The sequence below is a fragment of the Centropristis striata genome, chromosome 10 (assembly GCF_030273125.1).
Source record: "Centropristis striata isolate RG_2023a ecotype Rhode Island chromosome 10, C.striata_1.0, whole genome shotgun sequence".
Taxonomy (NCBI): Eukaryota; Metazoa; Chordata; class Actinopteri; order Perciformes; family Serranidae; genus Centropristis; species Centropristis striata.
In genome coordinates, this window is record NC_081526.1 from 15067519 (window position 1) to 15211697 (window position 144179).

The following is a 144179-nucleotide window of genomic DNA, read 5'->3' on the forward strand; positions in this document are numbered from 1 at the left end:
AGCTTACGGTCAGAGTGTTTATCTTTCCTTGCTGCATTGGACCCGGGTTGAAATCCGTTTGCTCTCTGGTATCTTTGCCGATTCTATGTTACAGTCTGATAAAGCTGAAAAATTTGAGTAACTCAGATATGATACAAACAACAAAAGTATGGAGCTAGAGTCTGGTCGGGTTTTGCCCGGCTCAGTATGAAGTCAGGAGGCAGTAGGAAACGGATAACTGGCTCTGTGAAAAGTTAGAAATACCATATATCAACAACTCTCTATCTACAGAAACGATGGTTGAAAACCACTTCCACTTTGGAGAGATCCAGGCCAGCAGTTTCTCCCTGCCTTCAGTCTTGATGCTAAGCTAACCAAATGGGACTGGAATCAATCGTTTCATCTCAATCTTAGAAAGAAAACTATTAATAAATTGTGCAAATATAAAAGTGAACCATTTCTATAAAATAGGGGCTCCATCACACATGCTCACAGTCCCTTCAGAAAGGGAACATTCCTATACAAACATCTGACGAATATATCCTGTTTGTTTTTGATGTCGTGTAAAGTATTTAATTTGAATAAACAGCTGTTTTTATAAGCGCCCCTGAGAGAAGGGAGCCTTTTGAATTGGGCTCGACCCGACCAGCCACCTCATACCTTGTAAACGGCGTGCCCGTCTCTAGGCAGAGTGATGTCATCGCTGGACAGCCCCGGGTGAGAGACAGGAATGTTACAGCCTGTTGACTGAGGCAAAGGATTGTGGGCCGGGGTGCTGTGTATGTGTGTTTTTAAAACATGTGGAATGAAGAGACTATGGAAAAGAGACTGTGCACGTGCTTATGCATGTGTGTGCGCCTATATGTGCATGTATGGGGGCTTTGCTGCAACACTGCTGTGTGAAGACTTGTCTCCGTACAGGCCAGCTGTGAGCGGGGGAGTGTGTGGACCGCCTGTACATTCACAGTAAACTCACAAAGCTAAATAAGCCCACTACTCACTTAGAAGTACAGATACATGTACAGTAGGATGAATATATGATTGTAGCCAGAAGGTTTGTGTTACTTGTACCATTAGATAAATTCCCTGGGTAAACTGAGTGGAGACTGTGGTGTTTGGGGTCATGGTGGTTGGTCCTGAACCATGGGAGCCTCCTGTGAGGGGTACATTACACATTTATTTCCACTTTAGGAGAGAATTAGCTAAAAATATGTGAACAAGTAGTTTGTGTTGTCGTTAACCCAAATTCTGTAGTATATATCAATACTGTACATATGACAGATGGCTGATTATTTTGAGATAAAGTAAAGGTTGTGGGATTTTGACCTCACCAGAGCGCCTTACGTCTTAAACCCCACAGTGTGCATTTGTTTCACGGGGTGGAGGTCTCTGAGAGAGGGAGGGGGTGGTACGAGTCCTGGGAGCCCCACTGCTCGAGCAACAAGCTTGTTTTCTTAAAAAACTGAATAACAAACCTCTGGCCTTGTTGGTGGTGAGAGGGGCATTTTTGAAGTGACACAGGGGACTCTTAAACCCTGTGATTTATTGCTACAGCCATAGTAGGGGGCAAGCTACGAGAAGTACCCACCCTGACTGTAGCAGGTGTGGGCTGAAGGCTGCGAAAGTATGGCCATCCTAACCTATGATGCAGAGGGCAGGAATTAACTTATTGGTAACTGTAGACCTACAGTAAATCTGCTCAGCCTGGTCTCCTAAAAATAATGTTCCCATACAATGAAACTTTCTTAAGGGAAATGTAATTTATCTCAGATTACATTTGTTTTTGACAAATCACAACAATGTTTCTCATCAAATTCTGCAAGTCTGTGTATGGATGTGGTAGGCGTTGATGGACTGGTCAAAGAAACAGGAAAACTGCGATTCGAGAAAATATATTTCCCTCAAAACAGTTGAGAATGCAGTTTCATTGCGTGGGACCTCATTTTTAAGAGACTTGGTTGATTTACTAGGAAGCCTCCGATTCAGCCAAATAAGGATAATACTGCATGTTACACCGCTTTAATATACAACACATAAAATGAATCTCTGTCTTATCAGATAAATAATTTTTGCTTACCTGGAGTCATAAAAGTCATTTTAAAACAAGTGAAAATATCTCCGAGTGCTGTGACATTAGTTCAAGTCATTGTTTTTTGTTTTTTTTTAAAGTGGAGAAATTGGAGCTGCAAGTCTTGAAAGACAGCAGAATAATCCTAATTTTCTTTTTTGGGGGGCAAAAATGTATATATAAGAATTTTTACATTAAAATTTGAACTGCTGGAGAAGTTATTGGGTTCATTTTTCAGGGCAACATGAATATCTGAACCAACAGTTGTAATTTTCGGTCTGGACCAAAGGATTGACAGACCACCATTTCACCGGTATGGTTAAAAATGTATTTATTACCTGTAGCCACTTATCCTAACCAGGGCAGTGAGGGGGGCTGGAGACAATCCCAGCTGACATTGGGCGAGAGGCGGGGTACAACCTGGACAGGTTATCAGTCAATCACAGGGCTGACACATGGAGACAGACAACCATTCCTACGGGCAATTAGAGTCACCAGTTAACCTAACCTGCACGTCTTTAAACTGTGGGAAGAAGCCAGAAAACCCATGCTACAATACAAAATTCTAGATAATATTTCTGACATAGTTTGGAGTTTCTTGGTTTACTGCCCTACAATGTTCACATGTGGGGTTGGTTCAGTGTGACCGTTGGGGTCAGAGAAGGAAGGTCAAGGTTCACTGTTCTGGCCACTGGGGCAAAAGTTCAAAATTGTAAAAGTCTAAAAAGAAAGAAGCTGATCACACTCTTTTTGAAAAGCATTGTAAGTGTAACACTGATTTACTTCTTGGGAAAGAGGCAAATATATCATGAAGAGGTCAATATTAACTCAGTGTGAGATCAGAATCTGGCAAAAGGGACATAAATATTTTTACTACATGTAGGTAATTATGCAGTATGGGGATGCTTTTTTTTTTTTTTTAAATCACTGGTGATGGAAAGCACTGGTTCCATCACTGACATGGTGGGTAGTATACAGCCTGTCATTCTCATGTTGGTGACACTGATTGTTTAATATATTGCTCGTATTTTCGGGTGCTTTCTGGCAGGTCTAAATTCCACAGCTCGCTGTCCCTGCGGACGATGGTGACATGGACACATTCAGATGTTTACTCATGTTTGCACTGCAAATTCCAAGATTGCCTCATGGTGAAGAGAGAAGGAGTTAGGAATGTGGAAGCCTTACAAACTCAGATGCCATAAACTCATCTGAATTTGTGACAGGGTGTATGGGATAGCAACTGTTGAACTGTTAAAAACAGATTCCTAACAGTGGGTTACTGTGGCGATGGGCTGATTGTCTCCGCTTTATGACTGTAAAATGTAAGCTCACAGCTGTGCAAATATAAAAAAACATCCAACCAAAGTTGCCAAGATGCACTGATGCTGTTGGACATCATGTGCATGCATTCAAAGCAGAGTGGAGATCACAGAAAATGATCTGTGAAAGTTGCAGACTAAGAACAAGAGATAGACAGTGATGAATGACAGAGTGGACACAGATTGCTCTGAAAGTTACATCTGATAAGCACATTTCAACACACCAACTTGCACACTGCGTTTTCTCTCCAAATGCCACTCCCTCTGCCATCTACTTGTTTGGACTATTAATAAGCAGTATTTATAGAGCGACCAAATGAGTGTTTTCTTTCCACGGGAACGCCGAGGCAAAAACACAAATACCCAATGTAACTCACATCGAGGGGCTCTGGACAATGTCATGCATAATACGCATCATAAACTTTCTCAGGGCACAGCGGAGGCGTGCCAGCTGGTGGGAAAACAAAGACACTCGTATATACTGTGTTTGGTTAAATGCACAGAAAAATGTGTGTTTGTGTTGATTCTGGCTTTATTTTTCCTCACTGTACTTGAGCACTCAGGAAAAATGTACTTATTTTATATGTTCATATATTTTTCCATTATTGCGATATATATTTGTGCCTTGTTTTAGCTCTTGTTGTTTGCTTATTCAAAGCGTACCCTGCTTTATTGTCTATTTTACTCTAAATGGGACTAAATTTACAAAATGAACATTATGCTGTAGTGAAGAGGACTTGAAACTAACAACTGAAACCATAAAGTTATTATAAGAATATTAACTGAGGTAATAAATAAAAAGTGAGGGGTAGAGTCATTTTCCTATTGACTTTCATAAACTTCCTTTTGCAACCAGTGGAGTCGCCCCCCTGTTGGCCATTATAAAGAATGCAGGTTTAAGACACTTCCGCATCGGCTTCACTAGTCAGATCTAGAGGTTACAGCTTGGTTGTGGCTAGAAATGTTGCTGGTGAGAGCTGTTAGTATGAACAAAACAGTGAAGTCTCAGCAAAATTAAAGCAATGATCCGAGGGCTGCTAATATGCTCCGTAGAGTTGAGGGTTGGCTGGTAATTCTCTGTGTGTTTGTCACCACATTCAACCTCTTGCACATTAGCTCTGGTACAACAACAAAGGAGGTTCTGACCTGAGACCAGAAAAAGTTGAGGGTTTTACTGAGTCAGTGCACAGGGTCCACTCTCACACGCAGCAGTGTACTGTACAACAGGTGCAGGCCGGCTGGTGAGAGGCAGTTGTGAGGCCCATTGAGGCTTCATTAATGAAACAGGAAGAGAATTGAAGCACAAGGGCAAACACACACAACTCATTACCCCCTGGCTATCGTGTACCTTTCACACCACAACTCTAAGCGTGTGTGTGTGTGTGTGTGTGTGTGTGTGTGTGTGTGTGGTGCATTTATTGCATTTATATGAGTTTTGTGTTGAGTGGGCGGGTGGGGAACAATTACAAGCTATACTCTCAAGAGATCAAAACCGCATTACCGTATTTGAGCTTCAGGTTGTGGCTTACATTAGATATACAAACACTGTAGCAGTACAGCTAAAAGAAAGATGATTTATTAATGAAGGTTGTTTAGAGCTTTATCAAACAAATAAAAGATAATACACTATTTTTTTGGTTTCTTTCTCCTTTTTTTTTGGAAATAAAATTTTTGGGACCACCAAGAACATCATGACAAAAGACTGACAGTCCAGGGCTACAGAGTCACACGAGAGCAGTAACCTGAATAAGCTGACACTTGGCTGTTGGAGATGCAACATCCACCCTTTTACACCACCGTGTCACTTTGGAACCGCACGCACTCACTATCCCGCCCAACACACACACACACACACACACACACACACACACACACATTAAGCCAACGTTAACCAGGACACACTGCCTGCCTCTGTTCTGTATCTAAAATCACGAGAGCAAGAAACACAACGACTGACGCAAAGGAAATAAAAGAGAAACAGTCATAGCTGAGGTGCTGCACACAGGGTCCTGCTGTCTGCACAGACTGTATAATAGTTCGTGGTTAGACACGTCAGAGTTACTAAGTTGTTGTGGACAGGTGTCAAACCTGCCCTGGAAAGTGTCTGTCGTCACAGGCCAACAAAGGCCCTCTGAGAAATAGTATTTTTAGTCCGTGGCAGCGAATTTATTTACTTATTCTAAGTGCTCATCGGACAGATTTTCACCACATTTTGTGCTGACAAAATCTTTGTTGTTATGACAGGTGTGAATGTAAGGATGTTTTTTTTTTCCTCAGATGCAACTTACACTAATGAAAGACGATACTTTATATGGCAGAAATAAATAAAACCCACTTTTTTATTATTTTTATTTTTTTTAGTGTCAACAAGTCCTCTAACCCATAAGACCACATAAGTAATATGTTCCTACTCCTTAATATGACCTACCGGAGTGTTTTCCTAAATTAGTGCCGCTGTAATTATACAAACACTGTTGACATGTGCTCATGATGTACCGTATCCCTGCAGGTGAGCTTGCCACACCCTGCTCACAGGATCGCTCTTTCCAGCTGGGACCTTTCCCAGCTGACATTGGGTGAGAGGCGTGGCACATGCTGGACAGGTAGCCCAGAATATCGCAGGTCTGACACATAGAGATACCCAACTAATCATGCTTTCATTCACCTGCCACCTTCTTGCTGTGTGGCAAAAGTGCTAAACTTCTCCAACCCAAAGTCTTTCCACTTTTGAATGGACACTGCACTAGAATTCTACAAATACCAACATGTCCAAGAGCAGTAAAACCATATCCATTAATACTGCCTCTAAAGGACAAGATTCCTTTTCATCAGAAGCTCCAGGAACATTTTCAAGATGCTTCTCTATTTCCGCCATACTCCTAGCTGATGATCTCTCCCCCACTTCCTGTCTTCTTTGGCTCTTGCTGGTTGATGTAAAATGCATCACTTCCACTGCACCAGTAAAGGATAGGTGCCACATACACCAGATACCAACTTGTGTATGGTACGAAATAAGAGTGCTGTGAAAGGTAACAGATGTTGATGTGTATGTAAAAGTCCTTCATTCTAGCTTTAAATATATGCAAATTGCATTACTTGGAAGATAAATATATTTGGTTACTATTCACCTGAATATATGTACATTTGTGCAGTTACTGTAATATCTGTTGTGTGTGTGTTCTTGGCAGTATTACAGTTGCTTCCCAGGTGTGTGTGCCGGGACAGGTGATCTTTAACAACCAGTTCCAGTGTGTCTGGGCACATGCACAAAAATAATGAATTCGTTTTTAGGGAAAACAGTGTCTCTGACATCACAACGTTAATGAGGGAAACATTCCTGTTTATCATTGTCATCCTCCGTGGACACTCAGCGGGGGCATGTGAGTATATTTTGCCACTATAAATTATATGTTATGGCATAACTTTTTGGGAGGTTATATTTACTCTCAGTCGAGTCTCCATCCCTCCCTTCCTCTCTCTGTCTCCCCGACCCTCCCACCCACCCGAGTGGCTCCACCCTCCAGCAGATATAAGCTGTTTCCACAAGGTGTGCGTCTGTTATGAGCACATTTCCCAGGGTTCCTTCTGTGTGGTTGTCTGTCTGCCTACTTTTCTGTCTGTTAGTCTGACTGCAGTGATTATTTCCCCATAAACGGCCACTCACAAAGGTAAGCACCATCTTATTCTCACTGTATACTTTCAGTTTCCTTTGGTTTAAATCTCTATTGGCAGTTTATTTGTGTGATTATTACAAGAATTTTTCTGGTGCATCTGCATAACATTTTTTTTAATATCCTACTCATCCTGGCAGGAAATTGGCTTGTGTTACAGTTGCTCCCTGTCTGGAATAGAAATATATCTTCTAACATAGATAATGTATGAAAAAAAAATAGAAATAAGTATGCCAAAATGTGTGCATTATACTAAAATGTATAATACCAATATAGAAATGAAATATGTAAGCTACTGCGATGTGGTTATAAATGTTGTCTGGTCAAGTAAAATATAAATAAGGAATATGTTTAAAAAAATGTACAATAAATGACAACAATGTAAATAATAATACAGCAAAAAAAATAGTTTTTGTGCATTTTGTTAGGTCCAGTGTCCTAATACAAGTTATGCATCCGATACATCTTCCAATATGTTTTCTTTCATTTGTAATTTAGCAGGGATGCATGGTGAACATATTTTATTGGTTAAATAGTCTTCACTCTCTTTTAAAAATGATATTGGATTTAACACAAACTTTCAAACTTCAGCTTTTGTTAAAGCTTTAAAAAGGATGTTCATGAATGTTTATAGTTCTTATTTTTAGTTCAAAATCCTTTGCATGTTTTTTTTGAGTGACAAAACCCACATGTCCATGATAGCTTATTATTATTATTATTAGTAGTAGTAGTAGTAGTATTAGTATTATTATATAGATGTTGGGAGATCTGAAAGGCCTAAAATACGACCTTTCTTTCCTGCTTTTAGAGTTACAGTAGCATCATTCCTGCAGAGGAGCAGGCAGAACATCTCCCAAGCTAAATTGTTTTTTCCCAGGTTGCTGCATCCCTAGCTAGCCTGCTTTCTCCAGAGCTTCAGAGAGTTGAAGTATGTGCTGTGCATCCATCTGTGAGAGAGATGTCTTGTGTGTATGTGTGTGCAGAAAGCTGAAACCAAACTGTCAGATGTATGTGATGGGGTTAAGAGCAGCAGTTTGGTGAGAAGAGACTGCAGAGCAAACACCATCTTCAGTTCTGAGCAGCTTTGTCTCTCTGGCCTGATTTGCTTTGCAAATCTGTGACTTCGCTCATCTGTTTGGTGCCATGTCGGTCACGGTGACCATTGAATGATTCACCTGCTAAAGCATGAAATTGATTTTATTTTAATTTAATTAATTCCTCCTTCTGATCAGATATTCAGAAGAAGTTTAGAAGCTGAGGAATAGAGATGAAGGCTTGAGTTGAGCCTAAGCAAATAACAACTTTCACCTCAGGCCTGTCAGTGTGATGCTACAGTTTAAGAGGGATTTTTACTTATTGATAAACACATCTTTATCAAACAAAGTGGGTTTTCAGAACAGTCGATACATAATCCATACAGTTCTGTCTTTAAAGCCTAAAGAAGCATTTCTTTAGCTGCATAACTATGGAATGAAAATATTTTGGATTGGCTTGTTGCATCCACAAAGTTCTGCGGGTCTCCTCAGAAAAACAAGATATTTTATTTTTATTTTTTGGCTTTATTTGACAGCGGGAGATACAGAGTGAAAGGGGAAGTAATGCAGGAAAGGGCTCCAAGCCAGATTTGAACCTGGGCCGCCTGCTTAAGAGGACTAAGCCTCTGTGTTATACGCTCTGCCAGTGTGCCGGGATGCATGTTCTTGTGTTATTTTGTTAGGATGCAGATCAGGCCTTTTTCTATTATTTGATTAGATTTGGGGGTTGTCTTTGATGATCCCTCATGTGAACATGATCTTCAGGGACCTATAGTAAGATGTACATTATATTTTGTGCAAATAAAACTATTGAACAGGTTTGTAAAAGGTTTGGGTGTTCTTCACCTAATTGCAAAATCTTTCGTATTGTTTCACTCCCTTTCTCTCCCATCTCTCTTTATTGATCATTGCATTGCATCATAGTATTGCCTCTGCAGTTATCTTAGTGCGAGAAGACATAGATCCTGTGCACAAGAAGTGACCTTTCAAACAGAGTGTGTGCACATACAACATTGCGCCCTCCTGTACACATAATTCTGCAAACTTCAGGAATGCACCGGACAAAACAGACAAAAGGAGCCAATGAAAAGCAAGAATAATGGAAGGGTAAAGGAGAGGGACAGAAGTAAACACTTTGCTCATTTAGCTGCACAGCTGTGGCAGTGTGTGTGTGTGTGTGTGTGTGTGTGTGTGTGTGTGTGTGTGTGTGTGTGTGTGTTTGTGTACGAGATTTGTTTGAACGAGGACGTTTGCAGCGTGACTTGAGGAGGTGTTAATTTTACAAGGTGTGCTTTGTGATAAAAGCTGAGTTTAGGGAGCCGAGGAGCTGCAAATGTTTTTCCCCTTTAACTGAAAGAAACCACAACGTCAGTGCACTTACAGAGACTGAGTGCACGGGTACTGCTGGCTTAAGTATAAATTTGTAAATGGTTTGTGGTGTAGGGAGGAAGGCAGAGTGGTTTGCCAAGCATGTTCAGTGGGATTTAAACACTAGCTTTTGGTCAGGCTGCAGAAGTAGAAACTCAAATACATAATTTCTCTGAATAAATGAATAGTTTATGTGCAAAATGGTTCTTTAATGCCTCCTTTCTACATGTGCAAACACAAAGCACAATGCAAAGTAAATACATACACATGTGTGCTCATGTAAGAACAGGTTAACATCAAATTTTTTGTTAAATCTTTGCCCAGAATGATACCTTTACTGTCATTCATTCTAGGCCTTTCTGCATTGCCTCTTCCTGCTAGCAATGTGATTTAAAAAGACACACAGTACTCCATTGCAGCCTGCATGGTCACAGAGTGGCTCGGGGTCACTGAACCGGGATGTTTCCAAGAAAAAGGGCCAGCGAGGGCAAACAGACAGAAAGGAGGCAAATGGTGAAGACGGTGCAGAACAGACACCGCTCTGTTCACACAGACACACAGGAAGAAAGAGAGACGGCGAGAAAAAGAGATGTCTGCATCTGACAGAGGGCAGAGAATAGACAGATGTGTCTGGAGACATGATAGTAGACACAGGGCTGATATTTTTCCATCTCAGTTCAGTGGATGAGAGGGGAGATTAAAAAGAGCTTCTGAGGAAGAATGTTGGCTGTCCCATCCCATCAGCTGAGCACTGTCTCTGAGTGTGTAAGTGTGGTTTTGTGCATGAGCAAAGTAATCCAGGACACCAGAGACAGGTGTGTTTCCATGAGTGAAGAATCAGCCAGCAGCCGCTTTCAATCACTATCCGTTCTCTTCCCCCTGTCCTACTCTGTTCAGTGCTGACGTGTGCGATGCAAATATCAGCATTTTGGCTTTCATTCACTGACAATATGATTGCAGGCTGTTTCGCTTTTCCCGAAAAAAAAAAAAAAGATAACAATATCTCAGCATTTTCTTTCTTCCAGAAATAAATTAAATAATTAGTTGATTTCTTCTAAATCCAACTCTGACTCTTAAATGAAACTGCACGTCAGAGCTCAGTGTCACACTGACCTGGAGTGTGTTTTGAGTTATACTTGGTGGTGGTGCCAATGCTACAAAGAGCATTCAATGCCAAAAAAAAAAAGTTATTTCAATGCATTTAAACTTGATTCAAGAACTTTATTGAACACTAATAAAGCTTTAATATACATTCTTTAAAATGCCTGTTTAAAGGAATACTTCCCCCTTACACTGTATATCACTTTTTTTATATGATATTGATATGTCTCCCCCATGTTACCTTGAAATCTGTTAGAAAATGATGGTTTTGCATGTCTCCGTGGTGAATGAAGAATCCAAAAATTAATATTTCATAAATTGAATGCGTTTAGATGTAAACATCCATTTACAACCTCACAAAACTCATCGATCCAGTCATATGCTCAGTACATCCTAAACACACACATTTTTGTGTGTTTTAAATAGTAAGGTTTTAAAGAAAAAACATTTTTTGTGAAGTAGTGAGCATACAGTTGAACAAGTGAGACTGGGATTATGCACCAGTTCATGAAGATTTACTCAACGTTTGGCACATGCACAGTGAATGCACAATTCTTCAAGAAAACACAATGATTAATTGATATCCAAATGGCCATTTAAGGGTTACGTATTGCTTTAAAAAAGCTTTCCTCCGTCATGTTTGAGGCTTCCTAATGTGAATTCTGTTACCTAATGGTAAATCAGAAGTACAGGGGAAGCTGAGGTTCATTTCCACATACTGTAGTTTTGATAGCCTTATTCTTCCTTTAGACATTTGTTTAGAGGGGGGCACAGCTGCTGCAGTTTTAATGAGATTCTGGAGATCGCAGCGTGTATAAACTGCAGGAATCGACACCTCAGCTTCCGCTGGGCAAAGGTTGACTCAGCAAAAACAACATCTTACAGACACATGATGCCCACAAGTCCTCTCACGTTGCACACCTGACGGGCAATTTACTGTGTTTCGTTTATGTAAAATGTCAAAAAAGATGGACATCTGGAAGTAGTTGGGGAAACAGAGGCACACACATACACACACCTTACATACAATGTAGACTACTTTGAGGTTTGCTTATTTTTGAGGCTGTCTGGGCCAGGCAGGACATGCTGAGAGCTCAGTGGTGTATGACCAGACACATGATTTTGGCAGCAGAGGTTGAAAAATTAGGATCGGGACCGCAGATATTTGTCTCCTTGTGTCCCTGAGCTGTTGTCTCGTAGTTAATGTGAGTGACAGACCTCACTAAAAGTGACAGATTTGGCAAGCGTGAAAAATAGTAAATGAATCGTCTTTGCAGATGCTTTACTTTTTCACTTTGTTTATTATTTTTATAGTGGCATACACATGAGAGTCTGCAATGACATGCATGTCCCTAAAGGGTTTTGGTGAGCCTCTGACTTTTCAGGTCAAAATATTGTTTGGTTCAAAACTATGGGTACGTTCCAATGCCCATAGTACCTTACTATTTATTAAACCAGCAAAAGTATCCGTGCATCCATGCAAAATGTCCAATGCATAGTAATGCAATATGCCAAAAATACCAGGATGCTGCATTTTGCAAGGCCGCATGCTTTTCTGGCTATTGTGACCCACAATCCTCTACAACATAAATATTAGCAAAACTAATGATATTCCTGTCTAGTAAATGTTTTATCATTTACATGTAACATGATTAATATGAAGACTAAAATGATTAACAGGGTAGGCATTATACCTGCAGCAGCAGCATAATATAATTGTGGTTTTAGACATGTTTGCATCATAGACTGTATATAAATAATGCATGTAGTGACCATGACGTCACCCATTGGTTTGTGGACTGCCCGTTGGAAGCATCGAGTTCAGCGTTACTCTCGTCGCCATCTTTCTTTAGTTCTTTACGTATGTTGCCATCTTGTTTTTCAAAACTGGGAGTTTTTTCCAAAGTTATTTGGAATGTGGAGGACCGAGAGGTGGATCTCACTGACTGACAACACTGCACAACAAGCCTTTCTACACCGGCAACCTGACTGAGTCACTGCTAATTCATGTTAGCATTAATTGGGATGTTAGTTTTGGCTAGCAAAAAACGAAGACTAAATGTATGTTTCTTACCTGAAAAAATGAACAGCGACTCCTTGGAGTGTCTATTAGTCCAACCAAAAGCTGAACAACACATTTTTAATGAACAAAATGTTCAAATAAACTGTCATTAAGTGAACATACAGTGTGAAAGGGTCAAAGTTATGAGACAAAACCGGTAAACGTCATTGACACAGTGCCGTGGATACGCATTATTCTGCTTCTCTTCTGATGGCCGCTCGCCTGTGGCCTAGCCACCTGTTAATCAAAGATAGTCACGCCCCCAAATCATACTATTCTTTATCTTCTATTTTTTTCTAAATGGGGCCATTATTTACACTGTTAACATCAAATTGTCTTGAAGAATAATTTTTTGCTAGCGATTGAGACCATAGTGTTGAGGTATTAAATCAAGGGAGAAGTTTTGTCATTTTGAAATTAATGAGCCCAAATGCTTCTGCAACCTTCGTCAGCACCCCCTATTGGAATTTTTGGTTGAATGCAGCTTAAGGCACTTTCTGGTTTGCCTCACTGCTCAGACCCGGAGGTTGCCGCCTTGTTTGCAGGCAGATGTTAGCATTTAGCTCAAAGCACCACTGTGTACAATAAAAATTTACAATGCAATCATACAAAACAGGCAGTTACCAGAAAATATAAGTTTTAACAAATTTACAATTCATCTACAGAATCACCACATAAATAAAATAAAAAGCCAAAGCAAGAGTACTAAAAACTGCAGTTCTTCAAATGGCCACTTGAGGCTGTTTCCAAAAGTGAGGCAACCCAACTTCACAGAAGAAATAAACATGATTGGTCGCCCACCCTTCACGGCATCCCTTTAAATTCATATTTAGCCTGAAAGTTATGCATAGTTAAAGGCGTGGCCACTTTAAGTGACAGGCAGGTTCGGTCACAGGTAGCATGTAGAATAAAAACATGGCCAAGCATACTTTAGAAACTGTCTGTTTTTTTTTTGTTTTTTTTTTAAAGATCCCAGTCGTGATCCATAGTTGCATAAATACATGTGTCCACTGCATTTTGTCTACTATTTATTCCACTACATGTGCATGTTTGTGCTTTCCTGACTCATAAACAGACCAGTATGGAGAAGGTGTGAACTGAATGACACATGGCTGACATCTGAAAATGTAGAACAATGTTGCTGTTTCTGCTCAGTCACTGTTAAAAGGGATTTCCTGTCACAGAGTCATCACTGAGGGAGCCAGATTGTTTTACACCAATGTGTGAAAAATTAAACCATAAATGTCACAAATGAGAGAAACAGCTCACAACACGTTATTCACACCATCACAACTTCTCACAGCTGCGGCACATTTGTATGTGGCTTCATGTCTGCCATCCGTCGGGATGACACCAGCCTTTTAAAATGAAGGTAATTGCTATAATAGACCTCTTTATGACCACTTTCTTATAACTACAGCCTGCAGTAAAAACATGGAAACTTAATGTTTGTGTCAGATGTTTGAAAGTGGCCCTACTGTGTGAACAAGTCGATCTGGAGGGAACACTTGTAGAATAATGTGCCGGAGACAAGCACGTCAGGTAAAGACAGGAGGTGTTTCCATCACTCTGCGGTCGCCAGACAACATCGTGGCGTTGCTATGTGACACTGAACAGACTCTCGTTGTATGGTCCCTCTGATCTGTGGTCGCAAGTTTTGTCAGAATATTTCCAACACATACAGACACTATGCTGGGACGTTCCTGAGAGGTTGTAAAACTGTCCCATATACTTTCTTTAACCTTTTTATGTTTGCATGTGGAGCATCAATAACAACTTCTAAATCATTATAAATCACATCTATAATGTTGTATGACTGTTGATATATTGCATCATGAAGTATTATTTGTGTTTATGAATCCAGGCATTAAGCATTATGAATGCAATTTAATTCACAATTAATGACATCATAATGCACAATAGTGTTCCTCATAGAGAGTATTACCAAAAGTAAACTTTTATTTTATTTATACTAAATACGAAATTATAATTTAATGTAATTTACGTTTTATGCAAATCAGAGAAAATCCTGATTTTGTGATTGAAAAACTAAGCGAAGACTGTGAGGTATTTGTAAGGCTTTTACTATTTGTCATCCTAAGTTAATTACATTTAAGATAAATATTTTCATAATGTTTAAGGCTTTTATATTTTATATTAGATTTCCTTATGATAACTTTCCCTGCTTCTATGTGAGTAGAACACCACTCATTTAAACTATGATATCCAAAAGGTTATTTATAAAATAAAAAAAAACCTCTCTCAGTGGATAAATAAATATATGAGCTCAAGCTTTAGCTGGGCAAATGTTTGTGTATGCACATGTGAATAGCTGCATTTCAGTATTGATTTTTATCTTTCAATATATATATGTTGGTGCTTTCGTGTCATAAAAGCTTCTCTGTTATGCTGTAGAAAGTAAAGAAGAGCGGTTGTGTCTGGCATGTCATCAGATGGTGGGTGAAAGTTTGCACCTTTTTCATTAACCCTCAAAACATTTTAGAGCTTTTGATTTTTGTTTGTTTTTATTCTTTTATTCTATGTATTTGTTAGCAAAAGTGCATCTGAATATTTTATCCTGAGAAATGTTTCAGGATCAATGCACCTAATTTGTCTAACCCCCACCTGTCATTTGTACATCACAGGTATATTGAAGAGAAACAGATAAAAGCTATTTTAAAAATGAATAATCCAAAACCAGTTTAGTTCATATTCCTTTGAGTGCACAAGAAGATAACATAATTTATGGAAATATGAAAAAAGCTATAGAAATATCTTATCAAAACAACACAACACTACTTCAACTTATATCTCCTGGTTTGCACAAAAATCCTGATTTAGGAAAAGATAATAAAACGGAGGTGTCTGTTTTTGCAAAAGAAACCCTTCCCTTTTGTGAAGTGAAAAACATGTTTTACTGATTAGAGATTAAATATTAGCAACCCATTGGTTTATTATGTATTAAATCCTAGAAATCCTCAATCTCTGTCCTGTATCTGTATTCTGTATCCTCAATCCTTCACATACATTTCATACAACTTCACATTTATTTATCTTTGAGATCTCTCCTTGGAAATCAGTATACGTACACCTACCTTTCTTTTTCTCCCATTAGACTCAGTATGTTGTATGTATCTGTTGTCCCACATAATGTCCATAGTTTGATGCTAGGATTGTCACACCTTAAAATCAACTTTATTCCCATCCATTTCCTTCACTTGTGTGCATTATCTTTAAATGGTAAATGTTAAATGGACTGCACTTATATAGTGATTTCATCCAAAGCGCTTTACACTACAGACTGCACTCATTCACCCGTTCACACACACATTCATACTGGTGGCCGAGGCTACTAGGGCACACTGGTGCCACCTGCCACCATTGGGAATTCATTCACACTACGATGAACGCAGCATCAGTGGGCCTTTTGGGGTTCAGTATCTTGCCCAAGGATACTTCGACATGTAGGCTGCCATGGTCAGGGATCGAACCACCAACCTTCCTATCAGTATGCGACCACTACACCAACCGTGCCACAGCCGCCCATCTTTAGACTTCATATTGTTGATTTGGATACTGGGAACAGACCACAGCTTATGCACAGGGGGCAAAAATAGGTCCCAGTTCTTGTTGGGAGAAACCCAGCGGCATTCCTCAGAGCTCTTTGGCATGTCTGGCTTCTGTCGCCGTGGAAACAAGGTGGGCTTCTTTCAAAGGCCAGCTCTCATCAGGGGAGACAGTGGCACGGCCATGTCAAAATCACCAGCCGGCTGAGAAAAGGTCAGAGGGCGGAAAAGATCCAAAGAGCTAGTGATGGAGTGGACACTGAGGATGTGGTTTAGGATGTGAATTAGAGAAACTACAGATGTGCTGGCTGTAATAAAAATAGTGGCAGGAGATGAGTAGACTGGAGTGGAAATGGCATCTGTAATTAAAGACTGAATAAAACAAGTACACACTCAGAACTTATATGGAGTTATTCATGAGCTGTGGAGCCAAAGAAATCTCTCTTGTCTCGCTCCATTGCTGACCATTTAAATCAGAAAACTTGATGGTTAAATAATGGATGTAAGATATAAATATATGGTCTACCCTGCAGCTGATTAAAAACTGTACCATGTGCACCATCAAAGCTAAGCTGTGTTAAAGCTGGGGTAGGCAGATTTCTGGGGGAAAAAAGCCCCTCCCACCTGACGTGTACATGTGCTTCATACTGTAAACTGTATGTGAATGAAAATGAGTGTGTCGTAGTCATTAATTTCAATCATTCCTGTCATGATTGTGATCCCAATGTGTCATATAGCAGTAATTCCATTAAAAATTAGTTTAGTTTTCTTTGCAAACTTTTAGCCTGTAAAAGCCAAGGAGGTTTATTTTCAGACTCTATTTTAGACTCTCTTTTTTAAACATTTGTTTTCCTTTTTCTGGGTTTGCATTGCATTGCAGCCTGTTGCTGCCACTGCAAAAGTATCACCTTTTTCTGCAGGATTTCCCACCATTTAATCAAGTTTCACCTATCTGAATTGACGTGCATACATATATGCATTTCAAAAGCCAGTAGAGAATCCCTTCTTCCCTCTTCTCCCCTTCTTTCTGAAGTGACCTGTGACTGGCCAAAGACTCCCGTAACGCTGTTTTCTAAAGCCTAAACATTTTTTTGCCCAATGACATAATAAACAACTGCATAGCCCAGCTTTAATCTGAGAGGGCAAGACTTGTCCTAGGAGACTTTAGATATTTCTCACTAAATGCTACGTATGCTTTCCTGTGTATTCTTCCTTCTTAATTGTTTTTGAGGAAAGAATTGTTTTGGGGTTTTTTCGGATTAATTTTTTGTGTCAAATACCCGGCTGATTATGTTGCGGGGATGCAGGAATCACAAGAATGTTCTTAGTAATACCAGCAGGAGTGGTTTGCACACCAGTGAGATGACTGGGAGGTGGCAGAAATAGTTCACACACTTGTAAAAAGAGAGAAAAAAAACTTAAGTGTAAGGGCAACGAATCCATGTTCATACAAATGTCCCCATTCCATTGCAACCACACTTCTCAGACAGTAGCACTGGTGTTAAAGCATCTTTAGCCAGTTGTCCCAGGGTATCACATTTTCACATCACATCCCATTTTCTTAGATGGAAAGTTTCAGCACAACATGTGGAAGAATATTCTGTGTGACATTTAGTTTGGCTCCCTCTTGTGGAGAGCAAGTCCAGTTTATCTCAGCCTGGTCTGTCAGAGGCACAGATTGATACTTTCCTCATGTGTATCTTTTATCTTTAACAACTAAATTCTTCAAATCCAACTTTGACTGCTAGAGAAATGACTTGTATGAAGGCAATTATAAATCTTGTCTCTTGACATTGTGTTCTGCAGCAAATAATACCCACTTTTCTGATATACAAATGTGTTTAGCGGACTGATTTGTGGTCTTGCTTATTTACTGGTTCTGTTCTTTCATATTTTGGTAATTTTACAATATACTGCTGAAGGACTGGAAAAGGAAAAGGTTTTGCATGAGAACAAAACATGTGTATTAATTTCATCTTTGGCTGAGTTTAAGATGAAATGTGTATATTAATAATACCTTTCTCTGAGTGTATTTTAACATTAACAAACATTTTGTTTAATTGAAACGGTTCAATTGTTTCCAGTAGGTAATACTGTTCATGGTGATTTTATAGAATAATAACAGGCATACCAACTTTGGTTAATTGCAAATGGCAAACATTCCAAATTTTGAGCAACTTTCTAAAATGTGTCTGCCTGTGACAATTTAAAATAGGTGGCACATACACTGTTAGTGCAAATGACAGAGAACACTAATCACAAAGCCAGTTTGTAGCTCCAATGTATATCCAGCAGAGGGAGACAGAGCGTGACCTCCCAGGGCCTGCATTCTGACAATAAGGTTGTCCACTTGACTCATACAATTGATTCAAGAAATGCTCAACTGCCAATAATGGCTGACTGGTATTATGGTATTTTAGCTTATCTGTCATCATATATGATCCACTTACTAATGTCAGATATTTAAAAGACCCCTCCGTCATATCTTGTTTTCTCTTCCTCTCATACAGGCCTTGGCCATGCCTCCCCTCCCTGTCCCCTTATTCCTGACTCTCCTACAAATTGCAGCACTTACTTATGTGAGTGCTGCGGCATACTATGGACACAAGCAACACCCTCAGCCATACCAGCCAATGCAGCACATCCAACATATGGGCGTAGGCAAAGAAGGTTTTCCCCAACAGCAGTACCTTGGCAAAGAGGTGCCTTATATGCAGTATCCCCACTACAGGAAGGAGCTACCACAGGTGCCCATGCACAAGGGCAAAGAAAATCCTCGGAAAGGGGGCGGCTATAAAGGAGGCCAAGACAAAGGTGAGAGTAATCAAGAACAATCGTATCTTGAACACGACTGTTCCTGCTAAAACATGACTTTCTTGATCATCAAAATTTTGTCCAAGTATTTTCAAACTCATAATTTGTGGTTGAAAATTTTACTCTCATTCCTCTCAGGTCAAACAATCCCTGCTGGTGCTGAAGGAATTCCCCAAGGAGAGCAAGGCCCATCTGGGCCACCCGGCCCAGAAGGACCTGCAGGACCTCCTGGACCTCCAGGGAATGGACAGCCTGGACCTGCGGGACAACCGGGACCTCCTGGTCCACCAGGAGGGCCTGGAGTTGGAAAACCAGGTTTGCCAGGACTGCCAGGCAAGCCAGGGGGAAATGGTGAAGTTGGACCACAAGGAGAAATGGGCCCGAGGGGAGAAGAAGGGCCAGCTGGGCAGCCAGGGCCTCAGGGTCCACCCGGACCACCTGGGCTACCAGGAATAGGTAAACCAGGGGTACAGGGATTACCAGGCCAACCAGGGCCCAAAGGAGAGCCAGGTCATAAAGGTCTCCCAGGACTACCAGGATTACCAGGACCTAAAGGTGACAAAGGAATGGGTCAGCCCGGACAACCTGGCCATAAAGGCTTTCCAGGGCCCCCAGGACCTGCTGGCCCAAGAGGGCTGCCAGGTTTTGGGAAACCAGGCTTGAATGGGGCACCAGGGCCACAAGGACCCCCAGGAGAGAAAGGGCAACCTGGTGAACAAGGACCAGCTGGGCTACCTGGTGAAGGAGGACTGCCTGGTCCACCAGGTGTACCTGGTCAAGGTAAGCCTGGTCAAAATGGCCTGCCAGGACAGCCAGGTGTGCCAGGTGTGAAAGGTCATCCAGGACCACCAGGTTTGCCAGGAAAGCCAGGACTTCCTGGATTTGGTAAGCCAGGACTCCCAGGACCAAAGGGGGATAAAGGTATGGGTGGGCCACCTGGAATTCCAGGACCAAAAGGAGATAAGGGCCATGGAGGGCTACCTGGCATGCTTGGACCCCCTGGACCAAATGGTCCACCTGGTCCTTCAGGCCCTATGGGACCCCCAGGAGGTTTAGGTGCACCTGGTCCTAAAGGAGACTGTGGAGAAGGAGGACCTAAAGGGGTAGATGGAGCCCAAGGTGAACCTGGTGCTCCCGGGATACCTGGTAAGGATGGTCTTCCTGGAGAGAATGGAGAGCCAGGACCAAGAGGTTCACCAGGGCCAGGTGGTGCCAAAGGAGATGGTGGTCATAAAGGTCTACCTGGAATCCCTGGTCCTCAAGGACTACCCGGGCCAAAAGGCCAAGGTGGATTGCCTGGGGAAGTGGGACCTCAAGGTCCAAAAGGAATCCCTGGAATGGATGGCACAGCAGGACCGATCGGGCCTCCTGGTCTTCCAGGGCCAAAAGGAGATAGCGGTGTACCTGGTCAAGCAGGCATTGCAGGTGAGGGGATGCCAGGTTTACCTGGTCCCATAGGGCCCCCAGGGAAAGAAGGCTCATCAGGACCCCCTGGACAAACAGGTCAACCTGGCCCTCCTGGACCACCAGGCCCACCTGGACCGTCTGGGCTGTCTCCCGACATGGCTGGAGTTCTCTCTCAGATGGGCCCTGGACTAGATGGTGTTAAGGCTGGTGGTTATGGAAAGAAGGGCAAGTATGGAGGCAACGGGGCAGAAGTGATGGGTCCCAGTGGGTTGGAAATGCCAGCGTTCACAGCTGTAGTAACAACTCCCTTCCCACCGGTGGGCACGCCAGTCATCTTTGACAAGCTCTTGTACAACGGTCGCCAAAGCTACAACCCCGAGACGGGAATCTTCACCTGTGACATGCCTGGCATTTATTACTTTGCCTACCATGTTCATTGCAAAGGAGCTAATGTGTGGGTGGCTTTGATGAGGAACAATGAGCCAGTGATGTATACGTATGATGAATACAAAAAGGGTTTCCTAGATCAAGCATCAGGGAGTGCCGTACTACCTCTACAACCTGGGGACACTGTGTATGTTCAGCTGCCCTCAGATCAGGCCGCAGGACTTTATGCTGGACAATATGTGCACTCCTCCTTTTCTGGGTATTTGTTATATCCAATGTAAAACCACAAACTGCAGGGAGAGACTTCAGTAAGAACAAAGTGGGATATTGTGGCATATTTTTATGATCATAAACCACCTCAGACCAGGCAATCTTTTTAGTATAAAGTCAACAAAAAATTGATCTTGTCAGCCGAGATGAGGAGAAAAATCTTAAGTATGACGGTCTGTATGCACAGCAGCTTTTATAGCCTTATAGTCGTATAATTAGGAGAGAAAGATGTTTTCTTTTACAGCTGTGAAAATATATAAAAGAATGTATTAAAAAGGCATTCAAAGAACACCTCAAAGATGGCTGCAGATGTAATTTCATAATCAAAAATTCATATGAGTGCAATTTCAGCAAACATATTAAGGTTACATACAAAGTGCATGCAAAGGAAGATAAAACAAACCGTACAATTATGTTTACACAAAGCCAAATCCTGCACCTCTTCAAAACTGGCAGCTACCCTGTGTGGTAAAAAAAATGTGAAATACAGTAGAAATCACGAATGCTTATTCAGTTTGGAAGAAACTTTATATTTTTGCATGCATGCCTTTGTATGAACACAGTTTTTGTCTATCTATCAATAACAAGCATGTAAAATGTTTTAAAGGTAAGCATGTTTTTGGGTCGTGGGACTTGCAAACAACTGAGTTTTGGGGAAGGGTTAATTGTATACACTTTGATTTTCAATGCATCACACTCTCAAACTCCAACTGAAAGCAAAATTGTTAAAAGACAGTATAAAATTCAAAATGCAATACATACTTCAGGTGTATGAAAGCCTTAAATATACAAGGACAACCAGTATTGGTGGGAAACTATAAAAGGCTAGAAATGTGCTCATTTGTAGGAGCACAAAAACGTTGAGGGTCAAAATGAAATAATCACGTGCATGATATAAGTTGCTGACAGACAATTGCTCCTGTGAGTGAGATTCAAAGAGTAAGAATGTAATATTAATTTTATGTTATAATGTTTGCTTATAGGTTTATGGGTGTCAGGAAATCCATGTTTGTACAAAAATAAAAAGGTAAAACGAGCACACCATTTTGTCCTGAACTATGAAAACCACTCAATACACTATAATAAACATTACACCACAACAAAAGCCCACACTATACAGCATCTCTGTGTCACCTACTATAGCATTATACAGATATAAAATGTACAGTTGTACAGATGTACAATATAATGCTCAACAGGGATTAAACTGTGTTCTAGTCAAACAAATCTCTCTGACGATTTGATCTAATGACGCTGCATTTAACTTTCAAAGCAAAATCATTTTGGCAAAAAATTTATAATAAAATGTAAAAAAAAAAATGTATTCTTACTTACTCTTTTTTAATTTAAAATTCAACTGATTATATTCTGTAACAACTTTGTAAGCTTAATCCATATTTAGTTGTAATGGCGGTATAATTATTCACAGGAGTGTGTCTTATTTGGAAAACAAATTAAGGATTGTTCTTTTCAAATGAAACACTTTTGGGACTTGGTTGTTATCCAGTCCCTGTGGTGTGATATGTTTCTGAACTGAGAAAACCAAATTAACTTCAGCAGCATCCTTGGTGAGCTGTCTGTAGTCTTTCTTGCTGCCAGGTTTACAGGGAATACAAAATATATTTGTATTACAATACTATTGAATGTTGCAGTGATTCATAACAACAATTATGTCAATAATTTATTATTTTATCTGCTGATCACCTCCATGCAATGACAAGGACATAAAGCATGACAACTTTTAAAGGAAAATAAATTTATATTTCTCCTTTTAACCACGGTGCTATTATTGTTGTTGTAACCAAAGATTTTATGTCTTAATGTTTCATGTTTGTTGTTAGTGTCCATGTTGTTTTTTCTAAATAAAATTTGTTTAATTAATAAAACTGCTGTTGACTTCTCTGTTTCAGGCAAAGCAAACCGATCTGACTGAAGCTGCATCAAATAAAACTGTAGTTAGAGTCACAGTGGGGGCTCGTTCACAAGAAACTGTAAGAAAGGAAAATAACTGAAAATATCTTATCAGGATAGATCAGCAGTGTAAGAGATGGTTAGGTTATAAACCACCTTAGAGGAGAGAAAGCATTGTTGTGTAACCCTCATTCCAGAATACTAACCGTGAGTCGGGAACATCTACAAGGCCTTCATCTAGGACTCTGAGATCTTCCAATATATGCAAATCATAATTTCCTTCATGCCTGGGATCATAATACACAATATCTTCCCTTTTCCAGCTGTTATTCTGCAGTACTCCAAACATGCATGGGTTATTGATTTAACCTACTGTGCCAGGTCTCCTCTGGCCTTTACCTACAAAATGTCACTTAAAGAGACATGTACCATAAGAGACTCAAAATGACATAAAATGACTCTAAAAACTCCAAAATAACTACAACTAGATGCAAAATGACTGCAAAAAGACGCTAAGAGTATATGAAGATGGGAAAAACAAATGCAACAAAATTACAATGAAAAGACAAAGAAATAATATACAGAGAGACAAAAATGGAGTACAATGAAACTCAAAGAAACTGGAAAATAGAACCAAAACACCCAGAGACAAAAAGATTAAAAAAAAGAGGAGACACTCAAAATGACCACAAAGAAGCATCGAAAGATTACAATGAGACCAAGATACTATAAGGAATAGGGAAATTGGCAAAATAACAAAGAAAAGACAAATAAGCGACACAAATTGAGTCCAATTAAACACAAAAAAACTGAGAAAGCAGGGCAAAACATCTACAGACAAAATTATTTTACAAAGACCAAAAAAAATTTAGTGACACGAAGTGAATACAAACAGACACAAAACAATCTAAAACTCTGGGTGGCTTTCTCCTATTGAAGAGAAAGGGTGGTGCCTTTTACATGACTGCACCCAGCGGCCAATTGTCTCATAATCAGCCTATGGTTCCAGGCTTTTATGTACACATTTAATTTAAAATGTGGGAAAATGCACTCCTGAAGCTAGCACAGCTTGCATGATAAAGGTATCATTTCTAGCTCAAATCGTGAATGGGCGTCAGGTTTTTAAGCTGGCTCTGTGCTGTAAGGAGGAGAGATGCTGATGCTGCGGGGGGAGGGCTCGCAGTCGACGACGGAGGGACTACTGCGCATGCGCAAAGTGGTTTTCAACATCTGTCACATCTTTTGTCGGTACAGATTCACACAACGAGCCCAGCCAAACGTCACGGGAATACGCAGCGGTAAGTAAGGTTGACTGTCGAAATTTAACACGGTGTTACACTCTGTTGTCGTCGCTGATAATAAAACGACACCAGCTGCATTATAGAGTACGTAACTGTACCTGTTAAAATGATGCTGGATTAGGTTAGCTAGCAATAGCAACTAACGCGCTAACCTGCTTTAAATCGGTACAGCAGTCCGAATAATCTGCTTTAAATGACTCGTTTCCATGTTAAATACTGAGTAGCAGCCTGGTAGCAGAATTAGACAGCAGTCTGACTTTTTGCGGTTGATTTCACGTTATTATTTGCTTGATTTCTCTCCCCTCATAGACTCTTTTTGTGTTGATACACCTGCCCTATTCTCCATTCAGTAATATGAGATGGCTAACCGTGTCAAATGTCGTGTCTAGAGCTGAAACAAAGGGCTTAATAACCAATTAGTCCAGGGATGGGCAACTTAAATGCTGGAGGGGGCCACAATTTTTCATGGACACTACCACAGGGTCACATATATGACCGTGCACTTAACCAGATATGATGAAACTGCAATTTTGAATTTGTTTACAGTGCAGTAACTTAACATATTTCATGCTCAAATGCATGTATAACAATATAAATAAGAATACCAAAGGTTTGAATAAATAAAAAATAACCACTTACTGTGATTTCTTTTTTTCCATCAGTGCAAGAACAGCAGACCAACATTAATTGCAAGAAGTAATTTTGTGCATTTTTACACTGCACTTTTAAGATTTCATGCTCAAACGCATGCAGTTGTACTGAGGGCCACTTCAAGTGAGGGTGCGGGCCGTATGCGCCCCCCTGGGCCTCCAGTTGCCCATCCCTGAATTAGTCTATCAAAAGAAAGACATTGGCAAATATTATAACTGATTAATTGATGTGATTACTTTTAAAGCCATATTTACACACCACTACATATTTCTAGGTTCCATTTGTTAGGATTTGCAGCTTCACTCTTTTATGTGATAGTAAATTAAAAATCTTTAATTATCTTTATAATTTTGGCTTTTGGATTGCTGCCAAACAAGTCGTTTGAACACATTCTTGGGGTTTAGGAAATTGTCATTGGTATTTCTGAACATATAAACCAAAATATAACAATAATAGTTAGTTGCAGCTCTTGTTTTGTCTTCTGAAATAAGATTTGTTTTGTGTGTCAGTAGGTTTCCTTCAACATGACATCACGCGTTGGTCATAGAGCTGCTGGTGCCAATGGAAGTGAATTCAAACACAGAGAAAGGATGTCCCCCCCTTATCAAATGAGGTAAGTTGCTCTTTTCTTTTTCTAAAACTGATCATTAAATATATATTTAGGCTCTGAATAGCAATAATATCAACAAGGATCGCTAACACACCTTGTGTATGTTATCTGGTTTACAGTGCTTCCCTGAAGGCAGAGGTGCGGAAGTTAAACCTGGTCCACCTTCTCCTCTGGCTGCTGGTGGCGGCTCAGGTGACTGTCAGCCATTTAAACCTGGTGTCACATGACACAGTGTCCATGCCATACCAGTGGGAGTACCCCTACCTGCTCAGCCTCCTGCCTCTGCTCTGCAGCAGCCTGTCACTGCCAAAGAACAATATCAGTTACCTGGTCATATCCATGATCAGCGCAGGCCTGTTCTGTGTGGCGCCCCTCATTTACGGTGGAATGGAGATGTTTCCCGTAGCACAGCAGCTCTACCGACATGGAAAGGCCTACCGCTTCATTTTTGGCTTCTCTGCAGTGACTGTTATGTACCTCATCATGGTTATTGCTGTTCAAGTGCACGCCTGGCAGTTATATTACATGAAAAAGCTGTTAGACTCATGGTTTGACGCCACACAGGAGAAGAAGAAGAAATAATGGCGTGAGGAAACCTGTGACTGGGCAAAACTGTGTTTTTACCTTAATTTATACATAAATTATGCATCTTATTAATGTTTATTTATTCAGTCATCATTATCATGTAACAGGATAGCTTAGACACCAGTGTTCTCTGACACATAGATGTAAAATAGATTAAGATATACAATATATGCAGGGAGCTGGACTTTTTTTTGTAACCATTATTTATTTGAAGGTGCAGGCAGTGACTCTAATACAAACCTTTTTTTTTTTGTCAAATTCTTTTGGTCAACTCCTCACAGTCTGCTAGCTGTTTGTTATGTGTATGCAATGAGAGTAAATTCAGTATGCATTCACAGCCCTGGCTCTGTATTCTGGATACTCTCCCTCTTCCACGTCTTTGCTCACAAGAAACAGAGCTACACCCACATACTAATGAAACATAATGTATTTGTTTGGGTGTTGAGTTAATTTTGGAGCACACACAATCAGGGGTGACATCAAAGCAACATCCATAAATATGGCATTCAATCACCTTGCTCCCTCCTCACCACTGAGTAAAGGCTGCAGCTTTACTTCACACAGAAAAATAACTTATTAGGGATTAGAACATTATTGTCATTGTTCTGAAAATGTAAAGGTGTTCATTTTAAGTACAGCAGTGGAGGCATAAACTGTTCTAACATATGCATTTGCTTAGAAATTGCTGCTGTATATGTTAAAGGAACCAGGTTTTACCTCAGCTGCTCATGTGCTGATGCTGTCTTTCATTAAGTCTACCTCTCACTCCTTTTTTTCTTTCAGAATGCATTTAAGCCATTAAAAAGAAAGGTGGTGATCAAAAAAGCTGCCTGCAATGTTATGTTTTCAGGTATTCTCATTATGCATTAGAAAACAGTTTTATTAAGTATATGCTCATGAATAAACTATGGATTGTAAACTAAATAAAAAAAATATGAATGCTCTTCAACTTGTTGCATTTTAAATTTATGGTTATATTTTTAAATCGTTGAGTCAGTCACAACCACAGACTGTAACGTCACACTGATAAAATAATCGCCTAAGTCATTTTTTGTCAAAATTGTATTTTTTGCCTAAATCCTCTTCTTATGACGCCGGCCATCTATGGTAAAATCGCCTACATCCTCAGTTGATCAGATCATGTGATTTTACCCCTTTGAGATAATGGCCTATGTCAAGTGTGTGACTTAAGCGGATTTATTATGCCTATGTCAAAATAAAATGTGACTTAGACAAATTTTTTGAACATGCCTTTGTGACTTAAGTAAGATATGGTAACACTTTATTTTGAAGGTGTCTACATAAGAGTGACATGAGCGTGTCATAAACATGAAATGGGATGTGTCATGAACATTAATGACACTTTGAAGTAACATTAATGCTCATGATATTTGTCATGTCATGTTTCTGACAGGCTTGTGTGACTCTTATGTAGACACCTTCAAAGTAAAGTGTTACCATATCTTGCTTAAGTCACAAAGGCATGTTCAAAAAAATGCCTAAGTCATTTATTTCTCTTAAGTTACATCATTTACACACAGTGTTATTACTATGCCGATAGCCGTCCTTTGTTGCATCCTTTTTGAGTGAAATGATCAATAATTGTCATATGTTACACCTTTGGTGAAGTTTTTTGTTTCCTGCAAAACATGAGTTAGGCAATTATTTTAACAGGGCTTTTGTTTTTGTTTTATTTACTTTATTGAGAAATTCAAATACAGTCAGAACATTCATGTCGGATGGAACAAACAAAGTCTGGCATCACAAAATTGAAAATAAATAAATATGAGACAAAGTGAATGAAGTGCATAAGTCAGTACAGGTGAAAATTAAACCAAATAATAAAAATAATTAAATTAAAAGGGAAGGAGGGAAAAAGAAAGAAAGAAAGAAAGAAAGAAAAAGGCATGACATATTACATTTCTCCAAATATTTCTTGAATAATTTTGAGAGTATGTATACATTTGTTATTATCAATTGTTTTAATATAATCAAGGTAATTATTACATTCTATTTCAAAGGCAGGAAAGAAGGGTCGACCTTTGGAAAAATTGGCCTTGTGAATGTGGAATTTCGCCATTAAAATAATCAGATTAATTAAGTGTTGCATTTCCTATTGTCATTGCTATGATGTAAAAGTATATCTATGGGTTTCAAATTAATTCGTAGGTTGGAATGTGAGGTGATGTAAACTTCAATTTTTTTTCCCAAAAATGAAAGATTAGTTTAACAGGGTGACTGTATATATATAAATAAGGTCACAACCATCAGCACTTTGCTCCAGATGGTCTGCGGCTGCGCACAATGAATGCCACGTACTGGTTGACGTTGACAGTCTCGGAGGACACTTCCTGATGCTGGCACCCGGGTCTAGCTAGGCTAGCTAACCGATTTAAATTTCACAGTTTGGGGAAAACCTGTGAAATACAGCGTGGTCAAGTCGTCTGATTCAGGTATAACATTTTATTTTCTGTTGGGTCCAGGTACATCATTATTAAGTTATAACAACACGGGAGTTTTTCCGCTCTCAATGTTTGAGTGGTAGCTAGCATGCTAAGTGGTTAGCTTGCTAACTAGCTACTAATGTTACTGTCGTTACGCAGGGAGCTAACGCTCCGCTAGCTCGCCCAAACAGGTGTCAAAGCTAATTCGTGGGGAGTTACTTACAAAAATATCCACTAGTATTATTTTAAAATATTAAGGAAGACAATAATATACTGCCTTACGCAGCGGAAGCTTTAAATGCCAATGAAAGGTAGCCGATACAAGTTAACGTTATAGGGAACGGCTTTTTGCCGACTGATTGCAATAAAGTGAAATTAAGCCAAACAATATCACTCTAAATCATTGTATTACACAACGGGAGTTTAACTAAAATATTGCTTTTTACTCTGTATGGTAAAGAGTGACAGGGCAATGTTTAAAGGGCCTAGCAGAGCTGATTATGGGCCACTGACAGATGACTCCACAATAAGCGTAAGCTAACATTACAGCTCCGTCACATTATAAATGTTTAATTACAGTGTTCCAAACGTTTCACCAAGCAATTGGTACGCCATTCTCGGTAGAAACTGGTTTGTTGTTGTTTCCATTTAAAGTAACTGTCTGCTAAACGTTAGCTACCACACAATCCCTAGCATCCAGGCAATTATTCATCTGGCCAGGGCAGCAGTCAAAGCCATAGCGTTTCTGGAATTAAATTCACAGTCAGTAGTTCATCGTGCAGCCAAGACACATCAGCAGGTAACGTCATAGTTAATCCAACAGCTGACTACACACGATGAATGAGACACTTCCATTAATTTGCTAATGTAACTGAGTGTATACTATCGTTACAATGCAAATCTAGGATTGCAAGGATTGTCAAACAAAATATGTGAGTTTCACCTAGCACACAAACAATCAGATTATAATTTTACAAAAGATCCTGTAAACATCGCTGAAATCTTTGATTGTTTTGTCAAACTAGTGGACGTTTTGGGTCAAAGTCTGTAATATCCTAGAGTTGTCTTTGCCAACTCACAGAGTTGTGTTTGACCCTTAGACTCTGCAGTTCAAGTGAAACTGTGTGATGCGGTTTCAGCACAGGCATGATTGAATTAGATTAAAATGAGTAATAACAGACTTTACAAAACGCATTAATTCCCTGCAGGGAGATAGCCTCATTGTTAAAGGATTAATGGAGACTATTAAATCAAATCTTAAGTAGAGAAGAAGAAAACTCCCCCCTGTCTTTTTTTCAATTGTCAAAGTGCCCTTAAGGGCGACAACAAAGCTTAGTTGCAAAAAATAAGCGCTGCTAATTTAAGTGTTCTTGTTAATGTAACAGACACACATTTGAATCAAAAGTAACAACTTTGACAGCAACCACTTCTCCTGACCTGTTGACCTACATACACAGACCCAGTGTTATCTACAGCCTCAATTGGGCTATAATGATTTAATTATATTATTAATTATTAATTATAACTTTAACCCTAATCTTCCAGTCGTAGTAGGAGGCAGCATCTTTACTTGCAAACACTATTGTAAGTTAGATCAATTGCTTTGATACTGTTGATGACTAAAGTTATTTGACCTCCTTAATTTATTTTAAGTACATTTTCTTCTGTAATGATTAACATATAATCAAAGTTAGTCAAATTCAGCTGTTCTAAATTTGTCTCAAATAGGCCCTAATTAGCTTTGAGAAAGAGGTAGGATAACAGGGGGTTTTTTTGCTTGTTTTTAAAACTTCATCTCTTCTGACCCTGTTAAGTGGTGGGAGCAGAAGAGGTCGGACGGCACCATGAACGGCCAGCTGGACCTGAGTGGGAAGCTGATCATCAAAGCCCAGCTGGGCGACGACATCAGACGCATCCCAATCCATAATGAAGACATTACTTATGACGAGCTAGTGCTGATGATGCAGCGTGTCTTCAGGGGAAAGCTGCAGAGTAATGACGAAGTTACCATTAAATACAAGGATGAAGGTGAGTCAAGACATGTGTCCTTTGTCCTAATCAAGAGTCAAAGTGTGAATGTTGACAGTAAGTTTTCCTCAGGCAAACTTATTTGTTATAAACTAGTATATGTTTTATGATACTTGTACAAATTACTTGACCATGTAATTCCATTTTTTTGGGTGGGTACCATAAGGTATTTGCTTTGGTAGAGATAATTTTGTTTGCAGAGAATCATCTGCTCTTTCTTTTACCTTTTTTCTAGATGATGACCTCATCACCATCTTTGACAGCTCTGACCTCTCCTTCGCCATCCAGTGCAGTAGAATACTTAAACTGACTTTGTTTGGTAAGATATTAAATACACTTCCTTTCGGTTTCGCCTTCACAGACATGCACTGTCATGCTCTGTGAATTTTGCTTTAGAGCAATCCAAACTTCAAACCTGTAGATGCTTTAAATCATGTGACAGTGTTATCATGATGAACTGCAGACGAAGATGTTTTGCATCAGCTGTTACAGCCTTCAGTCACTGGAGGGCAGTCCAGCTTATGTTTCACACAAAACCTCAGCTGTTCTCTGTCCAAATGAATGTTGTCTACACTCCCTTCTGACTAATTTGAGGTGTAATTTTTTTTGTGTTTCTTTATTTGTTTGCTGAACCGGCAATTGATGGATGTATTCACAAAAGCCCTGTGTGCCAGTTAAACTGGTTCCTTATCTTAAATATGTACCAGCCCAGCTAAATCCAGTCATTCATTAGGCAATAGAAAAATAACTTAACTTCCCAAAGCACCATATAGCCTCACCATAATATGTCAGCTTTAGGGCTTTTTTGTCCATAGTAATGACACATTGTGTACATTTGTGTTGAAAATGTAAGGGTTTTACACAAATTACTTGCAGTACTTGCAGTCTATTAAGTATTAATTGATTAATACTTGACTAAGAGTGTGCTTCTTAATCAGTACTTAATGTAAATGTAATACTTAAGATACAAGGGGAACCCAGTAACTAACTGGCATATGTATGCAGCGTTGTAGGTAAAAGTGTTTTCTGTCTGGTTTGATTATTAAACCTTGATAGAAACTAGATATTTTCCAGACATTAACAAACAATATATAAAGTTTGCATGCTCTTTCAGCACGTTCACGGGGCTTGACGTTCTCAGGCAGCATTCCTGATTTCAGGCAAAGAGCAGTTTTAAATTAATTTAATGCTTAATTTAATAGATTGTATGCATTTCCTTCTGGATACATTTTCAGGCTTACAAATCTTTAAAAGCTTAAAGCCTTGTGTACATTGTGGGTTTTTTTTAAGCTTTTAGTGTATTTTGTCAGAAAAAAAAAAGATTTGGGTTTTGCTAATTTTATGGGCATGAAAGCAGATTCTAATGCTAAGTTAATGATGAATTATATTGCATCCATCCATTAGGTCAACCCTCTTATCCTTAGAAGGGTCACAACCTCAGAGGGGGCTGGAGCTGATCCTAGCTGACATTGAATTGTACTGATAATACGTGCCATCTGGCCATTTGACCGCTTTCTTTAAATTTAATATTTTCAAGTCATGGTGATATGAGGCCAAATATACCACATGATCTGAATCTGTAAACGTCAAAATACAACTTATTGTTTTCATTGATTATGTATGTCTCCATTACATGTGTTTTTGTTGATATCCATGAATTATTCTATTTCCTGTAAATTAAATTCGCTTGAGGGCAGGACGATGTCCCAGTTTTTTTGGCTTTGTGATAATCTAAATTGTTTTTCTTCCTGCAAGGAAATTAAGTTGTGGTTAAGATTTACCAGTATGGAATATAGGCATAAATAAAAGTCAAACCTAAGATATTTAGCCTACAGAATATTGCTATCAGCTGTAAAAACAAAACCATACTCAAACCCATGGCACACAGTTGATATGCATTTTACAAATTGAATAATTTATCAAGATTTGAAACTTAGATGGCTCTAACAAACTTAGAAATACACTCACTGTACTCGTGAATCTGTAATGACAACATGATGATGTTTGCTGAGCTCTGCTCCAAGTCATTCTGTCCTCCTGATGCATCTATTATTAGCCAGGGAGCTGTAAGATTTTTCTCCCTCTCTTTTTAAGAATTTTTTTTTACTTCCTTCCAATCAAATCCTGGCCCACCATTACGTGTCATGACCTCACGTGGAACTGATATTCTCGGGACATGTGTAGAGATTTAAAACAAGCGTAGCTGGGATCTCGTGGCAGCCCCTGTCTCAGCGCAGCACCTCATGACCCTGTGCATCTCTGTTCAGCATTATCCACTCAAACAGAGAAGGTTGTTTGACAAAGGACTGTCCGGCAATGGAAATTTCAGTCCTCTGTCAATTTGTAGTGGGACAATAAGGGGTTTAAAGAAGGCAGAGTGATCTGTGTGGTGCAGGTCACATGCGGTCTAAGATTGTGAAGACCTTTTGTCCTGTGTTTCCTGCAGATTGCCACTGTAATCATGAACCTTAGTTTTAATTGTATTTCATTAAATAAGCAGGATAAACCTGTCCCCTTTTGTTCAGCATTCCCTAGCTCCGTATTAGCTGGCAGGGTGTGTTGAAAATCTCAGTTCCTCTGTCAGCCTGGTTGCTATTATGAATAGCTTTGTGGATTCAACCATGTGATGTATGATCTCTGTAATCTCCGGTTCACCATGTGGAGTCAACAGGCCACCAATTAGAATGTAAACATACTTAGTTTAGAATTAACAGCTTTTTCAGACCAATGAACTGCAGAATTATGAGTATCCACTTTCCATTTATTTTAAATTAGCAGGTTTTACTGTATAATACTGTTTGTGCTTATGACCCTGCTCTACATTTCCACTTAACTGTTAATCCTAATTTGCCATTGGTAAAAACAATAAGTCCCAACAGAGGGAACAACACGGTGTCCCTGGCTTTCATTTGTGTAAATAACCAACAACCTTGCTTTTAAGTTTGCTTGGCTCTCTGTGGCAGCAGTATATTGTCTGCTGTTGGTCCTTGACAAACGCATATTTGATTTTCATGCTACTTTTTGTTTGGTTTACCATCTGCTGTGATGTCGACACTTCTGTACAATCTGACCCAGATATTACTAGAAGCTCATGGCTCTAAGTCAGAACTAGACCATGATCTATGTAAACGAGCAGTTCAAGTGCAAGACAACATTACCCGAAGTGGGAAATATTCATAACAAATGAGATCCAGATTCAGTAATGTACACGAATGCCCCATTAATAAAGGTATGAACTTGGGGAATTGTTGTGTTCTGCAAAAGCAATCAGAAGTAGAGTTCCATCCATCACCCTCCTTGAAGTCTAACCAACACAAATGGAGTCAGCTGTGCAGAAATGGGGAAGTGTTTGACTTTGCTCAATATCATTCCTGAAAGAAATAACAAGGACTTGTTTAATTTTCTCACTTGTTCCCCCTCTTCATCTCTCATTATCTACAGTGAATGGTCAGCCGAGGCCTTTGGAGTCTAGTCAGGTGAAGTACTTGCGCAGGGAGCTCATAGAGCTCAGGAATAAAGTCAACAACCTCTTGGATAGCCTGGAGCCCCCCACAGAGCCTGGTCTGGCTGCTACAGCACCTGACAGTGGTAAGCACCCCACACATCCAAACACGCACATATGCATGTTGGAGCTAGATCAACACATCAGCTGATATTAGCTTATTGCAAAAATAGTATCTGTGTATATGTTAGCAGATATGTGGAGGTAAGGAAGTAAAGTACCAAAACTAATGCTGCATTCCAAAGTTTTATTCCCTTTACTTTTGGTACATACTGCTGCCCTCACAAAATGCATACTGTTGCATGCAGTATGCATACAATTGGGACACACTTTCTTCATCAATATTGCGCCTTGAACTTTGACCCTCTTGAGGATGTGTCTGAATAGACAGATGAGCGTAGGACATCCTGATATTTGTGGCAAACTGCATTTGGTTTACTAACATTGGGACATGCTAAATATTTTTCTGGCATGTTGAATAGTATGGGTATTGAAACGCAGCCTAAGGTTGAGGTCATTTAGTGTCACCTTTTCATAGTTGTCCACCAGAGAGCACTGATGAGTTGATTTTTCAGCTGCAGAATGTCCTGCTTATTTTAAGAAAAACAAATCTAAAGGATCCATATCAAGAATTGTGTTTGAAATTCAGTGTCTGTTGTATACTATACTGTAATATTGAGTCTTTCCTACACTGCATGGATACAAAACTGCTGTTTGAATTCTTGTTACAGGAAAACCCATAACGTCTGTCTATTAATGAAAAACATAGCCACATTCTATAGCGCACACAACAGATTTTAAGTATAAAAAATCATTTAAAACTCTATCACATGTACTTGTATTATATACAAGATAAACTTGTAACATCCACAAGAAAAGAAAATTTTGATCTCATGGCCCTCTGAACAAGTAACACTTCATATTCCACATGCTCAAAATCATAAGATCTATATCCCACAGGGACATTGGCACCAAACTGAGACAGTTTATAAGGGTCAGGCATTGTTGGAACAGTTTAATAACTTGTGTTTCATGTGAAGATTTGTCTGGAATTATGCACTAAATTTGTAGCTGTAGTAATAAACTGCACACACACTGGTTAAATCCAGTTTGATTGTGGTCACTCTCTCTCTCTCACACACACACACCACAAACAGAAAGACGCCCTTTCCTTGTCATCATAAAGTGAACAAAGCATTTACATGAGGGACATGTGTTGAAATATTACAGTATGGTAGTAAGCTGCTGCTGTATTAAAAGTGATTTTGTGCTGCTGTTTTTTAAATGAGGCTTTGTCAATGTTCGTTTTTAAAACTTTAAAAATACACTCATACCTCTAATACTACATGTTTGTGTTAATAATGTAATAACATTTTTTTTCTTTTTTTCTCAAAGTCATGCAAAACATTGCACAAATGCATTGCATAATGACCACATTTTTCTTCATCTCTGCTGGTTCTTAAACATTTCTGTTGTTTCTAGAATCAGTGGATGGACGGGAGGGCAAAGTGATTGCAGCAGACCCCACAGTGAAACAGGTCACTCCAGTCAGCGCAGCCAGCATGTCAGCCTTCGACCCATTAAAAAACCAGGACGAGGTCAGCAAGAATGTCATCTCCGCTTTTGGTTTAAGTGAGGACCAGGCCCCAGGTATTTCACCCTATCCAACTGCATAAAAGGAAAAAAGGGTCATTATATAGCTGTAATGTAAAAAAATAAGTTTGTCTTTTGTTTCGACCAAGTAGCTCCACCAGCGGTCGCAGCAGAGGAGCGCTCAGGAACTCCTGACAGCATTGCCTCCTCCTCGTCTGCAGCCCCTCAGCCAGTGGTGCCCCCCCAACCACAGGCCCCCTATGCTGGAGTACAGCAGGGACCCCCAGCTGGCATGGATGGTAAGACGTGCATACACAGCTACTGTCCCAAATACACACATGGCATATTTAATACAGCATAATTTGTGAACACACAAACAGAAACACACTCAAGGTAGGTTTGGGTCGATGGAATGCATTATGGGAGAGTGTCCTAATGACTGCAGGGAGTTGGAGAACCTGCAGTGTGTGTGGTTAAGCAATTTAATTTTCTTTTAAAGTGGTGCTGTAAAGGAAGGCTATATGGAATGTTTTTCCAAAGTTGCCACCAATGTAGCCTCTTGAAAACGACACCTCACTGTTGAGCAAGTTTGAATGTGTCGCCCTTAACCACAAATCCAATGCATCGGTAGTACTGGTTCTTGCATTAGAAATAACAGTCCACCACCCAGGGAGATATGTGCTCTCCTCAAGTATTTGCTATAATTCATGTATTGGTCAAGGTAATAATATTTTTAGTGCAGATTTGTGTAAGATAAATCAAAAATGTAATCCAATTAAGCAAGTCTGCAATGCAGGGGGCAGCATGCCAAGATTCCCTCATTTCCTGCCACCTGGCACACAATGCACTTGACCCCAGTGTCTATCCCTGCACGTGGTGGTTCTGCAGGGCAGGAACTTCGTGTTGTTCTTTCGGGTTCTGCCTGCACGAGCGTAATGGGCTAAGGCCTGACCACCAGAGGTTCTGTCGACTGTGGTAATGCACATACAGCACAGAACATGCACAGAAACAAAGCGTCTTTTTCTCTTTTTTATAACTGTGACTAAAGGATTAACTCCAATAACATGTGCAGCCATTGCTACAGTCAGTGCAGTCCTACTGTATGTGAGATGTAATTTCATGCCTCACTTGACTGTGTCCACTCTGGACACAATTACACATTCATGAGTAATTTAGCTTTTGTATGGCAGACTAAAATCAAAGAATGTACCAGACCATACTACATTACCATTGTTTAGTCAGCTGTGTTGATTAAATTCTCCTTACCTTTTATTATTATTATTATTGTTTCTTATTGAATTACAGGCAGCATCACATTTGTCCTGCCAGTGATTAGATTAGGTGAAATGTTAATAGAGTGGAAGAAGGATGAATATACAGTATTTATTTTAATCAGTTTTGCACATGCTTGTTCCTTGTTTTGGGGAATCGGATAATTTCTGCTGTTCAAGCAGCAAGCTCCATTAAATGAAAAATGATACTTGAGTCTCAGCACTGTGGAATCTTAATCAAAACTCTGTAAACAAGAGTATTCATGGAATTAGGGTTTATCTTACTCAGCAAGACTTTATCACAGCCCTCCCCTGTGTGCGGTCTCTGACACGGACATGTTGGACATAAAGCCAAGGCCTCGATGAGGATAAATGAACACTGGATAAGGCAGTGTGTTGGCAAAAACAAACAAGACTTATTTTACTTCATTTTCTCAGCACCGGTCTGGGAACTGGTCTACTGTGCCAATCTTGCATTTCCGTCACGTAAGTATCTCACTTAACATGAGGGAATTCTCTGGCTTGTGTCTCCTGTTAAAAAAAGGCCCAGACAGGTGCAGCCACAGAGGTGACGCGTATTGTATTGTTTACCACATCGCTGCAAGTGAATTGGATCGCTTTCAGAGTGTGGTTTGGCCTCGCTAAATGAGGAGACCACTGGAGCAAGGAGATGCCTTTTTGTTGCATTTTTGTGAGAGCTGTAACTGGTTTTCAGAGCGGTCATGCTGTTGACTCTGTCTGACCACACCTGCAACTCTGAAGATCAGCACACATGTGTTATGAATACTGCCATTTAACTGGTGGTTTGTGGTTTGGCCTGGTTGGCGTTGCAGGGCCTATCCATAGGGAGTTTAGTTGATCCAGATGAAGACTTATTTAGTCACAGGTTTAGCCAGCCCAACAAGATGCTCATGGTTCTTTGTTTTCCCTCCATAACACGAAGACTAAAAGAAACAACAGGCTTTGTTTTCTAATAAGTAACGTGTCTTTGCTGATTTGATGTTTGGTTCTGACTGGTTTTCCAGACTTTATTAGGTGTGGTGATACAGGGTTCATGAAGGCATGTTATTATGGAATTGTTATTGTTGAGCAACAGTTTCAAGTTAGTCATGCTGTATCTTTCTTGCTCTGGGATGGTTCTTAATACACATCTGCCAGATCACTGGTTCCCAACCAGAGTCACTTGTACCACAGGGTTATGTAGAAAGATTGTGGAGTAGTTAGGCTACTGATAGAATGATTCTAATTTTTTTTAAGTGTGATTAGTAGAAATAAAAACGCATAAATGGGATTACAAATTGGTTTCAGGCAGAACTTTACTTGTTTATGTCACAATAACCAATAAACTACCAGAGAAATTAACACTAATATAAAGGACACACCTCTCACTGAATCAGTTACAATGTGAAGGAATTGAAAATGTGGACTCGGTATAAGCTTCACCAAACCTCTTGAATAAAGAGACCAGGCGTGACATTGGCAATATCAGGATTACTGTCTTGTTTGAAAAAGTTATTATAACCATATCAAAACCCTGCCAACATACTGAAACCAGTATGTCGTCATCAGTGTCAACCTAAAATGACATTAGATTCAGGCGGACACGTTGATCTCTAGTAATTGGTTAGGGAATATTGAATCCCCTTCTGCCATGGAAACCAGTTGGTGAAGGCTGAAATATGTCTTGACTGAAGATGTCAGGCAATCAAATACTTGATGTAGGCAGCAAGATACGAGGCATTAAATTGGCTGAGCGCCCATTATTGTAGGACTGAGATTCAACTAAAGCCCCTCTGTGTGGGACCGCTTCAACCCTGCTAAAGTTCAGCAAGCCTGTGAACCAGCTCCAGGGGAAATTTTTCTGTACCAAGTAAAAAGATCATTCCCCCACAGAGATCTGTAAAGTACTGTTATTATACACATTGGCAGTTCTAGCTAGAAACCGTCTTGTAATCTTGTAGCAGGTTGTTAGATTAATCTCCAAGCCCGACGTGGCAACGGATAGTTCGTCCTCTCCTTACAGTTTCACTTCTTCATCTCTTTTTTTCTTACTTCCAAGGCTACAGATGGTTGGCACACAAAGACATTAAACTAGATCCTGCCCAGCGTCCTCTCCCACTCGGCCCTTTCCTTAAATTATTCCTGTCTTTGGCTGCAGACTATTTTTCAGTATGACAGCCTCAAGGCAAATCAAAACAGCCAGTCGATGCACGAGAATTTATAAAAGGTAATGCACAAGATTGGATGCCAACTGAGCATGTGTGGCCTTTTTAAAGCTAGCCTTAAGCTGACTTTCAGTGCAAGCTTCGGTTACTTGTTACCATAAGAATGCTGCTAACAAGATCCAACAGCAGATGGTAAAGATTTCAACCTGTTGTCTGTCAGATGCTGATAGACCTTTTGGCTATAGTTTACATCTGTGCAAGAAAGGCAGAACTGTACACACATGTTGCAGTGGCTCAGACATTTGCACGAGGCTCTTTATCAGATGGGCAGACCCGTGTTTGGTGTGAAGTGTTTATTTAAAAATAGGTTCTTACTCTCATTACTCCTTGAGGCAGTCTTAGAGGTCAGCAGAGCTACAGCCAAATGCTTCGTTGTTCCAGTGAACATCACTTTCCCAACTTGTTTTATTTTTCCCGAAGCATTGCAACTCTCTTTAGTCATACCCGCATAATTTCTTTGTCCAATGAGCGCTTAACAGGCTCTTAGCTGACCTCTTGTCTACACTGGAGGGAAATTAGAGCCACACATCCTTCCATCACCCTTGCATAACACTCATGATGGATTACAGGCCGAGGTGAACAGGAGGAGAAGCCAATTTAGCACACATGCCTTCTCACACAATATAGACCAAAAAGGTGCTATCAGGAAGATAACCGATGGTTGCCACATCACTTCAGTGCATATAAAAAGACACTAGAGAGGCACACTGTTTCTAGCTAAATATTTAGTTGTCAAGTGTCTCCCTTACAATGCAAAGTATTATGACTTGTTTTCTCATGGCGTGTTCATTGAGTCACAGCTGCAAAGTCAAACATTCAACGATTCGCTCTTAAGAGACCGATTCGACTCCCAGTCTCACAGTTAAATTGTCACGGTGGGGGAAAATGTGTTTACGAAACAATGTATCATTCCATTCAAGTTATAAGAAGTTACTGAATGTCCGATTTTATAAAATCAAAGAATACATGTATTAATGAGAGCACTCTTTTCAATTTTATGAACGATTCTCTATTAAAATCAGCAGCGGGAGGGAATCAAATTTGGCCCAAAAAGTTTTCTTTACAATCATGAAAAACACCAAAATACATGACATAAAGCTTCAACACAGGGTAATTAATAAGCAAAATTAATAAGCATTAGTAAAAGTTTCCTTGATTGAGTGTGTACTGTGCTACATTGATTATTTCAAGGTGCATTGAGGTTCTTTGACAGTACATAACTTCATAGGAGTCTGTTTTCAGCTTTGCTTTGCTCAGACTCTCAGGAATTGTAAAGTGACATGTCAGCCCTCCCAAAGAGTGGAAAATCAGTTCTAGTTTTACCAGAGTTTTTTTTGTTTTTTTTAAAACCCTGAACCCTGGTGCAGCCCTCTTTTTATTCTGCCTTCTCTCTTTGTATTTTTCATGTGTCGTCACCCCACTTTATATGCCAGGCAGGGAGATTTGGGAGTAAAATTTAGGCCTTGTTAAGGGAGAACGCTGCTATGCCAAGTATTTGCTTGTCTGCTGAACATTGAGGCATTCAATGGAAAACTTGATGAGCAAATTTAAAATAACAAGGAAAAATTGTTTCCATGTTTTTGAAACATAAAAAAGATGTGCAACGGCATTACTGTCAAGCGAAATATCACTGATTACTCATCATGCAAATGTTGCTAATAAGTTTAACAAGATGCTCCAGGCTCCCTTTGAAATTCAGAGGCCTTTTAAGGTTGATGGCTGTCCTCCACATGTGCATGTTTGCAGTGTGGCCTGTTGAAGTCATATATAATAAAAGTGCAACAGGAAGTTGCTGTCTGCAAACATAGACATGTCTAGTGGTACAGAAGACTACATACCTGAAGTATCAATGTCTGTGTTCTTATAGTTGATCTTTTACTTTCAGTGTTTGTGTGTTTATGTCTGCTCGGGCACCTGCATGCTGTTCTCTATCTCCGAGCCAGATCTTACTGTAATCTGTGGGTACGGGGCTTTTAGCAACCAATAGTTGTATCAAAGTAGTTGCAGCTGTTTTTATTGAAGCAGTTGTGTTATTCTATCCAGATGCACAGGTGTTTCCGTGAAGACACAGAGACCCCATTTACACTTTCTTACTTCATGCATTTTGGATAGCTATTTCATAGCAAAAGCAGCGTGTAAATGCAACCAAGATGCATTAAAGATTGATTTGTTATCCGATTGCATTCCAGCCAGATGTTTGAAAGGTGTAAATGCATGTCTGTGTAGGACCTCGGCCTACACTCTACAGCGTCTGTTCCCTGAGATAATGGCACTAAAGTAGCAGTTGAAAAGCTGTTCCAAATTTCACACATAGTCACACAGAAGGCTCCGTAGTGGATAGTTGTCAGCCAGCCATCAGGTCATTGCCAACTGTTAATTGTTGCAACTAAATGTTTTAAATGCTTAAGTTCCTCTGGCGTTTTTTGGCATTTACCAAATGGCTTCACGTGCATGAAAACAACAAGAGTCATTGCAGTCGGATCAGCCAGAATGATCTGGCCAACAGCAGCATGTGTAAATGGAAGTGTATTAAAATTGTATCTGGATTTTATCTAGATATGAAATGGGGTCATATTGTTAGTTGGATATCTTATTTTTTCCGTTCTGTGTGTGTACTGATAATGCTTGTCCCTGTCTCTTCAGGTCAGGTGTATCAGCAGTACCAGGCTCCAGGTGGATACCCGCCTCAGCAACCAGCTGCCCCGCCTCAGCAGCAGCAGTACGGTATGCAGTACTCTGGTAAGATTAAAAATAGTCAGGATGTAAAAAGAAAAAAGGTAGCTGCTGTGTCATGAAATAAGCTAAGTCTTTTCTATTGGGAGAGAATCAAAAAGACTTCCTACCTCCCTCTCTCCGCAGGTTACAGTGCGCAGCCTGGAGCCCCCCAGCCTGGCCCACCACAGCCACAGCCGCAGCAGCAGTTTCAGAACTATGCGCCTCCCTCCTCCCAGGCTCCAGCCCCCGGTCCGGCTCCAGCTCCGGGCTTCCAGGGTGGCCAGCAGCAGCCCCATCCATCTCAGGGAGCCCAGCAGTATCCACCAGGAGCCTTCCCTCCCCAAAACTATACCTCCCAGGCCTCCCAGCCTGCTAACTACAGCCTGCCGCCCAGCTCCCAGCCCGCCTCTGGGTACCAACCCCGCCCAGGATACACCCCGCCTCCAGGTAACACTGTCACCCCTCCACCAGGAGCTGCTAACCCGTACGCCCGCAACCGCCCCCCTTACGGCCAGGGCTACACTCAGCCAGGCCCTGGGTATCGGTAAAAGAGGATAAGCGGATGTCACTGATCCTCACACACCCTCATACCCCTTCCCCGTGTGTGGCTCCAACTGTTTGGAGTGGGTGCAGGAAACATGTTTTACTGCTCTGCATTCCCCCCACGTACAAATATCAAGTCCAAATATAAAACAAGCAACCCCCCCAGTCTGATGGTTAGTGTTTGTATGCTGTCTCTCCAACACACCACTCTGCTCTGGCCCCGGTGTATGTTCCTTGTGTTATTTTCCCCTCTCCACCACTGTCCGCTCTGCCCTCTTGTATCTGTAAAAATGTAACCAGTCTGTATGCACACACCTGGGAGACCAAAACAGGCTGTTGCACAAATTATTATTTTCATGGTAACGCTTCATTTTGCGAGTGAGATCAGCATCCACACTCTGCTTTTGTCGTCCATGTTGATGACTTCTCGGCCGTTTGTGTTGAGTTTACTACGTATAGATGCATTTATAAAACACTACCTTAATGAAAAGTTACCCTTTTGTCGTTTGTTTTAGTCTGTTTTTGTTTATTTTCTTTGATCAATTTCACCACCATGTCGGTATTAATGATGTGTCAATGAAACTGCCCCATGTTGGGAACACTAGCTAAGTGATGGCGTGTGGGAGTTGTAGACCCCTGTGTCATGAAGAAGGCTTCTTTTGTTTAGCTAATTATATCATCTCCAGTATGGCTTGCTATTCCTCTTTCTCTTTATCTTATCACTGGTTTTTACTAATAAATCAAATTCCACCCTAAAGTGAGATTAGTTGTTTATGTATAAACTGTAACATTTTTTTGAACCTAATAAATGATTGAAACCCAGTTGGAGTTCTTTTTATCTTGTTTTGATATTGTGTTGCTTTTGGCCTGCACGTTGCCTTGCTGTCTTTCTTAACACTCTCTCTCACTTTGTGGTTTGTGACTTCATGTCTCTGTTAAGTTTGGCTTCTCTCTTCCTCTTCTCCCCAACCCAGATTTGGAAAATTGTGGTAATGCTGGTATTCCTATTTTGTTTTCCTGCCTGTGGGTTGTGGTTGGCTGGGACATGTGGCATGGGAGTATGCGGTTGGTATTTCATATCAAACTGTCTCACTGAGTGAGAGAAATTGAGCGCATAGGGTTTATTAAAGATAATTTAGAGAAGTGTGTTTAGCATTGCTCTTCACCTAGTCTGTGCCAAACCGAAATCACTGTCTCTAGATGTAAATAGTCTGAAATATCGATACAGTGTGAAGAATTTATAATTCCTGTTTGGCTAATGTCTACTTCTGGAGTAAAATTTCATATTTTATTCGTAATCCTTATGTGTTCGATCCATTCTCCCACAAAGGAAAAGTTTGCCAATTTGGGGAAATTTCTGAAGGAAAACAAACAGTCCCATTTTTCTAACTTGCTTCCATTCTCATATTTTTGAAAACGCACTATACTGACTACACTCCTCACAGCTATAAGTAACTTCAGTGAGTACATACAGTAACCTGATAAATGGCTCTGATATCAATCATCTAATCTGACTCTGTAAAAAAACCCTTAGATTTCCCAAAACTTTTCCTTTAATATAAAAGGCACTGAAGTCAGATGAAAATAAATATCAGTAAATATAAAAACAAGATTTATTGCTGAAAACATACATGGAGCATCAAAAACAACTGCAATCATGACAAATGTGGAAAAAAAAACCCTGACAGTATCTCTCCAATGATCTAACTTTATGTACACTTTGTCGTAAGTTTGAACACAAAAACATAAATTATGTAATTTGCTTGTGTCATTTCCACATTGAAGCTCAGTTTATGTATGTATAATATCATTTTTATACATATTTTATTCTTTTATAAAATATAGAACAAGACTGCACCAGCAATTAAAATACATAAATCTTTCCAAGTGACCCACATAAACATTGCGCTGAAGCTTTCTTACAATAGATAAACAATTTGGCGAAAAGCTGTTTTATCTTGTACCTGAAATGTATGAAACTATGAACCCTGGTATACATACTGTACTTCACACCATATACATATATGAAAAAAATGTTTAATACTGTGCAAACTGCAACTGCTAATAATCCCTTAGGGCCAGCAGAAGGTCAATTCTGCATGTCTGTGTGTACTTGTATTTCACACAGTCCAAATGTACAATGAAAGTATGGTTGGCACCTTTCTGTATACAAATGACGCAATGTGTGTGCTCACTGACATGCAAGTATTGGGAATAATTTGTACTTTCTCATCTCAAAAGCCTGAGCACACACAATATTCAATAACAATCCCCTTTGATAAATAATATCATACAAGTTACTACACTTTGGGAGCCAGCTTCCCAACATTTTCTCTGTAATTACTGTATATTCGACATTTTGGTTCACTCAGACCCCTACATTCCTTTGTTGAATGCATTTTTGATAAATAGAGAAATTAAGACCAATGTTACAAATACACTCAATAGAGTTTTGTGACACCTAATAGTCCTGTACAGGTTCATACCTGGGAGATAGGCTGAGTTCAAACAGACAGACCCATCTACAGTGTCCTTGGTAACATGAAAGAAAGGCCCACCTCCCTTTGGGCCGAGTCAGACATCTTCTTCTTCTTCCCGCCAAGGAAGTCATCCTTCCTGGACAGCACAGTGGGGTCTTACCACTTCCCAGGTATGGGTGTGCCACACTCGTACCAGCCTACATAAGTAACATGTGACTTCCCTCCAATCTCCCCAAAGTGGACTGGTTCCTGTCTCAACGCCCTATAAAACCCTGGTACAATACAAAGACACAGAGGAAAATATAAGCGTCTACACAATTAAAGACAGCGGTTGGTTAATGGTTATAGTGAATCAAAATACCTGGCCTGCTTGGTAGCTGGTCAGCAAACATCTGGGTACCGGTCCGTCCATCCAGAAATGAGTCCACAAATTGACAGTGGTCCTCACCGTGCCCTGTCTGATCCCCAATGTTGTAAAACTTCCCTGCAGATGGGACGGAAAAGGTAGGTGTGTGGTTATGAAAATTAAACCAAATTATAAATATTCAATCTAGTTTTGCATAAAATGTTTCAGAAAATGGCCTAGCCATAAAAATGATTGCACTTTTTTTTTTTTTTTTTTTTAAACGTAAGGTAGTCTGTCCAAAAATGCCACAAAAAAAAACATTTTATAATTGGTAATGGTAATAGTATAGTTTGTTCAAATATATTTTAAAAACACCATATTTTAGTTTGTCTATAAAATTAGTATGTTTAATGTAAAAGTTTTTTTTTATAAATGCTCCAAAAATGCTCTAAAATATTACATTGATATTAGAGTTTGTCCAAAAATATTTTTTAGAAAACCCCCATATCATAGTATGTCCAAAAAAAAAAACGGCATAGTATAGTATGTTGAAAAGAAAAAAAAGCCCCAAATTGTACATTGCTCATGGTGGTAGTATAGTATGTCAAAAAATATAGAAAACACCATATTATAGGATGTACAAAAATGGGGGGGAAAACACCATAGTATAGTATGTCGAAAAAAGGGGAAGAAAAAAAAAAAACGGTCATAGTGTAGTTTGTACAAAAATACTCCCAAAAATGCCTGAGCATGACCTTGGTAATAGTAATAGTTTGTCCAAAAATGCTCTAGAATAGTACATTGATGGTAGTTGTCCAAAAACATATAAATAAAAACAAATCATATGTCAAAAAATAAAATAAAAACGCCATAGTATAGTATGTTGAAAAAGTCCAAAAATGGTCAAAGTGTAGTTTGTCCAAAACTAAAAATAATAAAACGATATCGCGTTGAGCATGGTAATAGTATAGTATGTTCAAAAATATAACAAAAAATAATAATAATAACACCATAGAATCGTTGTATATGTCGAATAAAGTCACGAAACGGTCATACTGTAGCCAAAAAAAACATGTTGGAATAGTATGTTGATTATGGTAATAATGATAAAAAAAAATACACACTTTTATTAAACTAAAAGGAAGTTACCCCTAAGCATCTCAAGTAGAATGACAGCAAATCCCCTGCTTGGTTCACTAATGTTTCAGTCTGTAATTACCATTGAGAGCGTCACTCAGGTAGATCTTGTATCTCAGGGAATTGCAGAGCTGGATGCCCACAAACTTCCGATACCAAGTTCTCTTCACATACTGCCTTCCATTGCATTCAGAGTAGTCATCGGATTTAAATGGGAACTCAGTCCAGATGGCGTCTTTGCCTGTGAAGAAATCATTAGAAGGAAAGACTTAACATACTGTTTGTTATCTGAACAAACAGGATCCAAATCCAGTTAAAAAAAAAACCACACACTGATAAGAAGAGAAAAAGACAATGTTCACCTGAAACATGTTCGCTCACTCGTGGATCCGCTGCAAATGTGAGAAAAAGTTGCCGTGAATAACTTAATCAAAACAACTCAGAAATGAACAGAGTCATTAATACATCTTGAATCATTGTGCTAGACAAACCCAGACTTGTATCAGAGCCCACTTGGCGTACTGTTTACAATATTCAGCCCCAACAGGCTGGGCTTTGATTGCACAAGGGCAGGAAGCCAGTTAAGCAAAGCATTCCCCTTTCGGTGTTGTCACTGTGAGTCTAAAATCACAATATTTGATGAACCCGGTGCTGCACTTCAGCTGCTTTACAATTGGTGCAAATTAAGTTTTGTTCTGAGCACTCGGGTCCAGGTGGACGATCTGCCTCTGATAGAAAAAGAGCCTCGGAGGACATCTGGTTAGCTGACAAGACCCTTGAGTATTAATCAGTCAGATCCCAATGTGGAAATCATTAAACTAACAACTGCTTAATGGGCCACCTTCTGAGATTCAAAGCAATGATAATCACAGCTTGATAATTCGTGATGTATACAGTGGCATTTACATGCAACTAATTAGTGTCTTCTGTCAGAGTAGGAGCATCAGCGTTCCTCAGGGGTTTCCTCACATATGACTCTATATGGTGTGTAAAACTTGCCTGATTCTGTGCTAAACGACACAGGATCACTGGAGGGTCCTGTTCCCAGCTCATTCTTTGGCGTTACTGTGAATTCATAGCTGAAATAAAATAGAAAAAAGGAGAATAAAATAAAAGGCATAATCCAAACTTTGAGGAGTTTCAATCTAAATTCCTCAGAACTGGGGCGCATATTAATTTTATGTCTTTGACAGCTACGAATGTGTCACAAACGCATACACACACACACACACGCTCGCACACAGAGCTGATGATTATTCCACGTGCTGAGTTCAGATGTCCTGGCAATAGATGGGCCAGCAAACCCAGCCCAGGGGAGGGTTCTGAGAGTTCTGAGGCTCCAGATGCTGGGATCTAATTAAAAACTCAGTGAACCTCTCCACCCAGATTTGCTCTCTTTTTTGTGTCACTTTGGTCATTTTTTGGATTTGCAAAACTAATTCACTGCAAGAAGTACAAGTGAATCCGAACATACCTTGAAAAGTAGCACACTTAAAGCCTTTAAGGGCCATTTAATACTTTCCTCTTGATGAGATCTACAGTCAACCTTACTGAAGTAATCAGCTAGCAGTTCATGCATACAGTATTTGTTAAAGGTTCCCTGTGGAGATCTCTTATAAACAAACAGAACTAATGTGTGTTACTCACAAAAACAACATTGTGTGCATTCTTAAGCCCTAACAAACATGATGAATACATTTCCTTCCTCATAAAACACTGGCAAAGCAGATTGTTTAAAACCATGATGTTTCTCTGCAGCAATGACACGCAATCAGAGAAGGAATATTTGATATATTTCAGCTCGATGGTCAGCTTTTACCCCATCAAACTATAGAAGCATGGGAGCAGGATCTAGAACTCAGCATACACTACAACCAATGGGGCAACATGCTTGACTAGTTCATTATTGTTGTGTTTGTGCCCGACATCGGCTGATAAAATGTATTATACAAACCACAGATTGTCTAAATATATATGTGTGTGTGTGTGTGTGTGTGTGTGTGTGTGTGTGTGTGTGTGTGTGTGTTGGTGGTTCCCAAACTTCTTATTGAGAAGGAAAAAACGTGAAGGCAGTGCATCCCATTTTCACATTACATGATCAGTGACAAAAAGGTCTGAGTTACATACTTGCTCTCTGGTTTGAGGTTCTCCACTGCTGTGTGTGTCTGGTTGGTCGTTAGAACAGACACCTCCTCTCCATTTGGTCCTTTGGAGGTGGATACAACTTCGTATTCTGACGAAAGAAGCAGAAATATCAGTTTGTTTTCGAATTTCAACTATTTAAAAATGGCAAAATATCATTACTTTGTTACTAGTTGAATGTAACAGTTCAAAAAATAGAGGGGTGAAAATGTGACTTTAAAAGGAACCATGCAGACATATGTTACCTGTTAAGACTTTCTTAAAATGACAAGACAGGTTTATGTTATCTTTACTTATGGTTAAGATATTATTTTATAATTCTTTATAGATCACTAAATTTGACTTGTTTTCAGAAGGTGAATAGTCAAATAGAACATTGGTGGGGTCTTCTTGTTTAAAAGGGATATAAAAGAGATAGTAAATTGTCCCACACCCCAACACTGTCTGTATATGTTTATTATTAATCTATAAAGCATTTAAAAAGAATGACAACCCTTTATCAAGAATGGATGATAATATAGTGGTTCCATTTACATCTGTACCACCTGCTGCCCTGAACGGAGACACAGCATGAACAAGTGTAAATTGAGTTTTTGGTCATCTTTTGCTCCTTTACCAAAACAAAACTGGACTGCAAGCACAGACTGTATGAAAGAAGTGGATGTAGCCACTGTGATGTCACCCATTGGTTTCTGGAGTGGCATTCTGAAGCGGTAAATTTGGCACTTTGGCCATTAGCATCTTGGTTTTTGCAGCAGCATACCTCTATTTCAGTCTGAATAGGATGGTATTTACAAAACGAACAATATGTTGTATTAAAGAAGACTTGAAACTTGTGATTGAGACGATAAACTCATGAGGAAAATGTTAACTGAGGTTATTAATCAAATGAGAAGAAGGTTCATTTTCTCAAAGACTTCTTATTGGAGTCGTCCCCTGTTGTCAATATGAAAGAATGCAGGTTTAAGGCACTTTCTGACTTGCTTCACTCTTCAGATGAAATTTTGGAAACCAAACGTATTGCTGAATGAGGCTCTAAACCCCAGTTGTATCTATTTTCTTAAAAAAATATATCAGCCTTTCATTTTTAATTACTGTACCTCTGGTGTCATTGTCAGATTTCTGCCAGTCAAGAATGACGAAAGACGGGCAGCCCTCCACTGTAACCACAGTGAGGTTGGAGGGAGGGATGCGGGGAGCGCTGGTCACGTTCTGATCGCTGCCCTCCTCATCAGGGAAGTAAGTGAGGGAGGAGGTGATGGAGCACGGCTCATCTGGCTTCTTGTCTGTCTTGTAGACCACATGGGGAGCTGTAGACAATAAAAACGGTAATAATTAATGCAGGCTTCCCAAAGCTCACCTTTTTGATTATTCATGAGTTAATGATTTAAATTACGAAGCTTTTAAACCTGCAGTGAAGACGTAAAACGGACAAGATGAAGTCTTACCTACGAAGCGCTTCTTGCCCATAATGTCTATGTCTGACGTAGGCAAGGGCCTGAATATGGAGGAGTTTTCATTTATGTCAAAGCGGCTGGCTGCAAAGGAAACAGGACAGAGGAGATGGGCTTAGTTTGATGTGCCAGCAGTCCCTGGCAGCTCTCTCTGTTCACATTTTTATAGCTCTGGCCCAGGTCAGTGGACGGACAGCCCAGCACCTGCTCTGGCCTGCGCAAGGGCTCTTTGTCTGCCTCTTAATATTTAAAATGTTCTCATCTCTTTCTCTAGCTTATTAATGTACACACCTGCAAGCTCCACTGCCAATATCTCCTGATTATTAGAGTCAAAGGTCCAAAAACTTTCAGTCATGCATTAAAGGTACTCAATTTAAATTTCTGACATTCCTGCAGGTGTCAGAGCAGTTCTAATAATGAGGATAATAACTTTTCTCGTAAGATGCATTAAAGTTGCACTCATCATACTGTATACTGCCGGGCCAGAGGTGGTTGTTGTCTGCTGCGGTCTCCGCTCCTGCTTGGGCTTGGCTGTGACCAGAGGGAATCGCTTCAAGATGGACTCCTTGTCTCCTTCTTTCAGGTCCATGGGTTTAGCTGAGGACAGAGAGCAGCAGGAGGAGGAGAAGAGATCAGTTCTTCACCCTCATCATCTGACTCATAGTCATACACAGTTGTGATCCATCTGCTCTGGCCATCCTCACTGAGCAACCCAGTGGCCTTTTCCTGGCTGCTGAGAGATCTGAGATTTCTTGTTGAGTAATATCTCTTGTGCTCTTTAAAGGGAGAAAAAGTCCGCTAGAATACATCTGCAGAGACCAAGGATGCCCAGATGCTCAGAACCAAACACAACACACAAACACACACAGGCTTTGTGCACGTCAGCTCACAAAGAGTGAAAGTCCAGAAAAAAAGCATCAATGCCGCTGAGATGAGCTGTAATGTTAAGATGAATGCTGTTTTGTTCATTAGTTAGCACTGTGCATTTCATTGCAAGCTCTTGTGTAAGCTGTCTTTTTTTATCTGCAAAGGAAAGCTTAAAGACGGTGGTTCTCAAACTATTACAGAGGGCGTAGAGCCATTGCAGTGGAGACTTATTTGACCTTGTAGAAAAATGTGAAGTGGAACTGAAGTTGAATAAATCAGATTCATGTGGGACTCATAAACAAACAAGAGCGCTTTCACGCTAGCAAGGCTATAAAGTTTAGTGTACCAAGCTGCATCCAGACAACAAAACAACATGTTAAATTCAACATGGACACACTTTTAGACATAAAGAACAAATTAAGTAATGCTCATTGAGCAATCACATCAAAAGAAGTCTGGTCAATGCAACAGCAACAAAAAAAAAGCTTTTTTTGTTTTGCAAAAAAAAAATTGTTATTTTTGTTTCGCCATAAACATCTTGTTTTGTTTCAGGCTCACTGTTGACGGATCCTGTTCCACAGAATTATATGACACATAATGGAAACATTATAATTATCTTCCCCAGTTCTGCATTTGCTTAATATGGCATGGTTTTAATATGGCTTGTTACAGGTTAAATTTGAATAAACAATAGGAGGGTCAATGTGTGCTAATAAATAGGGAACACGGAGATCCTCACATGTAGCTGTGTGTCCTATGTGTCATCAGCCAATTTTGGTAAAGCTGAAAGAAATAGTTTGGAATTTGGGGAAATTTCTCCAATGGTTGTCTTGAATTTCACTGGCCAAGTTGTAAAGGACTGATTATTGGCTGGCTGGGCATTCTTTCAGAAAGAAAACAAGTGAATATTCCTTTAACTCACTGGTGCAGCACACTGATGGAGAGTTTGTGAAGGATTACTTGGTAAAAGGAAAAAACTTGGCTGAGTTTCTCTTCGGTCCTGACTGATATGCTGCCTTCCTAAAAAAAAAAACTTTGAGCACCCCTGCTTTAACTATAAACACTTTGGCTTGTTTTGCTATCTCCAACATGGAAAATGGCTGATAAATATTAAAAGTTTGAGAACCACTGGCTGAAGAAGCAGTTTAGGTGGAGCCTCGATGACAGCATACAGGACAAGGTGCAGCAGTGTTCAGTGGTCAGTGCAGCCATCACTGTTGCCCTCACCATGGTCACTAGGTTTCCCCACCAGGTTGGGTCTCTTGTTGACAGGGATAGGGGGACGCAGGACTGCAGGAACTTGGGGGAAACAAGAGTCCATTTCAGATTAAGAATCACAAAGAAACAGAACAGGTGGTCCACACTGAAAAAGAGATAACAAACTGAAAACAAGTGTTGTTGGTTATTTTAATAGTGCAATAATGATGAAAGAATGTCAAGTTTATAGACTCAACAAGAGGGGTACATTTAGTAGGTCTGTCATGTAGAGGACTGAGTAATACTGTGTGCTACAAAACGAGTGTACAAACACGAACACAATGTACAAGCAACAACAAAGCACATAAAAGCCAAGCAGATTGCATGAGAAATGCTGAAAAGTCACTTTGTGAAGTGCTGCCACAGAGCACCGCCATGGTCTATGACTAATGAAAACCATGTCAGTGTTAAATAACCTTGAAACTATAAACCAGTGCTTTAACTCACCCAAAAATCCCCAGCAGCATAACTAAGGAATAAAAAAAAAAATCCTTGTTGAATTCTCAACAGGAAAGTAAGGCAGCAAGTCCAGCAACCTTTCTGTGTGATTTTTGACTCCCCTCTGATGCTGTTTGACCATCACATTTTCCACTAAATTCCTGCACCATGGAGAAAACAATAAAATAAAAATCAAGCCAAGCTATGAGATGAAGACCAGATTGATTTCACTCTAAACTGCTTTAATAAACACAAGGAATGAATTGGCTTAAGTGAACCGGGTGAGTAATCACAAGGAAGAGCACTGTTTTTATAATGAACACTTCAGTAACGACCTGTCAATCTCAGCTATAGTAACATTACAGTTCTGAAATAATTTAATGTTGTGAAGCATAATCTCCCTTAATGTTTGTTATGATATCTCAGACATGGTGGTTAAACTCTGGCAGGTCTGACACATGCTGTTTCCTTTCCTTGTTTCAAATCAGAGTTGCTAAGAGATAATCCATTATAACTGCTGGGATTCATTTCCAGAGCATCCACTCCCTTCACAATTTGGCATTTTCTTATCTCAGAGAATCATTAATGGCCTCTCTGTCAACAAGATTCTGTAATTGTCCGATTGTTGAGGCCAAAACACCTCAAAAACATTTCTCTTGGATTTGTTTTCTCCCTCGGAGCTGACCTCCCTCGGAGTCGGCATAAATCAGTGATCTCTGGCATCTACTCCCAAGAGAAAAAAGTTGAGACTCTCAAGAAAAACTAGAACAACATCTGCCGAAAGTCTCACTGATTAAAACTGAGAATACATTCAAGGAGGGCCTCTGACTCACACGTGGTATAACTGACAGCTAATGGCAAACATATGCTCATACAGAAAATCACACAATATGGTGATGCGGTAATTTGAATGCCAGTCTCAAGGTAAACAAATAGACAGCAGTACGTGAAGTGAAGGCCTGACAGCTCAAAAGAGTGATGTCATAGTTAACTGAGCAGGTAATGAGAGCAGGGCCTGCGTGATGTAATGCGATAAGATATGATTTCAAAAATATACATGTCAACAATACATCTTCATAAATATTAAATGACCTGGTCTGCCTTCTACGGTTTATACAGCGGGTGTGTTTGGTTTGTAGTCGCCCAATAAAGCCCTCAAACAGCATAGGCTCTGATGTGCCAATGGCCTCAGACTCTCTCTTCTGTGATGTAAAACAGCACCAGCGGTGTGAGTGCTGGTTTCTGTCAGATAACTCCATCTTCGGGGCGAGAACGTGAAAAAAGATGCAATCAAAACACGGAGATTTACGCTCAAGTCCAGAAAAATATTCCCACTGAAACACATACCAGTGTCTCACATCACTGGGGTTTGTTGCTTTTGCAACACATACTCGGATTTCATGGAGGAGATTCATGGATGGACATCATCCATTACACACCTGCAGTCCACTGTAAGCAGAGCTTTGAAACACATTCAAGTCGAAATGCCAATGTGAAACTGAGCGATATAAAACTGTCAAGGACACGCTCTAATTCACGCCAAAAGCAAACTCTATGTACCAGCTGTTGTGTACAATACAAAGTTGCAGAGTTCTGTCTAGTATAACAAGTAGAAAAATATGCTATTTTGGTGGCAAAAAGGTGAACTACATGAAGTTTGTGTTTTTTCGAAAGCTGCAAACAGTCATTAGGAGCTTTGAGCTTGGATGTGAGTGCTGGGTGGCAGGCACAATGACTATTCTTTCTTGTAGAGTTGCTTCCAGAGAGCCATGTGACTCCTTGAAGACCTCTGAAACTGTCAAAGTTTCCAGAAATAACACAAACCAGCTGTGACATGGGACTGAAGCACAACCTCTCTTCACAACTCCAAACAACAAGGAGTGAGCGGAGCGTCAGCATTAATGCATGTGGTCCAGACATGGTTTGCATTACTACTTGAGATGGATTCAATTACTCTAATTAACTGAGCCTGCCTGGCAGAATGGAAACAATGTGATTGACCAAAAAAAGGATAAACCACAGTCACCTTTCACAACAAGCAGGCTATAGCTATTCACAAAACCAGTTCCTGATTACAGGTCCATATGTGCGGTAGACTAAACAATGTGGAGAGGACAGGTATATGCCAAAATTAGAAAAATAGATGGCTTCAGTCTCAGTCAAGTATAAGCTACTGGGACTACTGACAACACAGACCACAACCAGACACAAAACATCACATTGACAGACAAGTTGAAAATCACAAAGCATGAGAGTATTGTGACAAAAGCACTGTGTGGGACGGGACATGACAGTGCCTCTTAGGTTAGTGCGCAAGGACGCTGAAAGGTGATTATCTTGGTTTGTGTTTACCAGGTTTCTCTCCGGGCCACACCACAGGTTTAGGAAGAGCATTGCCCCTATGATGAGCCCCATCGGCTGTTGGAGGGAGAAAAAGGTCTGTTATAAAATGTTTTTGTGTCCCTGTGACAAACAAATACCAAATAAGAGGAAAGTCAGAAAGAGAAAATGCTTTTAATCTTTCTTTCCTACTTTTTTTTATGTCTTATGTCAGTGAAAATCAGGCTGGAGACTTGTTTGTGTCTTCAACCTGGTTTTACAGATGTTCTGGATATACAAATGAAATTGCCATGACTTTAAAACATAAATTCTGTCCTTTGACAGTTCTCACTCTATTCTTCCATAACTCTTTGGGGAGGGTGCGGGTGTGTTTGAGAGAGGAAGAGATACAGAGGGAGAAATGAAAAGAGAGACTGGCTGTGGCGGCTGTACTGTCTGCACAGTGCTTGGCTTGGCATGATTGGTGTAAAATGTGGTGTGTCCTGGCCAGTGCTGTGGCCAAACTTCCCACCCGGCCAGCAAGAGGGACCGTAAATCATGTTAACGATGTTGACCCCAGAGACGCCACTGCTGCTCGTGGTAAAACTGTGGAATACACACCGAGCACATGTGGCTGAGCGTGGAGAACATATGGACTTGTGAGGACGGGACGAAGCAGAAGTTCGAACTGAAGAAGGAGAAAGCCACAAGCATCCAAATGTCTATTGTGTGCATTCAAGCACAGATCAAATGCTAAATGGAGAGTTTTGTTTGCCTTCTTTTATAGATGCACAGCTGCAGAGGAGAGAGTGAGAGAGTGCTGACAGGAGAGGATAACTTGAAGTAGTTACTTGGGGAGAGCGAATGAGAGAAAGGGAAGTGAGATCTCCATTACCCCCAGGTGTGCTGGAGCTGTGAGAGGAGGTCTTGGATGGAGAAAATGTTCTGCCACTATTACGAGTGGAATGAGGAGGAACCCGGGTGCGGGGCAGCGTGGTGTTTCTTCCTGCTAGAGGAAGTGATGAGCTAATGGGAGAACGAGGAGCTTCAGCAATGGATGGTCTGAGGGCACCAGTACCTAGATGAGAAAAAAAGGCAATTGGGGGAGATTAGGGATGATCCACTTCCGACAGCTTGACAGTTTTACCTAGATTGAATAAATGATAGAGCACATCAGTGAAAAGAATGTAGAAGAGTGGACAATGAATGAAATGACAGTGAGGCACAAATGAGATTGAAAGCCAGACAGACCGCTCTGGTTGTAAGTGGGGCAGTGGCGTGGTGAGTGTGCTGGGCTGAAAATGGAAGCACACATGGAGGCAGGGGAAATGATGGGGTGGCGTGTGTAGAGTAGTGGGATGGAGATGGAGATGGGGAAGCAGTGACACCATCCAATGGTTTCAAGTACAACGGAAAGCACTGGGTTCCATGTGACTTGACGAAAGCAGAGATGGTAATGGGACACACTTATTATGGTGTTTACCCTGATTGTAACTACCACCCTTCTCTGTAGCCAGGTCAGGTCTTGGTAGAGGCTTGCCCTCTTCTGGTGGACTAGGAGCTGTATGAAAGAAAACTCACCATTTATCTAAGATAATGTATATGAAGATATTTTTTACTTTTAAAGGGGGCATAATGTAGATAATGGACAAACGTGTATTTGTTCGTTGTGATCATGACAAATCCGTGACATCATGTAGTTGATTTTTTGGGGGGGTTTTTTACCAATTGGGGAGATCTGATCATGGTTTACATGAGTTTTTGATTACAAAATCTATTGCATGGATATATTTTTAGCAACTTCTCAAAATTACATGAAAATGTTTTAACCAGATTCTAACAACAGCAATGTCTATCTGGTTTTTGACAAGTTTTCCTTAAAAACATAATGGTACAACCAAACTTTGAATCAATATGCCCCTTTTAAAATGTAATTTTAGATACTTGATTGTTTGGATTGCTGATGGCAAAAAGAAGGGTCTTTACCCGTAGGGACTGCCTGCCTTGGGGTGATCTTGGTGGGATCAGAGTAGGTCCTGGTCTGAGTCTGAAGCCCAGGTTGAGGTGGTGGTTTGGGTAGAGGTTCAAGCGGGGACTGAGTCTGGGCATTTGGAAAAGGTTGTGGTTGCATAATGGGTTGAGAATAAGATAAAGGAGGTTGGGTCTGGGTCTTTGTTGGAGATTGTGTTTGAGGCTGAGGATGAATGTTTTGGTGAGGTTTTTGTTGGTCCCTTGTTGGGGGCTTTGGTTGAGGCTGGGGCTGTTCTTTTGGTTGAGGCTGTATTTTGGGCTTTGGTTCACTCTTTGGTTGAGGTTGTGTTTTGGCCTTTGGTTCACTCTTTGGCTGTGGCTGTGGTTGCATAATGGGTTGGGAATAAGATAAAGGAGGTTTGGTCTGGGTCTTTGTTGGAGGTTGTGTTTGAGGCTGAGGATGAATCATTTGGTGAGGTTTTTGTTGGTCTCTTGTTGGGGCCTTTGGTTGAGGTTTGGGCTGTTTTTTTGGTTGAGGCTGTGTTTTGGGCTTGGGTTGGTTCTTTGGTTGAGGTTGTGTTTTGGGCCTGGGTTGGCTCTTTGGTTGAGGCTGTGTTTTGGGTTTTGGTTCACTCTTTGGTTTTGGCTGTGTTTTGGGTTTTGGTTCACTCTTTGGTTTTGACTGGGGTTTGGGTTTTGGTTCACTCTTTGGTCTTGGCTGTGGTTTGGGCCTGGGTTTAGAAAGAATTAAGTTTGGTTTAGGAGTTGGTTGGGCCTCAGACTGAGCCAGGGTGGTTACCTGAGGCTGTGTGTTGGTCTTTGGTTGAGGCTGTGTTTGTGGCTGAGTTGTAGATTTAAACTGTGGCTGTGGGTTTGTCTTTGGTTTAGGTTGTGTTCGGGTTTGTGGCTGAGTTGTAGATCGATATTGTTGAGGTTGGGATTGAATGTGAAACTTTGGTAGTGCTTGTTGGGTCTTAGGTTTGTGATGGAGTGCTGGTTCAGGTGTTTGAGGATGTGCCACAGGTGTTGGCTGGGGAGGTGTTTGAACCTGAGGTTGGGTCTGGGTCTTTGGATGGGGTTGTGTTTGCAGTGGAGCCTGAAATTTGGGCTTAAGTGTTGGTTGAGGTTGTGGTTTTAACTGGGGTTCTGCTTGGGGTGGTGTTTGAGGTTGGGCCTGGTGTTTTGGCTGGAGTGTTGATTGAGGTTGTGGTTTGGACTGGGCTTTTGATTGGGGTGGTGTTTGAGGTTGTAGTATGGACTGGGCTTTTGCTTGGGGTGGTGTTTGAGGTTGGGCCTGGTGTTTGGGCTGGAGTGTTGGTTGAGGTTGAGGTTGTTGTTTGTACTGGGGATCTGATTGGGGTGGTGTTTGAGATTGTGCTATGGACTGGGCTTTTGCTTGGGGTGGTGTTTGAGATTGTGCTATGGACTGGGCTTTTGCTTGGGGTGGTGTTTGAGGTTGGGCCTGGAATTTGGGCTGGAGTGTTGGTTGAGGTTGTGGTTTGTACTGGGGTTCTGATTGGGGTGGTGTTTGAGGTTGGGCCTGGTGTTTGGGCTGGAGTGTTAATTGAGGTTGTGGTTTGTACTGGGGTTCTGATTGGGGTGGTGTTTGAGGTTGCGCCTGGTGTTTGGGCTGGAGTGTTGGTTGAGGTTGTGGTTCAGTCTGGAGCTGGGTTTGGGGATGTGATTGGAGATGTGGCTTTGGTTGAGACTGTGACTGAGGTTGGGTCTGGATTACAGCCTGGGATGGTGGCTGGGGTTGTAGTATGGTCTGGCTTATGGGCTGGGATGTTGGGTGGGATTGTGGTTGGGGTTGGGGCAGGGGTATGGGCTGGAATGTTTGTTTTGGTTGCAGTGGGTGCTGGGGTATGGGCAAGGATGTTGGTTGGGGTTGCGGTTGAGGTTGGAAAATCGATTCTGGCTGAGGCTGTGGTTGAGGCTGAGCCTTCACTGATGGTTTAAGTAGAGGTTTTTGGGTGTGGAAATTTGGTTGTGGTCGTGGCCGATACTGTGGTCGGATCTGGGGGTTTGGTTGAGTTTCCGCATGAGGTTGGGACTGGGGTTTTATTAGTGGTGGTTGACTCAGAGGATGCTCTCCATGTTTCTCTACATCTGTCTGGGGGACTGACACAGAAGCTAAGGTGGCTGGAATGTTTAATGGATCACTGGGCTTGGGAGCTAACAGGACCTCCATGAAAGGAGGCAAGACAGATCTGGAGACGTCTCCTCCTCCTGGGTTGTGTGAGACAAAGAAAATATGGCCATCAAGCCACAATACTGTGCTGTAAAATATAATTTAAAATATTATATTCTCGAGGAAAGGTTCTTTTACAAAAGCAAATAAAAGTTATATTACTTTATTGTTTAGAAAATGATGAAAGCCAGACATAAAGGCAGTAAGCGAACAGCTGAAATTTAGATCAACAGAAGTGCCAACAGCTACTGGCTTGAGAACTCACAATGCTAATCTTGGACTAAAGCACAGGTTACACAATATCTTCTACCTGGCACATGTCTGATAGAGGGGGTCCAATTTCAAAGGCAACGAGACCATATGGAGGTATTTGCAATGTAACAGCCGTGTTACTACAGACAGACTCAGCTAGCTGGGCCAGGACGCCTGTGAGCGACAGCCATCCAAATCCATTGGCTGCACCTAAGAGGCTATGACACATGAGGGTTTAATAGCTGCTGAGTGATTGCTTGCTGTAGGATTTTGATGGACCATCCTAAATTGACTGTTCAATCCGATCAGTTGTTCACCTCAGTGAAAGAAAATGAGTGGGGAAAAGATAGGAAGTCAGAAAATAAAAGAGAAAAAGAGAGAGAAACAGCAGGAAGGCAAATAAAGTAATAAACCACAGGCTATTCCAGGCTTTTAGTACCTCTACTCAACTTTATGGCAATTTAATGTTTAAAATACCTCTGGTTTTTGGAGTTATTGGCCAATTCAGTGGAATTAACCATCACACCAAGAACAGGGAACATTGTCCAAATGATTATTTTTGGAATTGCCTTCTGTATATCAAAGGGAAATGGAAACTAGAGCTGTGTCTCAACACAGGCACTGGATCCTCCAAATCAACCCATGATTGAATAACTGGCTGGTGGCAAAATGGATTATTGGATACTGAGGGTTACAAATAACACAACAGTTGCATCCTTTAAATTAGGGCTGCAATTGAAGATACCTTTTAAATTTAACAGGTCTAACTGGTTCCACTGAGAGGTATCCAGGGCCTGAATTGGGAGATAGCTTTTATATGACAAAATTCTAGCTTTAATTAACAAGAATTAAGGATACTTGTGAACATAATAAACAATATATGTTGGGAAAGGGGAAATAGAGGGACAGGGTAAGACAAGAAAAGAAGAAGGTAAAAATTCTGCTTGAGTTCCTGTGGGAGAAAGAGGAATGGCTAGTGCATGCAGTTCTGTCATGCAGACTTCACACCATCGCCTGTGCTGGATTAAAAGCAAAAGCCTCAGGTTTGTAATCAGCAAAAATGATAATGAATACTCATAGAAACTTCATATTAAGTGATATAGTGCAATATTGAGTTGACAATCATGGATCTACGAATGAAAGAATGAAAAGAATGAAAGAATTGAAAGAGGCAGGGAAATTAATACAGTCTGTATATTTGAGATATAGCTGATCTGAATTGTTTGACTGAGCAGCACCGAACAGGGTTCTCAGAAAACATTTTGGTTATTATACCTTGCAAATCAGTCATTGTCAGAATAATAACTTGCCATATGCAACAGAACCTAAAAACAATTGTAAAAAATCCCTGCAAGCTTTGTTGTTTTGCTATATTGCCATGCAGGCAAGGCCACCTACCTTACACTCATTACAACCCAACAGCTGACACCATCGGCTTCCACAGGGAGAGTCCAGCTACTGTACTCACTCACAGCATGCTACTCTTACTCATGCAGCTTCTTACAAAGGACACTGTAAAGCATTGACAGCCTCTTGAATTGTAGTCTGCCAAGTCCATGACTGCATACAGCCCGAATTAAAGCCATGAAGCTTTTCAAAAAGAACCATGATTCACTGTTTACCGATTGGCTGTTTGGTGACCACAGGCAGTGTGGGTCCAGGGGTCGACTGAGATTCCTGTCTAGTAGTTGTGGTGGGAGCTGAGAAATATAGTGTATGTTAGTAGACCTAGGACAAAAGTTATTAATGTATGTCCTCCAGAAATGTAAAAATAAAACTGCTGTATGTGCAGTAAACAATGAGCAGGACAGAGGATTAAAGTAGATAGATCAAGAGTCAAGAGGGTCAACAGTGTTTTTCTGGCCTCTGAACTCAGCTTTAGGTCAGAAAAGTCATTACCAAGAGTTGTCTTTGGGACTATGTTCCGGGAGATGGGCAGTCTGCCCTGGGTCCTGTTATGGAGAACTGACAAGGACAATGGAGGAGAGATTTAAGTCAATCAGTCACACATAAGCGGTCCTCATAATCCTGAAAAAAAAAAGAGTTCTGTAAAGGAATTATGTTTATGCAGCCATTTCACAACAGCAACATGAGTCTTGGGTGAAACCATGCCCCCTGCATTATATTTCTATATTGTACCCATCAGCAAAATGTTAAATCTGTTGTTTATTCCAACAATATCTGAACCAAGCATCTCAGGTTGTTTGGCCACATGGGGGCAGCAGAAACAAGCAATAAAAACAGCATTAACATATTATCACCTTTTAAGTATATACATTGAAAAGCTGTGTTTCTGGCAATAATATGCGTTTAATTTTTCTCAAAATCCTGAGGAAAATGTCCGGCTTTTTAGCTGCTTATTCCTCCAACATATTCACAAGCAAGTTTCCAACGTTTTGTCTGCTGTTTGGTGCAGAGCAGGTAGTGTACACAGTGGATTTTTGGAGCTTTTTCTATGAAAACAGCTGTCTGCTGTTGCAGTAAAAGACACTGATGAGAACAGCGAGTGTGAATCAAAAAAGTTAAAGTTGTGAGCTGGGGGGAATCACTTAAGAATATGCATTTCACAATATTGAATATAGCCATGTTGAAAGGTAGGTAAAGTAGGTTGACTCACTCATGAGAAATAGTAAAAATTGAACATAATTTGTGGTAGATTGGGTTGTGTTTATTGGGCTCCCTTTATCTTGATGTGTGTACTATTTTGTGCTAAGCCCATCATCATCCATATGGACCCATAGTTTAAAAACATTGCATCGGCAGCACACTAGCAAAATGAAAATTGTGAAAAAAGTTAGAGTAGATATGATGAGGTCCTGTCTGCAGAAACGATAAATCAAAAGTTCTAGTTAAAATTCTTCCAGTGCTGAGTCTTAAAGCAAGGGTCAGTGAGAAGGGCTGAAACAAACATTTCTGAGCAGCAATAAATCATAGTATGTTATAAAAATTCTGCTGCTGTATTAAAAAAAAGAGTTCAGTGGGGTTGACCAAAAGCAGCATGTCTCTATTGGCTTACCATGGTGAGGAGAAAAGGGGAAGGAGTGCTGAACTGGCGTTAAAGGTTTCTAAAGGATGAAAGAAGACAAAAAGACAGGGAGAGAATCGGTCATTAATGATCACAACAAGTCAAAGTGTTCACATTTGACCTCAATGCCATTACTTCCTCTGTGTTTCGTAACTCCTAAACCCTCTGCCCCATGTCAAATTGGTAAAGCCCTGTTGAGAAGCTTGTTATTTGAAGTTTCCCTCTGGACGGGCAAGTGTTGCAGCTGATTCTCAACAGCTGTGATGTTTTACGACTGCAGAGTCAGGAGCATGTGACAAATAAGCCCTCCACTGTCAGTAAATCAGTGCCACCTTTCTCCTCTCAACTCATTTCCATTTTCTATCCTGTCTTCTCATCTCCTTTTTTCTCTCTTTTTTTTATTCCACTCCAGGAGTTAGCTAGCGACAGACTGCTCTCTTGGCTTCCCCAGTCCTGGCTGCACTGTTGCTGTTTCCATTCAGCAGTTGGATGGAAAACTAATGAGGCAAACAACCCTGAGAATAGCATAAGCTCACTAAAGTGAACAACATGGACTCTAAAGCATTTCGCCTGTTCCAAATATACACCCTGTTCCCAAATATATTTATTTGAGGAGAGGAAGTGTACCTGTGCAGCCTCTCACACTTATTTAATTTCACATATTACAATACACAGCCTATTGATATTGGTTATAATACTTTTGCTTGGATACGAAATTTAGTGCGTCCAATACATACCACAGGGTTGGGGCGTCTAAGGATTTTCTTGATGGTCTTGTCTAGAAACATGACAAAAGATAAAAAGTCAGTAAAGAGATCAGCACAGTAGAACTAATAGAAAGAGAAGGAACTAAACAAAACCACATGCTTTGCTCAAGTTGCATTTCATCTCAGACGAGTGAATGAGAGAGCTCCTCAGTAGTGGTTTAATACAAGTTTAACAAGATGGTTTTAATTTAATTTAAGTCTGGTTAGTATCTCCTGATGCTGTTATGTAGTTATATGAAAACACTACTGAGTGATTAAAATAGTTCATACACAAACAAATCATGCAGAAGTTTTTAGACTGTCTAGATTTTCTTCCTTGAACATGTAATAATATCTAAAATAAACTTTTTCTCATACCAATTATAAATCTGTCATTTAGCGTGTATGATAATTAAATGACACAGAAGTACTTGACAACTATTTAAAAACTATGAAAATATTCCCACTTATTCTGAAGCCCTGGGGCAGAAGAAGCACCATGCAGCTACATATAACTAGCATTGCATGGACCTTTTATTGATTCTAATCACATTTTAAAGATAGTTGTTTAAGTCTATTTGCAACAGCTGTAGCAAGAGTACTGTTTTAGTTGGGATGAGAGGGACAATATTGTGGGAAAAAATGACATTAAACCTACCCTCAAGGCCCCCTGAGCTGATGTTGTGAATGACGGGCTTGCTCCACACTCCAGTGCCATCCTTAGAGTTTGGCTGGACACCAAACTCATAGACTGCATTTGGCCTCAGGTTGTCAATGACCGTGTCACTAGTTGGGCAGGTGTGGTAGTTCCACTTCCTGTTCCTCTCACGATAACGCACTGTGTAGTGTCTGAGCCGAAGAAACGTGAAAAAAAGAAAGAACCTCAGGCATCCAGATGGCAGACTATCTAGAAGTGCAAGATGGAACAGTAGAGCTGCTAATTACTTTTAATATCCAAAATACTTCTGTCTTGCCTTATTCAGTAATGCATCATTATTCCAACATCACTGACAACGTGCAGGGTTCAGAGTCTGACCTTAGTTTTGGCTCCTTTTGAGAAAAATATGCATGCACTCCTTGCAAAAATGTCCACAAATGGCAGAGTTTTCCAGTCTATTTTAATAGTATATCCTTCATGAACGGCAGTCAAGATGTGTTGGTGCCCACAAAAGGGCCAGTGTTTCTGTGTCTTTATTCAGAAGACACATATGAAACTAATATTATACTGAAAAAAAACAAGAGATTTGTTCCAAATGGCAGAGCACCTTTTTTTTTTTATCTATCAAATGCTTCCAAAATGGCTTTTTTATTATTTATTTGAGAGAAAGAAAACTGTGTTCTCATGTTGTGTGGGTGGACTCCTCTACTAAACACCTGTGTGCACTGGCTGTCCTGGATCCACCGCGCAGTAACCTGAGAGACTTCAGGGAATAATTTACTGTTTATGCAGTTCTACCAGAGACTCTCCAACAACTGCATGTGTGTGTGGGAAGAACAGAGAGTGAGTTATCTGTTTCCAAAACTACAATACAGCTGGTGTTCATGACATGAAAAAGTCTGAAAATCAAATCTTGCATTTGAGTGAATTTCTTTTTCAGTAGACCTACACCTGTGCATCTGTACCAGAATAACAGCACATGTGTGTCTAGGGCATATCTCGCTGACCGTTAGTCGGACTGACCTCAGATTTCGTATGTGGCTTGCGCATGGCATGAAGGTGTGCATCCTCGATTTTGAAGATTTTTTAATTCATTTTTCAAAAAATCATTATTTAAATAGGTCGTGTTGCGGCATTGCACTGTTTCCCATCGGACGCCTTTTAGAGGAGCTCCGCTCCACCAACTAAGAATGGCCATGCACCACCACCCACAGAATCAAGAAAGAGCTATCAATCTGTCAATCCTTTCTGTGTATAGCCCGGGTGAGGTTTCCCGTGTTGAGTCAAAGCAGGCTCCACTTCGTCTGGATTTCCACACCTGACTCATCTCATCTGTAAGTGTATTTAGCCTACCTATCTTTCGGAGTTTTAAAGTGCGCTACAAGGTTCGATTTTCCAATAATATTCTAATAGTTTCCAGCGAATATCAATGTTCAATGTGTTTGTGCTGGATGGTGTGCGTACCTTATGAAAAGTAAGTGTTTTATGGAGTTGCAGACGTTGTAGTGTGGCATGTAATGTATGAATACATACTTTCTACGGGCACTGCACTAGTATAAACAAATACAGGAGCTGAAGCTGTAGCTTACAACTACCTAGATTATTGAATCCATAGCAACATTATATTTTCTGTTTAAATCCTAAAAGCAGACGGTGTTTGCGGTCGCAGTTCTGCTGAGGGGGCCCACAGTGTCAAAAGTAACATAATGTGAACAAAAAAAACAAAATGTGCGTTAGTGTGTGTAGGCTGAGCTCACCCATCCTCAAGACAGTCATTCATGACGTTGCCTTCATAGGGAGTTTTCAGCAGAGTCCCCCAAGATAGCAGGACTGAGGTGGGTGTCACCGACCCGATGACCAGGTGCAGCGGCTTCTGCAGCTCAACTTTACCTGATAACAAATCAACATTTTACTTTCATAATCAGTGCACAAGTGTTCAGTTTTATATGTGGAAGCCCTGAGATTCAAGTCAGATAAAAAATCTCTGGAAATCTATTTTCCAAGTTTGATCTAAATTGTTTTCTCGCCTGCTATATTCCCTATCTTGTAAGATGTCCTTGGCTTGAAAAAAAAACTGTTGTGTATCTTGTGTTTAGAGTGCAAATTAAAACTCACCTGAAAGAAAAAATGAATGCTTTTAGTCCTCTTTATTGGGGATCGGTCATAGGGATTGGTACACTTCAGCCTTTTGTGGCCAAAATGAGTATTACAACAACAAACACTTAATTGAAATTATCCTGAACCTGTCTCACGGACGATCTTATTCCTTTTATTCTCAACTTGAGGGAAAACAATCTAGGCCAGACTTAGAAAATGCACGATCAGAACTTTCTGCGTCACCTTTATTATGATTTTTCCCCTACAAGAACAAGTTTATTACCTTTGCATTGCTTTTTAACATCATTGGCTGGGATGGGTTGGACTGCGATAAGGTACTTGGGCTCAGCATCTACACACAAAAGAAGAATAAACTTGAAGTTATATATCCTCTTAACTTTCTCTTTTAGCCATAACCAAAAAGGTTAAAATATAATTAACTTGTGTATAACAGCAGTAACATGCATATCAACAGCCTTTTCTTACCAAATTCAGTCTCATAGGGTTGTCCGTTCTCAGGCAGCTGAATGAACTGTTTGGAGAACATGCTGCTGCCGTAGCCCAGGATGTAACCCTCGAGCTTGGTGTCGGCGTTTGGGCGCAAAAACTTCATCACAATTGTGTCTCCTGTGGCGTTGATGCGGACTTTCATGTTCTGGCGTCTCACTATGGAGACAGGAGAGGAAAAACTTAGAGCATATTACCACATTAAGGACACAATAAAGTGCAAGAAGACCTAAAAGTTTCTGAAAGCTTTAGTCTAATGCAAGTATTTATCGAATAAATCAAAGTGTAGTTTGACTAAAGGAGCTTCAAACTGAGGACACTTGAGGTTTTATGCAAGTATACCTGGGAATTGTAGTTTATTATTGTATATTTTGTATTTCAAATATATAGCAGCTGCCACAAATACAACAAATATCCCAAAAAGTGAGGATACATCCATAAAGACAACAATAAAAAGAAAGGAAATTGTGCATAAAAATGGGAAAAGTGCTGTACAAAGACCCTTTCAAAACAAACTTTTCTTCATCTTTTTTCCATTTTAGTGTTGTTTTTTTAAAAGCAGAAGAAAAAAGCTTGAGAGAAAGACTTCCCAGAGTAACACAAGTGCTTTTATTTTACAACACTTCTGTCCTCCATCACTTCACACGTCCACTCAGGGAGTCCATGAAGTCAACGCCACTGGTTTAAATTCAGCTGAGGTGTAAGTTTTACTGCAAGCTATATAATGGTGATCTTATTAAGCGAGCACAACAATAGAATAAGTACCTAATAACACTTTTTATTGTGTGCTTTCTAACTGGATAAGAACATTACTTTTATAGAGAGTACACACGTTAAGGATCTGCCACTTACAAGCATCATAAACCGCATACATTGAAGCTTTTATATGGGGTGTTAGTGGGTTCACGATATGTGTCTGTGCTGAGAATTGGCTTCTGAAATGAATATACTGTTATTGTAAATCAAAATCTGTGAACAAGTCATATTAAAACTTGAGGTCATCTTGAGCTTATGTGGATATAACAGGAAAATGGTATGATGTAATACTTTTATTGTGTGTCTCTCACATGCACACACTGACGTCACTTATGAAGAAACGGCTCTTTTTCTGCCAGAAATGACTTTCACAGAATACAGTCTTAATCAGCAGAGCCTGGGGACTGATATTGGATGAAGACAGGCATCAAAGGGTGGGTCGTAACAAAGCGAAGCCAGCTTGACTTGTTCTGAAGAACTTGGTCACAGATAGCAGCGAGCCAATTGGCAAAATAGCATCCGCAAAGATGGAAAAGGGGTACATTAAAGATGGGTGGGAAATGTGCACTTTTGCTTCCACGATTGACCTCTTGACCTCTTGACCGTCACAAAACATTTTCTGCAAGTGACCAGACTAAAGTTGATTATAAACAAGTTGTAATGATAAATTGACTCTGAAGCTTGATGATTAAACAAACAAGCAAAAGAGTCATACTAGTAACACTGAGGATTAGTCTAATTCACAGATAAACAAGAAGAGTTCTGGTTTGGTTGATCGATAAGTTCGTCTGCAAGATTATTGAAAAACTGCTGATCCAGTTTTTATGAAACTTGGTGGAAGCGTGTAGCATGGCCAAGGAAGAACACCTTAAATTTCGGAGTGGATCCAAATCCAGGGATGTATACACAAACTACTTTTCACTTTAGACAGAGCAGAGCCTTGGCAGACATCTACGATTTCTGATCGCCCTTTAAATTCTATATGTATGATTTAGTGTTTTTTTTAATATCGCCCTGTGTTTCTTTTATATTTTCTAAAATCATATGTAATTCCCTTTGCGTTGTTGTTGAAAGGTGTTACACAATAAACTACCCTAATATGCCTTGGTTGGTAAATATGTGACACTGAAAATATCAGTTTGAAGAAGCAGGAGAATGATCAGGAATCAACTTTCAAAAGGTACAAAATACGTTATGAATGGTAAAAACAGCTGTCTTTGTTGCTTTGAACATTGATATTTTTCAGTAAAAGAAGAGGCAGGTAAGAAACATCAGTTATGTCCAGTGCAACAGGTATGTTTACGAATAGGGATTTTCAATGCTATAGTTATAAAGAGTTAAATTAATTTGGTATTTAGAAAGTTTTATGCTTGCTGATGTCACCGAAAGTGCAAAGGTCAAAAACAGGTAGAATGACCTGATGTGATCTGTGTCCAGTTCTTTAAAGCATGTGTAGTATGTAAGTAACATGACATGAAAGATGTGTTAGCTGTGTATTGTGGTGGAAGAAACTGTATGTAATGTACAAAGACATAAAGGTTTTACTGCTGGGACAACAACTGCCATCTTTCATGGTGGGGGTTTGGTCAATTTCGGATGCAACAATCCTCCTACTACTCAGGTTCTGTGGCTTCTTTACCGAGGCAGGGAGGAGTGTGATCTTTATGAGTATCACAACCCTGTAGGCCATGCCAGTGCTAGTTTTCACCTTCAAAACAAACATTATCGGCAGTAATTACTGCTAGATCATGTTAACTTTTAACTCTGGAAGTAGAAAAAAAGGATGAATTTGCTTATCGTTCTCTCGTTACTTTTCTCTGCTGCACGTCCTTCAAAAAGAACCGGGCATGCTAACAATTAGCCAAATTGTAACAGGCATGCTAATAAACATCAGAAAACTCAGATGAGTGCAGCTGGGCCAACGAGTGTGACTTATGACTGACAGTTGGCTAACGCAAACGCTAAATAACCACACCAGTGCAGACTTGGATGATAAATGCTGAACAGTGGTAATTAAAAAAAGATACACAGATTTGTTAAATTAAGGCTGTTTTTATTACCCCGTGGTTCATTTTTTTTTTTAAATCATATTAAGTGTGTTTTATTTCAATGATTCAAGCCCTTTTTAGTCAAGATGGAATTAGGAGCAAATTTATAAATTCAATTATAGTCCCATCAACTGTGTTTCTATGCTTTTTATTCCACAGTGGAAATCACAAATGAGTCTATGAAGGCTTAAACCTCCACCCCTCTCAGTATACGAGGCTTAAAGCGATAGACTTTCTGCCTGGATTATGGCTTGTACTATACTCTCCACAGCATGTCCTTGGCTCATATTCCAGCATTAAATGAAATAGTGGAACTTTGCATGAGAGATACAGCCAGCAGCCACCAGACGCCAAAACAGACACTGACAGTGAAAGAGGGGGAAGCCCTGGATTTGAAAAATACCCTTGTGCTTATCCAGCTATGTGTTTCCTATCAAAACTGCATTTGTTTTGATTCTTCCATCAATATTTCCGATAAAACATAGTGAAATTGGCTCAGAGGGAGAGGAGCTCAAAGTGTACGAAACATTAGAAAACTTCTGGCAAGGCGTTTTAAACTCCAGTACAAGCAAATATTGGCTCGCTCCCACGACAACCAGTCCAAAGCCTGGCCATTTGGCCCACACACCGCTTCGGGACTCTAAAGACTTATCAGTGTTTCCAGAGCAAAATGAATAAAGCTTTAGGAACGAATCCAGTTATAGTCCTGATAATCAATCAACTACAATACAAAGGAAACTATTGACATTTAACTATCCAGAAAAAAACACTGCTAAGCCACAAAGTCATCATCAAGTGTGTGTTTGTGTGGATGAATAGTGAGGAAAATAATGATTAATTATTTGAATCAAAGTTTTTCCTATGGGCAGCTCTGCTTGTGACTCTGACACTGTCAAATACATGAGCCCATTGAAGATTTACAACCTCATCAAAAGACATGTAACTAAAGTATAATTGAATCCATAATCTTGCTCTTAATAACCATGGATGGATTACTGAACAGGCCTACCAGCCAGAAACACAGCCTGTTTAAAGCAACTGTTACTGTAACTTTTCTCTTGTTGGAAAGTCAATGAAACATCCACAAATAGATACAAAAAGGCACAAAACAACCACAAAGACAAGAAAAGTGCCCTTAAAGACATGTTAAATGACCACAGAGAGAAGAAAAGTGACCAGATAGATTTGCAAAACGACTGGAAAGACCTCAAAAAGGCCCAATGTAACCATGAATACATACAATATGACCACTAAGAGACATTAAATGACCACAAAAATGCAAAGGACTACAAAGTGATAAACAAGAGATGTAAAATTACCAAAAGAGATGCAAAATAACCTTAAAGAAAGGACCATAAATGATGCAAAATGACTAGAAAGACCACTAAAGCACAATGTAACCATAAAAAGATACAAAATGACCACTTAGAGACATAAAATTACTACAAAAAGGCAAAAGGACTATGTTGTACCAAGAGATACATGATGACCCTAGAGATGTTACCTCAAACAGATGTAAAATGACCACAAAGAGACCCAGAAACCCTCGAAAAAATGCTTAATGACACCAAAGAACCATAAAATGATTACTAAGAGAGGCAAATCAACCACAAAGAGTGACAACAATAACAACAATTGGACAAAAAACAGCCACAAAATGACACAAATTACCTATTTCAATCTATGGGTCTTGCTCTTACATAGGAGGAATGGGGCATCAATTACATTTCCACGCTCCGCAGCCCATTCTCCCATCATCTGTCATGTTAGCAACCAATCTACATGCCAATGATGCCATGATATAACCAACAATATGAAGAATTATTAAATTATTTCATCCTTGTATTATGGAGAGATGGTGACAGATTCCAGAGAAGGCTGCCATGCCATTCCCACTCACATGGTCTATTAGACAATATACCGTAAATCTCAGTGAAGACTAATGCCTTTAATTAAACCACAATGACATCAGCAGCATGCCACACTTATGCAGAAAGTATGACCAATTCATCAACGATTACTGTACAAAATCCATCAAAACGCTGGGAGTCAGCCAGTAAACATGTCAGATTATGCAATAAACAATGCCAGCTCATTCAATAAACATTTCATCATTGTAGTCATCCTGTTTTGGACTAATCGCCTGGAGATGTAATCCTGCTGGCGTGAATAGCAGAAACGCCCTCAAACTGAAACCTCGGTCTTGGCTTGGCAGCACAACTATCTTGGATCATCAGCAGTGATGGATGATCCTCCGGGAAAAGGAGTAGGTTAATGGGGTTGTCAGCACAGCACGCTCACTTTGAACTGCTGTGCAACATGATATTTCTGTGCATGTTCGGTGTTCGAAAATAAATAATAAAACGTGCATTTGCAAACATGTTTTGGCATCAATCGGTCCTGATTTACTGTCTGACATTATCAAACCACAGATTTCCACCATTGGCAGCTCTCTCTTGCTCCGCTGTCTCTTTCCTCTTCAGATGAGGAGGAGGACTGCATTAAAGTAAACACAGATAAATACACTGAGGTCATCTCAAGACTTTTCCACTCATGCTGATGTGTGAACTAATGAACTATAAATATCTGAAGCAAAGCTGCAAAAAAAGGAGGGAAAAAAAACCTTGGAACAAGACTACAAGGCTTGTTTTGTTTTCAAAATATGCAATGGAAAAGAGCTTTTCCACTCTTTGTTGAAATAATTGTGGAGGTTTTGGTGGATGGAATTGACACAGAATAACAGAGTCATGTTTGTTTGTCTTGAGCTGCTCTACAGACTGTTAATACCCCTGACTAAAGAAGGGTATAAACTTTTAAAGAGGCAATGTGTCATTGCTGGCACGATGCAGAAACGTAGGGGGCAGCATTTCACCTCGAGCAAGGGTTGCGAGATTTACTAATTCTAGCCATGAGGCTGGTCAAAAATGTTAGACATGCAATAAACCTTGCAATATCCTCGAACATGTATAAATATATATATATATACATTTGCATTTATGAGACTATTGCAATGGTCAGGTCACCAGTAAAATTTCCTTATTTGGGCACCTCATCCACCCTTAGCTCTTATTGCAACACACCCAATTTTGCAATTTCATGACTATTTTGTCACCCCACATATATGCAGAATATTCATGTTAATGCCAGTTTCCCTTGCCAAAATGTACATTGTAGCTACCTCTGGAGTGTTAATTAACCCTATTATCAACAAGATAACGTGACACCAGGATGGCACAGTACCAGTGGAGGCCTTCTGTCATGTAGTTTCATATTATATCATTGTCTTCACTCTCGTTTTAAAATTGAGGGTTAATCGGATGTTTCATTGGATCCTTTCACCTATCATACTGGGTGCTTCTCAAACTTGGCTGCAGCAGTTTCACAATAACTGCAGGAGGGGAGGTATCAGATTACTATTTTTAACTTGTTTAAGTACAGTACATTGTTTTCTTGTGTAAATACATTTAACTTGTATTATGATTTTGATAGAAGTCAGTAAGTAAATTGGTGTATTTAATCCAACCCCTCTAGCCATATTTTACACATTGCACCTTTTATATTTGGTGAAATATATATCTTTAAACCTTCCATGTGTCCATGTGATAGCCTTTCTTGGTGATTTTATGCAGCTCTTGCGAACTGTATTTCAGAATCTCAGGTTTCTTTTCTGGAAGAGAAGAGGTGGGAGGGGAGACTTGGCTTCCTGCACAGTGGTGACAGAGCCGGATGCTTTATAGCCCCTTCGTGAAACAGCCACCTTCATTTAAGGCAATGAAGTGTGAAAATGTCTCTGAGCTTCATGCCAGCATGAAGAACAGAGGGTTTGAAATAATTGACTTGGTGACCACAGCTGAACCGACCTATATTAGCACTATGGGAATATCCACAACCTGAGACTGAATGTCTACGGTCATCCAGCAGGAGCCTCTTTGATCCCATCCTTCTCTGGAGTAATCCCATCTCATCGGTCCACAAGAGGAGTCACCCCGTAGCCCAGAGGTTGAGATCCATGCCGGGAATCATTCTCTGGCAATTTCCCCTCCATCTTGGCGGCCTCCGCGCTGGTCTCTCGGCTCTCACACTTTATATCCCCCTGTCAGATACAATGGAGCAACAGCTGTCTTCTCCTCCCATGTGGGGCAGCTCCATCCCATCCTTCTCCTCCTTCACTCAGTCTTTACCGACCTATATGTGTCAGCGACCATCTTTCCATCAACCTGATCCTCGTTCAACTTCCTCAAGTGGTTTAAATTCATCTGTCTTGTCCTCTAATCTCCTCTTTTTCCCCGTCATGAATCTGCACATGACATGTGGCCATGTTTTGTCTGGCTCAGCAGCAGTTTCCAGACCATATGTCATCATGAAGTGTTGTAGTGGTAAATAATGTTTTGTATTAGAAAGAGCATGAGCACATATAAATGGGACTTAAAAGCAGTTGCGAGTACAGATCATCTAACAGTGCGGAGAGCTTTAAACTCTGACATGTGTGTCTTTTACTATAGTATCTATGACATAAGAAAGCAAGCATTGCATAACATGTTTGACTCTTAAAGCAAGGCTGGGATCCAAGAAGAACAGAGATACAGACGTTTAACTCTCCTCCCCAAGCAAAACACACATTCTTTCCTTTCATCTGTTTCCCAAAGCTGCACACTGAGATTTGTCTGCTAGCCAAGTCCAGCCAGCAAGTTACACACTGGAAGCAGCCTTTTCTGCACCGTGCTTCATATAGACTCCAGTCTGCTCACCTCAAATCACTTTTACTGCCATCAAAAGTCTTCAAAGAGACACACAAGTTTAACTCGCAAAACAGAGCATTGCTGGGAAGCACAGAGTCAGAGATGGAAAGCCAAAGTTCAGCTTGAATGCACGTGTGTGCAGTGAGATAATGAGACAATATGGAAAACGTTTGTGGAATATTTGCAGTTTCCAAGAATATCGTGAGAATCCTAATCAGAGGGAGGCTCAACGTGAAATAATCTACTTCTACTATACTTTATGGCATGTTGGAGAGGAAAACAGTGCAAACAGGAGGCTCAGGGGTCTGGGAGTTCTGATAATGGTTCTAGTATGTTAATGTTTTATGTGGCTTGCAATGTCCAGAAATGAACTGTCTGTGTTTCATTTTCTCTCTGCAGGTGGTTTGATAAAATCCATTAATATGTGCTGTAATGTGTAACAATGAAAATTTATTTTTCAAGTACAATGAATGAAAATAATTACCCAACTTGCAAGTTCATCAGGCTGTCTGCTTGGTGGGCATAATTCCAGGAAATTCATCCCACCAGGTTGTCTACAAGTCTGACCCCTGACCCCCAACCTGAAAACACTTTCATTAAAACCTGTGACCTGTTTCATTGTGTCTGCTCGGTTCATTTAGGGGAAATGTGGACAAACCACAGGGATCATAAAAACTTCCTAATCGAGGTGCTTTGCAACCCTGACAGGTGGCTTGAGACAGGAGAGCTGATTTTTCCTTTTAGGTTTAAGGGCTTAACAGCAGTCAAAATCTGATATGAGCTGCTTTCATTTCAAGATATAAAATATATGTATTTCGAAATATAATTCCAAACTATAAGATTGAAATTCAATGAAAACACAGAAATACGGTTCATTTTTGGCAAAACAACAAATATGGTACATAGTTCTTTATATAAAACCTTGGAACTAGATCTGAAATAAAATCTGTAATTAACTCCCTCCTCCTCTCTATTGAAAGCCAAATGTGGTAATCATATGCAACTAGTAATCATGGTTTGCACAGCTGATATCAATATAAAAGAAAAGGAGGAAAGATGTCTGAAGAAATGCACTTGAAATTTGCTGCCCTTACCTTTTTAATTAAATTAGGATAAATGTTATTTATAGTACCTTATCATAACAAAGTTGTGTCAAACTCTCTTTTCATATAGAGCAAGTCAAGACCATACAAAATCCACCCATGAGCAAGCACTAGGAAAATCCCCTTCAACAGGCAGAAAGTTCAGGCTTATCTGAATACCACTTTTGTTCATCTTCTTCTCTGTATGTATTTAGTGATTTCTGCACACCAGAAACCCCCAACCTCCTTTAAGATGTTGCAGACAACATGTGTCAAACTGAATCCATCACTGAACAAACTCTGCAGCCACTAGTTGCCTCAATATGGCTATGAAACTCATTCTCTTGTCATTTGTCCTTGAAAGAAAAATCCATCTTACTAACTGTGACATACTGTCCTTTCAAGCGTATCCCAGCATGCATTTGGCAGAAGGCAGAGAAAAACCATGGAAAAGCCATCAGTGCATCACAGGACTAACATAGACAGATAATTACACTTGTGTTCACTTTAACTTGCATGGGTTTAAGACTGTGGGAGGACACCCACAAGAGAGGAGAAGCAAATACTTCACTTTTCATGCATTCGATAGTGTTTCTTGGACTTCTCAGGGGGAGACAATAACACTGATGCAAGCATCACCTACCTCTGCTTCTGCGGGGAGTTGAGGGGCCAGAGAGAACTATCCCAGCGATGAAGACCAGGAGGAGAAGGGTCAGAAAGCGGTGTGAGTGTTGCTGCATCTCCATCATCTTCTCTGCTGTGATCTCAAGTGAAACAAGCTGCCCGTGATCTAGATGAGCTCAATTCAGCGTGAGACACAGAAATAAGCTTCTGTCACTCAGCGCTGATTGAATGAATTTTTGCGAACAGGTTGAGTTAATGTGCTGCAGCTGCAGGAGTCGGGCTTGGTGTTTTCTGGAGTGGCTGGACTACTTCTCTGAGCTGGTGGCTCTCAGGACTAGTGCAGCTCACTGGACTGGACTTCTGGCTGCCCCTGCACCATCTATACCTCTCTATAATGGAGGGAGGGAACAGACAGAGACAGACACACCCACTCCCATTACCCTCCCCCAGCTCTCCTTTTCTTTCATTCTCCATCTCACACTCTTTTTCTCTGGAAAAGGAGTGAAGGTTTTTCGCCAAGCTCCCCCCCTCCCCTGAGTCTCTGTTTTTTTTTTCTTTCTTTCTCTCTCACTGTTGAGTCTGGTGTGTCCCCACCAATCCTAGTTTCCATTGACAGAGGCCTTCTGACACTTTTCATTGTTCTCAGTCATTCTCTTTCTTCTAACTCGGTCTCCGTCTCTTTCTTGTCTTACACTGAGTACCCTAAGATCCTGGTTTTGATATTCCGGTTATGACATTTACATCTGGCTATGAACACATTATCCTGATATCATGCACATTTCTAATCTTCTGTGCACCCACTTTATTACCACACAAGAAAATAAGTCTTCAAAAATTCTGCAAAACCTCTTGATTTCATAAATTGCCTGCCTACAATATCTGTGCATGGCAACTACAATACAGTACGGAAACTAAAAACACTTGTTTCAGAGTCTTACAATTGCTAAAATGTGAGCATCAATAACCACCAACCAAACCTCCACACTTTCACTTTCTGTCTCATTATATGAAGGGCAGAAGACCTCCCAGTCTCAGTTCTACCAGGGTTTAAAAAGTCAAAACCATCAGTTTAATATTTTGCACCCTCAGTTGAAATTTGAATGCTGACACTGTAAATATGAGCACATTTGGGTTCACTGAATCAGCTCTTCAGTCATACCCAATTTATGCAATTGTCATAACCAATTTATGCAGTTGGGTATGACAAAAGTCTACATGGTTGCTGCCAAAACCTGCATGGGATAAACATATAGTGGGCATGTATGTAAAGAGGAGACTCGTGACCCATCATCAGGCTGTCTCATTCTTCAAGAGATTCTACCAGACTAACTGAATTTCCCCTTGGGGATGAATAAACTAATTTTGATTTGATTGATTGATTTGATTGAACACATTTTCATTTAGATATCTTGAGGTCAGAGGTCAAGGGATTCCTTTGAAAATGGCCATGCCAACATCAGTCCCCTTTCCGACAAGCTAGTATGACCAATGACCAAACCTACCTTGGAACCGGCATTGTTGTTAATAAATTCACATACACACAGACAAAACTTTAATAAGAAACACGTGTAAAGCCCCAGAAAGAGGAACGAAGGACAGCTGACATGAATAACAATAGTTAAATCATAATAATAAGAAAAAGAATGACAATATATAGTATATGGTAGGGCCTGAACCACATAAACCAATCTGTCAGTCTGTTTCTATGAAGACAAGTGATGTAATGAAGTCTTATCCAGGTTTCTGGAACCAGGATTCAGCGTTTGCACACAAAAACCCTGGGATACTCTAAAAATACAAATGGAATCTGGGGTCATAGAGCAGCTCTACACACATGCACTGTATTAATGAGTTTATGGTAAATGGTAAATGGGGTGCACTTATAAAGCGATTTTATCCAAAGCGCTTTACACTACACACTACGCTCATTCACCCATTCACACACACATTCATAATGGTGGCTGAGGCTACCAGGGCACACTGCCACCATTGGGAATTCATTCACACACCGATGAACGCAGCATCGGGAGCAATTTGGGGTTCAGTATCTTGCTCAAGGATACTTCGACATGTAGCTGGACAAAAGCTCTACAAACTGAGCCACAGCCGTTTATGTATAAGGAGTTTATTATTTGTTATATGTGCTTACTTAAATGTACTCTTTCACCTCTTTCTGTCTTTTAAATATAAAACACACACATATGCAGCCCACAAATTGTATGTCTCTCATTAGCTAGTCCACGGGCCAAACCTTAATTCAAGTCTGATCATGCACATAAACCTTAAACCAATGCAGTAACCCTAAAATAAGCTGTTAAAGTTGGGAGGGCCAACGTTTTGGAACCCAGAACAGAAGATAGTCCCCACAGTATGAGTGGGCTTTCAGATGCAGGTCCCCACAACAACATATAAACACGAACACACGCTCCTGTCAAGAGAATTTGAAGAGTAATTGAAACAGTCATGTAAGCTGTGTGTTTCCAAAAAGTTATGAGTGTACGGAGTGTGGCTGCCATTATATTCCATGGAAACAATGTCTCTCATCATCCTATCTATAAATATATTCTCTGCCAAAGACAAAAAAACACATTAACATCACGTGTGCCGCAGACCAGCTGACAAAAACATGGCGTTTGCAGCCATGTGTCGCACACTCAGACATGACTCTCTGGTGCATCACAAACAGATGGTGACAGCGTTGCATCGTGGTCTTTCTTTGAAGTCAAACTCATGGTATATTATTGTTTATAGCCAGAGTTCAGTTTGTGTGTGTGTGTGTGTGTGTGTGTGTGTGTGTGTGTGTGTGCGTGTGTGTGTGTTTGTTTCCTAGAGCCGGTTTGAATCCTGGTCAGCCAAAAACTCTCACTCGCCAGAACTGGGCCTCAAGGACGAGGAGTGTGTGCGTTTGTGCAAGGCGCACACATTTCTGCTTGCACGTGCATGTGTGTGTGTGAATAGTCCCGACATCTCCACCCTCCGATGCAGTTGATCATATCCCACATGTCTTCACACGAGACAGGAAATGATGTTGCGCGCCAGAGGAGGTGTGTCTCCTGAGGAAGTCCCTGAACAGATTGTTGCAGTGGAACCCCGGCCTTCATCACGCCAGATCCCATTAAACACAGATGAATCATAAAGCGCATTCTGTGAAAATGATTTTTTTTTTTCAAGTTTGGGGTGTAACCAGTTTGACCGAAGCAAAGTCTATGAGGTCACAGCATCTCCATGATGAGGGGAGACACGGCAGATAAATACGACCACATTGATGACACAATATTGTGTGTTTGTTTTCACAATCGGGGACAATTTTCTGCTTTCTTTTATCTTCATCTCCTCTTCCACGTGGTGGAAAGTAACATTCACTCAAGTACTGTAATAAAGTAAATTTGTATTTTGTTTGAGTATCTCAATGTTATGCAACTTTTACTTCTACTCAGTCACATTTCAGAGGGGGATATTTTTCTATTTACACCTATAATAGGCCTAAAATAAAATACAATGCACTGTTAAACATTAAACCAGTGGTTCAAACTTTTGGGGGTTTGTGACCCCTCCAGATGTCTCCACCAAAGAGAGATCCCTCCTTTAAACTTCTCAGATGGTTTCATTTAAGTAACTGTTTGATTTCCAAAGTGGTAAAATTATCCAAATCTCAAAAAAAAGAGAGAAAGAAAAACTGTTATACAGACTTTTGGAGCAGAACTTTCTTCTTTCCTCTCCAGTTAATCATCTCATGAACCCTACATTAGTAACTACTGGACTAAACTTCCTCTGCATGCTTAAAGAGTGATGCTTAATCTGCTCATGTAGGTGGAGGGCATCTTACGATATGATCAGTCGCAACGCCAAATTGAGCCAGGGGCCTAAAGGGGCTACATTAAATTTTAGCATATCTTGAGTGAATACTATTGCAGCGCTAAAATCCCTCTGCAGACAGTATTAAAACTTGGGAATTTACTCAAAACATTTTGGGGAGTTCAAGCCACAATAGGTGTTTCTAGGACCAGATTTTGCCATGAAGACACATGTTTATCCACTAAATTTTATCCCTCCTTTTTTATTTTTTAGATGCACAACTATTTCTTGAGGCTTTCAGGGTCCTTTTTATAATTGCAGGTGAGTGTTTCAGGTCTTTAGATTTCCCGTCATTACTTCTGCTAAGGAAGTTGAAAACAGTAAGAAAGAAACAGAAACAGAAAGTTTGGGTTTTTTGTTTGTCAGCAGGATTATGGGAAAAACTACTGGCCTGGAATTTTTGAAACTTGGTGGAAGGGTGAAGCACGGGCAAAAGGAAAACCCTTCCAACTTTGGAGCTGATCTGAATCACAGGACATGTACACAAATAGTTTTTGAGTTTTGTTAACATTGTGAGATACGGTATGGCCTTGGAGGAGGTCTGCACTCTCTGAACGTCCTCCTAGTTTTACTCATCAGCAGATTGCTCTACTTCATTGTTCTACATTGAAGGAATACATGCATATTAACATTTTTTATAACATTTAAGCCCTAAAATATTTCCACTCTACATTTGCTGTCGACATTTTCTGTCCTTCCTGCAAGAAATCAGAATTAATTGAATGTTTTTCTCTCTCACTTTGTCTTTAATCAGTGTTTTTATCCTCCTTTTCTCAATCTGGTACCTTTTATTTCCCTCTTGCAACCACAACTCTTTTCCAGCTCTTCTTTCTCCCCTCTGGGTTTGTTACGGATGCGTAGGAGAATGGGTCAGGCACACTGTCCGCGCTCTGCTTTTGTCATCACAGATATGTCATTCCTTTCCTTCTATTTTATTGCTTTTCATCACATCATCAGCACCACCTGCCAACATGCGCCACGCAGCAGGAAAACTGTGTCAGCAATGGGTATAAAATATATCGACACACACATCCATTTATGTGCACTGTATGTCACTTCCTGATCAGTTGATTATACTGAGGGAAACAATCATCCATTATAGCCACTAGGCTCCTTTAAGAAGGATCACCTTTACTCAGGTGGAAAAACACTCACCAATATCTGAACCTGACATGCTAAAACTTTAAGATCATGACGTTTTTTGTTTTTTTTGCATCCTCCTGGATTTCTTCCTTCCAGTAGGTGCAGGAGATTGGAAAATGTTTGCTGCTGCGGCCAAGAGCAGAAGGTCTTTCACAGCTCAGTCGAGTGTGTGCAAGTCTCCTCACCAGGACTGGTTGTGATTTTGAGTATGGAAAAAGACAATAATTTAGATTTTTTTTTTCCACTCACTTTTTCCAATCTGCTGATGCCATGAATGGAGTGGCTTATTAAATTACAGACTTCCATACCAGGTCGGCACAGTTCGAGGATAAAACTGTTGCAGACACATATTCATACTTCTCATACTCCACTTCATGCCACACCATTTAAATAACGATCCTCTGTCATCACTACATCTCCACGTTTCTATATTATACCCTCTATACTGATACATTTATTGAAGGACGGCTTCTAAACCTGCTCTGTTTTTGGAAATTTATTATGTGCCTGTCAGGATGTGTGGTAGTGCAGCAAGTCTGGTTTTCATGCCAGATAAACGAGCTCTGCACTGCATTCTGAAGCAAAGCGGAAAATATGATGTATGGAAATATTCTTCCAAATATTCACACAGGGGTCACGGACTCATTCAGTTTCACTTACACACCCATTATGTGCACACACACACTTTTCTTCTTGCATGTGTAGATAATAGCAGATCACTGTCATGTTGCTGATAATGAGATTAAGTCATAAATTTTAAAATCGCAGCGGTGCCTGGATCCACACTGAGGATGACTTCATTGCTGATTACTGTAACAGTCGTGTGGTTGTTTCTTAACAGCAACACAATCTTAAAACTTCACATACTCCCACACGGAGCAGGTGAACAACATATGTGCATCTTTTTGCAGATTTCTGAAAAGTCAAAACAACTGACAACTCTCTACACCACAGACCATGACCAGTTATTCCTCTATAAAAATGAGACCCACAACTACGATTTGATGGCGTTTGACAGACAGGCCGGTGATATTGCCAACTGCCATGTGGCAATCAGCAAATCTTTCTTTTTGGAAAGCTCAGGGGGACAGCAGTGTTGTGGATGATGAAGCAGAAGGATTTAGGGAGACTAGAAGGACAGAGAGAAGAGACAAATATAATTCATCCACTCTAAATTTGTCTCAGAGAGCAGAAGAGGGGCGACCAAAAACCTCAATGTGGTTCTCATTTCGTGTGCCTTTCTTCGCGTATTTGCGCGCTTCCTCTGCCTGTGCAAGCACACATGTATGTGAGCGCGCTCGAACCGGATGGATCCTCCATCTGAAAGATAAATAACCACATTACATGGAAGGATCAGGCGCGCAGCTTAGAACTGACAGCAGATAGGATGCTAGACAAATCCACAGGCATTAAGTAAGAATCTGGCTCTGATTCGCCGATACAAAAACACACAGATGTCTGCATTATCACTCTTTACACACTTTCTGCTCTTTTAACCAATATTTCACTCCCAATAGTTTGAACAGTCCTGCAATATAAATGAAATTCACGATAACCTCTGTACACATGCTCTCTTTCAGTCGAAAAAGGAATAGTTTAAAGTTAAAATCTCAACGATCTCAGTTCTGTTCTCAGTATGCTGCTTGTCATGCATAAGAAGTGAAGATCAAGACAATTGAAACAAAAAGCAGGATGTGCACCACTTGTCATCCTGGTAACACTGCCCAGAGACCCGATTAGTTATACGGTAAATGCCAGGGCTTAGTGGCCTTATTTCGAAAGATAGTGACTCAACAGACATTTAAAGGAATAAATGCTCTCTTGCAAAAAGTTAGTTGACAAGATGATACCACTCTTTTGTCTGCATCTATGAGATACCACACTGGTTGGTTGGTGCTTCCTCTTCCACTAACCTGACAGCAGACTTACAAGGCTTTTACTTTCATATGCTTCATCACCGGTAAAAAATAAAACTTTCCAGAAATGTCAAGATGTTTTTTAGGCAACTGGACTGGTTACAGTATTGCTTTGAGACAGTGAACTTAGCTTAGCAAGGAGATTAGAAGCCCCTTAGGCTTTTTGGGTTTTGTACAGATTAAAGAAACAAAAAACAATGTGTTAATACCTGAACTTTAGAGGTGTTGGTAGGTGGGTCAGGCTAGCAGTTTCGCCAATTGTGGTCTTAATGCTAAGCTAAGCTAAGCTAAGCATGAAAGTAAATCAATTATTCATTTAAAAGGAGCAGCATTACTCAGGCGAAAGCAGAAAACATTCCTGCTCAGTGAATAAGAGGAAAAGTATGTATGAAATGAAAAAACAAACATAAGTTGAGACTCAATGAGGTGTGTTATTATCCACTCAACCATCATATATTACAGTGCATACTGCATTCTCCATGATTCCACTACTCCATTAAGCATCCAAATGCAAAACACAGACCCGTCAAACAGGGAAGACAGTGCATCCTTGACAATAGTTAAAACAGCGATACTTTACGTAACACATTTATGACTAAAATCACAAAGCAGATGCACATCATGCAAAAGTCATTTTCAGGCCCTGACACGCTGAAAAGTGCTCACCTCTGCTTCATTTCAAGTAAAAATCCAGCATCATATTCAGTTTTAAGGTTAAGACACATTTCTGAAATAATGTTTTATGGTGGAACATTGGCGGGCTGTGAGAGGGCAGGCTTGTACTGTAGCTGCACACAAGAATGGGTCAGTGTGCACACAGTGGAGCAAACACAGGAGGCGTTCAAAAGCCAACACATAAATTGTTTAGATGTGTTTGTACACAGCGCTTCATTCCTTACCTGCACTTTATAGTTTGTGTTATTGTCAGAGCTAACACTGAGCTTTGGTCTCCAGAAATAAAACAAACATGGCGAGGTGACGTCAGTACAGCAGCGGCTACAGTCTCACCCAGGAAAAAAGTCTGGAAGAAGTAGTGGTGGCAAGTTTAATGTATTTTTAATGTTTTCTTTCGCTCACAGTGACACATCGCCCCATGCTAAGGCCTGTCACTCGCCGATGGGAAAATAAGTTATTAGAAAGAAGTTCAACGACTGACAGAGAGAAAAGAAGGACCTCTGATTGAAGTGAGTTTGTTTTCCTGGCTTGGTAATATGATTGTACTAAAGCCTTCTTTGGTCTCGGCTCCATCTTTGTTCCTCTGGGTGATTACAAGATAAATAAACCACAGGATCAAACTAAGACAGGCTCTGGAAGACAGAGGACAGGAGGGATTTGGACATATTTAGCACAACCTCGCTCAGTAGGTGAAAGCAAACGGGATGCCAGTGCAGTGGACTGTGGAAAATAATCACCCAATCCACACACATCACATCACTTCACACTTACTGAACAGAATACAATCGCAGCACTTTACAGTAAATGATGTAGCAGCTCAAAAACGGCACTTTGTAGAGAAACTAATTGCTCCTTTTTCCATTTTTCTATCCATTCATTTATCTGTTAAAACATCTGGACTGTGAGGTAGAAGAGAAATAAAATTTAAAAAAAACTGTACCTGGATTTAAACCAGACTGAATCAACATGTGACAGATGATAAAGTAAGAGGCACTATATGGATACACAGTGGTCCTTGTTCAACCTCACAGGAGATACATATAACTCTCAACAGGTGTCTCATAGGGTTTCATCTATTCGTCTTTATGTCAAACAGTGGAAGGTTACTGCATCATGCGCTGGCATGATATTCATGAATGATATATTGATGGAACAAGAGAAGAAGAGGCAGAAAGAATAAAACATTTTAAGCCATAGAAAACAATAATAGGAGGTTCAGCGCCCAGTGTGAAACAGAAGAAGTAAAGACAGAAGTATGTCTTTGAAAAGAATGTTAAAATTGCTCCATCTTTGCACAAAATAATCAGGATGTACCTCTCCCATCAACAAAATAGTTTATTCAAAATGACTTATCATCACACACTCTTTGTTATTGCTGCACAATATTGTTATACGTGGAAAAGAATCTTTTACTTGAAAGTAGCAATACAACAGGTAGAAATACTCTATGTATTTGTGATCTTACTAAAGTAAAAGTACAAACGTTTCAGCATAAATATATACTTAAAGTACCAAAAGTATTTGATTTCACTTTATTGACATTGCACATAGGACAGGCACCGTACAAAGACAATGAGATGCCGTTTCGCCCATTTCTATGGAAGCCAAGAAAGAAAAAGCTTGCAGTTTTTCTTTTTCTTCAAGATTGTGATTTAAGCAACCCATTATCATGAGAAATAAAAAGGTTAATTCCTCTACTTACTTATAATGTTTATCAGAGATCAGGAGTGCCATGCCACCATGCACGTTGGTCACGCCAGATATCACTCAAAACTGTAGTGCACCCATATACTGATATTTATGGTAAATGCATGCCGATGCATGAGCTGACGTGATGGACATGGTAAAGTTAGCAGAAAGTTACACGTGGGACTCAGAATTCGGTGTTGGAAAAAGGGTATATACAAAATGTTGAAACTAGAAGGGCACTCGAGAGCGAAGACATTCACCAAGGTCATGTCTAATCTCGCTATGTTAACATTCCAACTTGGGAGGGTATTTACGTGAATTTTCCCAGTTGGGATCTCATTTTTACACTATTTTTGCACAAATGCCCTATCTCACAATGTTGAAGTGAAGTGAAAAACAACTTCTCTATCTGCCTTGTGATTCAAATCAACTCAAAAATGTAATGGGTTGTTTGTTGTCACATTCATGTTCATTCATCCTTCCACCAAGTTACATGAAAATCCAGCCAGTAGTTTGTCTTTAATCCTCCTCACAGACAGACAAACAGGCCGAGCCAAAGGCATGACCACTTTGGCAGAGGCACTAACATTAATTGGTTTATTCACAGTAAGTATAAACATGTAACTGGCATCAAAAAAAGTATTAATTAATTCCTGACAATGAGGGATACATGAGTTCAGGTCTGACTTCAAACAGACACAATACCAAGTCTTTTATTGCTGGACTTTTTAGTACTTATATAAATGCACTTACTGACTTTCCACCACTCCTAATAAAAACCAGTGATAGCTGAAAGGACTTAGATAAGTGGGATTTGTTCGCAGTCACCCTCTGACACTCATCATATCCAGACTTTAGTCTGCGTCAAGTGTGTGCTGAGTCCAATCAGCACGGACTCTTCTGCATATTTTTTTAAGTAAAAACAGTCATTAGCAGCATGTGAAGTGAATCTAAAGGACAGCAGATGATGAGCCAGTAAAGCGAAAACTTTGCTTGAAGCAGCATTCCTGTTGCAAAGGGATATCCTCAAACTGACAGGGAAACTCTAGCGCCAATGGTCTGCGGTTGTTTACTATGTTTTCAATCTCCTCTAATGACAAAAACACTCTATTCTCATCCACATGGACTAACATGAAGAGTGGATTTTCTGCTCTGCAGGGGAGGATTACAAATGATACAAGCTGGGGAAGAATTGGCTTCCATACAAAGGCACAGAAACTGTAACTGGATGCATTTTGGAAAATATTCAACATAATGATAATAATCAGCACCACCCTGCAGCTTCAAGAGCAGCAACAAATCCTTTCACACAATGCAAATGGATATGAGGGATTACACACTGTTTTACAATGAGAGCAGGCATTGTGAGATGAGGACTATCATTCTGCAGAGACCTTTAAATGAGAAAGACTAAACCTCAGAGTTAGTGTACCTCATGCAGCATGAACTCAAAGCTGGGGGCGATGATACTTAAGTTATTATTAATCCTTTGGTCCATAGAAACAAATGACATGTCGGTGGTTTTGCATGTTTTAGCCCATTAACTGCTGTTTTACTTTCCATTTTCCAAAGCGCACCATAAGGTTTTTTTAATTGATTTTCCTAACTTCCAGGCAGACATTGGTTTCAATTTGCTATAAAAAATGAACTTGCAGACTTTCAATCTGCTGGAGATGTGATCCATCACAAAGAACATTTTGTAACCTTTGAAGTAATTCTTTATCCATGTGATGTTATGATTGAGTGTTAATTTGATTTGTGCAGTTGGGTTTGTTTAAAAATGTTGGTGCGCTCCAGGAGGCTCCAACTTTTGGGGGTCAGCAGCTGTACAAAACAATATCCATATTTATTAGAAGAGAATAAGAGAAACTAAGAGCAGTTGCCCCTATGCACAGTTATGCTGTTCAGGCTACGAAAACGATCAAGCTTGGTCAGCTACACTGTCATTAAGTAGCTGTAGTCGTGTTGTTTGTGATATAGTTTTGTCGTCATAAGCTTTATGGCGAGTACAAGGCTACAAAGCTCTGGTTGGTCTGATAGATCCAGTATTTTTTTTCCACCGTTTTGTAGCCTAATGAATCTGGAGTGATGTCTTTTGGCTGCAGCAGTGCATCCCCTGGTCCTCGGAGCGGCCGGCCAAGGTTGAGCTCAGCAGGGGAGACACCAGTGGATTCATAGACAGCAGAGATGAAGGCAAGGTGTTTATCCCAGTGTTTGTTGTTCTCTCCAACATAAAAGGCAATCATGTTTTTTAGTTTTTGCTGATTCTCTAAGTTAGTTTGTGGGTGGTAGGCTGAATTCATTTTTTGCTTCACTCCTTAAAGATGGAGGAGACAAACTGGGATCCTTGGTCCGACAGGATGTAGTCGAGAACACCCCATCTGGTGAGGATTTCCTGGGCTCTGCAGTGGCTTTCCTCAGGGAGTACAACTCCACCCAGCGGGTATAGTAATCCACAAATACTAACAGATAGCCATGGAGCCCCTAGGAAAGGGCCCGCTCAAGTCTACCTCCAGCTTCTCTTAGGGTTTGCTCACCATGGTCTGCTGTAGTTTTCCTGCAACCTTCCGGCTCTCTACTTTAATTTGTAGTGCATCACGGTCATCACGAAGCGACAGTGAGTGGCATCAGTTGATAGTTTTATGTCACCGGCTTCCATTGAAAATAACTTGTGGGGCGGCTGTGGCTCTGTTGGTAGAGCACCCACTGATCAGAGGGCCCCTGACCATGGCAGCCTACATGTCAAGATACTGAACCCCAAATGTCTCCTAATGCTGTGTTCATTGATGTGAGAATGTATTCCTGATGGTGGCAAGTGGCGCCATGTAGTATAGAATGTGTGTGCTGTCTAAAGTGTACCAGTGTCGTTTGATTGGCTACGACTAGAAAAGCGCTGTACAAGTGCAGTCCATTTCCTTGTGGCCTGTTGCTTTGTCTGATGCCGCTGTCATCAAAAAAGCGAATAAATTCCCCTGAAAAGTAAAAGCATGTTGCTTCATGCAGAAGTTATAAAGCCTTCATTGTTGTGGCTTCATGGTCGAAAACAAGACCAACTCATACAGACTTTCCTCAGGCTAAAAAAAAATCTAATACAGGGACAAGTGAACGTTTGTCTTGTAGGGGCTTTGTTTTGTCTTTTTTTAACAACCATCCAGACACACCAGATTAATTTCAGAATTGGGGGAGGGGCACAAACTGTGAGTGACATTAAAAACACAAGACAACTTTATTGCTAATTTATCTTCTGTTCCAATCGCCACCAGCTGTCACCCACCCACCCAGAGGCTACACACACATTACTCTTAAACTAACTTGTTAAGTAAACATGTGGCTTGCACTTACAGCTTTGTCGCATGGTAGCACTCTCTTGGAGCATGACAGGTTGAGCGTTCCTGTCATTTTACAAGTTATTTTCTTCATCTAAAGTCGAAGGGACAACCGGCCCTTGGATCCCCAACTATCTGACGTCCTTGCAACAATGACTTCATCAGTTATCAAGAATATCTGTCAAAACAATGGGAACACAAGTGAAAACCATTAGTGATTCCTGGAAAGAACCCTAACTTCACCTTAATGTGCACGAGCGCTTCCAGCACCGAGCAGGAGAGTGACTGTGAACACACCTGAAAGGCTCCGACAGTAAATGGGAGTAGAAAAGGCTTCAATGAACTGTAGATACCCTGACTTCATGTGCAGCATGTGGGAGATATTCTCCATGGCAGCAGTGGAGGCCAGCTCCCTAATGACCATGCTAATGCCTGATTGCGTTTAATTTGATACAAATGAGCACATTATGCAGCAATTTACCAGGAGCGATTATTACATAATACCATAATACCCCCACTTCATTAACAGACATGGTATTATGACTGGCATGTCACATGAAACAGAAGTGTCCTCTCTTTCTATTTATCTCTGGGGATCGAATCTACTGTTAAGGAGAAAGAGTGCTGCTGCTGTAATAAACTATGATTCCCCCGAAAAACTGCTGAAAGATTCCTGACAGAAACAGGCCAACATCTAATTGGCCCTGGAGAAAAGCGAAGTTTTAACTCTCAACTCTTTTTTTTTTCATATATTATCCGTCCCTGTGTTTCCCATTAAAATAGTTTCCAGTCACTGAAAAGAGGATTTGAAACAGCCAGCCTCAGGTAGTACCTGCTGGAGCGTTTGCCAGACAGTCGGGCTGAACTTTAGACTCTGGTTCTGGTGCTGGACTCTTTCCAAAAAGCCTTCAACCTTATAAGTCTGGATTCATACCATTTATTTATTCATCTTTTTAATAGAAAACACACAATCCTCTATGCATGCAAAAGCTCTGTGTTTCAGAAAATGAAAGGTAATTGTCGTCAAAATCAGAAAAATAACATTGTGCACCATGTGCATCTATTGGATCATGTTTTCTCCATGAAAGGCTGCAAAAACAAGTCAGACATAATAGAAACAGACTGATAAAGATATTCATATGGACAATGTGCTATGCGTGAAATAAAACGTTTGACAGGAGAAGAAATGTACACCAAAATAGTTCCACCTGTTGGGGAATGTGACTTTCATCCAGCTGGAAAACTTCTGTTTTCTGTCTTGTTTATACATCTAAATAAGGGGGATAATGATGCAAAAGGATAATACAATGGTGAATGTTATAAAAGGTATGGATCATTACAATTGGCAACATTAATCTGACTGACCAGCATTTATAGCATGTTTTAAAAAATGCATGTTTGAGTGTCTGTTATTTTACTTTTGTATTTTTTATGTTGCTGCTGTTGTTTCTGATTTAAACATTATGGTTTTCATTTAGAGATCTATTTGTTTCTGCTTATGATTTCAGACTAACATTAATGGATTATGCACCAGTTTCTAATGTTAAATATACTTTCCTAATGTTTATCTCATTTTTAAATAGATACATTGTACATATCCTTAATTAAAAAATTAAAACATATCTATATTTTCAAATGTCTTCAAGTGTCCACTGGTTCAAAAATAATTGCTTTCATTTACTGAATTATTCACTTACTTATGATTTCCAGTTTCTCTTTATGGATTAGATACTGCATTTACAGTTTATTGTGTTTAATGTTTTTATTTTATTTTTACAAACAAATTCCTTTTTAATTGAATTTGACACCATTTTGTGGAAAGTCCCAACATTTACAGCTGCAAAACATATGTTTTAAAACTTTTTATTCTTTCTTTTTTTCTTTTATTTATGCTTCTTGACTGTTTGCAGTACTCACTGTTATCCTTTGTTTTGTCTTCTGTGATTATTGCTATACACGATACACAAAGGCAAATTCCCTTTATGAGAAATCCTGTAGTTTCTGATTCAGATTATTAGTATCTACAATAGACATGACATAAATGTGACATTTTTGGTGACTGAAACTAAATCAGATGTAATATTTATGCGAAGATCTTAAATCTTAAACTACATTAACAGCATACAACCGTTCAAAGCTTCCTGAACCTTCAAGTATGCTTTGGGAGAAGCATCTCAAAGTAAATATGTAGCTTAAGAAGATACTCTGAGATGGTTTTATGTCTTTTTGAAAAATCTAAGTGCTGCATGTTTAATATCAAACCATAAAGTTAAATCCATCGACATGAAAGTGTATTTCTGGGCTGTGCTTTATTGCTTTGATTCCAGTCCTTGGCGGACGTCTGGATAGTGGTTGCTGAGGCCGTAGAAGAAAGGACAGCTCAGCAGAGACATCTAGGTCTAATCGTGAGCAGGTGACCAGCAGGAGAACGGTGGACAGTTTGGAAAAACTGCCCCCACTTTCAAATGCCACAGTCACATCGACTGGCCTGTCTCCCTCACAGGCCGTTTTAATTTTCCATAACATTCCTTAATCCACCTGGCCGACTCTGCACACACCATACCCAGACACATGCAAACATACACACGCACGCACACGTGCATGCATGCGTGTGTGCGTACACACACACACACACACACACACACACACACAGATGCACACAATTTTACTTTTGCAGATGGATGTGTCTGGGCAGCTTTCACTGGTGCATGATGCACGCAAACCACAGCGTGTGTCAACAAACAGCAGAGACAGAGCCACAACAATCATAGAGTGAAGGACACACAGGGGTCTAACTTCTACACACACATAGATGTATTGTGTTACACTACACATGATACAACATACAAGGACGGGTTGTTTATCTTCAGTTGACAGGTTGGTGTGTAAGCCACAATCTCTTGATTACACACACGCTGGTTAAAGCCTTGGAAGACGTGTTTGGGTAAAGGACCATCTGGTTTCCATATGTCTGTCAGAAACGACTCTTACTATTGGCTGGAAACCAAAAAATATCAGCATTGCAAAGCTCAGCAGTTGGCTGAAGGGCTCGTCGCTTCCTGAAGAGAACAGAGAGCCCTCTGATCTATTAAAAACCCAACACAAAGATGGATGCCTCATGAAAGTGCTGTTGCACCCAAGATTTTTTTTAAATGATTGCAGCTGAGCTTTAAAAAATCATGTTTTGCAGCACACAGCTCACTCCTATGATCTGATGGGGGATAATTGAGCAGAAGCACACTATTCTGGGAATACTGGGAAATTAAGCTATTTATAAATTCAGCTACAGTCCAAACGCATCGGTTATATTCCACACAACAAGGAGAAATACTGTATGCATAAACCAGAGGCCCTGCAGAAATATGCAGGATTATCCAACAAAATCTGCAACATTAGAGTTGCCATGAAGCTGCTACTGGTACATGTTTTGTACATTTGGTGTAACTGGAATGTAACCATTTTTTTTGTTTGTTTTTTTCATTTTTCCTGTTATTTTATTTCTAGGGAAACCGGAGATAGTTTGGAAAAGTATTTACAGAATCCAATTTCCTGAGAAGTTATTTTCCAGAAATTTACTGTATTATTTTACAGTTTTTTTTCTTGTTTTTTTCTGCATGAAATGGAAATGCCATTCTAAACATTTTACATTATTGTTCAATAACGTAATGGTCTTGAATGTTAAATTACCGTGAATTTTGTGTAAAAATAAAATATAAAAATCTATACATCATATTGTTGAATGTTAATTTAAGGCAACATTCAGTTTTCTTATAGTAAATTTTCAAAATTAACGTGAAAGCTATGTAAAAAAGAAATAATTCAAAAATGTGTTAAAGATCTGGCAGCAAAAGTTGCTAAATACTTACCGTCATATTACAGTCAAAATTATTATTATTATAAAGATATACATATGTTTATATATTTATTATTTTATTTTTTAAACACAGCTTTTTACTGTATATTATCCATCTTTTAAAGAAATTATCTGTTAAAAAAAAGTATTTTAACATTTTTTTTGTTTTTTACAGTGTAGATGAGAAGATGCATGCATGTCTCATCTAACCCTAACCCATCAGCAGCCAGTTAGCATAGCTTATAGCATAGAGAGTGGAAAAAGAGTAAAACTGTTCGCCTGACTCTCCTCAAAGGTATTAAAATCACTAAAACACTCAGAAACACATCTTGTTTATTTGGTCCCTATAAATAAACAAAGTGTAAAACAACACATTGGGGTTTTTTTCCGGAGGACTATGTGAGGTTATGTGTTGTTTTCTGGAGTCTCCTGGTTTCCTGGCAAAGCAGGAAGTTGCTGCACCCAGCCAAGAAAGTGTGACACATAATTCCCAGTAAAAACCACAACACATCTCTACACTTCCGTAGGTGGATTTCATTTCCAAAAAAATATCCAAAAAATCCTTCAAATAAGGGACGGTGCAATGCTGTTCAAAGCAAATGAGACTGTTTAAAATCAGAGATGAAAAACAATCTCAAGAGGTGACATAATTCCGCATTTCCATAAATCTCTTAGAGACACATGAAGATTAATTGAAATCAAATAATAGTCAGAGGTTAAGATGAGTTCAGGCACATGCTTTGAATAATATGAGGGTTCCCTCTGATCGGCTGAGGAGGAGCCAGATCTGTCCTTAAAGCTATCAGGTCAGAGATATCGACTCATCCAGCCAGTTGGACCTGAACACAGCCAGGAATGTGCCAGGCTATAATATCCTTTACGATTTTTAGACCCAGAAGAGAAAATAAAGTAGACGGAGAGGGTAAGCTGAGAAGAGGAGGAAGAGATGAGGGGAATCAGTTTGGACAGCGTGAAAATAAAACATAGAGAGCTGAGAGGAGGAAAGCAGCTAAGTGGATCAAGAAATTCTTTAAAAGGAGTATTGTAATCGCAGATGATTTAAAACATCCTCTCCCAGAATGTTATTTCTGCTTTAGATCGCTCGGTAAGCCACGATTTCCTCCTCGCAGCACCATGTATCTAAAACATTATCGCTGTCGACCGCAGAAATGATGAGAAAGGCCTCAACAGAAGGGCCAAGCTAAACAAACCCAGGGAGTGAAACACAGCAGAGGCTGATAGAAAAATATTTAGGAGAAATCTCTTCTCTGCTTGCTTTGGGATCCTTCCTCCATCTCCTTCGTCTGCACCCTAAGAGACATCAAACCCTCTGACACCAAACACTCTGTCACCCTGCTGCAGAGGTTATTGGTATTGAAGCATTCAATTCAGTTTCTTGTTGAGTTTGTTGAGAAGGCTGATATGCCTTCATCTGTAATATCAACAGCTCCTTTGCTTGGAATTGTCTGTTTCACCAAATTAAATTGTTTTTGTGGATTAATTACGTCATATTTTATTTAATTAAACTGAATTAAACTAGTGTTCGGTTGTTTTAATAGAAGAATGCTGTTTGTATGCCAATGAACTCATCATATATCCGTCAATATAATCAAGATATGTTCCTCCTATTTTCTTTTATCATTATTATCATCTTTCACGTTAAGGAATATAGATCACTAGTGTTGGTCAATTCATTAGAAGCGTTTTTTTCCAATGAACTCGTCATATATCAGCCAATATCATCTTATTGCAGATATATCACCAGTAGTGGAAGAAGTATTCAGGTCCCTTGTTTAACGGGATAGTTCAGGATTTTGCATATGAAGTTGTATAGAATATTTGCCAGGAGTGCAGTGGATGCAAAACTATTAGCTTACTTGCCGACTATTGGCTCTGACCTGCTCTGATCGAATAATAGATCATTCTACTATGTGTAAACTAAAAGGTCACCCATTCCAAAACTAAACTATGGTCCTTGTGAATATCAGAAACCAGCTTCCCTTGGCACTATTTTTTTTTCATGAAAAACCCATTAAATACAATGACAGTACACAATAACATTACTACTCATTGCAGCCGGTTCATAGAGGCTGGTTGTATTTCATACAACATAATGTCCAAAATCCTGAACTATCCCTTTAAGTAAAAGTACTAATACCACCTGCTGAATTACTGCACTACAAGTATAAGTGTTGTATTCAAAACAAGTTTGGACATATCAGCATCAAAATTAACTTAAATTATCAAAAGTAAAAGTACTAGTTTTGCAGAATTACCCCACTCAGATTGTTATTTATATTCCAAATATAATATTGGAATATTATTTTTGATGCTGAAGCCAAGTAATAAGAATGCATAATCTTTTAAAATGTATCATGTGTTTTCCATGTTAAATCATGACCTGATAAGTAACTAAAACTGTCAGCTAAATATAGTGGAGTAAAAAGTCCAATATTTGCCTCTAAAATGTAAATCAGTAATGTAAATACACAAGTAAAGTACCTAAATACTTGAGTAAATGTACTTAGTCAGATTCCATCCCTGCTTATTGCTGTCTGTGTTTATGTCAGCTAATAAGTAATGTCAGTAGAGAAATGCCAGATGAGGTTTGAGTTCAGTTACAGTATTTCCATTACATAATTAGTCCACCAGCGTTGTTGATTTTTACAGAATTTCTCGCTCATTTTAGTCACAAAGGAAAAAATAATTCTAAGGAATCTGTATCAAGATTGTTTGTGTAATTTATGTGCAGGCTTTGATTTGTGGAGTCTGTCTTGTTTTGTCAGGACTTTATTGCTACATATTGATGTAATAAAAATGCTTTATTTTTTCAAGAATACTTTGTTGTTAAAGCAAATAAAGAAAAGGGGTGAAAAATCCATCCTTTAACAGATGGGATTCCATTCTTCAGAAGTTTGACATAGTTCACTGTTATATAAGAGCAACAGATTTAGTTAACTTGGATGTGTGTCAGCTTCAAACACCTTAAAATAATCTGTTCGTGAGCATAAATATGCCACGATATTTTACTCCAGAATGTTTCAGGGTGGTATTCACCAACAGAGAACCAAACACATTAGGTAAAAAACTGTTTGTGACCCAGCATTGCTGCAGTAACCTGTGCTGATGCTTTCATGTGATCTTTGACAGTGACGGTCCCACAGGTTTTATGGCTGTTTTGAGGCCCAGGAGAGCAGCTCGTCCCAGGAGGACGAGACGTGACGGACAGAATTGAACGGTCTGCTCTTCATCTGTTATGCAACACAGCCTTTCAACCTGCCACATAATGAGACGTCTGGTCTCTGCCTTTTTTTGTCCCATGCACAAGTATCAATGTGTGGCAGAGGTTTTCATATTGGGCAGGGACTCAAAACTGCTTCAGATGAGGCTCAGAATAAATAATATCGTTAGAACAATGGTTATCAAAAGAAGAACAATAAATATGTGTGATATGGTTAAAGAGACAGTTCAGAGATGCAGTTATTTGAAGGAATTTTACTTTTTTTTCCAGAAACTGACTAGAGGACAGACCTTTTATATGTATCTGGTGTAGTTTGATGTACAGCAATATACAATATGAACATGTATATACAATATATACATAAAATAATAATATTAACAGCAATATTAGGCTATCTTGGCTAATTTGTTATGTGTCTTTTGAATCAAATAACATAATCATGGCCCCATAGGCATTCAGGAATTGAGTCGAACTAAACTGTAGTGAAACTGTATGTTAAACAAATAAAATAAACAAATAAATAAATAAATCTCTAACTTGATGCACCATCTCAGAAACTTTTTCGAAACCTGTCATCCTCACAGGCTGCTGATTGGTCCAAATATCGGTTGAACAGACAAAAATGTATCACTTGAAGCCTGACAAGATGGATTTGCATGGTCTTGGGATACCGCAAGAATCTAACTTCTGTGCAAGAACAATTAATCTCATACTGGTGGTTAGCCTACTGTCAACAAGTCCTTCAACCCATACTACCACAAAAGTATTTGTTTTTACTCCCACAGGAGTGTTTACTAAATCAGGATCCCTACCAGTTTCATGAGTTCAAATGGTCTGAGTTTGGTGAGGTTTAAGCATAAAAACTTCTTGATAAGGTTTAGGAAAAGATCTTGGTTTGGGTTAAAATAACCAAGTTTGTTATGCACAGTGAATAAGTTAAGTAGATTACATATGTTAACTTATATAGTTGAGATAAAATCAGTCAACTTTGACTTTTGTTTTCTCACAGAGCATGAAAAGCGGCCTCCTGGATCAAAGCCTTGTGTTTTGGAAAATCTACCTAGAAAGTGCATTCAAGGACATTTTTAATGCAAAAAAAACCCCTTTAATTATCCTTTTCCTGAAATCCGTGTTTGGCTATAGTTTGTCTTTACTATGCACCGCCAAGCGTGAGTTTTCAAATAAATCACGACTGCAAGCAGCAGTTTTGTGGCTCAAAATATGGACTTAATTTCCACTGTGATGGATTATGTTGTGCTAGTTTCTGTTCTCCACAAGTTAATTATCATACTGTAGTGAAATTACCAGGAACTCAGGGCTGATTGAAAGGCAGGAAATCTGCCTCAAACTTCTGGTATGCTTTAGAAAATGGTCAGCTGTAATATTTGACTTCTGCTTAATAAAATAAAACAAGTGTGACCCACCAGAGACAGAGACAAATGGATTATACTGCAATTAAGAGCAATGATCAATGATCTGTGAACTGGTTTGTATATATTATTTTGTTTAGAGTTGCTATAAAATACCTTTTTCCCGAACTATGCTGTATAACCAAATGAAAACAGTCAGGATTAAAGCATCCAACTGCTAAAGTGCTGTGAAAACAATACTGATTGACAGATTTGAAGATAGATAAGGAAAAACCGCAAAAAGCCACCTCCCAACAACATTTCTCAAAAATAAGACCGGCAAAAAAATGTACAGAGGGATTACTGAGCACATAAAATGTCATTAATAAATTGCTTTAAGATAAAAGAGCAAAAATGTGTTGAAAATCATTAACATGCATAACAAAGGCTGTGAACACTTGGAAAGTTGAGTAAAAACTAATTATTGAGGCTCTGACGACAAAAGTAGTGTCTTAAAGCGTTTGTGTTTGGTTCAACTTCTCACTGATGATGAACAGTGTGATTGTTCAGCTACTGTCTGCTGTTCACAGACTCAAATTAGACTCTCCAGCTGCTCTCTCCACATGGGCCTCAGAGGAGCCTTTGGTCCTCTCTGGTTTCTGCACCTGCACACTGTCTCAGACTGTTTTCCTTTTCCACACGGTGTCTGTCTCGTCCAAACGCTGCCTTCATGCTACAGCCAGCGGGTCAAGAGTCACACACACACATGCACACACACAAACTACACACAAGACATGCATGTGGTTAAAATGTAAATGAAAAACTGTAGCCAATCACAAATACCGATTTTGACAACATTTGGGGGCAGAAGTTGGGACCTTTTGAAATATAAAGAGCTGGAGTGATACAGAGACTTCTGGGTTCTGTTCCAGGAGTAACAGTCAAAATCCTGTTCAAATTTGTAACGCAAATAACTAAAAATCCAGCCTTGGAACAGAGCCTTTCTCAACAGTATGTCATGTTTTTTCATGTCTAGCTAAAATAGAAGGTGTCTCGGTTTGTCTGTCCTTGGGTTTCTTGACAAACTTTCACCTGATCGACTTCACTCTTGGCAGGTGTATTACTCAGGACTTTCTAAGGAGGAGCAACACCGACTGTGAGTTCTTAAGATCTACAGGACATGTTTATTAGTAATATATTCTACAGGCACTGTATAATGTATTGAGCTGGAACCTCATTAAAGTCTAAGCGAATTTGAAGCAAAATTTTGAAATGTTAAAGAAAATTCCAATTAGGGATGTTTCCATCAACTGGTTTAGAGCAAATAAACAAAGCTGCATAAACGTACTTTGGTCAGAAGATGGAAGTGTGATGTATAGCTGAAGGTTATTCTGTCAGTAAACAGAAGGAGATATAGAGATTGCGCAAGAGAGAGAAAAGAAAAGTTGCTGCAAATCTGACAACTTTGGCCATCCACGAGAGAAAAATGGAGAGAAGACAGCGGAAACATCTTCGTCTTCTTCTTCTTTTGGGTTTTCCGTCAGAACAGAAACAGCTGATGAGTCATGCAAGTTAAATGTTTTCTCATTTTTCAAAAAAGACAAAAAAAACCCTCAAACTCAAACTTTTCATGAGCATTTTCGAAAGTTTTAATGAATTTTGGTGATTCCATCAGGCTTTCTCATGCAAATCTTCAAAATGTGCAGAGAAATTAGTTGATGGGAACTCGATGTCAGCGCAGTGTTTAGTGTGAAGACACTGTTCTTGTATATGATTAAAAAAAATGTAAACACAATCTAACGTGGTTGTTAATACACAGTTGCCAATAAAATATTTTTTACCTCTTTCCATGAAATGATTGTGACAATGTGATTTATTCTTGACAGATAAAGTGTATATCTTCTTAGGACTATTAATTATTCTCTTCCAATCATATTACAATGAAAATGAAACCACAATTAACAGAGGATTGTGTCTGAAAACAAAATAATTCCAACTTTATGGGTGACTGGTTATTTGTGTTAACACACACCATTCCCTATGAGCCCTATGATTCCCTAGACCTCTGTGGGTAAAACATTACGGCCATGAAATGGACAGAGCCAAGCTACAATGAGGTAAGTGTGTCAGGCTTCTCAATTTTCATGGAAGTTTTAGTTTTTTGTAGCTCACAAAATAATTGTTTCACTTTGTTAAAATCACAAAGACCTCGTGCCCTGTCGTGGGTGTTGATATGTCTCAGTATGTGGAGACTAAACCTCACAAACACACTTCATTTGTTCAGACATAACGATGAAATGCTCTATGAGCGATTTGCATTAAGTCACAGAAGCTTTTGGAACAGAGGCGAGCCCGGATGTGACATTAAGACTTCGGCTCTTTGTGGTTTTGAACGAGCTGCCAAGGTCAACAGCCCAACATGCGGGTCAATGTGGCGAACAGCAGCCGGAGTTTTGGCTATGAACGTTTCTCATTTTAGCCCCTGTGATGTCACAGCGGGAGTACATTTGGGAATGATTGAGTATTGTTATTCCGCACAGAAAGCTGACCAAAGAAAATAAGTTGGGACATTTACGACTTTGATCTAAATTTGTCCAGGATCCTGTCCTGTCTTCCTTCATTAGCAGTCAGCACGGAGCGGGCTTATGCAAGCAAAACCCTCCAGATGATCTCACAAAACAACAATACTGTTAAATCATAATCTTATAAACAGAGAGCATTTATTTATCATAAGGGAATAAAAGTCAGTCTTCTTTTCCTAACATTTAACACTGCAGTCATAGAAGCTGATGGATGACATCAGTTTGTGAGCTCAGTGGATAGTGAGCAGCTTCTTCCTGATCCAGGAAAGACGTACCTGTCCCTCACTATAGGCCGAGGTGTTGACGGATTAGAGGAGGTTTCCCTGCTAACATTCGTTCCCTGTGATGAACTGTGTGTCCCCACCCGGCCCTGCCGAGGTCTCCGCTGACAGAAGGTCTGGAACAAGACAGCTGAGATCATGTTTTTCACACTCTTGATTTAGCAGTTCCAGCACAGTTATAAATAATGTCATGGAGTGAGCGCTCCATTACGCCCACATAATGGCGACAGAGCATAATTGGAAGGGAGAACAAACTAATATTCATTTTCCATTTTTTTATGTCACTGGGGACAAATGTCTCATCGCATCGAAGGTTGTTTTTTTACACAGACTGTCTCAGTCTATTACACTGTAGGAATAGTGTTTGTACAACACAACAACAATCACCAAAACAGAGAGATAACTGGTGCCAAACATGGAGCTGATACTTGCTGATAAATAGCCAGCTGGTTAATGCTGCTGCCAAAGAACCTGGTCTGAATCTACCGCCTGATTAAAGAGAGACGACAATAACAGCTTTAAGTTTCACTATGTTGCTCAGGTTTATCTCTAAACGTGTCCGCCTGTATAGTAATAGTAAAACATAAATTGCAATAAGATGCATCCAAAAATTGAGATAGCAATGCATGGAGAGTGCAAGATAACTAGTTAGCAATGGGCAGAGAGGTTGAAACAGTTAAATAAAAGTAATGGATAAATGCTTAGCTAAAGCAATGGATACATTTTTAGATAGCTATAAGTAGGTTAACGGATTAATGGAAATAGCCATAAGCAATGGAAACTGTTAAAATGTAAGTGTAAAGCAATGAATAAGCTAAAGGTAATGGGTAAATGGTTGAAATAGTTTGCTAAAAATAGGCCTAATGAATTAACCATTGAATGTAAAAAGAAATATGGATGTAGGCTCTGTGATGTCTTCCATAACCTGTAACTTTAAGCATGAATTAGAATTAAGTAGGTGACTTATATTAAAATTCACCCCACTGTAAGTTATCAAGAACGGAGAAAATAGTGAAAGTAACCAAACACGGTCAACTAATCATGTTTACTTCTGTTGTAAAGTTGCCATTTTAACATGGGGGTCTATGGGGATTGACTCTTTTTTGGAACAAGTCTCAAGTGGCCATTCTAGGCTTTTGGCACTTCCAGGTTGGCTTCATTTTTCAACCCTGCAGGTTGCGGTGGCTAGATATTAGCTCTTAAATTAAACACTTATGGGCTATTTTTGTTGTTATTATATTTGTCCAAACAAATGTACCTTTAGCTGTACCAGGCATTAAAATGAACAAGAAATTTAAGAAAACAAGGGTGGTCTGATCATTTTTTTTCCATTACTGTATAAAGCTATTTAGTAACAAATGGCTAAGTGATTAAAATGTTTGCTTCTGCTACTTGAAGTGGTGGTACAAATGCACACAACACTGACGGTGCAATTGTAGGAAAAAAATGTGAATTTATATGAAAATAATCACGCTAAATAAATTCAAATGAACACTTTTGAATGATGCTGGTGTAAATGAAGGGGTGCTTGAGTTTATTTGCAAGGTGCTTTGGGTGCACGTCAGACAGAAAAGGATGGGAACCATTCTGATCTATTATAACTGCACTAATCTGCCTTTTCTCACAGCAATAGTCAGGAAGAAATTCTCCTAAATGGGGGGAAAAATAGTTGAAAAGCTCTTTTTATTACAGTGCCATAGGACCTCAAGTGTTTCCCCTGCAGACTTCGTTGGACTGCTCTGTATCTCAGCTAATGGCATCACACTCATCACACAGACACGCATACATCCAACAGGAAAACTGCTCATCCCAGAACATCTGTGTGGTATAAATCATCCTCAGAGAGGTTAGCTCACAAACCACCAGGCCTCACAGTGACAGAGAGAGAAGCCCTTGGCAGCGACCGCCAAGCAAGCGAAAATAATTTAACTATCACAAACTGCAATACATCATTTTTTTAATTGCCAAAACATTGAAAATATGCTTCAAGTTGGGATTTGGGGATGAGAAGTAGAAGCACGCTGAAAAATGGGGTGCTGCAAGGGCAAGCTGAAATCAACACCCCATTATACTAAATGTACCTCCAGAGTCTGAACCGCCGTGTAGATGTTAATCTGTCTCCATTGGATGCTGCTCCTTACGCGTATGAATAATATGATTCACAATAGGAAGTCCAAATACTTTACTTGACTGGGAATTGGCTAAAATCCCAAGAATTACACTTTAAAAAGCCGACAGGAGTTTTTAAAAAAAAGGGGGGGGGGGGGGGGGTTACTGAAAATCCAGAATAAGAAACTTACCAAAAAACTTTTTCTTCCTTTTAATGATAAAAAACAAAGAATAAATGTAAAAAAAAATCAATTGAAAACCCAAAATCTGCCACAATGTTCATTCTTTTAAAAAAAAAAACGTTAACATTTAATTCAATACAAAAACATGCTATCTAATTTTTTACCAGTGACATCATGTAACCTGCAGCAATTTTCTTTGTCCACTAGGGGGTTAAATAACGACTTCTTCCATGACACGCAAAAGAGCATGACATAACTATGCAGAAGTTAATTTAGAGGGAGATTAAAAACATTGACTATTAGGTTTATGCAAGACATGAACACTGGTCTTCTTGGTCAAAGCTCAGGGTTTGTTTGATCCATCCACCACCCCTCCCTCCCACTCTTTATAGTACCTCTGTTGCTCTAAGCATCTAATACTGCCACAGATGATTTTACATTGAAGTTAATGGAAAGCCCAGTGGGTCTCATTCACTCACTAAAGGCTGCCTTGTGCCATTGTATCCGACAGTGCGTGGCACTGATCAAGCTGCGGTATCTGACGGGTTGGACACTATCAGGTTCAAACACCGAAACCCACTTGGCTAAGGTTAGGAACGAAGAACAGGGTTAGGCTTTAAAAAACCTTCAGACATACATTTAATTTAATTTGTTCATTTGGGCCATCCACCTCCCCTCACTCCTGCCCGATAGACCTGCATGGCTAACATTGCTTAATAAGCGTATATTATATTTCATGGGATGGTTATGATAGCCTCGTCAGTGGTTATTTTTAGTAGGAATAAAAAAAAACCCCAGAAAGAACAGCCTGCAACATTAGGGTTTATTTAGGGTTTGTATCGACCCACTGAAGTCTCGTCTGTTTGGTCTCCTTTAACCACTGAGGGAAACGTCTGGCTCTGTGGTGTTTAATCATGGCTAGTTTTGGGATGGTGGCAATGACTATCAGGCCAGTCAGACTTGATAGAATGATGACTTGCACGCTCCTATCAGCCAGTGAACTCCTGGTCACCCATTACATGCACTACAGTGCTGGTGAGGCACGTGGGCTGAAAACAGAGCAGGAATCCAGCCACGTGCTTTTTCTGCTTCTTTCTCCCTCCGTGCCTCTTCCGTCCTTCTCCCTCTGACGCACACCCACTTTAAAAAAAAACATACTGGAGACATTAATGGGTCCACATTAGGCTTACAAAGAAAATACAAAGTCAGGAGATATAAAAGGAAATGACGAGTGGTGCAAAGGAGAAAAAGGAGAATTATAAATGATGAAAGTGTATGAAATTACAGTTTCAGTCATTGACCTGCCAAGGGCCATAACTTGTTGCGCTAAATCATCTTTTAAACCATCCATTGAAGATGATTTGTCTACAGAACAGCTGCTGAAAGCTTAGAGGGTGACATTCAGAGGTACCATTTTGCCAGCAAACTCGTTTCCATGCTGCACAGGTAACGGAGATGAACATAGTTCCTGCACAGCTTCACAGCCAGCTGGTGAGGGCCTTCCTTCTAACTTTGTCATTTATCTGCTCATAAATCAGCAGACTTTTATAAGACATTTAACAAGAGTCTGCTCAGACACGAGGGGAATGAGCAGCAGACTTATTGAGACATCAAATAACACCTCTGCAGGGTTATCAGTATAATTACCTGTTGTTTTTGAGGGAAAGGCAGGAAGAGATGTTCATGATGGAGTGGGGATCACTTAACATGTCCAGAAAGTGAGACGCCTTTGCAATCTGATGCTAATTCATCTCCATCACACTTGGATTTTGTGCAAACTGATTTCTGGACTGGCTCTCTCTCAAACACATTCAGTAGATTTGATTAATAAAAACACAATAAACGTTTTTTGTTTTTTTTTTAAACACGTCTTTTTACCTTTAATGGTCTAATTGTTGGTATTTTGCAGTCAATTCCAAATAAAAATTTTAAAAAGCTGAATTTTATCAGGTGGAGATTGATGCAGCTGTCATCTGAGTGCAGACAAAGATACAAGGCCCTCTTGTGGTTGCACAGGATTAGACACATCACCACATACTCTTCATTTACCTTAAACTGTGAAAATATTCCACAACAAAAGCATCTTTCAGTTTTTATACAAACAGAACTCACTTTAATACTTTGTGCAGCTGGAAAACCTGCTATTTACAATTAAATTGAACCCAAAAAATCTATAAACTGAAAAAGAAGCTGCCCTCGTTAATATTGATATGTAGACTGATTGATTAATTAACTTGACAAATTCCCTTGAGGTCATTTTTTGGAAATAATCTTAATAATCTTTACCAGCTGCAACAGCATGTGGCTGACATCATTTTCACTTTGTGAGCCTATGTGTGTTATCATGGCAGATTGTGGCCATTGACAGAGAAAATTAGAGAACTGTGCCAGGTGTTTATATGTCTTTCCCTCTGCCTGTGGACAGATTTTGTCACCGCTACAGCATCACAACTGTGCAAGATGCAGTGATAAAACTCTTTATAGGTGTCTGGTTGAGATCAAAATGAAGACCAAGTTCAAAGATGGATGTGGTCTGAGCAAGGGAACACTGGTGCCCCCATTTTGCCCTAATTCGTTTTAAGTCATGGATCACTGTATCTCAGTTTCAATCCTTTCTGCCAACTCTAAGATATTCGTTAAAATGTCATCATACAAGTCTCTCTGTGCGTGTCATCTTAGCAAAATGTGGTTGCAGAAAAATGTCCCAAAGAAGCAATAAAAACTGTCTGTCTGTCTCATTAGAGCCAAATCCACTTAGCAACTCCAACATGATGTCATTGTGATTGGTAACAAGAGAAGTAAACCAGAGAATATTTCAGTAAAACACATATATGAGTCAATACTAACACAGTTTAAAAGTTTTACCCTGCAAGGCATTCAGTCATATTGAACAAATCCTTTTACCTGTTTGGCCAAAGTCACTTCTCTCAAGTCATGTGTTCAGTTGCACCGCACACAACGAGTCTGTAGTTATACCACAGTGATTGCCATTTTATTAGTGTGATAGGTTGTTTATAGAGTGATGACTGTTTTGTCAACACTCACATATTATCATTGTTGTTCTAGTCTGACTCATGTAGCCTGTGGTTTAGGCCTGACATCCCCTTCCACTATCTAACCCTAACCCTATCTGTTTTGCAAGTGCACCAACTCTGCATCCTGGGTTTCACAATTTGTTTAAAGAAATACAAACAAGCGGGAGCATCATGACAATGGGTGCAGCCAGATCATTCCCCAGTGCTGATACAGTGCTAGGGGTCTGGCTTTGCAATAATATTATTGCTCAAACAGCAGTAGGTCTATGGAACCCAAAACAATAAGGAAGTATCTCAAATGTCAACTAAACTCAAGGGTATTTTCCACAGACTGGTTGCAAATGATTGCTTTGTCATAAATTACACGTCCAGCAATGTGGATCTGCAACTTGACCTAATGTATGAAGTTGTTTTCCCACACTCGTAAACATTGACGCACCTGGTCAGGAACATTCGCCACCACTGAGACTTTTCATCTGTTCCTCGACCCAAATTATCCTCCAGCATGAAAACATTACATGTCACTCCGTCAGCATGCAGTAATGATTTCCTCCCTCATTTGCTGTTTTCCATTTTTCACCCACTGACTTCATGCAGGTGAAAGATCCAAACTGAGCCACTTACAGCAGTCACGCCCTCTGGCTCCGTCACCACGGTGCTTTAGATTCCCTAATATTAAATAAAATTAACTGACGCCATCACTGGCCACCAACACACCCACTGACCTCACCAAACCACACCAAATACAATCCAAACCTCTGGAACAATGCTTGTGCTTAAGCATAACAAAAGAACCAGCAGCTGCATCCAATTTTTTTCTGCAGTCAGAACAGTGACACAATGTTCACCACTGTATCGTTTCACCAGACCATTGCCATGTTTACACAGCCACACCCTGGCATATGTGTAAGTGTGTGACGCAGACCGATTACTGGTATACACTCTTTTTAGAAACTGCCATGGCCACAGACGAGCCTATAAGCCACACCTGCTGAGTTAATCTGCTCTTCAGATTACCAGAGAAGAGTTAAACCCCCGGTCCAACAGCATTGTGGGAAAAGCCAATTTATCAGTGACAAGAAAAACAAGTCTCTTCCCGCTCTGTTTGTTTTCTTGACAATGACAAGAGCAATGGTGAAACTATTCACATTTTTACTCAAGTAGAAGTCAATACAACAGCACAAGTTGACACATTTTTGAAGGGATAGTTTGGGGAAATGCACCTAATATTTGTAGGATAAATGTGAAGGGACAGCCAGGAGACAGTTAGCTTAGCTTAGCATAAAGAATGGAAATAGGCAGAACTGCTATTTTACAACCCCTTTCCTTATTGGCTAGCGGTTTCTCTCTATATCCAGTCTTTATGCTAAGCTAGGTTAACAAGTTGCTGATGGAGCCTCATATTTAGATAAACAAGATAGTAACTGTTTCAATTAAATTGTAAATTGAATTTGATCAAAGTTCTGCTAAAAAAAATCCAAATTGAGATACATTTTCAGCTCGGTCATCAAACCCATCTACTAGAGAAAAGGTCTTTGGGAATTGTATTAAATCGGGCAACTTTTATATTGCTCTTTCATGTCAGCAAGTATTGGCCATGTTTCATGTCTGGAGATGAAGGATAATTGACATATTATCAACAGCTGATCAGTCATGTGAGTTGAATGTTGATTACATGAGCATGTGTTCCACAAAGGTGTTTTCAATATAAATTTTGCACAACTCTTTTTCAACAAATGAAAAAAAACACTTCAACAAATTGTAGAAAACTTTTGCACAAAATGTAGGACATTTTATAACAATTTGATGTTTCTATTCAGCTTTTCTAACCCGATACTTGAACATGTTCATAAAAATAACTGAATGCAAGCAAGGCCAACGACAACTTCTCATCTGCTTCTCGGTAAGTGAACAAAATTTTTCCCGAAATTGTTGAACTTTTAAATACTAAACTCTACCACCAGACCAGATTCTGTATTTTATATAAAACATTTTATTTTTGCATGTTACAATTTGTTATTAGTAATTTACAGAGCTGCACGGTATGATAACACTGTTAAAATGGTGAAACAGTTATCGGTATAAAAAGAATAACTTCATATATTGAAACAGTTGAATCACACATGATTTTATATCCTACAACTGTTAGTAATATCTTCATTGTTATTTACATGACAGAACACTGTGGGATGATTGGCCTTTTGTCCAGGTGGCAGAAGGAGGACAAAAACTGTATGCAGAAACTAAAAAAGCATGCATAAACAAAACACATTTGAATATGCAGATTGCAAAAGGCATGACACTGTCAGAAGAGTCTGCTTCATTGTGTAGACCTCTAAAATAAGAGCAAAGGAGCATGTAATGTAAACAAGAAGCTAGATCTATGTGTCTGACTCTGACGGTCACACTGGCCGTCAATAAACGAAAAAACCTACAGTTCAAATCAGCTGCAGCTGTGAGGGTCCACTCAAGGGACAGGAGGGATCAAGCAGAACAAGTCCAGGGAGGAACATGTGAGAATACCAAAGAAAACACTGGAATTAGTCTGTCAGGAGGTTTTCAGCTTGAGGAGCAGGATCATGGCCAAACAAGTAGTCACAGGGAAGATAATTTTTTAAAGAATTGCTGGTAACCTTGAGGTTTCTTTAAGCAGGAGACGCAGCTTGAGGTTGTCTTTCCAAAGAGCGCGTGTTGTTTATCAGCTTGCTTTTTGCATTACACATGACATCTGAAAGCAAACCATTTGATCAAATCCCTGGGCCGCCTGCCCCAGAGCATTTTTCCACTGAAACATGTTTTCATTTATTTCTGAATCCCAGAGCTATAGAGGGTTCATGCTCTCTGCCTTTCCCTCCATCACAACTGTGTTCTCTTTTTCGTGTCTACCACGACGTACATTTACAAACATACACACCAAAGCTTGTGATGGGTGAAGAAAAATCACCTGCCTGCAGAAAACGTTCAGGTTGTAAGACAGTAAGGGATTACGTTAAAGGAATAGTTCAACTTTTGGGAAATATTTGGTTTCTTTTGGAGATTTAGATAAGATTGAGCCCACTTTCTCTACATGTTGGGCTGCTTAGCTTAGCACAAAGAATGGAAACGGAGAGAAACTGTTAGCCTAGCTCTGTCTGAACGTAACAAAATCTGCAAACCAGCACCTCTAAAGCAGAGTGAGTACAAATTTGAACTAATAGATATCACCACGAACCTTTCCCAGCTGATTCCTAACATTTAGATGTGTTTTTGTGTTAAAAGTTTTTAAAATGTGTTTTAATATATTTAAATAAGGCATTATCTTATTTAATATAAGCTAATTTGCATATGTTTCCAGAACAAAAATCTGAACACTCGCTAAAGCCATTTCATTGTCTCCTTTTGTTGACATGCAAGTGTCAAGGTTTTTACAGAGGGGAATTTTGGTTATAACTTTTCATCATTTCATGAATCAGAAAATACTGTGAACAGCCATTTAAAAAAAAAAAAAAAATCAATTTTCACCATGTCAGACTGTTACCAGAGCTGTTCCTCCTGTTACCAGTGTCTGTGCAGGCTGAATATTTATCAATTGATCTTCTCATCTAAGTTTTTTCCAGAAAGGGAATGCACATATTTCCCCAAAATGTTGAACTATTTCTTTAATGTACAGTAGTATTTCCAGAGTTGATCCATTGGTGTTGAGTCACCACTACATTTAAGATAGCACCATTGACTAAAAAAGAGCAGCTCTCTCAGTGCCTCTCTGAGAAAACTTAAAGAGTAAATGTGGGCTCTGTATTGCAGAGACAAAAAATAAAATACAGAATAATATCTTAGCTAGCAAACATCCTAACAGTAAGACTATATACATATTCACAGCTTTAAGTTCTTCTCTTTTAGAATAAACAGATATGACATGAAACAAAACCAATTATTCCACTACACAAAAGTTCTACTGTGGACAGTATTGTGATGAATATTTCAAGTAACAGGATGCGGTCCAGTTTTCCCTAAAAGGTAAGACGTCCAGTGGATGAGCAGCAACACTTCCAAACCAGCTCACCCAGTCAAGAGAAGGCACAAAGGAAGGAGGAAGAACAGTAAGAAACAGAACGAGAGGGCTGTTTGGTCCAGAGTAAAGTGTGAAGTGTCGTGTTGAAGGAAGTGGAGAGTCTTGACAGGGAGCTTCACCTTTCTAACACAGAGGCATGTTTCTGTACAGCAGGAAAGAGTGTGTCAGTAAGCAGGGTCCATATTATTGATTATTATTATATTATTATTATTATTAGACATACAAACTATACAGTCTACTGCTGGATGTTTTTAAAGTTTTCAGCTGATATATCTTGTAAGTGTCTAATAAAGAATGAATAACGATCAAGCAAATTAAATTAAAACCATAATCCTTTTCCTCAATTTTCCGTCATATAAAATATAATGTTGGTTGTTCAGTGTGGTAAACACAAGTAAAAGTAATCCCTGTAAGCAAGAACCTCACATCTGACTGCTAGGAATGTTTTGTTCGTAACAGTTTTTTTTCTACTCTCGGCTCAAATTGATGGATTTCTATATATATATGAGTAGCCTGTTCCAGGCTCATTCCTGCAGTGTTTCCATTACATACAGTGCTATATGTTAACGTCAGGAAAACCTGTAATCTTGGTTGCCAATGTTGTTATTTTCTCCCCAACTTCGGATCAAATATCTGCTGCTAGAAGCTTATTTTAGTGATAGTCATACAAAATGTGCAATACCTAAACTCTAACATGCAATATCATGTAAAATGTACAATATACTTTATGCTTTATCGTTCTTATTTTATTAATTTATTTGTTACGACATCACACAGTGTTTTCTTTATTCTCATTTTTTTGTTTAATGTTGTTTATCCCTAATGCACTCGTGATTTTGTTGTAGAGGTGTCTGTACAATGACAATAAAGGCCATTTTAATCTTAATCTCTTCATTTTAAATCGTAAAAAAGTGCTGCCGCTATACTCTGTTACAGTCATTCCTTTGATAAAGATATTATGAGTCACTAAAGCAACACAATCACACAAACAAATTAACAAATCACGGTAATGACAGAACAGCAACTCCTGCATTCTGTGGGGTAAAACTACTGTTTTTGTCAATGGAGTCTGGTGGCTTTGACGAGCGCATTGAACTTCTCCAGTTTCAGGGCTGTGTGACAGCAAGGTAAAACACTTAAAGTATTCTCAATACAGTGTACACATAAAGTGTGGGTAAAATAAGTTTTGCTGCAGCCTTTGTCAGTACCCCTGCCTGCTTTTCCAAACACTGACTGGATGGATAAATACTTCATAAAACCCCACTTTCGAATACGATAAAAAAAATGTGAGAAAGCTTGTAATTGAAATTAAGAACCTGCTGCACAGTCTTGAAAGGAAGAAAGAATACCTTGTGTTGTTCACAGGAGAGTTTCATGTGTGTACAGACGAGCTCTCTCTGCGGGTATCCAAAACGCTGCAGCAGATAAAAACACATGCACAAACACATTGGATTCAATCTTTGTAGGTTAAATCAGACAGTTTATTTACTGTACAAACAATCACCCTCAACTTAACTCAGGTTTATCTGGCATGAAGCGTCTGCCTGGCACACGGAGCGGTGATCTACAGCCAGATACGACTTAAAAACAACCACGACTTTTACACACAGACAGGCTGTTACTGCCAGACTGTTGGTAGACAAAGGAATGTCTGTGTCTCTAATGGTTTCTGTCTCATTGTATCAGCTCCGGGCCTGATTGGTGAAGATTTAAAAATGATAAATCTGTTTCCATGCTGCATTGGCATGGCTTGAACTCCCCGTCTCCTGCAGCTCAACACAAACACACCAATCTTTTTTCAGCACAATCTTGCCAGACTCCTGTATCTTAAACTCACTTCCCTTTTTCCTCACATCCTGGTTAGTTTGGTCCATGTGTTTATCTCACTGCAGTATAAAAGAAGAAGAAAAAAAACAGGACTTACGCTTGATGATGCCGTACAAAGTCTGCAAACTGCCGGTCCTTCGCGTAGAGCTCAATAATGCGTATCCTGTCTTGGATTTCCTGCAGAAACACATGGTATCAGTCGGGACAAGAGGGAACATTACATCACAGGGTGATCAACAGTAAATTGAACAGGATGTGGCTCAATCAAAACATGACATTTTACACTCATAGAAAGGAAAAAAAAATAAAATGGCTTTCTTATTTTAGAAGGCAAAAGAGAGGAGGGGATTGAACGAGTTTCCCCACTTCAGGTCCTTGTCAGGTCAATCTGGTACGTGCAAAATTAAAGTAATGTCCCCCGTCATTAAAAGTGAGGCTCATCTCCCACCTGCACTTCAGTTCAACTGTGTGAAGTTTTGTGTATGAAAATAAGGGGGGGGGAATTTGATTTTTTTTCAGCAATTCAAGATCTTTGTGTTCCCAATTTTATCCGTCTGTACATAATAAAACATTTAGTTTTTCTTCCCCCAAAATTGAGTTTTTCCAAACACTTCAGAATGCATAAATCTTTCGCCTGCACATGTTTTAATGTTTGCGAGGAAAACAACAGAGCTTTTGTCCAGCGAGGGTCAGACGCCATAAATTACCTTTAGTCACCCCCAGTGGTTAAATGCAACAAAATACATTTACTCAAGTTACTCAAATGCAATTTTGAGTTACTTTTATTTCACTTGAGTATCTTCCATTTTATGCCACAACAGACCATTTCAGATAGACGGTGGATACAGGTATATTCACACAGACTGTATGAGAAAAATCGTTGTTTTTTTTGGGGGGGGGGGGTTACGTTAAGTCACGCAAATGTCCTATTACAAACCCAAAACACAAGTGTGAAGTTAAACATAAGCATAATGTCACTTTTAAGTATAATTTGAGAACTTCTTCCACCACTTGTCACCACATTCTTCATATTGCTTATTTTTTATGGATTATATTTGGGAATTTTTCAGCTTTAGTAGTGACAGAGAAAATGGGAAGAGGCAGACATGCAGCAAATGGACTTCGGGCTGGATTCGAAGCAGGGTCTGCTGTAGTAAGTCTTATTGGGAATGCGCTCTACATACATGATTTAAAAAAAATCTTGATGACATTATACTACAGTCTACTTGCTAGAACTATTTTGCTGATCTCTACTGGGTTGCACGGAGTCTATCATTAACCACCAGTTTACCCCCATGAATGCTTATTTTAAATAAGTACCCGACCCAATATACCTGATCATGCAGTACAGCTGTTATCATCAACTTCTATTTATGCTGAAGCAACTTAGTATGGATTTACCATTTCACTGGGAAGTAAAGGTAGAAACATTTGCAAAAAAAAGTCTCCCTTAGCCATCAGCCACACACACCTCCTTGGTCAGTTCACTGTTCTCATATATGTGTCGTATCTCCTCACTGCTGAAGTCAGTGGAGGCCTCGGCGCTGGCGCTACTGTAAACTGGAGCTTCAGGATAGCGGCGGTAGTAGTGGCTGTAGCCTGTGGTGGCCTCACTCTCATACATAGGGTTGTACTTGGTCGCCCTCTCCAGAGACGGGAGGCTCTCTGCTCGCCTGCGGGGCACAAAGAATCCATCACAATGTGGAGGCAGCATAAACAAAGCAACATGTCATCTAGGAAGCCAGGAGAGAAATCTGAGCTACAGTGAATGAGAATTAAGTGTTGTTTTTACCTTTTTTAACCTTGGAAAGCTCCTTTTTTAGATACCAGACTATAAGAAAGCCTATTGTGTTAGGTGTTTAGAGCTCTTGGAAATAGATCAGTAGCGTATCTGATCAGTTAACTGGCTTAGGTTACAGTGTTTCACCACAGTCTGCTCTGGGAACCATGCCAGACACACACACAGACACACGCACACACAGATAGATAGACGGTGAAGAGATACTTTGTGTATCTTTGTGTCTGCAGAAGAAAGAAAAAAGTAAAGGAAGGATCAAAGGAGGAAGGAGACACAGGCAGCGGTAGAGACGAGTGTAAAAAAGGGATGCTGCGGTGGATAACTTTGGCTGTCTCACTGACAGTGCAGTCATGGGACGTTTCAACTTATTCTGTCCCCTCAAGAAAGTAGCCAGGCTTCTCTAATCTTAAAAGGATTATGTGGAGGAGAGAAAACTTCAAACACACCAAATTTAAGTGTTGCTGTTCACTATCAAACAGAAAAGAGAGCTTTGATTATTTACAGGAACACAGTAAAAAGCTTTTGCAGGTTGATAAAAAAATCTGAAAATTCATCATATATGGTTCTTTTCATTGAGCACTGTGATTTATATATATTACATACAGTAGCACTATGTCTGTGTGTGTCATGTAAGTGTGATATCTTTTCTGCTTCCACAAGTTATTTTAAAACTTGAGGCTACATGTTTTTTGGATGCAACTTAAAATGGATGCATCTTTACATCCAGCAAAAATATTTTGGGTCTCTTGCTTTTCATTTTATGTGCAAACATTTTAAGGGGTAGATTATGCAGGATTTTACAAAAAAGTGTAGACTTATACATTATTATTTATAACTTTCCTTCAATTCTACACAATATATGATAATATAGTAGTTTCTTGAAAATAAAAATGTGAGAAATGATTAGTGCAATCACAGCATTTTATTTTTTAAACAGTTAAATTATAATATACTGACATATACTATATATAAGCCAGTATAGTATATAAGTAAGAAACAATTTATGCATTGTACGTTTAAATTCAGCCTGACATATTTGTTGGCTTTGAAACATTTAGGATCCCCAATAGAAGTTAATCAGCCACACCAGGAATTATTCCCAAGTTTAAGATGTTAAAAGGAGCACTTTTCTGTAGGTAATTTGTTTGTTAAGGACAAAATTATGTTCCTTTTTTTTCACCACTGTGTCACTCACTGATAAATAAATATATAAAGTCTAAATCTGCAGAGACACAGGGAGAATCACATGGATTAGTTGCTGGATCTTACTCCTGGGGGGCCTATTTAAAGGTTTGGCCATATGGTACACAAGTGGTTTCCTCACCGTATGGGGTCCTCTGACTCATCCTTGTCATACTGATCCCGTAATGTCCGGGCGAGGAAGAAGATGACTCCTGAGGCTACCAATAGGAATCCAGCTACAGAGGCGATCGCTATGCCGACCACCAGCGGCTCAGAGACGTACTCCTCACAGTGCTCTCCTCTGTACCACCAGTTTTCCCCAACACGACACCTGGGTGGCAATGAAAAAACTGTATCAGCAGAGAACAAGATACCCATCACTGTTTCTTTTGTTTATCCTGTGTTGAATGATTTAAGAACGTAAAAATGAATGACCGAATCCTCAACCATGTTCGTATTTTGTCTTGACATTGTTATTAACAACAATTATAATGTTTTGTATGTGTCATTAAATCTTAAATGCCTTGTTTTGGAATAAAATAACTCTTCCAAATGTTTTTTTTCCTGTCTCCATGGAGCATTGCGATACTTTTTTGGTTGGACAGTGTGGAATAAACAACAATCCAGCAGCATCTGGAGCTGCCGACATGTTTTATGATGTGGTAGAGGGTGTGAAACAAAGGTTAGCACTCATCTTGGCACGTCGTCCTGTCTGTCTGTTCATAATCATTCGATTTAAAGAGCCCTACATACAACAGTTACAACAGAGCCGGAGGACATGTTTCTGTCACTGATTTAGATCACTGGCACATCATGTTATACACATTAATCCATGCAAATGTCTGTTTGGACTGCACAAGCACACACATGCTTTGACACAAACAACACACACATATAAAGCAAAAATGTCTGCAACTAAGCCTTTGAAATGTCTTGGACAGGAAAAGAAATACGACAGGGCTGTAACACCATATAATGAACAATATTTCACCAAACAAAAATGTGATAATATGCATCCTGGAGCTGGAAAATGGATCACAACATTAAGCAAATCTTGGTAATTATGGCTCTCCAAATGGTGCTCGTTGCTTTCATTTATGTAAAGTACATTTAGTGCTCGAGGGCACGATTAAATTAACATAATAAACTGGTGTTTGAGTGAGGTTGACTGAGGTTTGAGTTTTTTCTCAAAATGTTGACCTGATTTTCTTGAAAACAGTCTTGATGTAGGCCAGAAAATATAAAAGCCTGAAGATACTTTATAGGTATTTGTAGCCAAGTAAGGTGTAAAACTAAATCTTTATTCCATGCAGCTTATTACAGTTATAATTATTTAACCTAGAACACATTTTTCATTTATTTTAAACAAATGTTTGGAGTGCACAATGCATCTCTCGTCTCCACATGATCAGCATGCAGCCCAGCAAACCCCATATAACTAGAAGCTGGGAATCCGGCCTCCTGTGTGAGCTGTTCGAAATCTGTTTCTGTGATGAAGCACTGACCTTGCAAACCTGCAAACTCAGACACTCTTTTCACGCGCACACATGCAGATCACTTCCCCTAATCCCCACCCACCTGCAGATGGCTCCCTGGCCCGGGATGATGTCACACTTGCCGTCATTGAGACAAAAGTCTGTGCGCAGGTCACAGATGCTCTGACAGGGCAGGCCGTCCACGCTGAAGTATCCAGCATTACAGACGCACTCTGCCTCCCCCGACCATTTGTTCACCTTACACTCCGCATATTCGTTGCATGCCTGGAACTTACACGGGTCTGCTTTGTCACCTGGAAATGGAAAAAAAAAACAGGAGTTTTGAGAAACTGTAAAAAGCAGGTTCTCATGTGGTGATGAGCATATAAAAAGCTTAATTTCAACTATTTCATAAAGTGTAGAATTATCAATGTATACATTTCATTCAAAAACATTAAAATGTAAGGCAGACATAAAATTAATTGTTCAAAATTCAGAGAAATATTTGCTTTCATGCTGGTAGACCGATGAAAAGATGTCTGTTTGATAAATATGAAGCTACAGCCAGCAGCTGCTTAGCTTAGCTTAGCATTGGAAATAGAGGGAAACAGCTAGCCTGGCTCCGTTTAAAGGTAACCTACCAGTACCTCTAAAGCTTAGAGATATGGGTCAAATATACAGAAATGAACATCATATTGTATTGAAAACTTGAAACTAGCAATTGAGACCACAAACTTATTAGAAAAATGTTTCCTGAGGTAATAAATCAAGGGAAAAGTGGATTATTCTCTCCCTGATGGTCATTATAAGCAACTTCCACATAGGCTTCACTTTTCAGACCCAGAGGTTGCCGGTTGCTGTAGCTGTAGATGATAAAGTAGAATTCTCTCTCAAATGAGCATATTATTCTTATAGATTTAATTGAAAATTCACACAAAGTTAAACACACTCAACAACAGAAAAGTATATTGTTGCACACAAGATTTTAAATACTTAACCTTTTTTTAAGTGTCTTTACTAATGATCTCCTTTCTTTGCCAAATAAACAGACACATACAAAAGCCATTGTTCCTCCCTCACTTATCCCTGATGCATGCTGGGATTCAGCATGATGTGCTGGCTATGACTCAGACAGATTATAACAGCTCAGTCATGATTGTAAACACAAATATGAATCATTAATATCTAATATGAATTGCCGATTACAAGCTGACGGATGTTTTCAAACACACAAAGCTCTATAGAGTGACACAACATGAGGACATTTCATAAAAAGTCGAGGAATATGTCACACTGGCTCCATGATTGACTTGAACGCTGTAATCAGTCGGTCAAAGTGCAGTTAATGATATGTGTCCACTTGGCTGCAGTCCAGGGAAGCCCTGATTATCTCGACTCAGCTGCTGGGACTGTGACATTCGTCTCTTGGGATCAAGAAGTGTCACGAAAGGGATTCAACATCTGCTTTCTCAGGCCTTTTCACACACTGACACGTTTTTTCAGAACTGAGTCAGTGATGTTATTTTACAAAACAATGTTCTAGGATTACACCCATTAAGGGAATAGCTCTACATTTTGGGAAATACGCTCTGTAGCTGAGAGTTAGATGAGAAGATTGAAGCCACTCTTCCAACCATAATTTTAATATGAATATTGGACTATTTCTTGGCCCAGCACCGTGACTTCCTCTAGACCTTTTCAGGTGTTTGTCTGCAGATGTTGTGACCTTCGGATAGAGCCGAGCTAGCTGTTCCCCCTGTTTCTAGTCTTTATGCTAAGCAAAGATAACTATACGTTACAAACAATTATTGAACAAACAGACACTATCAGTGGTGGAATGTAACTAAGTACATTTACTTAAGTACTGTACTTAAGTACAATTTTGAAGTACATGTATTTTACTTGAGTATTTCCATTTTATTTAATTTTATACTTCTACTTCACTACATTTAGAGGCAAATACTGCATTTATACCCCACTACATTTAGCTGACAGCTTTAGTTATTTTTCAAGTCAAGATTTAACAAAAAAACCTGATCAATTTAAAGTGATGAGACTTTCTTTTTAAATCAAATCTCATAACAGTATATTAAGTAGTTAAAATGAGCCGATACCTTGAGAAAATTTTAAAAAATGATGATACATTAACTCCATTTTGATGCTGATACTTTTGTACTTTTACTTAAGTATGTTTTGAATGCAGGACTTTTACTTGTAGTGGAGTAATTTCACAGTGTGGTATTAGTACGGTTACTTGAGTAAGGGATCTGAAAAAAAAATTCAGCATGGGGCACAAGAGTGGTGTCCATAATCTTATCAAACTCTTTGCAAGAAAGTTGCGAAAGCATCAAACAGTTGATGTCTTGATCAAGACACAAAACGCATAATAACACTGCAGTGTATATTGGCAGGAACATACCTGACTCGACGTCCAGAGAGTATTTATCGATGGCCAGGTTCATAGTCTGGTAGGCTGTGTTACAGAAGTCCTCCAGGATCAGGTAGACAGTGTTGGTGACCGTTTGTGGCACAGGTTTGCCAAATTTCATCCGGCTATTAACTACAATGCTCCCGTTCCTGAAGTTCAGGATCTCCAGATTCTCAAAGTTACTCAGGTTGGACTGCAGGTATGGCACAAGCTGGGGATACAATGAAAAATCAACAGTGTGATGTTAAAAACAGAAAATTGGGAATTCTGATAACCACACGTACATGACATTTGAGAAGTTTACCAGCTCTATGAAGCGTTGCTCCAAAGCTTTGTATTCTGGGGAGCTCTTGTTGAAGAGATCATCTGAGAAGATCATGTTGGTCACCCTCAGGCTGAAGAACACCATCAGGGCTCGTCCAGGGTTCACAGGCATGGCGATGCTGACTTGATCCGTGCCGTGTGCAACACCGAACGGAAAGCCAGTGCTGCCCTCCTCTGTGTGGTTAATCACACCATAACCGTAGTGGATCACGTCATAGTCCTGGTCTCCAGTAGTGGCATCGTCCAAGCCTTCGTTAGGGGTCTGGATCTGGGAGGTAAAAAAGTTTTTAAAAATTGATTTTGAGATTTCTACTTCTAATTGAGGCCTTATGCAGGGAGGGAGCAATATACAACACATTTCTTTCCATTTTTGTTCTTATCGAACTTTTGTTAGTACCCACTGATTTTTGGGATTCATCAATATTTTCTTATTTTTGCTTTTCTCTTAAGAGAAAATATTATGAGAGGTTGAGAGCACTCTTACCAAGATAGAAAAAAAATCTTCATTTATTAATGTCTTCTGTTGCATTTCACCTGTTACACAAGAACTGATCCTATGGCTACTTTTTTACTTTATTTAACAACACACCAGTTTAATTTCTGCAGATGTTTTCCTTCTTTTTGCAGGCTAGTTTTGGTGGCATCTCTCCTATTCTGATTAAGTGAGATTCATCATTCATCGCCTCTGGGTAAGAGCAGATTTGGATGATTAAGAACATTTGGTGCATCTGGAGTTTTCTTTGCTCTTATTTTTTTGTCTTTTTTCAAATTAAGAAAGAATATATTAGAATGCTGCTTTATGAGGCCCAATGTTCCTTTTGTCTAAAGCTTAGGTGCTGTTTCCACAAATACAAAAGAAAAAAAAGTTTTATCCTCATTTGTTTTAGTTAACTGCAGTATCATTCTACATATGTTTCCTAATATAAAAGCTTAGAGTTTAAGCATTTAAAAGAAAATCAAGATGTGCTTTTACCTCAACCACTGAAGGGACGATGATGTCAGGTTGCACCTCAGGGGTAAGGTCCACGTCAGCGATACGGGTGAAAGGTGACTCTCTCTCTGGAGACAGGGCCGTCGGTTGTACAGGGCTCAGAGAATTTATATCTGTTGGCTCTGGTTCCTCCTGGTTGACAAGTATGATCTCGTCCTCTGTAAGATCCTCTGCAGAGAGCTCTGGAGCAGCCGGGCCCTCTTCTTCTAGAGGTGGAATTTCAGGTATGGTCTCTTCTATCACCGCTGGTTCCTCACTCTCTGTTGCCTCCTCCATGCCACCTTCCTCAAATACAGGCTCCTCAGGATAAGCAAGCACCACATTAATGTCTGCGTCTTGTGCAGGCTGTTCAGGGTCAACTTCCTCATCTATAGACGGAACATCTCTGAGGTTGGATTCTTCTTGTGTGGCCTCCGCTGAGTCTTCACCAACTGGAAGCAGCTCTATTTCTGCTGCCTCTGGCTCTACACTCTCTACATCTACAGCTTCAGCTTCAGGAGGTGGGGCAACGGCAGGCGGGCCGTAGTATATACTCTCAGTTGCGACTGTGGAGATCTCAAGCTCTTCTGGAATCTCCACCTCATCCACAACAGCCTCTTCCATATGTTCATCTTCCACAGCTGCAGCAGTAGGTTCTTCTGCAACAGCTTCAACCTCAACATCCTCTGTTTCAGCTTCTGAGATGGCATCTACATTTATGGGGACATCTTCTATTATTAGCACATCTTCTGAGCCAGTCTCCTCAGGAGACACTTCTTCTATTTCTTCAACGGGTGTAGCTGGTTGAAGCAGCTCCTCCAGGTCATCTGTGGGTGAACCCGAGGCCTCAAGCTCCACTGGTGGTTCAGGCAGCGTATTGCCCTCCGGCAGTTCAGGGGAGGGAAGCTCAGCTGGGACCTCCTCTGGTGGAAGGACTTCTACTGCAGGAGTCTCCACAATGTCCCCAGGCAGCAGACCCTCCTCTTCAATACCTGGAAAAACAAAGACAAGAAGAAACTGAACCCAATCTCTACTGGTCTACCTTTTCCAAAAGATCTATTTCACAAACAACACCAAAACATTTAATTTAAAGGAATACTTCACCCCCTATATCAATTATTCACCCCGTGTTACCTTGAATTATTGAAGAAAACATTCTTCTTTTCTGCATGCCTCCATGGTGAATGGAGTACTAAATCAAAAGACCAACATCTAGACTCGCAGGGGAAGTGTTTTAAATAGTAAGATTTCTGTGAAAATGTGTGTAATTGGGAAATAGTGAGCATGCAATTTTATGAGAGCTGGATTATACTGCAAGAGTTTTTTGTGTGTCTGTAAGCACATTTTTTTATATTTAGTTTTGCTGTTGTTAAACATGGCCCTTATTTACCTTTATTCATGAAGGATTTACTCCATTTTTGGATCAGCTGTTTACTATATAAGCATGCAAGGAAAACAAGGTGTTTTTCTTAACTATCCAAGGTAACACAGGGTGAGTAATCAATATACAAAGGGTCATTTTATGGGTGAAATATTTCTTTAAGATCAACAAAATAAGAATTAAACAGGTACATAAAATCATTCATCCATTTCCTAAGAGGACATTTCAGTGCAAACATAAAGCAGAAGGAAGCTTAAAGACTGCAAGAGTGTCAGCAAAAGAAAATAATAATAGTACAAGGTCGATGTGATAAAGAAAAAAACATCATAGGGGGTTAAATAGCATGTAGAGGATAAACACTCACTGCCAGCTTCAGGTGCACTTGTGGTCAGGACAGGAGCAGGAGACACGACGGCACTCTCCTCCAGAACAATGACGTCATTTTCTGCGTTGGCCACTGTGTTGGTTTCGGAGGGTTCAGGCAGGACGTCGTTTGTGTCCACCTCTATCTCCTCTTCCAGGACAGTGACCTCTGGCGGCTCATCGACAGCAACAATCTGCATCACAAACAGACTTTATTATCTCAGGGTTTTGGCACTCTTTTACTGCAATGAAACAGGAGCTTTGATTCCTGCTGCTGCTCCGTAGGATGGACATCCTTTTTTAGGAGGTACTCTGCTTGTAGCCACACACATATAGGATATGAACTAGCTAATGAGGCTTATGCATTTTATTCTTGTTAGTTTTACCATTTGTGGACCTCATGTGTATCTTTATATTTTTAATTATTCGGTAACGCTTTATAATAAGGTCCTTAATAACCATTAATTAACAAGTAATACGGCATTGTTCTCGCTTTAGATCCAGTAGTTGCAAAAAGCATAGTTAACTTATAGTTAACTTATAATAGATGAGCAATAAAGTATATTTTAATATAAATAAGCAAACAAAATAAGATTAATTAAGGCATGGCAAAGACATAATGGGTGGGTCATGGGTGTTTGTAATGCCATTATTAACACTTATATAAGCTTATAAACACACAATAATGTTAATAAGCATCTTGTGAGGACTTACAAGGGCCTTATTACTTGTTAATTGATGGTTATTACAAGGACCTTAATATAAAGCGTTACCAATTATTCTGTTGTACTTCTCATGACGACTAATTAAGGTTTATCTTCCACTTTGTTTCTTCTAGCTAGCTAGTCTACACTTCCAGTGTCCTTGTTGTTGTACCAAATACTTTTTTTTTTTTTTTGGCATTTTGTTGCTTTATTGATAGTGAGAGATAGAAAGGGGGTGATAGAGGGGAAGACATGCAGCAAGGGAGCTCAGGCGGGATTCGAACCCGGCTCCGCCGCAGCACACGGCATACATGGTTAGCCCTCTACCGGTGTGAGCCACCGGGACGCACCCGTACCAAATACTTTTTGTTTGTTTTGGACTCTTCCATATCTAACTCCTGTTTTGCAAGATTAGATTAAAAGGCAGCCTGCTGTCTTTAATAACCTTTATTAAATGTGTGTTTAGTTTGCAGCATAGCTTTGCACCAGATTTACCAATATCAATGAATCTTATAAAAGCAAATTGAATTAATACATGTACGACAGCCTTTGATTCATGTATTGGCTGTATTTTAAAAGTTCATAATTATTGTGCTGGCACGCTGCACGCTCTGTATTTCTAATATAAACATAAAGAAAGCTAAAAAAAAAAAATAGCTTGATCTAAAATGTTCCAAATCCAAAACCAGAGAAGTGCTTTGGTGGCACAGTAGCTCTGAGTTCTTGCCTGTGAATCAATTACTGATGAGAAGTTTGCCAAACTCCTGCAATTCATATAATGAGTCAAATTAATCACTTAGCAAGCTAGGCTACAAAGCGAACCAGCAGACACATTTAGTGCAACCCAAACTCTGATTACCATCAAAGCGCACAGTCGACCACATGACAGCACAAATAAAGACAGACCTTAGACGGTATTACTTGTCTGAATACACTCATATGTGCTGTCTCTTCTCTTTACTCCCTGTGGTGTGGTGTACTGCAGCTTTTGCCCCAGAATAGCAGTGGATTATTATAGCAAGAGCCAAAGTAATCCTCAAAGCCTCACTTCATCCTAGCTTGTGAGCTCATCCCCGTACCTGCACTGGTCTGAGTCTGGATAACATCACAAGCCAGTTACAGGTTATCGCAACATCAGTCATACTACAGCTGTCAGGCTTCCTTAAACAAAAGTGATTAACCAGCTTTGTGCAGCTCAAAGCATCTGGATAGCACAGATTGTTGTCGTGATGGAAGTGGAGGTAACTCACCTCGGCTCCGTCTGCAGCGCTGACAGGCTCAGGGACCTCAGACACTATGGAACCAGTGGGGGAAACAAATATTAATACAAGCTGACACACAAAATGCAAATGTGCCAAATAGTTAAACTAATCATGCCTGCCAGAGTCTGCGGAATGCTTCTTAACAGATACCATTTCTGCACTGACAGTCTTCAGTTTGACAGCAGTACCTTCAGGGGTAAATATCTACAAATCAGTGCTAAAATCTGGACTGAATATCAGCGGCGGTAGGGCCAAGGCTATTACTGCATTGCCACCAAAGCACAAAAACAAAACCAAATTGTGCCTGTTAGTTCCCCCAGCCACATATGTGGGCCATATGAGAGTGTTTAACCATCATTTCACATGTCCAAGCTTATAATTGATGTGAGCATCAGATGGCATGCATCTCCAGGGGCGCTCGCTAACACAGTAAACAAATGACACGCATTCTCGCAAAAACATGAGCAGAGAGAAGTCACACCGGAGCGGGAGATGCTATAGACATTATCACATCATTCAGTTTCTTCATATTTCTGGGAAAGGCTCCTGGCCCGAAGTCGGAGGCAGCTAACCTACTTACTGACTGGCTGAATGTAGCAGATACAGTGGTTTAAATCTCCCTATATGAGCATTTGAGCGTGTGTTTTACATTTGTGTCTTCTGCTGCATCAATTTTTATCCTTTTTTTCTAGTCCAGTACAGTCCGGTACAGTCCTGTAACTGTACGATCCACTGGGTCATCGCCAAGAGGACTCAAGTAAAGCACAAGAAAAACGTGAGGGCTCAGATTTCAAACATCTTCTTTTTTGCTCAGCTCTCTTTCACAGACCACTTAATGACAAGGATTTAAGTGTCACACAGAATAAATACACAGCTCTTATAACTGATGACTCTGTTTTTTGTTCATTAAAAATGGCCCACTTTTGAGCTGAAACTTCTTATAAATATGTCTCTGTCCTCTTCGACAGAAAGAGCAGACAAATAAGAAACAGATGAGACTATTAAAACCCTGGAATGTTTTCTCAAGTGGTGTAGCGTATGTTGTAATATCAGTGCTGGGTCTACTGTGTCTCTATTTGATATGACATTTGGAGGTTTGCCCTGCGCTGCATGCACTACCTCTGCCAACAGTGGCTCCGCTGCCATGCCAATTAAATAAATAGCTATAATGGTGGCATGTGTGTGTTCTGTCACAGTGCGGGGAATATCAGCTGTCAAGCACTGGCCATCGTCTCACCGCTCTGCAGCTCATCGTTGTGAAGGGCTTCAGTGAAGAAGTTTTTGACCTCGCTGATGGTGTAGACCACCGTGGGGAGCTCCACAACCTCCCGGTACGAGCTCTCCACCAGGTTCGACTGCAAGGTCAGGTAGTCCAGTTGATCATTGCTCACTCCGGATCCATCCACCACCACTGTGACTGCGTAGTCCACCACCACGCCATCCAGCCTGAAGACACGAATATGTAGAAGTTACATCAAGTCCACACTTAGAACAGGGCTAGGCAATAATTCATTGTACATTCAGTGAGATCTCATTATGATTCATAATGAGATCTCACTAAATTAGGTGTACCTACACCATACAATTTAATGCAATGCCATACAACAGATCTGACACAAATTCTACATTTATGGGATTATCAGGTTTAGTTTTTAATGCGCTGTCACCATATTTTAATTACTGTGGGTAAAGGTTATTGTTGGTGTTATACTGGACTGCATTATTCTAAAATGTCTTTATGAAGATTTTTGTAAATGCTGCCACTCCAGACACATACACATACAAGTATGTAAAAATAGTCCACTTTGTTTAACATGTTTTCCCACATGAAAAGTTAAGAGACACACATACTATTTTTTCCTCAGTAAGAAATTATGGATCTGGTCTCGACCACCACTGCTGCTCGCACTAGGTTGACCGGTGAAAGAGCAGTGTGGCCAGGAGCTCCACAGCCGGCTCGCGATCTACAGCATAAGTTTTTATGTCTTCTCGATAGGAGAAAATATCTGAGAGATATTGCCATACATGTTTGAGTGTCTGGACCCAAGTGAGGAGTCCATTGTGCACCAAACTCACCGACTAGCAGAAGTGTAGTGTTCATGTGTTCATGATGTAAAAACAACATGGACACTACAAAGAAATGGAGTGTATTTTATTGCTCAGAGAGTTAAAACAACATGTCAATGCTAACAACGAAGAGCAAAAGAAACAGATCAGGTGAGCCATGAAATACGATTGGGAACTAGTTTTTCCGATTATTCTGACACCACATGAAGGCAGCACAAATGTCTTATCTTGCAATGTTACCAAAAGTGAAAAATAATTTGTGTATCTGCCCAGTGATTCAGATAAGCTCTAAAATTGAATGGGTTCTTCCTGAACCCATGCTACACACTTTCATGGAAATGGGTCAGACAGACAGACAAAGAGACAAACCAAACTGAAAACATTACTTCCTTGGCAGAGGTAATACTTAAGTATAAAATAATGTCTAAGAGGGTTAAAATCACTCAGGCATTAGTGTGATTTAATGTCATTTCTGGTAAAAAGAGATGTAAAGCAGTCACAGATGACTGATGACTCGTGTGATTCACTCCCGCTTGAAAGACACGAGCTCGACTGTATAGGCCCGAAAAACAGCCGAGTCAGCAGAATGATCAATATCATCATAATAAACATGGAAACTTCACAAGAGATTCCAGGCGGTGGAAAAAAAGCAAATCTATCAGCCCTCACTCGACTACTGGGAGCCCTCCACTCTGACCTAGTTTTTGGGGTTTCTGGCGGACAGCTGAGCATGTGCCGGCCCGCACTCAGCCCCATATAGAAGGAGGGCCAAATTTTTCCCTATTTGGCTTCATACATACACAAATACAGGCAGTCAGAGCTACTCCTGCTGTGCCCTGTCATCTGCAGTAACCAGCAGCATGCAGAATTAATCACAGCAAAGCACAATCATATTTCTCAGCGTACTTAATGTTCATTTATTTGCACAGTTATGGTCATACAGTATACATAGTATGATTGAAAACAAAGAGCAGGACAAGAATGTCTGAAATCTATTATTAATTTACTTAATATGCAGGGTGGATTGTAACTGTATGTAAGTGCATTTTCTAATTATACAATATGACAAACCTTTGTCTGCTTTGACAGTCCTGGAACATTATATGCAAACCAAGTGTTGTATAAAGACACCTTGACCACAACTCATATTATATAATGTTTGTTATCTGGATATTGTGGATGTCATGATGCCTGGCAATGATGTTGCTGTTTTGCAATATTGATGTAAACTTGTAAGCTTAGTGTAAAAAGAAAAAAGTTGAATTGACCCATAATAATCATTATATTGGCTCCACTTTAACTAGCTACAGAGAAGTTGGCTGGTAGATTTAGTGAGTTCTGGACAAAACCAGGCTGCAGTAACTGTTTCCCTCGGTTTCTAGTCTTTATGCTAAGCTAAGCTAACTGGCTGCTGGTTGTAACCTGCTCGATAACTCTCTAGTAGTACTAGTAGTTTAGTGGATGCAAAGCTATGAGCTTTTGGAGTTCTGTCCAGTTCCAGTCATAGAATAAATAGTTCTGGCAAGCTGGTAGAGTCACGAAACAACAAGATTTTACTCCACAAAACTACACTAAAAGGTCACCCATTCCACCACAAAATCATGGTCCTTGTGCATATCAGAAACCAACTTCACTTGGCACTATTTTCTTTCTTAGAAAAGCCAGTAAATACAATAACAGCTTAGTAACATTACTTGGTGCTGCAGTCGGCCTGTACACTGTACTGGTGGAACTATCTATTCTACGATCTGAACCAGCCAGAACTCTAAAAGCTAATAGCTTTGCATATACTTCACTACTACCACCTGTATTTAATACAACTTAATGTCTAAAATCCTGAGCCTGATCCTTTAAGTCTATTCCCAGTCAGGATGGCATTACTCCATAATATCTTGACATAGCAAATATATATTAATGTTTTGAATGTCATGTAAAGCTAAACAAAGTTCCACCACCGTATGGTAACAAGAAAAAAGTCACTCCATTAACAACTAACTTTTCTCCCTCCATTTATGTGTCATTTTCATATTCCTCTCCTTTATTCTTTCTCACCTTTGCTCCCCTGACACACACAGAAAACATCTTTCCCTTCCTTCCCTCTACCAGAGGCTGATTGGCAAGGTCGTAAAGCCCTCCTAATCTTCTCTATAGGAGAGCACCTGCTCACTCTGTGGAACCCATCCTGATCCCACTTAACATGTGAGTGACCACACTAAGACCATTAACACAGGCAACTAGTGGCACACCTTAACACGTGCCCGCACTCACAGGTAAATACAGTGTGAGGTGAAGGTGACGCCGCACACACACAGATCTAGCTAACGAATTGTTGATAGGGATCTGTGGGCTTAAATACAGGAATATTCTGGGTCAAACTACAACAGCTGGTGCTGATAACTCACCCTTGGATATCCTTGTGGGGCCTACATGAATGAAGGAGAGGGAAAAGCAGTTAATGACACATTTTGAGGTAGTTTTGGGCGTATAGTGAGTACAGTTCTTTTGTCCACATGATAAAACCACAGCAGAGAGACTGACCTGAAGTCCAGCACAGACACACTCTTGAATCCAGGAAGCCCCTGCAGAGCGTCCTCTATCTGCAAGGACAAATATGATCAAGCATCATAAACGAGCCTCAGGGGGTTTCTTATTTTGACGAGGCTTGGCAAAATAAATCACATTTTATTGTTCCAAAAGGGCTAATTTTTGTTCAAAGCAGTTGCAAGGTCTTGGGTCTTTTGTGCTTTGGCCCAGATCATAATTCTCTGGAGTCTGAGTAAGGCACTGTGGTCAACTCTTTTTATTGCTCGACAAGGCCTCGCTTCTATGCACTGAGAAAAAAAAACAATCCATATACTGTTCTGCACACTCACTGACCCAGTTTATTTAATCCATCAGAAAAAAGAGGACCCAAAAAAAGGATCTCCTGGCTCGTCCTCCAATTCCTTCTACTCTACATTAATTTACTACTTTGTCCTCCACTCCACTCAAAATCTCTCCAAGGCATGTGAGTTTGTGTGTGTGAGTATATATGTGAAGGTATGCTGATTTCATGTGTATATGTCCACTGAGAATTAAAAATAGGTCAGCGATTAGGACAAACGTAGACATAAAATTAAGTATGTGCTTATGATTCCAGGAAAAAGCGCCTAAACAAATTAACTGAATTTTCCAAGATTTGCTCAACTACTGAAATTGCTGCCAAAGGTAAAAGTACCTGTACATGCATTTGTAATAGTTTATATATTCCCAAAAGACGGCATAACACTACTTTTCAACACATAGTTATGTGTTTTTTGAACTCCTGCCTGACAGTTAACTACTGCTGCCGTTAAAAAGCCGTATGTGTTATTAAATCTAACAATGCATCCATCACCGACCATAAACCAGGAGATATAGTGAGTCCAGGCCGGAGCCAAGACACAGTAGCACTGAGGGGAGTCATAAAATGAGACAGAAGGAGTGGTAGCCAGAGACAGACCTTTTCCGCGAGCTGTCGGCTGAGTGTTTGGTGCTGGAGGCTGGCTGGATCGTCAAGGTCGTCGATGTACGTCTCTCCGGTCAGAAGGATGCTCAGCTCCACCACCTGCTCCAGCACAGCGGGGGTCGGAGGCTCCATGGCAATGTCATTATCCAGCTGTGCAATGACAAATACACGCAGCAATCTATTACTAAAGTGTGCATATTATTAAAAACATTATGAATCTGTGAACAATCTGTGTGTGCGCTCACCAGACTCTCATCCACCTTGGGATCAATGGCAGCTGCTTCCTCTTCTTTTACCTCTTCTTCTTTTTCTTCTGGGTGATTGAGTTCATGTGCAAAAAAAAAAGAACTGTTGGTTTATTTCAAGTGGATGTGCACTTAAACCTTTGGCAGGTGCTGAGATTCCTGCTGGTTGTATGGATTAGACTGCCCTGACCCCGAGCACATTTGAAATCTCAGGCCTACAGCCAAGCTCACTCACCAACAAATACAGAGTAAGATTCACTAACTCTGTGCATAGAAAAGTAGGAATACGAACTTGAAAACAAAAACAAGATAAAGGTCTGACACTGAGACAATAATGCTTGTGCACATATAGGACAGGATGCTTAATATTACAGTGATACTGACCTAGCTCAGGAGCGTCAACAGCTTCCGGTGTTGGTGTCGGAGTGCTGTGAAACAGTAAAGATTAAACAGGGTTTATCGTATCGCTGAATAATGAATACGCATACAGACGCAAACTATTGGTAGGTTAAATCAACAAATCCTCTAAACAAAATCAGCCATTCATTTAATCTGTTAAAGGCATATTATGCAGAAATTACTGTCACTGTTACTGCTTACTGTTTATAAACATTTAAACTTAACCCCTCCTCCCTGGCTGAACGAAAGTTAATGAAAAGCCAAAATTCACTCTTGTGTTGGAACAAGCTTTGTCCTCTTGGAATTTCACCTCACTATACTTGGTACTACGTGTGTTTTTTGCACCATGTCAGCAAAACAAAAAGGAAAAGAGGAAATACAAGCAGATACAGACAACACCACACACAAGTGTCAAAAGTAAAAAATTGTTGTTTTGGTTGTTGTTGTTTTTTAGGAAAATCTTTATCCAAATCACAGAAATTCATTGTTTCCCTAAAACTATTATAAGACTTAAAGAAATAGTTTTTTCAAAACCTTGATGCATGGTGATTCTCTCTTGAAAATTTATTGTATGTTACTCAGCATAAAGTCAATATCTGGACATTTAAAACCCAAAAAGCTTGTTTCCCATAACATGATGACTTTGCTTGAAAAGAAGTCTTTACTATTTGTGAATAACAGCAGCTTCTTATGTTATCAAGTAATTCAGAATACAATGAAGTTGAGTAAATTTAGTACAAGGTTGCTGGGTCAGACACACGATTCTTTGCAATGATCTTCTAGCACACATTTCTTCCATTTGTTACTTATTGTATTCAGAAAAGAACATGGAAGTAAATGTAGCTATAAGATCATCTTAGTTATAGATGATTACAAACATGCTATGTTTTAAAACTATCAAGTTCTCTTATTTAGAGATCCTCATTCCTACATATTAGCAACAATTTAAACACAAATAAACACAAGGATGAAGTCATGTGTGGCAATTGAGAGGGAATATGAACAGGTACGGTTAAAGAGCTTTGGTAACTTTACCTGCACATATTTTGCCAGGACCTGGTGGGCTCACTACATAAAGAAGAACAGACACATTTACAAATGATTAGATTTGTCATGTAATGATTATGCAATGATTTGATCAACAGATGTATGATTAAAATGATGAATTAACACTGAGAGAAAATATGTTTCTTTTACCTTTTCATACCTGGCAGTGACATTCTCTGGAAATAGATACAAAGCAGAGTAGTATATTATTTTCTGGACTGCTCACAGAGCTTTTTCAATAAAGCATTAGTCAGCCACTTACCCTTTTAACCAGAGCATGATGCTCGTCTGATTGGCTGAAGTAGGTGCCTATATCTTTTGCCGTGACTGTGCCCTCCTGGCATTGATTCATCCAGCTTTGGTACTCTTCTTGCTCTGGCAGGCGGTCCCAGAAGATCTTGAAAGCCTCCCATATGGTCTCCTGGCACACTGGACAGACCAGAGAAAGACATAGAAATACACTAAATCACATAAATAGAATACAATACAATAGTTGTTTTACAAATTAGTTTGGTTGAGAAAACACTTGTTCTCTGCATTAATTACCACTCTGGTGGCTCATTAGCAGGGGGAATGACACCATTTTTAATTACTTTAAAAGTGGTAGACCTTGATATTATTAGCTGGATGTTCTAACGCCCAAATCTATATCGATTACCATGTTAACTTCATGACATAACTCCCTTTTAATGAGTCAACCTGCTGGGCACAAATCCAAAGCCAGTGCACAAACATATGCTCCAATCTTCTTGTCTAATTGATGCTGTCTGTGAGACCAGTGGTCACCTCCAAATCCAAATCTATCTTACGTAACAAACCTCCACTTTTCACCAGTCAGAGACTGTCTGCTGGCACCAACAAACCTGTCTTTGTCTACGCCACGCTGCAGGAGGAGTTTACTGACCGGAATCACACCTTGATATATGCCAGCTCACATGCACACACTGTACATTAAAGTACATTTCAGATCAAAATGTTTCTTCTGTCCTGAATATATTGCTTCACAACTGCTTCACACATGTGCTGCACTGTATCTGTTCTTTGAGGTGTCAATTCACACAAATCACAGACACAAAAACAGATTTCTCACTTTCCCCTAGAGATATCTAGCAGTGGAGGAAAAAGTACTTAGAGTTTTTACAATACCACAGTATCCGTTAGTATCAGTCTGAAGACAAATCACAGCCATGATTGCACATATATATTCTATTATTAGTTGATTATTACTGTTACTTGACATTTACTAGGAGGAGGTTATTTTTCAGGTTCAGTTTGTTTGCTTTTTTGTTTTTCAGCATGATTACGGAAAAACTACTGGCACAATTTTCATGAAACTTGGTAGAAGGCTGTAGCATGGGCCAAGGAAGAAAACATTTCATTTTGGAGCTGATCCACATCACAGGGCAAATGCACAAATTAATTCTCACTTTGGTTTACACTGCAAGATAAAGCATGGAAGAAGACCTCTAGAAGGCCACTCTCTTATTTCTAGTTTGAACTGTTTACTAAGCACTTTGGTAGTTTATTTTATAACAACATAGGGTAAAAAGTATAATATTTCTCTCTAAAATGTAGTGAAATAGTGGAGTAGAAGTATAGTGGCTAGTATATAGTGCTACTACTGAAGTAAAGTTACCTCAAATTTCACTTTAATGTGTTTATTTACATTCCTGCACTGGTATCTAGCCATGAAAAGTGTTTTGGTTATATGCATCCAGAGATATGTGCCTTTGAAGCGTCGGCTGGTACGCATCAAACAGCTGGCGATTGAGTTGCATTGTAAGTAATGTAGTACCCAGGTTTTGATAAGGAAGGGCGAAGCAGGGAATTAAAAGAGACAATATTTCTTGTTCTGCTGAACTGGGGAACTTTTAACCCCTTGGTATGCAGCTGGTTTCTCACAATATCACACAAAAATCTGTCTTGTCAGACTTTTAGTAATGCGATAGGTGTCCTGTTAGGCACAACTGCCAGCTACAGGCATGGTTTAGGGGTGTGTGTGTGTGTGTGTGTGTGTGATGATGTGGAGAGACAGCTATTCATTCAAAACAACAACAGGGGCTCTTACAGATGTTATTGTAAATGTTGTTGTAACAGCAGTTATTTCAGAACTGGTGAATTTTCCTTCTTTGAAAGAAGAACACTGAAGGCTTTCTCGATGGACAAGATGTTTTCACTCTTGTCCCGACTGGTTTCTGACTGGTCGAAGGCAGCTCGTGTTAGATGGTTGTTGACAAGGGTCATCCAATCTTATGCAAAGTTGTTTTTTTTTTAAGTGTCTGCACTTTTCCAAACAGTTTCCAATGAAAGCTTGGTTCTATATAACAAACCATCTGGTGCATCAGGTTAACTCTTTTAAAACCTGGCTACATAAAAACAAAACTATCTGCATGACTAGACAAGATACCACTAGGGTAAGTGAGAAAATGTGGTTGTAATTTAGGTTAAGTGACCCTGTAAGTAGACCACAGTCTGTTTGAATGCAAAGCTTATAAGGCTTAATTGCAACTGATGTCCACACAGATGTCAACTGACATTCTTCTGCAAGACCAAGGTGGACTTATTACTGTAAACAAGGCACAGGTTAACACTCTCAGCTATCGGATGGTTAATTCCCTGTTGAGGGGGACAAAACGCCAGAAAATCAGTTTGTTTTTGACAAATAACTTCCTGCTGTTTGAGTGTCTCCATCTCTGACTTACCCGAAGACGACTGAATAGTCATCCACCGTGCACAATGATATTCCCTTATTTATGTTCAGTCTTACCTCTGAGGTGAAAGTAGCTCAGGTGGTTTGCAACAACCTGCTGGGCGGTTTCTTGTGCACAGAGTTTGACTCCACTTGGGAAAAGGATGTTACGCTTCCGTCGTGAGATAACATGGCCTTCACCAGAAACCTTCACATCAGATATATGAACGACACGTGGAAACACCTCAGGCTCCTGACTCAGGTAGCCCATAGAGGAACCCTCCAGTGTTGCATCTGATGAACCGCAAAAGAAAAACACATTTTAAACTTCACTTTTGACTTTTTTCCTTAGTGAGCAAGCAGTTTAAAAGCAAACTTTAACACATACCTGTCCTTATGTCCAGAAATATGACCACAAAACTAAATAGAACAGGGCAGAAAACCCATCTCCAAGATACGATGCTCATCTTAAATCCGTGATTGTGTTTAAATCCGTGGACTTGGAAAAGGATCAAGTAGATATGTACTTCCTCTCAACAGCTTCTTACAAGTTTGCATAGTTCAGAAGTCTCCAGACGCAGAAAAAAATGACCAGAAGCTCGTACGGAATTCATTTGACGACACTATGACATGCTGGTTTCCTGCTTTCCTCTGCAGCTGAAGAGAGGTGTGTCCCACGGTGCTGAAAGGACAGCTCCTGGCTCAGGTAGATAGGCAGATGGTTCTTGGAGAGAGGGGGGATTTTTTAATGCTCCCTAATCCTGTTTACTCTAAGCCTTTTAGAAAAGCTCGCCAAGAAGTTACTGGAGCAACACTGGGAAGGGAGGGCGCTTAGTGTTGAAGAAACGTGGACAGAGAGGAGGTGACAAACACCACAGAATCAACATCAATACATACAGATATTATGATAATTTACTGATTCTTGGAGAAGGTTTTGTTGGGTTTTCTGCAAGAACTCAGGAGAGGAAATTCCAAAGGACTCAATCCTTGTCCCCCTGTTGAAGGACAGTCCCCTTAACTGTTAAAGCACCCTGCTACCCAATTAAGCATATGGCATTAAACACATCCATTGCAGAATGGCGGTCAGGTGTCTGCCGTTACAAATGGAAGAAAAACATTTACCTAAAGGTGACAGGATCATGTGACAAAATAAAGTTCTGTTCTGATGAGTTAAATTGTTGCATCACCTCAGATCGAATCTAGAAAGAAGCACCTTATAAATAAATAATGCTATTTTGTAGAAATTCCCACATACAGGCCGAAATCCCTTCTCACTCACTCCCACACAAAAACACAGTGGTTATGTGTCGGGTTGGTCTTTCAGCAGAAGTGTTTAGCTGAAGAGTGGCAACTGAAATCCTCTCAGTATGTATGTACTGACACAAGTGAGAGTCGTGGGCTTAGTCTGGATGAGACCTTTAACCTCCAGACTCTTCCTCATTCGGGGTTTATCCCATTTTTAAAAGGAAAATCTGCTTCTTCTTATCCTTTAGTAGCTGCATTACGTATGTGAAAACAAAAAAAGAAGAAAGGAGCCAGTAATGAGGGTTAACAACCTTAGGGTGAAGTAAGCTGACAATGGCACTTATGTAAACGCTCAAAATAATAATCTTAATGCACAGATATATTGTTTACTATGACCGCCATCTTAATTCAGTGTGTTACTAGGTGGCATTAGAAACATTCAGGCTGTGAAATCTCATTAGTTTTGCAGGACTTTGATTATAATCTAACCAAAATTAACAAACAAATACAAATTTTGAACTGATTATGTTAGGTGAAGAATTCAGCAAAATAACAAAGATATATATTTTCTGGGAAACATGAATGTTTTTAGAAAATTACACTGCAATCCATCAAAAAAAAAAAAGTTGTTCAGATATTTCACTTAATAAAAGATGATGCATTAGAAGCTGCTCCAATGGCATAAAATGTATAAACTTCCACAGAGAATGCGATTAAAATAAAGTTTCAGTTTTGGATCAAACATTTTGTTGATTTTATTGAAATTGCACTCTGGAGCAGGGCAATATCCAAATTGCAGGAGGTGCAATATTTGTAGAGGCAAACACCATGTCAAAATATAAAATAAAAAAAATGTTATCTTCTGAAGAACAAAAATCTTTGTGTGGTACAGATTCACATAATGATCATTTAAATATATTTTTCAGTGAAAATGAGAATAATGATTCAAAAATGATCATTGCCTCCTAATTGCAATTGCAACATAAGTTTAAAAAAAATTCCAATATCAGGGCCCTGGCCTCCTGTCATTTGGCAAAAGTGTTGCCTGGGCAAAGTAAGTTGAGTATCCTGCAGCACTGTATGCAGACAGTGGACAAGTCTTACTATGCATAAACTTTTGGAAATATAAATGCAGTTGCAAGCTTTTTGGGAACACCTTGCTCACAACTAAAATTCAATGCAGGCATGATTTATTAGACTGCATTACTTTTAGCGAAATGTACCTAATAAATTTGCAACTGACCATAGACATCGTACATGCAGAATGGCTGAAGCACAGCGCCATACAGAACGGGAGGGGGATTACTCAGAGTCAGACCGTTAGGGGATCTGACAGACTGAGACAGTAAATACACATAAGCCGACCGTGTAACCCTTGAACAGATTATATTGGCATTGTAATGTACATGCATTTTAAAATGAAGCATTTTGGCCTGAGAAGAACAAAGTTGGCTCGTCTGGCCAAAAATAGAATTATTAACAGGAATAAGAAAGAAAGGTTTAAGAAAAGGAGCCAAGAAAAACTTCTAATACACAAAAAGGAATAAATCAGCTGATTTACAACACAGACATTAAGTCTCTGTTTAGTTACCAACCTCAAATCCTCATCTTGTTACCAAGCAATAGAAAAAGGTCAAGAGTCAGGACTCCACTCAGATATTTTCCAGTTGGCATTTGTTATAAAATACATCATAGAAAACATACTGTGCTTGTTTAATGCAACTTACCGCAAAGTATGCGGTTCCAAATGAAAATAAAGACAAAAACAACAGAATAACAAGTGTAATTTGGTCTACAAGATTTAATATACCATCAAAACCAAAGATATTTTGGAATCAGCCCCTGAACATTCATCCAACACAATGTCTAAAAAAAACATCATAAATGTCATAAAGTGTTAAAAAAGATATAAACATCCTAACAAAAAGGGGAAAAAGTACAACACTATCAAGACTGAACCCTGCTGAGAAGAATTCAGGCAACAGGACTGAATGTCTCTAAGGTGTTAATTAATTCGGTTTTACATGGAGAGCATACACATGTTAATGTATGTGCACCCCTAAACTTTATGTATTCTTATTAGAATAATTAAGGAATAAAGTTATTCAAGTGAACAAGAAACATACCCTTGTATGATTTGGACTGTATGATTGGGAGCCATTCATCCTTCATTTTGTACCAAAGTATTTTTTCTTAAAGTTTGGGTATTTTTCAATCGGTTATTTTCCCACATTTTTGTTTTAAGGAGAGTCTTAAGGAGAAGGACAGAAGAAATGTACAACCCGATTCCCAAAAAAAGGTGTTTGCTGTGATATAAGAACAGAATGCAATGATCGGCAAATCCTTCGTGAATTACATTCAATTGGATACATTACAAAAACAAGGTATATAATGCTCAAATTAGGAAACAGTTTTTTGTAAATATTTACACTCACTCTGAATGTATACAGCGTCAAAACTTTTTTGTAATTGGAGTTGGAAGTGAAAGAGGTGTGCCGGGAAGAGTTTGTTGTGGAGTTTAGAACTCCAGTTTGCTTGAGGAGTACACCTGGTAGCTGGTTTCAATTGAGGTCGGATCCCATTCCCACCACAAATAAACCACTCCAGACTTCGTTTGGGACTGAACCAAGACCACTTCCTCTAAAATGTCTCTGTGCAGTTGTTTTAGTCCGCAGCAGAGTGCAGTTCCCAAGTTCACACCTGCCCAAATGAACCGCACTAAGCGAAAGCAAATCCAAGTCTGATTTAACTGGACTAAAAAGTGCTGGTTAAAAAAGTACCCCAAGACACAAAAACATGGGAAAATAGGATCCTGAAGGTTTCGTCTAAAACTGAAGCTAGTAGTTTACATTGTAGCACCCACCAACTTTCTAAGGGTCAGTGTGTCAAGTCTGGATGAATAAATAATAATGCCAAAGAGACTTTAATGAACTTCAGGGAACTTCAAGGCCACATGAATACCAGACCTAGTGTTTATAATATGCTATCAGCAAACTAACAAAATACAGTAGTCTGTATTGATAATCTGATATCCCCATTTCATCTAAATTTGCCAATTGATGCAGGCATAATATGATAGCATCCATGTGTCCCAATATGATTTCAAGGTTCATGGCAATACAGAGAGATAAATGATAAAATGCAACAATCAGGTTTATAACAAAGACTAAATTGTCTGTGTTTGTTGTCATTTGTAGAGAATATCATGTTTCCTATGTGGCACTGGGAGGCTAACAGGCTGTCTGAGTGAGGCACTGAGTGACTGAAAGAGTGACTTTTTTGTTCAATGTATCGAGAAAGAAAAAAGGGCTAAACAGAGTTTCATGTTGGGATTCTGATTTCAGTTCCAGAGGGCTTCATGTCTCATTTCAAACTGTATTTGTTCATCAAGGTGCAAAAGATGTAAAGAATGCAACATCAAGTTTTGATTAGCAAACCCACGACTGAGACTGAACTTGAATGTCTAACAAACTTCATCAAAGTGAGTAAACCCAGTGGAAACTCTTCACTATTTGCAGAACAAAATAGGTTTTACTGTTGCTCTACAACTCCCTATGATACTAAATTAAAATAAATACAAATGATAAAATATTTGTCCTAAAAAATAAAAAAAGTCATGGGGTGTACAAACATTTTCATGTCTAGTTACAATCTAGTGTAAAACTCTTTCTGGCTGGTTAGAGAGCCGCCTGTTTATTGTTAAGTTAACCTTATATGCCTTCATATCACTTACAGGATCCACAGATGGTCAGAGGTGTATGTGTTTGGTTTGAGTTAGTGATTTAGACAATAAACAACAGCATCAATGCAAGGGAAATATTTTCAGATCACGCTGAAATGTCCGTCGCTCAGTATGAGCAGTGATTTATAATGGCTACAGGAATGTGATGCACTGAGCAGTACATATTTTATCTGTTACCATCCATGTGTTGTTTTCGGTAAAGGTTTAGTACCAGGTCTCTGATGTCGTCTCGTTTCCTCCGCACCTGCTGCCGTGGAAACCATTGTTGTAATTGGAGAGGAAGATCAAAGTGCACAACAGGGTCCTGAGAACAGAAGCAGAATTAATTTCCCATTGCCGTATAAATGCTTTACATTTTAATGTCACACTGAGTTTTAATCTAAAGGTGGAGATGTAAAGCTGATGCTGATTTCAGACTATGTAAACCTCTGAGAAAGAGATGCTGTCAAGTTCTTTACCTGTAAAAAACTCTCGACGTACTGCAGCAGGTACAGGCCACAGTCACTGCTGTTGTCTTGAAGGGGAACTTTGCAGTGTGAGCTTTGGATCTGATCTGGAACAAAGTCCCTTGTTGAACCACGACGGGCCTCCCATTCTGACTGCAAGTACCTGAGGGACAAATACACGTCATCTTACAAACACACACACACGCGCATGCGTGGCTACAGACAGATGAGTTAAAAGTGTCACACTTACTCCCGCAAGAGTTTGAAGACTCGCTCATGAAGTGAAAGTTTTAGGGAATCCATGATCAGAATACATGGCCTACAGAGAGAAGAGGTACATTTGTCAATGTTTTAATCCACATTAGACATTTTTTTCATTTTCACAGGGTAGCGTACATGCAACTGCAAGCAAGAAGGCCAAGTGTCCACTGCAGAATACATTTTTCAAGAAAGCCAAACCTCAAAAACACAAATCTCTGTGAAAATAACCACAATCCTTTTGTTCTGTGCCTGTCTACCTGCACACTCACCTCTTGCAAATTGTTTTCTTCTTGTATGTTCGCTCTGTGCAGTTCTACAATCAAAGAAAAAATTAGACCGAGCAAAAAAGAAAGACACTAATGGTAAAAAACTAACAAAAAAACATCTGAGTTTGAAGAAGTTTTTACCACTGGACCAGGTGCTGGGTCTTTGGTGGATTGTTCTTGGGGCTTTTCTAGAACACAAGAAACCAAAAATCATACATCAATCATAAACCATAAAATAAAATAATACATGCATGTATCATTTCATCATAGAAGGCATATGTCATTGACTCTAAATACCTGTCTGTGTGGCCATGCTGTCGCTGTGGTTTAATGTCGGAGGTGTAGGTGGTGTCTCTGTGTTTTCATTTGGGCTTTTAGACCCTTTTGCCACCTCTTGTTCCTGTCCCTCATCGTTTGGACCACTCCAGGCCTCAGATTTTGGCTCTTCCAGTCCAGGAAAGCAGATGACAACTAAATACCAGTGAGCCCTAAACAGACAACAGAGCAATGTGATATATAATGTGATGTAGCCGGAAAAACCTGATGTAGAGCACACCTATTCATGGTGTATTCAACTCACTCCTGATTGACAGGCACAAAAACGAAGTCCTTTTCGAAAATGTCCACATGGCGTGTCCACGTCTTCACTCGTTGGTGCCGCCTCTGCCTCTGACAGCTGCAGGCACACAAAAATATTGTAGTTGCATCATAGTTTCACTTACATAGAAATACCTGTAGACAGTAGTAGTGTTTGAAAGTTCAGGCCTAATATCACTGCACCAAGAGTGCTGAGTGGCAGTAAAGCAATTTATTTTATTTTTTTGACTCCCAAAACATTATGTTGAAGGCTACAATAAGATCATTGCTAATGAAGTCATGATGTTTTACCATATTTATTGGCTACTTGTATATTCTTTGCACAGTATATGTACAAAAATTGTGAACGAGAAATGGAGAAAATTAAAATTTTGATAAAAGGGACAGTTCAGATTTTTTTAATTGGGGTTGAATTGGTGGCTTTGAAGAGAGCATTATTGGATCCATAAAACTGAGTTCCCCATCCAAAAGGGCTGTTGAACAGCAAGGAAAGACAGTGAAAATACTCTAAATGTGGCCTACACTTAAATCTGTTAGATTGGTAATACGTAATTAAAAAAACAACAAGAAACACTTTGCAACTGTCAAAGAGACTTTTTCCTGGAGGCTGTACATAGGACACTTGAAAAAGTTCCAGCAGAAAAGATTTGTCTCGTCCATTTTGTGTCGTGATTACTTACGAATCGGTAACGACGCCTTCGCTGGCGTTGTCCCTCCGTGTCAGCTGCTTGTAGAAGAAACTGCTGAAGATGTGGGAGCGCTCGGCCACAGAAGCAGGGGCCTTCTGGAGGAGATATCTGGTTCAAAAACACATCGACACAATCTGTTAAAAAGTGAATCCCTTCTCCACAAAAAAACTAAAAACTAAAAAAGTTGCTCACTTGAGGTAAAAATCAATGATAACATCATTGAGGAAATGCCCAGTATCAAGGCACTGCAGGTCCTCCATTGTGACGGTTATTCCTCCTTTTAGTGGCGGAGGAGGAAACTGGATCAACCTAAGCAGAGGAGGGAGAATGAAGAAGCTCAGTTTACCATGACAGTAAATGACAAGTGTGTGAGCGCACAGAAAAACCATAGATTTGAATCGGATCATCTGCACTGGAAGGCGGACTGTTATTGTTTCAATTATTTAGTAAGGAAGCACTGATTTGGTTATTTTTCCGGACGTAAATGTTTGTCACATGTAATTTGTTCCAGGACTGTTGGAAAATGTAAAAATCTAATTATAATTTCTGTTTCTTTCATTTCTGGCCGTGATAAACGGTTCAATTCTGGGGATTTTCTTTAAAAAAAACCCTTCCAAACCACCACTTGCTTCATAAAGACCATTATAAAAGTAAATGTTTTATCTACCAGTTAGATTCATTCAGAAACAGTTTTAAGTGCAGTGATATTCCCTGGTCTCCAACGTACCTTACATAAAATAAACATCTTAATGAGCTCCATGCAGAGACACAAGGTTTGAATTTTTGTTACGAAGACTGGACTGCATCTGCTGCAAGAATCTTAATTTTGCACATGTGACAACCCCTGCTGGGCATGATAAGCTGCATATACGATGATGTAGGTTACTTGCCTGCGAGCTTGGCCCTGATGTTTATATTTAGCCCAGCTGGAGTCTGGTTTACACAGGGACACGGAGTACGATCCTTTGGTTCTACGATGGCACACCGTGTACACAGGAGGGGGCTCCTCCTTTCTCTTCTGTGGGAGGAAAATCGAATCACAGGAGCAACATTAACTCTGTAATAATTTGATATTGACACGTTTTTCTGAACCAGGGAGTCACAAAATAAATCTTAAGGCGTTAAAAAAAAAGTTTTGCTTAATGTTACAAATTTTTCTCATTCTTGCTGTTACTCACGATTACTTTCTTGGGACTCTATAATAGTACAAAACTCTGGACACAACCAGTAAACATATTTATGAGGTAGATACTGCTTCTTTTTAAGGGCATATACAGCAAAAAGAAAAATAACTCAGGAAAAAACTTACCTCTGAGGGATTTTCCAGCTCTTTTTCTTTCTGGTCCTCCTCTGGTTCGAGGTTTGACCCTGTGTCTTGTTCTGCCGCTGTCTCCAGCTCCGGTAGTGTCTCTTTCTGTGAATCAACCTCCAGCTGGATGAGTGGTGGGGTGTTTCTGTCTGTATCAGAATGTGAAGTATCCTGGTCTGTGTCTAGTCTAGGGTCAGTGCTTTCCAGGTCCAGCAGAGACAGCAGGTGAGAGTCCAGTCCAGTTTTCCTAATCAGATCTATGCTTTCATCCAGAGACAGAACGGGACTTTGAAAGTCTTCCAGACAGCTAACTCCGTCTGCACAATGGATGGATTTTGCATCTGCCAGACTGTTGAGACAGTCGATGTCCAGGAGGGAGCGTAACAAAGCCCCCTCCATTCCCTCCACAGGATGCCTCAGAGTCAGCAGGATGAAGGGGCTCACCTTGTCTATTAAAATAAATAAAATAATCATAAGAGCATTAAATTCACCATGCCGTTTTACATTGAGAGTAATTTTTTTTTGAGACATTCAGCGCACAGTGTGTGATTTTGTGAATTCCATCTTAGCTCTGTCCTTCACAAACATACTGCTTTCACACGGAACCACTGTCAGGTCTAAAGGAACTGCAACCTAAATGCTACAAGTTTACCAAAAACCTTAAGAAATTCTGAAAAGCTGAGGTGTACCCTGAGCAGTCTCACCAGTGTTTGTGGTTCTGTCTTGATTTAAACACAGCTTGAGGAGGTCTTGTTTTATAGCAGCAGCAGCCATTTCTGACACACAAAACAGTAGGACAGCAACAGGGAAAGGCTCGTTGCTGCCCTGGAAAAGAAACTGCCGGTCCTCCAGTTCTTGCTGATCCCACACACTGTACCTCCTCAGTTCTTTACGCTCCAAGGTTAACATCACCCCCAGCTGTTCATCGTCATCTGTGGAGAAAGAGGTGGTCAGGTTAGCTAGCTGTTAGTGTCTGTATCTGATGCCTCTTATATTTCAATAGAATACCTTACATGCAAAAAAAACAGACCTCATGTGTATACCTTGCATGGCAGAAAAAGCATTCAATCAAAGCAAAGAAAGCAAATCGAATATCCTGCAGATTTAAGCTTTCCTCTGCAGATGTACCAGTGCTCCCACTAAAGACGCCTGAATACAGCTTTAGAGCTATCCTGACCAAGTGTAGTACATCCTACAAACATTATTTTTTGAAGCACAGAAAACCCAGTGCACACCAGGAATGTATAGATCATCTTCGTCTGATGCAAAATTATAAAAATGATGTCCAACTAAACTAATGAATTAAGATCTAGCACCCTGGAATATAAATGAGTTTACAGCTGTGCACATGCACATAATCTGGTGATTCACATTACTTTCTTCTAATTGGGCTTCATAGAAAACCTGTGTCATAAGTGTCTATGCCAGTCAGAATTTAGCCACAGTGGTGCTTTAGCTAAAAGCTACATCAGCGTCATAAAAATTCTGACAGTGCTTCAGTTCTTCTTTTCAACATAAACCTCACACATTGCATATCCAAGTGTAACAGGAAAGGGGTAGGTTGACCGACTTTCTACCAGTGCCAAGCCTGCTTGGTTATTGGAGAACCAATCGAAAGAGGGTAGGACTTAAAATAGCTCATTTAGCACTATAAGCAATTTACAGCTGAAGCTTATGGAGTATCTGGTCAAACACCAAAATAATATGTTTATTAATGTGAAGTCTGAAGGGATCATGAATTACGGCAGTCCATCCAATAAATTGAAAGATGTTTCTGTCCCAACCAAAGTGGTGGATAGACAGACACACATCCTGTTAATTCTTACTTGGGTAAAGGAATCAGACATTAGTCATTTGTTTTTCAGAAACAAAGTTGTTCAATGTAGTTTATCAGAACAAGAAAGTTAGCTTAGTTTTGTCCAAAATGTTTTACACTACCAATATGCAGTCTTCTTCTTACACACCAATTTCCAATCTCAAGGATTTAACACCTAAGTTCCCTGAAAGGGAGATTTCACCGGCTCAGAGGGTGAAAGTGCACTAGGGCCTTGAGGGCCTTAGCCAGGACCACACACACACACATACACACACATACACCTACACTCCTGCTTCTGAAATAGACCACTAAGCTGAGAGTGGATGGTGTGCAGACAGCATGACCAAAACAAGGAGTTCATACAACCCAGACCAAAGGGCTCAGGCAGGCCACAGCCTCTTTACAGACACAGTGATTACACTAAGTTAAGACATTAAAAATCACATTATTTTTAGGATTACCTGTCACTGGGATGATGATTTCTTGATCTAATATCTGTGAATGAAGAGTAAAAAATATGTCACACGTCCTGTCCTGAACTGAATGTGATCAGCAAATTATGTTTTGGTTTATGCAAGTTACCATCATGTCTCCATTCGATTTTGCTTGGTAACCTCCATAGTGCAGCGTGGAGAAGGAGTAATCCATACTGGTGGTGGGAGGAACCGCTACTGAAGGAGGAAGATTTACAACTACATGCAAAACCTGCAACACACAAATACACACAGTTTGGAGGAAATGGTGAAAACAGTAATACACAATAATAGCACAATAACAATGAGACCTAGCTTTAAGGTCAAGTAATGTACTTTAAAACAATATTTCTATTGGTATTTATTTCAATATTGCAGAGCCAAAAAGTGTAGGATTTTAAACAACCTTACTTTGGTCCCATCTAGTGGTAGTGACAGGTATGACACTGTAGCTGACAGCAATGCACGCTGCTACTTTTTTTGTATTTTAACAAAGCAATTTACTCAGGAGGTATCAAAGATAATATAGGGACACATTCTGCCTACCTGCATGTCCTGTATGTTAGAAGCTTCTTGCTCTTCATCCAAAGCTTCCTGCAAGGATTCACTCTGTATTACTTCATCTTCCACAGTGACCAGTGTTTGGCCCACTGTGCTGCAGGGCCGAGGAGCATCATGGCTCCCCTCATCATCACTGGACAGCACAACTGAAAGAATGAAGAAAAAACATGTGAGGCCAAGTGTGAATTTTACATGGGAGTTATGCCACGTTACTGCTTTAAAAATCAAACACACACATGCTCTTGATTAACACTGCAAAAAAGGAGGTGTAATGGGAA

At 39.8% G+C, this 144179-nt stretch overlaps 6 protein-coding genes across 9 annotated transcripts in view; 3 read left to right on the forward strand and 3 right to left on the reverse strand.

Annotated features, from left to right (window-relative positions):
- Positions 1-18678: 18678 nt before the first annotated feature.
- Positions 18679-21057, forward strand: col8a1a (collagen, type VIII, alpha 1a). Its single transcript, XM_059343302.1, has 2 exons — positions 18679-18982; positions 19121-21057. Exons 1-2 carry the CDS (start codon positions 18688-18690, stop codon positions 21055-21057), a joined length of 2232 nt encoding a protein of 743 aa, XP_059199285.1. The 5' UTR covers positions 18679-18687.
- Positions 21058-24156: 3099 nt separating this feature from the next.
- jagn1a (jagunal homolog 1a) lies at positions 24157-26913 on the forward strand. The gene is made up of 3 exons (XM_059343041.1): positions 24157-24255; positions 25422-25522; positions 25639-26913. The coding sequence occupies exons 2-3, from the start codon at positions 25434-25436 to the stop codon at positions 26099-26101; spliced, it is 552 nt and encodes a 183-aa protein (XP_059199024.1). The 5' UTR covers positions 24157-24255; positions 25422-25433; the 3' UTR covers positions 26102-26913.
- Positions 26914-28407: 1494 nt separating this feature from the next.
- Positions 28408-43247, forward strand: tfg (trafficking from ER to golgi regulator). 3 transcript variants are annotated; one of them, XM_059343320.1, is made up of 8 exons: positions 28408-28557; positions 30363-30576; positions 30812-30895; positions 34018-34164; positions 35561-35728; positions 35821-35970; positions 41811-41906; positions 42027-43247. In XM_059343320.1, the coding sequence occupies exons 2-8, from the start codon at positions 30393-30395 to the stop codon at positions 42428-42430; spliced, it is 1233 nt and encodes a 410-aa protein (XP_059199303.1). In that variant the 5' UTR covers positions 28408-28557; positions 30363-30392; the 3' UTR covers positions 42431-43247. The 3 variants fall into 3 exon arrangements, with proteins under 3 accessions (XP_059199303.1, XP_059199305.1, XP_059199304.1); XM_059343322.1 differs by having other exon boundaries at positions 41811-41891; XM_059343321.1 differs by having other exon boundaries at positions 35824-35970.
- Positions 43248-44032: 785 nt separating this feature from the next.
- Positions 44033-75865, reverse strand: LOC131979601 (target of Nesh-SH3). The gene is made up of 25 exons (XM_059343643.1): positions 75581-75865; positions 66292-66471; positions 66089-66157; positions 65466-65598; positions 63709-63899; positions 63042-63082; positions 62296-62344; positions 61179-61244; positions 60902-60979; positions 58269-59065; positions 57470-57896; positions 56852-57130; positions 56349-56426; positions 55761-55943; positions 54899-54964; positions 52079-52150; positions 50453-50581; positions 49979-50068; positions 49631-49840; positions 48516-48621; positions 47388-47467; positions 46751-46780; positions 46471-46629; positions 45267-45389; positions 44033-45177 (listed from the first exon to the last, which is right to left on the reverse strand). Exons 1-25 carry the CDS (start codon positions 75684-75686, stop codon positions 45062-45064), a joined length of 3858 nt encoding a protein of 1285 aa, XP_059199626.1. The 5' UTR covers positions 75687-75865; the 3' UTR covers positions 44033-45061.
- A 30908-nt stretch (positions 75866-106773) lies between these two features.
- Positions 106774-133149, reverse strand: impg2a (interphotoreceptor matrix proteoglycan 2a). The gene is made up of 22 exons (XM_059343240.1): positions 132885-133149; positions 132575-132790; positions 130070-130236; positions 129958-129983; positions 129796-129828; positions 128746-128789; positions 128362-128429; positions 128111-128266; positions 127168-127226; positions 127032-127052; positions 123800-124008; positions 122551-122594; positions 120598-120790; positions 118856-119844; positions 117863-118150; positions 117550-117769; positions 115234-115444; positions 113798-113986; positions 112147-112348; positions 110773-110852; positions 110198-110263; positions 106774-108990 (listed from the first exon to the last, which is right to left on the reverse strand). The coding sequence occupies exons 1-21, from the start codon at positions 132961-132963 to the stop codon at positions 110221-110223; spliced, it is 3537 nt and encodes a 1178-aa protein (XP_059199223.1). The 5' UTR covers positions 132964-133149; the 3' UTR covers positions 106774-108990; positions 110198-110220.
- A 2375-nt stretch (positions 133150-135524) lies between these two features.
- senp7 (SUMO specific peptidase 7) overlaps positions 135525-144179 on the reverse strand; it is a 16667-nt gene continuing 8012 nt past the window's right edge. For both annotated transcript variants that reach the window (XM_059343187.1, XM_059343186.1), the window contains 15 exons: positions 143887-144047; positions 143450-143572; positions 143329-143362; positions 141756-141983; positions 141052-141500; positions 140633-140760; positions 139935-140051; positions 139734-139850; positions 139037-139132; positions 138754-138944; positions 138598-138644; positions 138460-138503; positions 138180-138248; positions 137942-138092; positions 135525-137787 (listed from right to left, as the gene is read on the reverse strand). In XM_059343187.1, the coding sequence (XP_059199170.1) occupies positions 137650-137787; positions 137942-138092; positions 138180-138248; positions 138460-138503; positions 138598-138644; positions 138754-138944; positions 139037-139132; positions 139734-139850; positions 139935-140051; positions 140633-140760; positions 141052-141500; positions 141756-141983; positions 143329-143362; positions 143450-143572; positions 143887-144047 (2093 nt within the window). In that variant the 3' untranslated portion in view covers positions 135525-137649. The remainder of the gene's footprint in view (positions 137788-137941; positions 138093-138179; positions 138249-138459; positions 138504-138597; positions 138645-138753; positions 138945-139036; positions 139133-139733; positions 139851-139934; positions 140052-140632; positions 140761-141051; positions 141501-141755; positions 141984-143328; positions 143363-143449; positions 143573-143886; positions 144048-144179) is intronic.

What these genes read in the sequence shown, in the direction of transcription:
- col8a1a (XM_059343302.1), top strand. Translation starts at nt 18,688, where the DNA reads ATGCCTCCCCTCCCTGTCCCCTTATTCCTGACTCTCCTACAAATTGCA. An exon ending in TAAAGGAGGCCAAGACAAAG is followed by an intron (nt 18,983 to 19,120) that starts GTGAGAGTAATC and finishes CATTCCTCTCAG; the next exon opens with GTCAAACAATCCCTGCTGGT.
- jagn1a (XM_059343041.1), top strand. Translation starts at nt 25,434, where the DNA reads ATGACATCACGCGTTGGTCATAGAGCTGCTGGTGCCAATGGAAGTGAA. An exon ending in TCCCCCCCTTATCAAATGAG is followed by an intron (nt 25,523 to 25,638) that starts GTAAGTTGCTCT and finishes TCTGGTTTACAG; the next exon opens with TGCTTCCCTGAAGGCAGAGG.
- tfg (XM_059343320.1), top strand. Translation starts at nt 30,393, where the DNA reads ATGAACGGCCAGCTGGACCTGAGTGGGAAGCTGATCATCAAAGCCCAG. An exon ending in ACTTAAACTGACTTTGTTTG is followed by an intron (nt 30,896 to 34,017) that starts GTAAGATATTAA and finishes CATTATCTACAG; the next exon opens with TGAATGGTCAGCCGAGGCCT. An exon ending in ACCCCCAGCTGGCATGGATG is followed by an intron (nt 35,971 to 41,810) that starts GTAAGACGTGCA and finishes CTGTCTCTTCAG; the next exon opens with GTCAGGTGTATCAGCAGTAC.
- LOC131979601 (XM_059343643.1), bottom strand. Translation starts at nt 75,686, where the DNA reads ATGATGGAGATGCAGCAACACTCACACCGCTTTCTGACCCTTCTCCTC. An exon ending in AATGACTGTCTTGAGGATGG is followed by an intron (nt 63,900 to 65,465) that starts GTGAGCTCAGCC and finishes TCTTCGGCTCAG; the next exon opens with ACACTACACAGTGCGTTATC. An exon ending in GGGGAAACCTAGTGACCATG is followed by an intron (nt 50,582 to 52,078) that starts GTGAGGGCAACA and finishes CTCTGTCCTCAG; the next exon opens with CTAAACCCATGGACCTGAAA.
- impg2a (XM_059343240.1), bottom strand. Translation starts at nt 132,963, where the DNA reads ATGAGCATCGTATCTTGGAGATGGGTTTTCTGCCCTGTTCTATTTAGT. An exon ending in TCACTGCCAGGTATGAAAAG is followed by an intron (nt 129,829 to 129,957) that starts GTAAAAGAAACA and finishes TTCTTTATGTAG; the next exon opens with TGAGCCCACCAGGTCCTGGC. An exon ending in CCAAGGTGGATGAGAGTCTG is followed by an intron (nt 128,267 to 128,361) that starts GTGAGCGCACAC and finishes GTCATTGCACAG; the next exon opens with CTGGATAATGACATTGCCAT.